This window comes from Schistosoma haematobium, chromosome 3, assembly GCF_000699445.3.
Source record: "Schistosoma haematobium chromosome 3, whole genome shotgun sequence".
NCBI classification, from domain to species: domain Eukaryota; kingdom Metazoa; phylum Platyhelminthes; class Trematoda; order Strigeidida; family Schistosomatidae; genus Schistosoma; species Schistosoma haematobium.
In genome coordinates this window covers 22,812,085-22,933,980 of record NC_067198.1, presented here as the reverse complement: position 1 = coordinate 22,933,980, position 121,896 = coordinate 22,812,085, and the positions used below count along the sequence as shown (strand labels likewise).

Here is a 121,896-nt window from a genome sequence, read left to right as displayed (position 1 = left end):
AATTGCAATGTTTTCTGCAGTTTCTGGAAGACTTTCCATACTTGTTATGATACCAGAACCAGTCGGGGTTATCCGCCTTTCGTGGTCTAGAGACAGATCGCCTACGTGAAGTGCTTCTTCACGGTGTGTGTGACCGTTTACAGTCTTTACGAAATTTACGATAACGTAAGGGTATGACATAATTCTGTTATGTCATTCTAAGTCGTTTGAGGCTTTTCATTGACTGAAAAAACCTCAGTATTAGAAGATTTCGTGATTTCTAAGATGAGTTCGGCAGGTGCAGCCAGCATGTTTATGGCGTTGTTTTGAGACGAGACCAGTATAGCTTGCACCTGTTGAGGAAGTTTGGGTAAGAAAAGTTGTTTGAATAGGCCACCATCGAAGGTTCTTTGGCCGATGACCAGTTAGGTCTCCGTGTTTAAGGATAATCATTGAAGTGTTTCGTAAGGTTCCCAAGCCTTGTTTAGGTCATTCTCAGCGTTAGGCTATCAGCCCTTGGTTTCGGTTACCAGATAGTCTTAATTTTACTCTTTTGTTATTGTTGACTTTCGTTGATTGCTTAGATTGTTAGATATAAGTGCATTCCATGTGTTTGCTATCTGGGTTTATTTTCATTTTATTTACGGTTTTCCCTACTCCTGTTCACGCCCCATCAGCACACGAAATAAATTCAAACTAAACGCGGAGTGCAATGTCATTTCCTCCCTATTTTGCTATCCAGGACTTCGAAGTCCATTTTTTTTCATGACTCAGCTGAGCTGTGTACGACTAAGTTGAATGGAGTTTTTTTTTACTTTTTACTTGACTAGAAGTTTCGATGTAATTGAAGACTGTCAGGCTTTTTTTACTGTTGAAGTGACTTCACTCTCAGTACTGAGAGTGATTACGTCTACATTTGCACATACTTTCTAAAATTTTAGCTGTAATATGCTTCGTTTTAGCAATCCTCTAAAAGATTGCTGTTATTTATAAGGGCGATGTCGTGGAAAATGTGATTCTCCCATGGGGAGTTGAAAGATATTGGTATGAAGTGTACGGAATTTGCATTCTGTGAATATTTAGTATTATTTTTGTAAAGGAGCTTTAAATACATGAGGATTCTGACTTGTTGTATGATTTTCACCAAAATTTGTGCAAATCTGTGATTGTTTTCTTGAAAACCTCCATAAAACTGGTCAATTTTCTTGACAGTAATAAGAATGATAGCTCAGTATTTTCGTTGGCCATTGCAGTATGTATTTCTCTCCTGATGATATGCACTGAATATAGGATTGCTTGTATATAAGATTCCAGTCTTTGACTGCTCAGTGAAGTGACGGTTACTCAAAATTGGATTTATACGACCATGTTTTTGATCTTTTTTTGTTGGCTTCTGGGATGATAAATTTTAGAGACACTCAAAGGTTACAAAATGTCAGTACTCAAGTCATTATTCAAAGTCCACAGCGTTTAGTAGGAGATTGTCCCGAGTCCTATAATAATAAGATCGATCTATGTGTAGAGTCGCTCCTCAAATGATATATTAAGGAGTCCTGTATGAATTCCCACACTACTGTCTCAGGTAGCTCTTGCGTAAAGCTGTAACTAAAAGTAGATTAGCTATTTATTTGCAGTACTCTTTGTGAATTTTCGCGTAGGTGACATCTGTGGTGTACAACAAAGCTGTACAGGACCAGCCTATGTGACCTTCACGACTTCTTGGTTGGGGTCCGGAAGATAGTGTTACACAGTGGCTTGTAAGGTTAGATATAGGTTGAAATAAATCCAGTGCTAATGATGCTGTAATTTTCTTTTGCTTTCATAGATGTGAGAGGTGCTACTTTAACTGAAAAGATTCTTTCTGATGTTTTCTCAATTGAACTGCTCCTCTCATCATTTTTGACTTATTTACCTATTTTTGTCCATTTATTGTTTTTTTCCATATTATCATCATTCTCCTTTTTCTATCTCCTCACAATCTTATTTTCTTATTATTTGGAGCATATTTAGTTTTCTGGCTTTTTGCACCAATATTTATGTGCTTAAATAAATAACTAAACGCACATATGTAGAAATAACCTAAAATAAAATCTCACTGTTATTTAAAAGCGAGACGTTCTTACATATTATGAATTACTATTAAAACACGTTTTTTCCAAAGATTGTAACAGTGGTGTCTTAGTAATAATGTGCTGGTGTTTGATGTGTAAGTCTAAACAAATGACAAATGCCATTCCTTATTCCTTTACGTTCCTTATTACATTTTTGGACTCGTGTGACGTCATTTCTTCCTAACTGAGACATGAACTTGTTTTTATTTGTTCCAAGAGCTATAGTAATGCTCTCAGAATTATAGGATCAATAGTCCAAAGTATTTCCCTAATTTTACGTTAAAACCCCATTATTTACCACGCAATTTTTGATTTTTGTCTGGATTGAGTAGTTGTTTTCTTTGAAAAGGGAAGATTGCAAGTAACGTTTTGCTAGGTTCATTTCCATATCCAAGATGTAATACCTGGATTCAGTGCTAAATGTAACGATTTTCTGTTTTGGACAGCCTTTAATCGGCTTATGAGGTTTTGAAATAAAAATAATTCTTTTGACTCTGAAGCTCCAAGCCGTATTTGTAACCACAGTGACAGGTTGAAATTAAAATCCATTGTTAGGGATCCCAAAACCAGCAAATTAGCCCAAATGATAAGTCCACTTTAAATTCAACGAATCCCATAATCTGTTACAACAAAATCACAACTTTTTGTACAGTATAGTGATCCTTTGCGATAAATTGGAGAGGTAGGACTTTCTTGTTTTTCTTAGTTCTTAATGATTTGACAGTCATTTACCGATAGGCGTTTATGGAATTTCACCATCGAGCTTTTATGATAAATTGAGTAAGGCCAATTGTTATTCTACTTGACATTTTTAAGCTCTAATGCAGGTTTTTGATTTTTATGCTTGTAACTAGTGTATACGCGATGTAATTCTGGAAGTGAAGATTCATCTCATTATTCTTGCTAGTTTCTCTCAAAGCACTTTTTTATACAATATTGTAGCTTTTGATTTTTAATTTTAAAGATCGATTCCAGTGATATGACTCATCCTGGTTTATCCATCATCAAGTTACCAACTACAGATCTTGTATCAGGTAACAACTCGATAGAAAGTGCGGGAGAAAAAGTCGCTCAGCGTGTCGTGTTATTTCCAAAACAAAGTAACTCAGGAAGCCAACTTATTTGGCGTGGCGCTTGTTTGCAAAGTATTTTGAGTGATGTGCCAAGTCAAAATACTCAGTCTAGTGTTGGACAGCTAGGTAACAACTTTGGAGAAACCTTACAAAGAAAGATAGTCAACATAAACCCGTTTGAAGATAAACCTTTATCTTTGTCATTGACGTCGGTTTGGAATCAAAATCAACAAGATGCTACTAGCGATGGGATTTGTCCCCTGAATTCAAAAAACAAAAACTTGAAGAGACCTAGGAATGAATCCAACCCTAATAATCCTGAAGGTAACAGTGATTCATCTGAAGAAAAATCATCTACAAAAGTCCGAGCAACCAAACCTCGCATTCGGTCACAAACGAAACGTTCAGGTATACTACTGTTGGTGTTAGTAAAATATAAACCTCATCGAATTGTATTTTATTGTTGTTGATTATAGCTTCACTTTAACCAGAAAACATATATCATTGTGGAGAGTAAATTGCTGTATGCTGAGTTGCTATTGGTGTATTATTACAGTGTTGTATTTACTGAACGATAGTGAAGGGACAAACAGCACGGTAAAGAGTTTAAAATATAAAACCTACAAAATAGTCGAATAGGTTTTAATTATTTTAAAATTGTCACTCACCCACCGTTTAATTAGGCACAATTTTGCGTCATCGATCTCAGTTTCTACATTTTGAACCACTATAATGAGTTAAAAAGTTAGCAAAATAGGAATCATAGGAAGAGAAACGTATCTCAAAAAGAACAAACATTAAAACTTACTCATGAGGAATAAAATAGTTTGATAGGAAAGTACAGATCTTTGTTTACGGTAGTTACATCTAGTATCAAACGATACACAAAAAGCTTATGTAGTAGTTCTATCGTTGTTTGTTTTGGATGTAATATCGTATACTCGTAAACTTGAATTAACAGGTAAATTAGAGTACCACATTAATCAAAGTAGTGGATTAGTGGGTTATTTGTTAAACCATGCGACTCAGTCAATAGTCTACAGGTTTGTACTCCTCCCTACCTACTTTGGTTTGGTCAGACAGGCAGTATCACCTGTGCTGAGCACAAATTCCTGTAATTGGCAAATCAGTCACATTAGTAATTAAATAAGGGAACGTTTACTAATAATATATACGTGTAACTTGAACAGTGAACAGTCTTAGCTAAATTCATCTGTTATTTATTCGGCTTCAAATATTTAAATGATAAGCTCGAACGCTACATTTGGCCTCAAAATAGTTAAACTACTCCTCACGCTGATGGATAAGCATAAATGCGTAATTGCGTATTGGGTGATAACTATCCACATTGACCGAAGTTCAATATTGTTGAGTAGCTATAAAAATAAAACTTAGTAATCATGGTATTCACCATATAAAAATCAGAAGCAAGATTTTACCGAATACGAGTGATAACTCTAACGACAATTCCAATACAGTAAACAACTGCTCTCTTCTAACTTACCTACTCTAAAAGACAAATTTTGTTAAGATTTGTTGAAAGAAACCAAAGTAAATTATGATTTACATCCAAGTTGGCTCAGTTATATATCAATTAAGTGATTATTAATTACCAAATCTTTTTAACAGAGTAATTGCCACCGAATACAAAATCTTATTAAAGTAATCAATACAAGAATCAAACAAGTAACTACAACTAGAAGCTAATGAATACAATTCACTCGGAATAGTGTAGTACAACGAAAATGTGTTGAAACTAATTCAGTGCAGATCACCTTAAATCAAAGTGCGAAATGAAGATTGATCTTCCTTATACGTTGTATTTGAGGATATAGCATCCTAAACGCAAGGTATTTAAACTTGACGTATGATCGTTGTCACACAGGGTTTATTTCTAGTTGTTTTTCCTATATTTTAAGTAAGGAATGGGGTAATACACAGTCGTCTATGGGAAGATAATTATCCTGAAATCCTGACCCAATATTCCAGTTCAGAAGTTGCACTTATATAGTAACTGGTAATCCATATCAATTATGGTCAAAAGTGTGTAAACAGGGCCATTAGTACTTAAGCTTTTCTTCACTTGAGGCAACAGCTTTAAATAGTATATTGAATGAATTTGTGTACTTCATTTTGAGAAATAGATTTACTAAATGATATCAATGATTGTTTTCTGAATTTTGATATCTTTTTAATTTTATTGCTTTATAATTCTAGGGCGGCGAAATGCTCCAAAAGTAAGTCAGGTAAAATGTTTGCATGTATCACACTACCAAGGATCTTAATTCATTAGTTAAATTAGTTATCTAAAAATACTTTTTCTACCTAACTTCAGTATATTTTGTATTTCTCGGAAGCCATTTCTGCTGGGACTGTCATTCTAAAAATGTATATGTCAGTTTTGAGTTTATTTCATGATTCGAAATTTATTTTTGGGAAATGGGTACCACTTTATCGCATAGAAGGCTGGTTAGAAATTTTAACTGATGTGGCTGAAATCAACATTCCAGTTGTGTCGCTTCATCAATTTTAGCTATTTCTGTTAAATTTGGGTTGTCTTTTTGCACTCTTACTTTCTTGTTTCAGTTACTGTTAACTTTTAAAAGGTTGTGGTACCTAGTACTTGGATACTTTTGAAAATTATTAGTATTGAAGAATAGAAAGCTCTATGTGACAAACTACCTGTTAGTACATAGGATCAGGTAAAGTGGCTTAACAATGAAAACACTTGAATTTCAACCATTGGATAAAGAATTTAAAGCCATTTGGTGTTTTAGGGTCTAAAAAACCTCCTTTCAATGTTTTACATCGAGGTCTAATGGATTAGTTTGTTTGTGGTCATTTATTTTGATTTCAGTATTTATGCTTTTTTCTGTTTTAATTTTATCTCAAGGGAAATCTTTCACTATTGTGCGAGAATGATATTTCATTATTTGATACTTACATATGAGCCAAATATGCTCATTATCCTTGGGATGAGTATGTTGGCTTCTGTTATGCTCCTCCGTTTATCAGTTATTCAATGTTTTATAGACAGTAAAGTGTTGAGTATTTTTTTCAGGTTTACTAGTACTCTATTGACTTTAATGGATTTCAGTACAAAAACTAGTGTATATTGTTGTAACAATAAACACGTTGACATTCAGCTTTTTGTATGCAGAAATGTTTTGTTGAATTAGTGATCAGGATTTGTATAACTGTATTGTATGGTATAAATATATCAATTGTGTGGTGTAACTCTTTGTATATGAATAGAAGCAGTACATAAGATATTCATTTTTACGTTTTAAAATTCAGTTAATCATTTATGATCAGCGCCGGATCTAATGCAAAAGTACATTAGCCCAAATTTCTGTACCAAATGGCGAGATGAAATTAACGGGATAATTAGCATTGAGGTCGATACAATCCTAGTGTTGGTCAGTCATAAGCAACGTGGAACCTGCTACATTTGTGGATCGGTCGAAATCAGTCATAAAGGGAAAGACTAAACTTGAAGAACATAGTCTAGACAAAGGTATAAAACAGGGGAGTAATAAATATGAAATAATACTAAAACTCAAGATACAGGAGAAGATCAAGAATAAATGCGTTTGTGGCATTGTGACTGATTTTGTATCATGTCATAGGGATTATACTGGAATTTCAGTTTCATCGTGGGTATGACGAACAGTTTACTTAACTAAATATTTTAGCAAATCATAAGCATTTTAGTCTTATATGCTTAATATGGTTATTTTTAAATATATTTCATGAGTCATTAATCTTTTTAACGGCATTATCTGTTTTATTTAGCCTGTACAACAACCCCTTCTTCTAACCTTGCGACCTTTTCATCCACCTGGAAACTTATTACTTCCTGCATTTGATCTAATGTCTAAGTTTGGTAAGTTAACTGATTTATTTGTGAACGTATTTCTTACTTTGTGTAGCTGTTTTTCCCCTTAAATAAATTTTCCAATTAAAATTACTATCTATAGACGATTCAAAAGATTCCATTAATTACAAACCAACTTCGCACAATAGTGTGTTTTGGTTTGGCATGTGTTGAGTGAAGATTCTATGAGTCTTTTTCCTTTTATTCTGAAAAACATTGTTAACCTTAGTCAGGGTTTTTTTAAGTACCTGTGCCAAGTGAAAGAAGTAAAGCTGAATTCCGATTTTCTCAGCTTTTGTGTTATGCATATCTGTCTTCAAAGTTGAGTTTTGTCATCTTAATTACCGGTTGCTAATTGGTGGAACTAAATTGATACAAAATATATAGTTGCATCAAAATGAACACTATTTGATATTTGCATTGTATCTGAATGATAAATGATTTTCGATTCATTAGCTTATGGAAGTTTAAAAGGCCAAAAAGTAAGTGTGTATGTACTTGACTGCAATCGCTGAATATATCGCTTGATAAATTATGAATCTTTGTTAAACTATAGTGCAAAACTTGAAAGTAAATCCTGACTCAGTGGTCTAAAAGTGACGCGCTCGCCCTAAGATGTAGTCGGTCTGGGTTCGGCTGTTGGTATGATCATAAATCCTCACTGATGACAAATCTTAAACTAGGAGGAATAAACTACAGTTCTCCCTGTTTTTCCGTAGCCCATTACAAAAAAAACATATACTTAATTTAATTTCCACAACCAAGCAAATAAACATCAATTATGACGTTCACTACTGCGAACTGAATATGTCGTCCGATGGGACTTGTGGTAAAGCATTATAAGAATCAGGATTTGTATCGTCGATTTTCATTATTAAGTTTGTAAAGTGAGTTAACATATCAAAGTGTATCTTATTTAAGCATATTGTAGGATTAGTTAGTTTATAGATGCTTATGACTTCAGGTAATATTGAGGCAATTCGCACAGGATGCACGTATGCCAATAAGGGACTGATCAATTGCAGTCCTAAAAATCAATAGGAAGATTTAAATAACTAATACGACATAAAATGCTACATGATTAATTCCCTATTACATTTAATAGCCTATCTACTTAACTAATTTTTAGCTCATATAAATCTTTTTACATGGCTTATTTATGGACTCCTATATTTTATAGAAAAAAGAGTAAACTCAACAGAAATTGTCAAAGTGTGCTTATTTAAACATTTGACTAGTTTTCATGGCTAAAGCATATGAAGTTTCTAGGACTAATAAAAGGTGGAATGTCGGTTTGATCGTTTTTTTCCTATTTAAGAATGTTAAATTTCTGTACCTATAACGGACCTTTGCTATAAATATTAGGAGGTGGTTTAGGGAAATATCAACCAAAATATGAGTGTTGCATTTCTCAAGTGAATTCAATTTGTAGTATTTCATTATATATAATTTTGCTCAAACAAAAATACTATATTTGTTTCAGTCACAAACTAATATATGCTAGAAAACACTTTACAAACATACTAGATTGGAAAGTGTAAACTCCAATCTTGCGCATAGTTGGATGTGTAAAATTTCGTACTAGGGTGATTTCTTAATTTTCAATAGTTCTCTACAAAATATCATCCCTTAACGAAAGTTATACCCAAATTAGTCCATTTTCGCATAAGCTACTTCATCAAACACATGTGAAAAATTTAAAATTTGCTTTTGTAATATATATTGCTACAAATATCCTTACCACAATATTGTTGTTTTTCATATTATAACATAGATGGTTTAGTTTCATTTGAAAATGACAAATTAGTAACAAATAATACTTCGAGTAGTTTATCAACTATCAATGAAGAAAATATTGAAGAGACATCAACAACACTTAATGCTTCTGTATCAACTACCGGTCGGATGAAAAGTAGTGCAGGAATAAATGATATCGACTTTGAGGTTAGTCTTCACTAGTCATCCACTTTTTTCTCTTGGATTTTTATTCATCAAGATTTAAAATATTAATCATGCTATTTATATTATTATGTTGTAACTTATTATGAAATTCAGACAGGTTGATTGTGAATATTTGAAAGACACATTATTATTGTCTTCGTCATTTGCTTACTTCAGTTCAATCAATTCTTGTTTTTTTATTTGACTAAAAATACTATCGACTAGGTTAACATCTGTAGCTCTGATAGGATTTGCTTGTATTTATCAAGAAATGAGTTTGGAATTGAAGCGTTTCTTTGAATTAATATGTAGTTGTTAGACAACTGTCCAGAAAGTTATTGGTGTTTAATTCCTGGGGCGTTTCGTCACCGTGAAATTATTTTATTTACCCATTTAATAAAAAATTTGATACAACTGAACATCATAAAATCTTGGACTGTAAATCTTTTTTTGTATTACACCTGTCCTTGAATTAACTGAAGATCCCCAATCAACTAATCAGAATTTTATTTTCTTCTATTAGTTATTAGTTTCATCGTGAATGTTTGAAGCTGGAATATGAAATTTCCTCCTTTTAAACTAATGTACTGCTTCGTATTAGTTGTACTAACATTTATCATACTATCAAATATGTCTCTATATATATCGCAAGTCGAATGATATTGATTGCATAAAACAGTAGCTAATTCAAAACTGGTGCACTAGTTTTTAAACTTGAGAGTTTTTTTATATAAAACTAATAGGACGACTTGGTGCTGAGCACTTCAGGAATAAAACTAAAAACTTTTGTATTGCTCGCTAATTTTTTAATCATAGGTTGAAAAAAAACAAATGATAGAAAATGTAATGCAACTGATTAACAAAGCTTGAGTTTTAGCATCAACCGCAGATTTTTTCGCCGCCAAAAATACTATTTAGTTGCATGAAACTTAGTTATGTTAAAGAAGATTTGAATTGTAACCCAATGAGTAAAACTGAAGTGGTCACCTGAGAGAATCGCGAATATAAAATTGAAACAAGTTAACAAACTATATCAAATAGATCATTAGTGTTCTTGATAGATTTACAATAACTATGTATTATAATTTATTATTATAATTTTATTTTCCTTGAAAAAGCTTGGGCCAGATTGCCAGGCGAAACGTTGGATTTACTTAAAATTCATTCGCTGAGATTTTACAAATATATTCTTCTTTTTAACTATGTATTATGTTTTTTATTTTGGTCATGTGTATAATTTACTGAATAATTCTAACTTATATATATATCCACTATATCAAGGAATTTAAGCATTATAGACGTCTCAATGGGTATTCACTTTTCGTACATGTCAATAAGAAAAAATATGGATCATTTCCAGGCTCGACACTCGTTGATGATACAAATGATGCCAATGATAACATGCAAACTGGCCTTGGTATCTCTAGTTCAGGAAAAGAAAGCCAGAAATCCAATCGTAGATGGCAGGTTTGTAACCTCTGCTAAGATAGATATCATTTATATTTTATCTTTCTGTTTTATTGTTTTAATCAATTTAAAAGATGGTGCTTATTCATGTTCTCACTACATTCTTTATATCAAAGTCAAGGTGTCGGCGGAGTTTTTATTTCTCTACTATGTATGATTGTAAAAGCTGTAGTGGCGAGTGGATTTTGGCACACTGAAGTTCTTTTTCAGAAAAACATCTGGTTCGTAAGGCTTCCCACCTCTTTCTTAAGATGTCTCTATCACAGCTGATCACACATCCTTCAACAGTTTTGTTTATCGACAACAATCGTTTCGCTAGATATTTTTAACGTTTAAATATACACAAGGTTTTTGCTTTAAATATTTGTAAGAACTTCAGCACTGTTTGTGGTTGTTTCGCTCTATTTGCTGGTACTTATAATGATTAATATCAATAGTTTCAATTTTCCAATGATCTATTTCTTAGTCACACTGATTATTTGAAAACAACGGCACAGAACTTCACGAAGCCTTTGCTAAGGGTAAAGAAAGATCCGTCAAATGGATTTTTCTTACTATATCAAATTTCATCGAACATCTGGTCAAAAAGATCAAATCATCACTGTAATGTAAACAAGAACGGAGTAAACTCCCTTGAAATGTTAAGGGAATAGGATGTTTTTATTGAAACAGTGTGGTTAAATCGTATACATAACCAACCGATGATCTTGCACATGAAGTCAGCAAAAGTGCCCGTAAAAACTTAGAATTCTCATCAGTCTCTAAAGCACCTAGTTGAGTTAAGACTTAGTAAGTAATAATTCCCTGAATTAGGGAAGTTTGTGTTTGAAAACCAGCAAACATTTAGTTTTCAATAAAATGTCTTATAGTTTTCCAATTTTCTTGACCGTTTTTTCCAAATTAATAAATGCGAACCGAGAAATTAAGATTTATTTAGCTGAAAACTAGGAGTGTCAAATATAAAATTACTTACTTAGGCCTGTTACTCCCATCGGAGGGTAGGCTGCCTACCAGCGTTCTCCAACTCATTCTGTCCTGGGCCTTCCTTTCGAGTTCTATTCAATTGTTGTTCATTGTTTTCATTTCTATCCCCATTTCTCGGCGTAATGTGTTCATTGACCTTCCATTTCTCCTTTGGCCTTGAGGGTTCCAGGTGAGGGCTTGCCCTGAGACGCAGTTGGGTGCTTTCCTTAATGTGTGTCCCACCCATTTCTAGCGCATCTTCCTAATTTGTTCCTCCTCTGGAATTTGGTTTGTTCTCTCCAACAGTAGGTTGTCGCTGATATTGTCTGGCCAGCGGATCCGAAGTATTTTGCGTAAACAGCTGTTTACAAACACTTGTATCTTCTGGATGATGGCTTTCGTAGTTTTCCAAGTTCCCGCCCCATACAGTAAAACTGTCTTGACATTTGTAGTGCAAATTCTGACTTTGGTGTTCGTTGAGAGTTGTCTTGAGTTCCAGATGTTCTTCAGTTGTAGATATGCTTTATTTATTTATTTATTTTAACACATAGATATTGGTACAAGGAAGAGACACTTTACTAATTAGAGGCAGTGATATTCCAACAAATCTCTTAAACAGGGTGACTGATTACTAAAACTAATGTGTTGACAGATTTTGACTCGTGCATAAGCATTATAAATTGTTTGCAATGTTCTACATGTTACTGTGTAGCATAGTTATTTTTATTTACTTTAACACATAGTCATCAAATACATATGCGCCACACAAATCTTATTCGACATGTGTGAGGGCTGTGATACTGTCCGGGTGCCCAAACCGAAACAGGTGGTTTTCTTAGGGGGCCACACCCCGACCCTTTGACCTAAAGGTCTGATCCACAAGGCAGTGGAGCATCGTAAGCAGATGCAGTCCCATGGAAGCCGGTGACCAACAATTGGTCCATACGCCATTTGTTCCCGCAGGATACTGGAGCCAGCCCATGTGCACCAATGGTTTGGAATCCGGTTAAAGTGCCGGACCTTCGCTTTTCATCCTCTCATTTTCGTAAACAACACCCCCGCCACGAGAAGGCAGTGAGTAGGACTTCCCTGGTAGAGGCTATATACGCGTGACCATGTGAGAGCATTTCGAGAGGGAGAGCGGACTCTTCCCACTCTCGTCCGTACCAGGGCATTTGGGGGCGGTTCTTTCTTTTCCGATCCCCGCCTTCACATATGCATCAGATCCATCGTATTCATCAATGATCCTGCGCAGATATGTAAAGCTTTTCACATCTTCCAAAGGTTTTCCGCCAAGTGTGATTAGACTGATGCATGTTGTGTTGTATCGGAGAATATTGCTTTTCCCTTTGTGTATATTGAAACCTACTGCTGCTGAGGCTGCTGCTACACTGTTCGTCTTCTGCGTTTGTTGTTGGGTGTGCGATAAAAAAGCCAGAACATCCACTAAGTCTTGGTCGTCCAGCTTTATCCTAGCTGTCCACTGCATCTCATGCTTCCCCTAAGATGTTGACGTCCTCATGATCCAGTCGATCACCAGGAGGAAGAGGAAGGGCGAGAGTAAGCAACCTTGGCTGATACCGGTCTTTACTTAGAACGAGTCTGTCAGCAGTCATCCACGCACGATTTTAAAGTTTAATCCATCATAGGAATTCCGTATGATGTTGACTGTCTTTTCAGGCAAGCCGTAGTGTCGAGGAGGCCTCCATAGTGTTGTCCTGTCCACGCTATCAAATGCTTTCTCGTAGTCAATGTTGATGTAGAGTGATGAATTCCATTCAATTGATTGTTCCACAATGATCCGTAGAGTTGCGATTTGGTCAGTACACGATCTATCTTTACGGAATTAAACCTGTTGGTCTCGAAGTTGGGTGTCTACGGAGTCCTTCATTCTGTTTAACAATACCTTGTTTAAGACTTTACCTGGCATTGAGAGAACAGTGATGCCCCTGTAGTTATCACACTTGCTGGGATCGCCTTTCTTTGGTATATTGATAAGATGTCCTTCTTTCCAGTCTGTTGGTACTTGTTCCTCATCCTATATCTTGCTGGATAGAATGTGGAGTATCCTTGCAGTTACTGCTACATCTGCTTTTAGTGCCTCTGTTGTCTGGTCCTGCTGCTTTGCCGCTCTTGATTTGTCTGATGGCTATGCTGATCTCTTCAATTTTTGGTGGGCCAACATCGATTGGGAGGTCCGTGGGTGCTGCTTGGATGTCGGGTGTGTTCAGTGGGGTTTGTCAGTTCAAGAGTTCCTTGAAGTGCTTTACCCACCTGTTCCGCTGTTCTTCAATGTTGGTGAATACTTTACCTTCCTTGCTTTTCACTGGTCGTTCTGGTTTACGATAATTTCCAGTGAGCTTACTTGTTGTATCATACAATTGTTTCCATCTCTTGCAGCCTTTTCCGCCGTCATTAATAGATCTTCCACATGTTTACGTTTGTCAGTTCTGATGCTACTCTTCACTTGCTTGTTTGCTTCCGTGTATTCGGCTTGTGCCCTGGCTTTATCGGTTCTTGTTTCGTCTGATATTGATTGTATCAACAGTGATCCATTCCTTGTGATGGTGCCTCTTGTGGTCCAGAACTTCATGACATGTTGAAGTGATCACCTCCTTGATCACTTTCCATTTGTTATCCATGGTAGTTCCCTCTCCGTTGAGTAGATCGTGAAAGGCCTGGGACCTATTGTTGTGGGCTATCTTGAATTCGTTGAGTCTGTCAGCATCCCGAAGAAAGGTCGTATTAAAATTTCGTGATATCCGACCCGTTGTCCAGTGCTTCTTGAGTTTCAGTTTCATCTTGGCGACCAGCAAGTGATGATCTAAGGCTATATCAGCTCCTCTCTTGGTTGTTGCGTCTTCCATCGTCCTTCTGAACTTTTTATTGATGCAGATATAATCGATTTGGTTCTGTGTTGTGTGATCCGGTGAAGTCCATGTGGCTTTGTGAATGCGTTTATGCGGGAATTTAGTGCCTCCTATGACCAGTTTGTTGAAGGCACATATTTTTGCACATCTCACCACTTTCGTTCCTTTCTCCCAGTCCATATCGTCCCATGATATCTTATCTGGTATTGTCCATTCCAACTGGCGTTTAGGTCTCCTATCCGAATGGTCACGTTCTTTCTTGAGCATTTCTCAACGATTGAATGCAGCCTATTGTAGAATTGATGTTTAATATCTTCACTGTAATCGTTGGTAGGCGCATAGCATTGGATGACGTTCATTGTAATGCCCTCTTTCTTCGTTTTGAAGGAGGCTTTGATGGTCCTGGGTCTATGAGACTCCCATCCTATAAGTGCATTTTGTGCTTGTTTGGATAGCGTCAGTGCAACTCATTGTGCATGTGGAGCATTTTCTTTATGGTCGTAATGTAACAACAGCTCCCCTAAAGCTAATATTTGTTGTCCGACCTGCCTTCAATGTGTTTCACTGATTCCCAGTACCTACAGGTAGTGTCTTTTCATTTCTGCAGCAGCTTGGATGACTCTCCAAGTCTCCCACATTGTACGAACATTCCATTTACCTAAATTAATGGTTGTTCTGATTGTCAGTAGGAGCCTCAGCTTCGTGACTTCCGAAGAAACTTTTCTAAATGAAGACCCTCTAACTTCCAGGGCAGAGTTTAAATGGTTTGAATTGTTTTTTTTGGTTAGCGTTTTTTCAGCGAGTTGGTTTCCTACGGGATGGGGTCGTCAACCCCATGCGCAACCTTCCTTCTTTATCCGAGCTTGGGACCGGCAGTAGCCTCAAAGGGGCTCCAGGCGAAGTTAATTATAAAATTGATTACTGGAAAACATGAGTAACTGTGAAACACTCATATCCTAGTATATACAGTTTTGTAGTTGACTCAGCTTATTGCAAATGTCATAATTATGCGTTTTGATCGTTGTACAGTATTTGGATTTCAATAAACCTAATGTAACCGTTCCGATTTTTCCATTTATTATTATGAGGAATAGACTTATATGAAAGCAAGAAAATATAGAAACTTCGATCTTGCAGGCATAATTAAAGGAGTTAGCAAGTACGAATTGTATAGTATTTAATTGCGATGTGATGAGATTTTTGATAAGAGTTGCTATAGAATGCTTATTTTTAACAGGGATTTGAGTAACTGACAGCAAAATAATATAGAACTATGTAGAAAGTTTAATTTGGCACGTAAATCTACTTACCTAGGTGCTTGAAATGCTTCTTATGTGTATAAGGATAGTAGGTACTAGCCATCTATGGTACACAAGTGAATTTTCATTTATTGATCAGTTAACTATCCTCACCTTCGCCTGTAGTTAGCCAACGAAACCTGGGATGTCGTGTGTGGTTTTAATCAACACGGAATACAGAGTGCTGCCTAGCTCGCTGTTTGCAGATATATTGTTGAGTTTGGTGTAGTATAACACGATAAATTGATTTTTGATTAGTTAATTCAAATTTACTTATCTGTTCGTTTTTATCCAACTTAACTTTTTTGTTTATTTAAGGCTTTGTGGTTAACAGTGCCAGAAAAAGTTAAACGCGAATGGAAAAACAAGGCAAAGCGTCTTTTAAAACAAATTGAACAGCATGGAAAACGAGAAGTTCTATCCGAAGATAGAAAATTAAGAGAACGTGATCGTTTGGAAGTTCAACTCAGTCGCACACAAACAACATTTTATAGTTTGCTTGATCTGGCCGCTCATTTCCAGCTTTTAAGTGATCGATTTGCAACATTTTCTAAAAATGTTAATGATTATGAGGTAATTGGAAGTCTCATCTATGATAGTTCTTTATGACCAGAAAATTAGTTGCACAAATCAGCTATGATTAGAGAAATTGTTTGCTTAAACGTTTACTGTTCATAACATTATCTGTGAGTTTTTGCAACACATATCTAGCTCATTACCCGTTCTGTTGGATAATTAAATATCAGTCTGGTATGTTTGTTACAAAAGCTTGAGGCGATATATCCTACAGTCAGATATTTTAAGTCATTTTATGTTATGCTTAAATAAAAGTTCGGAATATTGAGCTACTGTATTTTTACTTTGAAGACACTTTCTCACTAAAAGTTAGTTTTCATTACATAGCCATTTAGCAAGTAAGCTGTAACAAAAATTCAATTCACTCTTCTATCTACAGCATCATGTGACCATTGTAGCTATCTTAAGCGGAAATAGTAAATCTCGCTCCTGTAATCTACTGCATAATCGTGAATTTTACTGCAGATATGATCCAAACGGTGAGCGTATTGCGAAAAACAGTGAGACTATAATTTATGGACGACCTTTGAGCGACACTAAAGTGACCTTGAGAGTGTCTACTTACTTACTAGAACTAAATCAGGGTTGTAAAGTAGTTTTAAGAATAAGGATTATGATTTACAGTTGATGGTTAGTGTTAGGAGTTAGATTTAGGGTTTTCATCACGAACTGACATCAGCTATAATACCAAGACTATTTAGCCAAATAGGTGAATGACTTTCGCGTCAAAATCTCAGACGTTATCGTAAATCTGATTAGCTCGTCCATAAATTATAGTATCGCCCTGAAAAACCATTTGAAATCTCCCAGATTGATGTATTATACTCAAGGTTATCTGCAGTCTAAGTTTATTAAAGTAGAATCTTGTTTTTGGTATTGCATGCTATTTCATTAAGTAAAAGGTTGATTGAAGATTTTATATATATATATATATATATATATATATATATATATATATATATATATATATATATATATATATATATATATACTTAGTTTACTTGTTTTCTTGTTTGTTTTACAGGGACCAATTGACCCTGTAGGTGTAGAGTCGTTACTACTCGATGGCTTATTAACATGTTTAATCCCATTGATTGCGCTAACAAATGAATTGGAGCCATTCACAGAAGTTCCTGATCGTAAAGCTATATGTGACGCTTTAACCAATTTAACTTTTATCGCTCCATTTTAAAATACGAAAATTAAATACATTCATATAAAGTTTTGTAAATATATCCATGTTATCCCATTTTAAGTGTAAAATAACTGTGTAAATAAACCTTTTATCACTATCAAGGTTTTTTGACCATTTTGTTTCTTTATAGTTTGTGTTTTTAGGGTTTTTTACTTGTCAATAAAGTAGATCTCTAATGTTTACCTTTTTTATCGGTCATTATTTAAAGAAAACTTGATTTGCTAGCTAATTTTCTTTTTCTTGTTGGATTTAATGAAGACTGGGATATTGTTTGAAAACCCTGAATCTCTAACTCAAATAATGAATTTTGAGTTTTCATGTTAGTTCGTCACCGAAATAGATGTATTTCAGTCATTCTTTTGTAATTATTGACCATATTTACAGCATTAGTTTAGTGAAAGTATTTTTTTATAACTCTACTGACTGAATCCTACTTACACGTTTAACATGTCTCATTTGTGATAATTTGCGATACAACTAAGTTCCTTAATGCTATTTACGTCGTGTCAGTTTCAAATTTGCGACTTAAAGGTTGGAAGCCTTGCGGCACTGAACAATCATATAATATGATGTAGAAATGAGTGGTAAATAGAAATTGAAAATTTTATGGATTTCAATCTGTTGTTTGGAACGTGCACAACAGAACTCTTCATCCGTATTCTTGATATTTGTGTGACAATATTTGCCTGACGGTTCTCGATGTATGTTGCTTTTCTTGTATGAAGAAATGTTTCTCAAGCACTTGTACAGATCTTTAAGCCTATTGTGTTTAGTTTATCATTAATTCAATTGTAGCTTATTAGATTACCTGGTGGAGTTTTGATTTTGTGCTATTTGTGAAGCGGAAGTTAGCTAAACATAGATGGTCAAATAATCAATAACTAACTCAACTTAGTAAATACTTGGTCGCATACTTGACTTTGAGCTAAAACGTTTTATTTGTTTGTTACAGATAATTTCTGGCTCCTCAAAATACAATCTGTGAGGTTTTGGTTTGAATTTACAAAAATAATTGCCAGAATCTCAGTATTCTGACCAGTTATTTGGTTAAACCGACATAAGCTTTTGTCAGTATTAGCTTTCTAACCTAACTAAACGTTGAACTTTATGAAATCCATGTACTCGATCTGTCATCTCTAAGTATTTTATACTTGTAACAAACCAAAGCTTCCAAATAAATTCCCGCTACTGTTTTAATGTTTTTTCAAGTTTGTTCATTTTACTTTTATTCGAAATCCTTATAAAAAGGACTCCTTATTTTCGGGGGTGTTGATTTTCTTCATTTTACTTAGATAAAATCAAAGAACTTACTCCATTCTCTTTTCACACAAGTTGACTTTGTCTAGTACAGTTTGGCAACTTGCAGGTAGATTGTTCAAATCTATGTAAATGTTCATTGTAAAGAAAACATTTTTACACCAATTCACTGTTTTCAAATAAAGAAATTTGTTTTGATAACTTGACTATTGCATACATTTGTTGATGGCAATAACGCTGACACCATTGCATTGGTTTATTCATGATCTCACTTATTTCATTCGTACTCAAATATTTTGCATGATCACTTGGATCATTTTGAATGAAATCATGTATGCCTGGATGTTTGTGTAATAGTATTTTCAACCTACTGATAGTATAAAAAATGTTACCATAATAACTTAAGCTACTGTCATATAATTATAGTTATTAGTATTAATACCTATTGTGTATAAACTTATTGATCTCTTATCCTACTAGTATTGTGTATTTCTTAGTTTAAATAGTGTTGCAATATTGAAATATAAATGTGAGATATGTTGGGGCACTTTCTGTGAATAGACATAGGGTTATGGTTGTCATATCTTTTCTTATTGAAATATTAGTTGGAATGTGTATTTTTACATCCGAATTTCTCTGATTACTAGTTAGTCAGGTGATAGTACTGTAAAACTCATCAAAAAATATAACCTAATGACCAGTTTCATTTATGTACTACCCTGATGGCCATCTTAGTGTTCATAGTCCAGGTTAGTTTTCACCTTTAACTCAATGTTAGATGGCTTATTGTAATAATGCTATAAAAATAGTGTTTTGAGAGACAACTACTTTTCGCATTTCAGGTCTTAATGTTGTTCACATCCACATCGATATTAGAATAAAAGTGGAGTAATGTCCTTATCGTTTTTACGCTAGTCATAATAGGACATAAACTGTATAGCATTAGTAATACGAATTATAAATATTTCAACATACGAATTATGTCAAAACTTTAGAAAAAGCATTGGAATTATAATCATATTAGAATAAAGCCTTATAAAAGTTTAATTTTCAGTATTTTACTCTAATGTCAGTATAATCTCTGTCTTCATTTTGAACAAATCTTATTAAATACTTAGATTCTCGTAAACAATGATCAAATTAAGAAGTCTATTTTTTTAGTTAAATAGTGCTGTATATATGCTAGAAAAGTTATTTTTGATTCAAATTCCAAGCAAACAAGTGGTGTTTCGTTTGTATTAGCTTCTGGTAGTGTCTGTGTTTTTATGTACCTAACAAATTTTGTATTGAGTACAGCTTATCAATATTTGTTTTCAATTTCTGAGTCTATCGATTCATAATGAGGATATTTATCCCGAGTACATTAAGTTCAATAGGTGTTCTGTTTCTTTTCCTCCATGAAATATTAACCATTTTGTTTGTTATTTGTTTTAATTATGCTATATATAAGATTAGAGCAATTAAAATAGAATTATTTCCAAGCATCCTTGTTGGAATGAATGTTATTTTGACTGATAAGTAAGATTACATTGAAGCTCTTAAATGTTCCATTTAAGAGAAAAACTTTGTTTTCTATTTAGTATTTTAAATTTGTTTTTAGGCAGTTAATACAAATTCTGATAACTCTAATTCAATCAAATTGAAGTATGATGGATTAGTGGATGAAAAGAATAGAATCGAAAAAAAATTATCGGAATTAAGTGAAATACTTCGTCAGGTAAATTTTAGTTTAATTGAAACATTTTCATATTTATTAAATTTCGTAGTTAATCCGTACGGAATGGATATTTAACAAACCATGTATTTTAATTGAATAGTCATTGGATAGGCATCTTTTTTCTAAAAAAAGAAATACTTACCTTATATTTCTACTTTGAATCACATATGCGAAGCTAATGAAGACAGATATTCTCTGATGTTACGGTTTTGAAAGTTAAGGAATGTGAATAGCGTATGTTAGTCATCTTTCTATTATAGCTTAGGTGAATCAAACTAGAAGTGTTTAGAAACGAATGAAATTCGGCTGGATGAAGATATAATGCAAAACAAGTGGTTCCTTTTGCTTGTTTCAAACTAAACTTCGTCTATGATGTTTTATTTTATATCCAAATATCTTTAACCCTCTAATTTTCTTAGGTTTCTAGATAATTCTTCTCTCTCAATTATTTTTTTGTCACTACAACTCACATTTACCTTTATGTTAACATGATGAAAATGATTTAACATTTTAAGCATCAACAACTATTATATCGAGTAATCTTTTCATTATTGCTCTTGACATCAAATTTATAGCCCGTAACTTTCAGTGTAGAATTAATGTTTTGATTTGTTTACACGAATAACTCTAGTATATGATGAAGTTATTGGAAATGCCAACAATTTTTGGTCCCACACAGAATTCATACTTTTCCAACTCATCAATCAGAACAGTAGGAAGGCCAGCCAGGTACATTGTTGTTAAGGTTTTGTTCTCTTAAAAAAAACTTATATAGGACTAAATCAATATCTACTTAAGGTGAATTTACGGTGTGTAAGGTCAGTGGTCTTGAGTGCTGTTAGAGGTCAAGACCACTGACGCTACATTATTTTATTAACTTCCAATGCATTTTTGATATGATTTGTGTTGAGTAACAACTACTCAGTTCATAAATTATAATCATTGTATTTCATATATATCCGATTAGATTATGTGTTTTTAACTTTACTGGATTCATTATCAATAAAGCTTCTTTTAAGAAACTAGACCTCTTACTCTAGTTGCGCTTCAGATACGAAGAGAATAGCGGCAGTCTCGTTCACTATATTGAAGTTGTAGTCGCAAACTGAAGCTTAATGCACGAAAATGTCACTTAAGGTGTCTGTATTCTTTGTAAATATCATACTCAAAAACGCATAATTATATAAGTTGAAGGGTTACATGCAGGATAGTTAATAAATCCCAGTCGGTACATAACCAGGATATAACTCTGAGTAACAGTTTCATAGTTAATTCACTGAACGTACTCTTCTAAAAACAACTTACCAAGTTCAGTAATACTCTTTTCATCCTTTCACTTTACAATCAGGTCAGCTTTTATAACGATTTACAATTGGAATGGTAAACGTGGTAGCTAACAAAAAATAGACTGGAATTGTAGATATTAAAATTATTTGTACCCAGTCAGAATTACTTATCTGCGATTTTTAATTTGACGCATGTTGAATAAAAGATAGTCATCAGCTACATTTTTTACTGTTAATTTTTACTTACCCATTATAACTGTTTCTAAATAGAATGGCAATGTTGGTATGGATACCCCATTAGTTGATGATGAAGGCTACCCACGCTCTGATATTGATGTGGCTCTTATACGAATAACGCGAAACAATATCCATTGTAAGTTTGTAGGCTTTGTTTAGTTTGGTACCGTATATTTCGTTTCAAGAAGACTTTTATTATTCTTATCTCTAGTTAAGCACGTCGGAGTGACCGAGCTTTCTAAGGTCCCAGACTCAAGAGTGTTCTTCTGGGTGTTCTGGTCCACGATGTGGGTGTGGGTTCGAATCCCACCTCCGACACATACTTTAGGGTAAGATTAGCATGGCCTTTGCGCAAGGACGACGCTCTACATTCGCCCCCGAATGTCCTGGTATGGCAGAGGGTGTGGAGAGCTAGCTCCCCCTCTTGAAATGCTCTCACGTGGCCATGAGTATATAGCCACTGCCAGGGAAGTCCTACTCACTGCGTTCTCACGGCGGGAGTGTTGTTTGCGAAATCGAGGGGACAAAAACAAATCACAATTGATTGATCACTGGGTGGTGATCAATCTCATGCTTGTCTAGTCCTTGATCACCACCCAGTGATCAATCAATTGTGATTACATCTCAGTCCTACAGGAGGTTAGTCACGGCTCGGATAGCTCAGTGGTAACGTCTCTGACTGTGAAGCTGGGTGACACGAGATCGAATCCGCCAGGGAGCACCAGTTCCCTCAAGATTACAGGTACACCTTGCTGACGAGTGCCAAGTAGCACGAAACCCGGGTCCAGGGTTTCCTGTTGACTACCTCCAACCACCATCTAATCACAAAAACAAATGTCCGGCGCTTTAACCGGGTTGGTGGATATGGAGGATCCACCTAGGGGAGTTGGAAAACCCTGATTCCAAACCAATGGTGCATATAGGCTCCAGGATTCTGAAGGAACAAATGGCGTGTGAACCAATTATTGGTGACCGGCTACCATGGGACTGCATCTCCTGACGTTGTTCCACTGCCTTGTGGGTTAGACCATTAGGTCAAAGGCTCGGGGTGTGGCCCCCTAAGATAACTACTTTCTTCGGTTTGGGCACCCGGGCAGTATCGCAGCCCACACACAAATCAAGTGACTTGTGTGGCGCATATGTATTCGGTGCCCCCTTGTACCAATATTTATGTGTTCAAATAAATAAACAAAATACGGGTTAATAAGCTACTTATCCTCTTTAGTAGTTCGTGTGATATAAATTGAATCCTCTTAACTCAATAGTCAATCACCGAGTAGTAACCACTGTCATTTCTAATCAATAGCGCTTATCGAATTCAGTTGATTAAGTCATAACAAAATTAACAGAACAAGCTACTCAATACCGCCGATTTACGTCTTCTGGAAGGCATCAGTACACATGAAGCTGCAAATAACTGTTGTTAACGAGTACCACTTAACATGCCCTCAAATGCCCTGGTATGGACGAGAGTGGGAAGAGTCCGCTCTCCCTCTCGAAATGCTCTCACATGGTCACGCGTATATAGCCTCTACCAGGGAAGTCCTACTCACTGCCTTCTCGTGGCGGGGGTGTTGTTTACGAAAATGAGAGGATGAAAAGCGAAGGTCCGGCACTTTAACCGGATTCCAAACCATTGGTGCACATGGGCTGGCTCCAGTATCCTGCGGGAACAAATGGCGTATGGACCAATTGTTGGTCACCGGCTTCCATGGGACTGCATCTGCTTACGATGCTCCACTGCCTTGTGGATCAGACCTTTAGGTCAAAGGGTCGGGGTGTGGCCCCCTAAGAAAACCACCTGTTTCGGTTTGGGCACCCGGACAGTATCACAGCCCTCACACATGTCGAATAAGATTTGTGTGGCGCATATGTATTTGGTGCCTCCTTGTACCAATATCTATGTGTTAAAATAAATAAATAAATAAATAACCAGTTAACATGGAATTTCTGTCCAGGGCCTCTTGCTGGTTATCTTCAGCTATCTGACATATGATATTTTTTACAAGTTTGTCCAATCCGAAAATCACAAGATTCGTTCAAAAGTAACTGTTAGACGCGTAAGTCTAAAGACACTGTTAGTTTCGTTGGAATCACGGACCTATCTAAGTCTGACCACTATTGAAAAAATTGAAAGACCCGAACGGCCGTCTCGTCCGAGTATGGACTTTTTTTTAGCAGTGCGCACTTACGATCTTGAACCAGCGACCTTCGTTTCTCTCGAGTATGCTTAATCTTTAGGCTATTGAGTCGGTATTCACTGGTAATATCATCTAACCTCAATCAGTTCATGGTATTGCGTGATCATCTTACATTGTCTTTGGATGATAACTACTCACTAGTCAATGATTTTAATGAAATTCAGCAACTTCCGCAACCCCATACTGAACATTATTAGTTATTTTCAATATAATCCACATATGCCCAGCTGATGAATCATTTTAGACACAATGAGCATCGTTACGGTTAACCACTGTCAGTGACTCCTTTGATTGAAAGTAATTAGACTTCCAACCATCTAACAATTAATAATTTGAGGTAAACCAAATACATATGATTAATCTGTTCTTAGAGAGTGAACTATGCTTATGTCACTTCAGTAATTGACATATCGGGTTTCTTGTGTTGTATTTATTATTTAAACAAATAAATCATTTTAAAAGTTTTTATTTGAAGTATCGTTTCTTTTTCAAAATAGGAGAGTTAGTAATCATTAAATTTGTTGCCAAATTATTTACTTTGGCATTTCTAATATGCGCTTAATATAACTTCCATTAGTATTTTTTAAATAGTGAATCATTATATCTCACTATTATTAAAGTTGTAGGAAGTCACTCAGATATTAGTAGATTACATTGATTTTTAAAAAGTCCCTTCACAAAGTTGAGAATAAATTATTATCCAAAATATTTAACTGGAGTTACTCTATAAATAATTTAATTTTTAGGTTCTTTTTTAATGCACGCGTATAAAGATATGTTTGTAAAATTATGTGTTATTTCTCATTTGGTTTCTCTTTCAGGTTTAAATACAGATCAGAAACAAATAATGCTTGAATTGGAAAGTGTTTTACATGAAATACATGAATATGCTCGTCAAAATCCATTTGAAAATGTTTTAACTGATGGAAATGCTTGTTCCAGTGAGAATAAACTAAGTGAAGATCAATCCACACAGATTGTGAAGAAACCTTTCCTTAAAATTGATCAGATATCACCTAATTCAATAGCGGAACAAGCAGTAAGCATTTATTATTGTTTAAATGAGTGTTAATCTTATGTAAACGGTAATAATTAGTGCAATCTGTAAATGTGTTGATTAAAATCCTCTATCTTTTAGTTATCAAGCTGATGTTCATTTTTATTTCAACTAAATCTATGTAGAGCACGTGAAATTAATAGCTATTTTATGTAGTCTAGGCGTTACTATGTAGACTTTTGATTGTTGTATGTCTGGTGATATTTTGAACTTTTGTATTACAACTTCATAATATGAAATAATTAAACTAGACTTATTGACGGCTTCATATACGAAAAGGATGTTGCTCACTTCTAATACTCATTGAGAGTTCATCCTGCACACTTTAAATTCAACAAGGCATCCACTTATAATACTGTTTAGTTGCCCACCTTTATGATTTTCATTACCCTTTTAACATTACTCATAATTGTAGATACATTTTCAACTGCTATACCATATGGCTTTAAATACCTTGAGCCCTACAGTTGTCTTCTCTCTCCGGAATTTACGAATATTAAATTAGATTGACTATGGATTTTGCGAATTTCAAAGCACTTAGTGATTCATTTTTAACTCTAGGAAATTCCCCCTGTTATCACCTCGAATAATTTCACAAACAATCATGTCGTTTACACCGAAACCAGATGTAGCAATAGCTGATCAGTCTGTCCGATAATTTTTCTGCTGTGCTTTTGAGTATTGAAAGACAATAGATAGCAGGCGGTGGACCTAAATTTATTGGTAGCTGATACTCATCAGTAAGGTATTTTTAATATCGAGGATACTGATGCTTTCCTGTAGATGTAAATCTTGAAAATGTGTGCCAACCATAAGAGAACCTAATTCTGTTTATTCCTGTTGATTCCCTCCAACCACCTATTTTGAAAACATAATACCTACAATGTTAAGTCACATGAAGTGCTAGATAAATTGTATTCTAATCCGTAGTCTAAGGATTGGGAAGAAGTGATATTAGTTATTACTCTATGTGACCAAACAAAAAGTAAGACCTTTTTAGATTAAAATTCGAATTACGACTTGTTGTACATTGCAAATGAAGACTAGCTGAGCATCGAACTTGAACTAAGATTACAATATTTTAATGTTTTACAGGATTTAAAAGTTGGAGATCGAATAGTTCAATTTGGCTCAGTATCTGCTGACAATTTCAATTCATTACAAGATATATCTACTGTCTTTAGAAATACATCTCCCGGTGTAAGTTAACATAAAAAAAACATTATTACTGACTGCTATTTTTAGCAGTTTCATTGAAATGTTCTTTAGAAAGAAACTTATAAAAATTTATTTTCGTCGTTTTCTTTAGTATAACAGTTATCCGGTATCATTATAGAGTTGTGGAGGTTGTTGAGTTTTTATTAAGATCATGAACTGATGCAGTGCTTCTAGGTTTTCACTAAATAATAATAATAATAATAATAATAATAATAATAATAATAATAATAATAATAATCACTTCTACAGATATGAGCGTATCAACTTACATTAAACTAATCTTATTCATACACCAATATTACTTTTGGTGACTTGTTGAGGCTAATGTCCTCAATATCTGACTCCAATAAATAATATCCCGTTAACTGAGTATTTAATGCAGGCTTAATCTCCTAGTAGAATCACAGATTTACTCGAGACTATTCAAAAGCCTGAACACCAGTTGTAGAGATAATTTATTGCTAATGTTTAATAAAAATCCGCAAGCGTACAGCAACCAAGCACATGGTGAAGCCAAGTAAAAATGATGCGCAGTGGAGACGGCTGGTAAGCCAACTCCATTTTAGTCAAGTGTTACTCAATATTTATAGTCAGACAAAATAAAGCTACAGACATGTGATTAATGGGATAAGAAGGGTACACACATATACGCTCATATAAAAACAGTCTAGATTGATAAGCTAATAAATAACAAGGTCAAAGTATAGCTCAAGTAGAATGAATAAAATGGGATGTCCGAAAGCTAGAATAAGGTATATAGGCTTAGCATAATAACTGACACTACAGACACCTTATCACCAAGACAATTCCTCTATGGGCAATATACATTAGGACGGATTGTGGTCGAGTATAGTATTTATGAATAATGCGCTTATCATCTACTATTGGCAGTTCAACTTACTATGAAATTAGACATTATTACTAGTAATACTGTAGGTACTTCTATTTACGCAGATATTTTGATAATTTCTTGTTATCCTCCAATATCATTCGAGATTATATTGGCTTAACTTGCATTTCGATGAACCGGTGATATTAGTGACAAGATTCTTAAAACTAAAGAAGGAACGAATTGAGCGAAGAAATTTCTTTTCAATTAGTTTTTCATCATGGCTCTACACTAATATACATATATGATTTACAATAATGATATAATACTCATCGAGTGAATACGTTACGTAATAATTACATAATGACATTTAAATTAACATTGAGTAATTGGAAGAAAGAGGATTATTAATATTCAAAGTAATTATTAAATCAAGAAGTTGCTACGTTGCGTAATATAAGAAACAGGGAAGAAACAGAATTTTAACGGGTGGTCAATAGGATAGTAGTTACGTAAAAATCAAGAGATGAATGTTGAGAAGTTATAAAGTTCAAAAGCAATAGAAACAAAATTACAAAAATTTAAATAAAAAAAAGAAGTGGAAGAAATATGAGAAATAGTTCTTATGACGGAAATCTTATACTGAAGGCCAGGGCGGAGAAAGTAGTTGTACGAATTTCTTTTGGATGCAAAGGTCAGGTTTGTGAACATGGATTGCGATGGCTTCCACAATGTGCAGAAGGCGCACTCGTAAACCATGTGGTAAATTTGATGGAATATTGTAGATAACCTTAAAAGCTTTATTCAATTCGACTTGATGACCTGTGTCAACCAAGTGAGAGAGAATAGAACTTTTAATCACTTTCACCTGTCCTTTGCTTAGCCATGTCGGATGATGTTCTGTAATGCGATGACGGACCTGCCGAATTGTACGCCCTATGTAACTGGCTCCACAGGAGCAGTTGAAACGATAGATACACATAGATTTGGCGAATTCTGGCAGTCTGTCTTTAATGGATGTTCTTATTTTCGGGTGGTTGTAGAAGATGACATTTAATTTGGCAGCATTAAATGTTTTTTGTACAGCTCTTCGTAGTTTCTGAGTCATGACTTCTTCAATGGTGTCATTTGTGAATTGTAGTTTTATGAATAATACCTTCTTGGGAACGGTGGGTATTTTTGTCCTTGTTTTCTTCTCCGTCATACGTTTGTCGATGAATTTCATGGGGTACCCATTCAGACTGAGTAGGTTCCGAATATTGTTCAATTCTTCTTCAATGGTGTCTTCAGAACAGATCATTCTAGCACGATGTGTCAAGATCTTTATCAAGTTCCTTTTGTATCTGATTGGAACTGCATTGTGGAAATGAGTGTATTGACCTGCTGCTGACTTTCTGTGTACCCTTCTTTTTATAGTTCCGTCTGTTCTTCTAGTTAGTTGGATGTCTAGAAAAGATATGCTATTATTCTGTTCATCTTCTGATGTAAAGTTAATTGATGGATGAACGTTATTAAATATACTAAGTACATTGTGCTTATCATTTTCTTTTTCTAATACTATGAAAGTATCATCTATATAGCGATAATAAGTTGGTAAATGGGTAATTGTACTTTTAAGTGGTCCATTTTCCAGTTTTGCAAGGAAAATATTAGCCAGTAGAGGGCCCAATGCTGATCCCATGGCGACTCCATCTAGTTGTCTATATTATTTGTTGTCAAATCTGAATTGGACATTCATAGTGCATCTAAGAATTAACTGTTTTATCGCGGATGCGGGAATCGGGGTTTCTATGCGTCTCGCCGTTAGTTCATTGAAAATAAAATCAACCGTTTCGAGTAGTGGAATATTAGTGAATAATGATAATACATCAAGTGATATCATGAATTTATTCTTGACTGATAGATTTTTATGTTATCAACAAATTCAAAGGAATCTTTGACGCGATAGGATAGTATTCATGGATAAAAATGACTACATAAACAAAATGAAAGCCCTTCCATGTCCTTTGTCCGGTTTCATGATTAATAAATTGTTATTAGTTTTTAAGTTTTCTTAGAGCTTCTGTATGTTTTTTCGTCAGAATCTCTTTCGTGTTATGTCTATGATTTACGTATTTAAAACAACAGTCGACTAGTGTTGATTTAAATCTTTCGACATTATCTTTTGATGAAGTTACTAGTTCTGACGTTTGAGCATAAAGATTTTCGAATTGAATTTCAACGTCCATTTTATTGACTGTTTTCTTAAAGTTACAAAACTTAGGGCCTAGTGATAACGCTTCTAACACAGTTTTGTCCAGCATAACACTAGAGAAATTGTGTACGTACTGATCTGGATTAGATGGAAATTTCATTTCTGGAATTTGTTTGTCTAGATTATTCTTAAGTTTCATTCTTTTCTTTTCTTTTCTTGAGTTAACAACCATCTCGACACAGTCCAGATATTGTTCTCTTAATTTATCGGGGAGGTCTTCTATCGCGTCAAAGATTCCTTTGAATTTGTTGATAACATAAAAATCTATCAGTCAAGAATAAATTCATGATATCACTTGATGTATTATCATTATTCACTAATATTCCACTACTCGAAACGGTTGATTTTATTTTCAATGAACTAACGGCGAGACGCATAGAAACCCCGATTCCCGCATCCGCGATAAAACAGTTAATTCTTAGATGCACTATGAATGTCCAATTCAGATTTGACAACAAATAATATAGACAACTAGATGGAGTCGCCATGGGATCAGCATTGGGCCCTCTACTGGCTAATATTTTCCTTGCAAAACTGGAAAATGGACCACTTAAAAGTACAATTACCCATTTACCAACTTATTATCGCTATATAGATGATACTTTCATAGTATTAGAAAAAGAAAATGATAAGCACAATGTACTTAGTATATTTAATAACGTTCATCCATCAATTAACTTTACATCAGAAGATGAACAGAATAATAGCATATCTTTTCTAGACATCCAACTAACTAGAAGAACAGACGGAACTATAAAAAGAAGGGTACACAGAAAGTCAGCAGCAGGTCAATACACTCATTTCCACAATGCAGTTCCAATCAGATACAAAAGGAACTTGATAAAGATCTTGACACATCGTGCTAGAATGATCTGTTCTGAAGACACCATTGAAGAAGAATTGAACAATATTCGGAACCTACTCAGTCTGAATGGGTACCCCATGAAATTCATCGACAAACGTATGACGGAGAAGAAAACAAGGACAAAAATACCCACCGTTCCCAAGAAGGTATTATTCATAAAACTACAATTCACAAATGACACCATTGAAGAAGTCATGACTCAGAAACTACGACGAGCTGTACAAAAAACATTTAATGCTGCCAAATTAAATGTCATCTTCTACAACCACCCGAAAATAAGAACATCCATTAAAGACAGACTGCCAGAATTCGCCAAATCTATGTGTATCTATCGTTTCAACTGCTCCTGTGGAGCCAGTTACATAGGGCGTACAATTCGGCAGGTCCGTCATCGCATTACAGAACATCATCCGACATGGCTAAGCAAAGGACAGGTGAAAGTGATTAAAAGTTCTATTCTCTCTCACTTGGTTGACACAGGTCATCAAGTCGAATTGAATAAAGCTTTTAAGGTTATCTACAATATTCCATCAAATTTACCACATGGTTTACGAGTGCGCCTTCTGCACATTGTGGAAGCCATCGCAATCCATGTTCACAAACCTGACCTTTGCATCCAAAAGAAATTCGTACAACTACTTTCTCCGCCCTGGCCTTCAGTATAAGATTTCCGTCATAAGAACTATTTCTCATATTTCTTCCACTTCTTTTTTATTTAAATTTTTGTAATTTTGTTTCTATTGCTTTTGAACTTTATAACTTCTCAACATTCATCTCTTGATTTTTACGTAACTACTATCCTATTGACCACCCGTTAAAATTCTGTTTCTTCCCTGTTTCTTATATTACGCAACGTAGCAACTTCTTGATTTAATAATTACTTTGAATATTAATAATCCTCTTTCTTCCAATTACTCAATGTTAATTTAAATGTCATTATGTAATTATTACGTAACGTATTCACTCGATGAGTATTATATCATTATTGTAAATCATATATGTATATTAGTGTAGAGCCATGATGAAAAACTAATTGAAAAGAAATTTCTTCGCTCAATTCGTTCCTTCTTTATTCACTGAATGGCAAAATTGTAATTTTTAAAAGTAAATTTACTTATTTTTTGAAAATATTCGTCAATCCTATCTATAAATGTGAATAGCCTTTCTGTCGATAGGTTATTGCTGATTTTCTCCAGATGCTTATTTATATAGAAAAATAGTCTGTTAAAATATGTATGTAATTTCTATAAGTTTGTTTGGCGTTGTTTGATTCTACAAATATTTCATCTCAAACGCTAGGTAGATTTTGTTCCTCTGATAAATTTTCTGGTCTTGGCTTTGTTTGAAATGATTTAATACTCACCTCAACGTCTTTATCAAATATAATAATGTTTCTTCCCGTCATTTTGCATAACAACTGTTCATTCCACTCCATTATCATTACGTTTTTATGTATTACACTATACTACTTACTATTATTCAATGGCTTTCATTGTTATCATTTATTTTGCAGAATACTTTTGTATCGTATTATGTTGATATTTGTAAGCATTGACATGTAACTCTAACGTTTGATCCATTACATTACTGTAATTACATTCCTTCATAACTCTTACTCGCTTTCCTCCATTACTTGTGTTGTCCTATACATACTGATTATTCAAAATAACTTATATATTTAAGGAAGAAGAATGTATTTAAAAAATTTCAACAATTGAATTTGAAGTAGATTCAACGTTTCACCCGGGAATCTGGTTCAGACTTTTTTAAGGAAATTTAATTAAACATCAAAATTATTGAATTCAAACAGGTATTTACTTCGGTTAGCTGTATACTGAATAGATCATCCAATCACATTAACAATGTTGAAAGTAAGTATTTGCTTTAGTGTGTATGAGGCATACATAATAAGGAAATCTGAACTCCTTATTCCCTTTGATCTGTCACTTATTATCTGAATAACAGTAATCACATTTAACGATTCTAATCAGTTATCTCATTTTAATATGATGAATAAATAAATGGAACAGCAAAAACACAAAAATTCATTCATTTATTTTTATTTTGTCTACTTATCTTCATTTTATGCATGTTATGACATATTTGATTCATATCATATATAATAATTGTATGTTTTCATTTAAAATTCACTTATCAGAGCCGATAAAAAATGAATGAGATTTCTTCTTACACTTCAGATCCACTTACGAATACATACAATGTATTATCTTAATATACTTTCCGTTACACACCACATGCCTCATACACACTAAAGCAAATACTTACTTTCAACATTGTTAATGTGATTGGATGATCTATTCAGTATACAGCTAACCGAAGTAAATACCTGTTTGAATTCAATAATTTTGATGTTTAATTAAATTTCCTTAAAAAAGTCTGAACCAGATTCCCGGGTGAAACGTTGAATTTACTTCAATTTCAATTGTTGAGATTTCACAAGTATATTCTTCCTCGTCAATGTCTTACATCGACTGGGTTAGGGCTTGCCTCGTAGTGCAATTTGATTATCTCAATGTATGTCCTATCCACCTCCAACGTGTTTTCCTAATTTCCTCTTCAGCTGGGAGTTGGTCTGTTTTCTGCCATACTAGTTTGTTGATGATATCTGGTAAATGGGTCTGAAGTATTTTGCGTAGACAATTGTTTCTGAATATCTATACTTTTTAATGATGGTTATGGTAGTTCTCCAGTTTCAGCTCCATACTATATAACTGTCTTGATTTTCGTATTGAAGTTTCTGACTTAGGTGTTAGCTGAAAGTTGTTTTGAACTCCATAATTTCTTCATTCATAATAATGCTGTCCTTGATTTTCTCTGCATCAGATCATTCTAGTTTATCAATGCTGCTAACCAGGTACATGAAAGTTTCCAGGTGTTCTCCATCAAGCGTGATTGGGTTGGTGCTCGATGTGTTGTGATGTGATTCGGTGAGACTTATGGAGCTTTGTTTATGGGTTTGTGTGGGAATATAGTAACACGTATAGCCATTTTGTTGAGTGCACGTAAATTTGCAAATCTGTCACTACTCTTGTTCCTTTCTCCCAGTCTATGTCTTCTCATGACATCTTCATATCCGGTGTTACCCATTTCAACATTGGCGTTTAGTTCTCAAATTAGGATGGTCAAATTCTTTCCTGTGCACTTCTTGCTGTGTCGGCAAGCCAATCGGAATACGACTTATACAATCTTAACACTGTGCCAAACCGACAATGTATCGACCGGTATGAGCAACCTAACGTCCTTTTTCCTACTAGCCCTGCCAGATGAGTCCAGAACAACAATACCAGCTTCCACTATGCGAATCATTTATTTCAAACATACCTGGCTTATATATAAGCCAAACAGACCACATCACATGATAAAATAGTAAATGACATTTATACATGATCAAGCCAAAAAGTGACTGTGGTTATGGGAGACGGTAATTAATAAACTGGACAGAACTTGAGAACAGTATATCGTATTAATAGTACATAAGTCAAAATAGAGCTAATAATATGAGGAATACGAATATACCTAATATAGCTACTCACTAATTATACAATAAGAATATAGCATCAGTCCATAAATAAAATTCCAATGGCTACCATCCATTATTGTCGTCGGAATATAACACTTCTCTTATGATCGACTCAATACCCTAATAAAATTGATCCTCATCGTTTCTGTTGCTATCATTGGTGGGTGCATAGCACTGGATAACATTCAGTATGATCCCTTCCTTCTTTGTTTTGAAGGATCCTTTGATGATTGTTGATCCTTGAGATTCCCATCCTATAGGTGTTTTACGTGCTTCTTTGGACAGCATCAAAACAACTGTCTGTGTATGCGTGGCATTTTTTTCTTGGTGACCAGAGTACAGCAGCATCTCTCCCGAATCTAATCTTTTCATTCCATCTTAGATCCAATGGGTTTCACTATTTCCGAGGACTGTCAAGGTTTATCTCCTCATTTCTGTAACTATTTGACTAGTTCTCATGGTCTCCCACACTGTCCGAACATTCCACGTCATATTTTTGTGATATCATATCTTATTGTGAGATATTACAAAAAGATTTCGGATTAAGTGATTGTCTTCTAATCTTTAATATGACAATGTCTCATAATTAAGTTATTTTTGAATTAGGAATCACGATTTCATCTGATTAACAATCTCTATTTATTTTTTTATCTGTATACTTCGTTCTTATTTATTTCATTGGATTTGGCAATATTATTTAGAGCTGTATTCACATGTCCATTGTTCGCGGCGACAGTATGATAAATGTGCTTTCTATTTCGTTGTTGAAACCAGCTGAAAATGCCAGTATAGGGTGAGTCTATTGCTCTTAAATGTGTGTTGTATTTCGGATTTCCGAGTCCCCGACTTACGAGTCACTTATAATCTGTTTAGCTTGTGCCATAGTTACCGGAGTATGACTCCATCTATGTGTGAATAAAGTGTAAAAGCTGTACAAGAATTCTTCACGTAAGATCTCTTGACCCTAATTTAATAATGGATTATTTCGAAAATCGGGTCTAATTATAATAATTTGTGTACTAGGACTAGTCAGTTTTATTATCCCTATGGGATGTTGTTCCTCTATTTACTCATAAAAAAGACAATATAATTCGGCGGGGAATTAAAATAAATGCATCACGAAAACAGTAGAAAATAAATACTGGTTTCTCGAAAAGAATGCCATTTTTGTATTGAAGTGTAACACATTTGGGTCATAGAAATTTGTGCACAGATAACTGGTTGTAAAATATGCAGTTACTGTGGATTTGCTATTAACTCGAATTGAAAAAACACCGTTTGATTGTTAATTAAAATTTACCAGTTGACTGTATTACAGAATGCTTAGTTAGAAACCTATCAGAATTTCGTCATCTATACCTGCTTTTTTAAAACTTTTTATTTTCAGGATGCACGTTGTTCCTATTTATAGTAAAAATGATTCGATGTAAACTTTCTGTTATGTGTATTCGTTGTTGATGAACAAAGATTCTTTTTGATATATATATATATATATATATATATATATATATATATATTCATTTAACTTGCTAATTTGAGGTCTTTTGAATTTCTTTTGACTAAAGTAGTATTCAGAAGAAATGTATCAAGGTGGTACTGATATGTATGTGCAAAATCACTCACTCACACCAGTACTTTCATAAGACTGTCCATAATTACCAGCGTAAGTTTAGTTAAGTATTTTAATGTATTGTCACGTGAAATTCTCCGTAGAATCATTTAAGTTCACAAATATGACTGTTAAGTCTATCGAAGCGTCCAAGTCACCCGATTGAGATACGCGCAAAACCGAAGTTTCCAAAACAACGATTTGTCTACAATAGCAGTTCTTTATTAAATAATACACAAAATTTAGTTACAAACCTCAACTTGTGAGGTGTCTAGGCGTTTAAACGCGTCCTTCAAGAATGAAAATAACAAAGGCTTCCTGTAAGAGTAACATAAAGAATAATTATAACATACGATAGTACAAAGACAGCCGATAGCTGTGTCTAAATTTGATAACAGTTTATGAGCAAACGAAACTCGAACCAAGAGCAAAACAATATGGAAACGGATGCGTTTGAAAAAATGCACAAAACTGTGGATAACGGCCACAGCGATTAAGATACAGTAATTATAATGATAAATACAATGATAAGTACAATAAACGTTATAAGTATATGTGAACATTTCAGAATATTACAGCACAACTTGCGTTACAATCTAAGTTTGAAAATTGTTGGGAATACAACTGCTTACTGAATGTAAATAAGTAGTATAAGACAATATACAAAAGAGTAGGAAGGGGACGAGTAGGAACAATGTAAGACAAACTTAACAATGACGTATTGTACTCCCTTTACCCCAGTTGGATTTATGAGAATTATACTCATAGGTCATTTTTTCCATTTCATAGATAAGGAACTGTGTCCACATACAGACCTTACATTCTTTTTCTTAGACTACTGATGTAGCGCAGTATGATGTAACTTTCAGGTTTCGCTGTTGACATTATTATATCGTCCCCCAATCTTACATATTTTAGTTGCCTTTATTATAGGTTTCAGGTATTTAGGCAATTTAAAATTTTTAGACAATTTAGCACACAGAAACTGGTTGGTGAACTGTGCGCTAACTACTAATAGTTTGATGAGCCGTGTTTATAAGTAAGTGGATGACTGTTCTAAGTGCAATGCATGAGTACGATCGGTTGATTATGGGGATGGGGAGTTTTCATCACCATGTACTTGGCAACTCATTAATACTGATCGAGTTTGTAAAGTGATCCTGAAAGGTAATACTAAATCCCCTACCTGATCGTCACCAGACACTACAATATACAGTGGATAAGTCAAGTGTAATGCCTACTAATAACTACGAGAAACTGGTCAAAGGTTCTTTTGGCAGGCATATTTACTTAGTGGGTACATGCGATTATGTTGACCAGCCGATAAGGTTGTTTACAATTAGGAAAACTGGGTGATAAAGCGAAGATGTCCTACAGGCTGGCGTTTGGCAGGATCTTTTGCCCTAGCGATCTGACTCCATAAAGAATAGTTACGAATGTGTAATGCAATATGAAGCTTTGGCTCCGTATGTTATTACTTGAACTGATTATGTCAGGAAGGGCTTCGGAAACGTTAGCGCAGATAGTCATAAGAATGGCTGATCAAATAAGTCAAACGTCCCGACTCACCTTCATTAATCAATATTTCTAATCAAATAGAAAAATATAAGCTAAAGATGTGATGACGAGGGCAAGTGTTAAGCACATACGCTCAGAAATAAACAATCAATGTTATAAGCGGATAGCTGACAAGGTCGAACATATGTGAACGATGACTGAGAGATGTGATTATATGATTAGAAGAATATGAATTATAGTATGAACTAAGAATCCCAGAAATAACGTAATCGGATCAAGAAGTACTAGATAAACACAAACGAATGTACTGTATTTAGAATTCGAAATCAAGCATTCAACAAGTACAGAGGTATCATTAGTTCATTCAAACACCACAGGTTAGTGTTTCCAAAAGACAATAATACACATGTACGTGAAGTTGTAGCGTGTTGTGGAGTTGAGGTTAACTATGAACACCGCTACCAAGAAACACGTGCCAAGTAAATCAGAACTCGAAGGTAGAACGTAACCAAATAAATCCATAAAATCCTCGAGAAGCCAAATATCAGAAGACAATTAATGGACCAAGTCGAGATATATTTGCTGGCGATCTCGTGGTATCGAAAGGATACCGAGATCGTGCCAGGATACAAGCTTGGTTACAGAACGTAACCGAATTCGCGCGAAGTTACAATCAAAGTGTAAGAATAAGAATAGAATTACAATATAGCTGTCATTAGCACAGTCAAACAAAAGCACGTTAAAACAAACACTGGTACAGTTGGTCATAATAATAGTTGTTTTTATTAAACAAGTCGTGTTCTCGTGCTGAATTTGAGTCACTACAAAGTATTACTACGTGTAAGATCCATTTTGAATGTTTTGTGTGCGAAAATCTCTCCATGTATACACTTGCGTTTTGTTCCTATTGATTCCTTTAGTTGTACATTTGTTAGTCTTTTTGATCCCATCTAACCTGTTAATATTTGTATTATATTATAGTTCTTATTTTTCTTACGCCTTCACTAAGTTTCCGTGTTTCTTCCTGAACTGCATTTATGTTGTTTTGCTTGATACTTAGTCTTGGCAGCAGCCATATTAGTCTGTTCCTCCTTCTGATTGTGCTTCTTGTATTGACTGGAATTGTGCATTTTTGATTGTGAATTGAGGCACTCTTCCAGAATCGGAAACACTCTCTGCTATTAAGCAACCAAATATAATCTTTTGAACGAACCTGTGAGTGGTCTATCCAGACAGGATAGAATAACATTTATTTGTTGCGATTGGTAATTTTCCCGCATCCTTTATCAACTTCCTTATTTACTGTAATTTAGATTTGATTAATTGGACAATTATTGGTTGAGTAGCTGGATGGCCATATTAGCAATCCACAAACTCAAGCCTGAACTTTGCGTGCAGAAACGATTTGTCCAACCTCTCATCCTTCCTTGGCCCTAATTCCCTTAATGAGTATGTTTCTGTGTGGGTGCTTTTTGTTGTTTTTCTGAACTTTTATTTAATTATTATCGATATTTTTTAAACCACTATTTTGCACGTTAAACTCTAATCACTTATTATTATAACCTTATACAAGTTTTCTTGATTATCATCCAGTTTATTATTATGACCTTTGTTGTTTGTCGCTTTTCTTCATATCTGTCAATTGGACTATTATCTGACCCATAAATTCTGTTCTTCCTTACCCCTTGATTAGTACGTTAACCTCATTTGTTAGTTATTCTCGAATCCATTTTTGTGATACAATCCCTTCTATTTTTCTATGGACATATTTTCCATATAACTATATATACGAATGTACAGCTTAGGCAAATGATTTCGTCGAAAAGAAAATTTTCTTCGCTGAGTTCTCTTTTTCTTATCCAGTGGTCATATTTGTTTAGGTAACAATGTACATTTAAATTTATGATGGATTTTAGAACCGTCATTTTACCCAATTACTTTGATTTGGTTTCAACCGGGTAAGGGTGCGTATCTAACACACCTAGACAGCTATTCTACAGTCCAAACCTTAGTTTGGATTTTACACTATGTTCTACAGAATAACTTGGTATTTAACTTAGAAATCGTTTCCTGCATGCAGGTCGTCCAGGTTCTCACTGGTGGTCTATCTTAGATCGACTCATGAATTCAACTATTAGAATTGCTACGATCGCCGCAATCTCCATCTTGATTAGAACGTATAATCAAGTCTACAGGAGAACGAAATGTACCTTCTATAGGATCGCGCATATCAGTAATGGAAGTACAGCACATCGAAATAAGAGGTGTAGTTCTAATCACCAGGTGTATGTGTTTATGATACTGGCGCGAGGCGAGTTCGAAAGTGTAACTTCATTGTGTCAATTTTAAGACGAGGTACGACTTCAAAATGTGTAAACCATAGGCTAGATATGAACAAGTGACATTTTAAGACGATTATAAACTATTCAGAGAACATAAGGTAGGTGTGAATATGAAATGAGATATAAACGTTTATATAGGTAACAGGTTTAATTTAGCTCAGTTATTACCTGATAAAAACGTAGGAATCTTGCCTGATTTAGAACTTGTTGAAGGAATCGTACAGTGTTATGAGAACCTAAAACATAACAGAATACCTGGATTATGCGCTCGGCAGTAGAGGTGAGAAATTTGTTTCTCATGATCTGTGATGGGTGGTTGAAGAACAGTCTTGGTTAGGGGAATGTCTTGAACTTGTTGATAATGATGGTAAATGAAAATTTAGTGTTTACAGTTGTTGTCTACGATTCGAAATAATTGTTGAGGTTCCTTACGAAAAAGATTACTGGTATCACATTCTATCGATTCCACAGTATACTCATTGGGACGACGAAGATCTATGGAATTTTTTTGTGAGCTCAACATATTCAGAACTTAGTAGTCTCTGTGGCTGAGCGTTGTGATGTCATTTAGTCAGCTGCAACGTAGGACCAGGCACATATATGCATCGGTCCAAGTTGCCATACTTCATTAACATGTCAAGATGGACGCCAGATTCATAAAAGTAGTTAATTCAGAGGTGGTAATATGTTAAGGAAAGATTGCAATAAGGATATAGTACAGGAAGAAAGAATTAGTTCGTAGAAAGAAAGATATGAAGCGATTTTAATCTCTTAGTTTAAGGGAAGACAGAGTGCATACACCGACGCCATTGTGATCGATTCTGAGCCATGTCACCAAGAGTCTCCAACCATTGGTTACGATAGTCACACGGACCCCAACCAAGTAGTCTGCATCTACCAACATGGATCAGATTAGAATTTAATGACTTCAAGCACTGATGCCACGTTTTGGTTTGGCCGCCCCTAACTTTCTTCCAACCATCTCCAACACCGGTTAGCATTGCACTTCGTGGTAATCGGTGTTCAGGCATACGTAACACGTGGCCCAACCATCTCAGTCGATGAAGATTCACAACCTCATCAACTGATTTACCATCATTCCCTAATGCCCTGCGTCTAACCTCGCTATTACTTACCCGGTGATCCCAGTAGACGCCAACAATATTTCTAAAGCATCTGTGGTTGAATACTAGTAGCTTACGACTATCTTCTACTCTTAATTGCCATGTTTCGCTGTCGTGATTTAAAACAGAACGGACTGCCGCGCAGTATACTCGTCCTTTTATTGATAGACGGATATTTCTCCTTCGCCAAAGGTGACGTAAGTTGGCAAAAGCCAAACGAGCTTTCCAAATTCGTGCTGAGATTTCGTCAGACACCAACCCATTAGGGCTGATCAGATCTCTGAGAAAAGTGACGTTTTCGATGCGTTCGACTACTTCATTCCCTATCCTTAGTTCAGGTGTTGACGCAGACCAGTCCTGAAGGAACAACTTGCATTTAGAGTGGGAGATATGCGTCGTGAACATCCAGGCATTGGTGTTCAGTGCTGGCATTAGATTCTGAATTTTACCAGAGTCTTCACCAAACAGGACTATATGATCTGGGTATTCTAAATTGATAAGTGTACCTTCTGGTTGGAACATGATTGAGAGTTGAAATTGACTATAGCGGCTTTTTAAAAAATATTTCTGTTTACGCTATAGTGGATGATGTATTCATATCTACTACCGCTGTTAAGACGAGATTATCTCACTCACTTTTCATGGTATTTTTGATTTTTAGTTTTATTATATAAATTTTTAGATATTTTATCCGATTTTTCAAGTTTATCAAATCCATTTTTTTGTAGCCATATCTATTACAATAGATATATTAGCATTTTAGCATGAGATAAATCTATCTGCATCACGGTAAATTTATAATTTTTGAAAATGTATTCCAAGTCTCATATTTCTTCTTTCCATTTTCCTACAAGTGTTTTTGTCTAAACATATCAACTTTTGATACAGAATCCTTCAGTATTTTTAAGTACTTATTGAGAGTCACTTTGACACCTGAAAATCATTTGAAATATTCGAATGAAGGGGATAACAATGTTTTGAAAAATTTACTTACCCACAGGTGATATAACTTAGTCACTAGTTTCACAGGAAAACATTTGTTAGACAAAACCGTTGAAGCGACATAGAATTATTTGTATGCTGTTTAAACAAAGTAAAAAATAGCTTTCAGTTCATGCGTAAAAATATATGGGCTAAACATTTATTAGCTGTATATTTATACCTTCTTTCATAATCCGCTTACTGTAGGATAAGTTCATTTGGCTGGGTTTTTTTATATCAGATAATATACTAAACACTAACTGGGTTTTCGAAGGTGAAATATTGCAAGAAATCGGACGAATTATCTTTTATTAGGGGTCATTTGGAACACAAATAAAAATTTCACGTTTTTAGGATGAGATACATCTGGTTCAATTAACTCATGTTTTAGTAACATAAACGTTTTGAAGTTTAACACAAACGAATTATCACAATTGATTGATCATTGGGTGATGAACAATGTCATGCGTCTCAAATCCTTCTTAGTGAAGACCGAATACTATCGACCACGTTTCAATGTGGCCACCAGTCTAGGTGGCTCGACACCGTATGCACTATATTGAGATTAGGTGGTGATTGGAGGTAGTCAACAGGAAACCAATTATCGGTGATTTAAGAAGAATTGTACAGTGTTTTTTTGTTGTTCAAAAATCAAATCTTTTTGTGGAAGAATTTAATCTATGTTCACAGGACCACTTTCATAAGTTAAAAAACATTACTTTTTGGTAGGATAATATATTATTTCAAAAATTCGGCGAATACCAATCTAAAAAGGAGGCTGTCCATTGTTTGGAGTTTAAACGCCTAAGTGTGTAAAAATCTATAAAAAAGCTTTCTTTATGTTTGACTGGTTGATTTTCCATCTCGTTTCATTGGATGTTTTCGTATTGTCAAACAGACATAGGTCATTCTTAACATGGCGTTTGATTGACTATCCAGAATCAGTAGTAAACTTTGAACACTGTCTCCTTAGTCTTATTTCAGCCTCTAATTTACTTAACTTGCATTTTGTCTTTGGGAGAAGAAACTAGCTAAAAACAAAGTTCGACAAAAGTGTTCTTAGGGTTTCCGGCAAAAGTAAAACGGCATGTGATTCTAATGACCAACATGTTGATCCTAATTTCTAGCCACTTATCTTTACATTGCAAGACTTATACAATAATCAAGTTTAACCGGTTCCGACAAGGTGCTTTGCTGAACAAAGTATCTATAAAAGTATAATATTATGAAATTTACCATTTTTAATTGAGGTGATTATCTGTTTTCTTGCTTATACATGATATATAGTAATGGAATACATTATATTCATCTTATATGTATGACATTTGTGAAATGAAGTGAGAAATGAAAACCAACAACTGTGAGATGTTTTTCTTTAAGAATTTATACTTCAATGTCAAAAATCGGTTGAGAAATCTTATTACGTTATTCTTGTCATTTCGCATTGAGTTTTTAATAAAAAATATTCTATTTGTAAATATTACATTTTTATCGTGCTTAGCTTCAGAACAATGTTTGGCCTAAGACAGTTTGAATTCCGTAGGGATATTTTTCTAGTCAAATAGGTGATATATTAATTAATAATCTCTTAAAAGGCATATGCTATTTAGATTGCATGTCCATCTCTAAATAATAACTGAATCAATTCAAAATTATTACTTAGTATACACAAAAGTAATTAATATATTCAGTTTCTAAGATCATATTTAACGATTTCAAAATGATATTTGTCAATATTCACTAGATTTTTGAGGAGAACTGTAGTTAGTTCATGCAAAGCATTTTACTGTAGAAAAATGTAATATAACGTTTCCTTTGTAAGTTGCTGCCAATATACTCGAAACAAGCAATCTAGGACGACCTCTAAACACAAACACAAAACACTTGCTTAGCAACAATATTTTAAAGCAAGCGTTTAGTTTACCATTAAATGATGCCATTCAGTCTTAGAGACTGGTCGACAGCCACTAAAAATGGATGATTCCGCAGCACTTGATGACTGGAAGCGTTTCCTGTACGTGATGGTATTCACTATGAAGACTGTATCCCCGAATTCCGTACTGATCCTTAGCAAATATATGTAACAATATAACCTTTAAATTCATTGATAGCCTAGCAGTAATCACTATCGTGTGTGTCCTCTAGTTACTAGTGATTGAGTTTTATTGATCAAATTACAATGAGAGCAAGTTTGTGCGTTCCATCATCTCGTGCAATTTGTTTGAATCTTTGGCAGCTGGAACAATAAGTACTGGACTTACATTTGTGGCCATACGTATCTTAAGGAAACTGAGTCTTACATAGGGTTTTTAAATCCATGTTTACAGTGATTGTGGTCAAAGATGTTATAACGAGCTTCCTAGACCGGTACTTCGACGCCTAAATAAAGCTCGTGAAGGGCAGACTAGAGAAAACCAGGCCTTTTTCCGACCTGGACGTGGTTGTATAAACCAGATATTCACAATACGCCACGTCTTAGAACATAGAAACACATTCAGACGCCCCCAATAGTAGTATTTCTCGACATTATTGGGGAATTGGATTCTGTCAATCGTAAGGTTCTATGGCAGTGTTTGTCAGTGAAAAGGGTACAAAGAAGTACATTAACCTTATACAGGCTCTCTACCCGAACACAACTGGTCGAGTGAGAGCTTATGGTGAACTGTCACCAGAATTGATTACCTCAAGTGGCGTTCGTCAGGACTGCCCACTCTCTCCATTCTTGTTTAACTTTGTCGTTGACGTGCTTTCAGAGATAACACTTTCCTCATCTAAATTTCCAGGGGTTGAACTTTTACCGGGAGATTCACTTGTTGACTTAAAATATGCCGTTGACATAGTTCTATTTGATGAAGACGCTGACAAAATGCGAAGTCTTCTGATCACCGTAAGAAACAATGCAAACATGTTCGGGATATGGTTCTCCCCTTCAAAATGAAAAATGTTGCTTCAGAATTGGGTTGCATCGGCACCTGAACTAATGATAGGGAGTGAAGTAGTTGGGCGTGTCGACCACTACACTTGTCTTGGGGGTCACATCAGCCTTTGTGGTTTAGTGTGTGACGAAATCTCAGCACAGATACAGAAGACTCGACTGGCTTTTGCCAACTTGCGCCATTTATGGCGTAGGCGGTATATCCGTCTACCAACCAAAGGACGGGTTTACTGCGCAGCAGTGTGTTCCGTCCTACTTTATAGCTGTGAAACGTGGCCTGTAAGAGTCAGAGATATTCGTAGGTTACTAGTGTTCGATCATAGGTGTCTTCGAAGCACTGCCCGTATATCCTAGGACCACCGCGTAAGTAATGCGGTTGTTAGGAAACGGGTACTAGGTAAGGATGGAAAATCGATTGATGAAGTAGTGGAACTTCATCAGTTGAGATGGCTGAGACGTGTTACGTATGCCGAACCACCAACTGCCCCGGCATGCGATGTTTTATGGAAGAGGTTGGGAGAAATATAGGGACGGCCAGACCAAAACATGGCACAAATCCATGAAGTCACCGACAAGTGAGCTGAGCCATGTTGGTAGGTGCAGACTACCTGGCTGGGATCTGCAAGACGATAGCAACCGATGGTTATAGACCTTGAATGACATGGCTCAAAATCGTTTGCAATAATGCAGGCGCATCCACTCTTTGTGTTCTTTCAAATTCTAATCTTCTGAATTCTTCATTTCCCGTTTTTTGCTTCCCAAATTCACTTCACTAGATTATACTCCTTGCATAACATCTTCAAACCCTAATCTTTCCGATTACTGCTTATACTTTTACTACGTCTACCAGTATTGGATTTGAATCGACAATTGTATTTGTGTTGTAATGTGGTGTGGCAACTCGAACTGAAGTACACACGTACGTACGAATTTCTACGTTGCTGATGACTGACTGAGAACAATACCGATATTTTAGATGACTAAAATACTGACACTGTTTTTTAAGATTACTGGTTCTCGCCGTCAATTAGCGATAAGTTATGAGTCGATAACGCGTGAAAACGTTTTTTATCTCCTAGTTTGTTAAGAAAACAGTAAGGATGTTAGCAGTAAAATAGCATTATTGCCATAAAAGCTCGCTTGGAGTGTAATCAACGTGTGAAGTGTATTATTTACAGAATTATGTTTTATCTAGACACTATTTGTACTCAGTAAAAAAATTTGTGGCACGATTTTGAAAACGATAAACTTAGTAAAAAACCGGGGGATTAAATTTGTAGGTTAGCAAAGAAAAGGTGAGACACTTTCTTTGTCAAATGGATGATAAAAATTTATCATAGGAATTCTTTAGAAAGTAAATTGTTCACCTTAATTATATGCGTATGACTGTTATTGAGAAGTTTAGCTTAGCGTTAAGCGTTGTTAGTTAGATGAAAAAGCTAATTTTTATTTGGTTCCAGGTGTTCCAAGTTGTATAAGCTGTCGTTGCAGTATCACAAGCTTTATGTCTTGTTATGTGCCATGAGTTTAAATCTTAACCCTAAATTAAAAGTTGCTGGAACTTTTGAAAGGGATTATATGTGTATAAATACTCCTGACTGGAGTTGTTTAATTTTCAAAGGACTGTTATTGGGTAGTAAAGTCCCGTATAACAAATACTGAAAAACTGTTTTCGCAATTCAGAAAATAATTCATTTTGAAAGCATGCTCGACAGAGTACTTCATTTTGAGTACCGAATTAGTCTTGCTTTACTTTTCGGATTTGTAAAAGGATACTCTTTTAATCATTTTAGTTGAACTCCATTAATTACAACCGAGACTTGATAACCATTCCACTAAACGGAGAACATTGTAAATTTTCACTAAAAGTATATTCAGCTTACTGAGTGTGGGCTACATAGGAAACTGTATTATATGATATGACGTTATCGTTCTGAACATCTTAATTTATTGATAAAATATATGCAAGAAAGCGACGATGCTTTTCAACGACGAAAATACCAGTTCATCGATGACTTATAGCACTCAATTGGCCAACTATTCGAAATATAGACTTGTGATTACTTATTTGTAAATGTATAACTACATTGTTTGCAGGCATTTCATTTTTGTAGTTCAAAAATCCTTCTTTACATCACAAATTCATGGAACTTCGACAATCCGGATACGTTAATTATTGCCTAGAAGTAAATCTTGATGAGGGAAAGTAGAGTAAGAGCTAAGTAAAATTCATGAGTGAATTCAATTTGTGGATTAGTATTGCTAGTGAAAGTTACTATTAATGCTATTTAGGTTGCTTTTATATATCGGGAAAAAAACGCTCATATTTTATCACCTCTTATTAAGTACCACTATCACGTTTGGAAAACAACCAATATCCAATTGTGCTTGGGTCTATGAATCTGGGGAATGCAGGTGAATCGCACCTTGAACTGTGTTAAACAACGACTAAGGGTGCAAATACACCTGAGTTGGAGGGTCAGCAGAGTTATAATGAAAGGAGATTAGATCTGGTGAGCTGGATGGGTGAGCATTAATCACAGTACTTATATTTCTAACTTAATTTTATGATTTTACATTAAAATGAGAAAAAGGATTTAGATGTTATAGTTAAATTTACTCACTAAACAGTTTCGAAAGTTCTGTTATTTCATGAAGATTAGCAACTAATACTAGTTGTTATTGATTTTATAATCAGAGTGCAGAAAAACAGTTATCTTCTTGACCTCGATTTATGTACTGACTTCAAATGATTTTTACAATAAATCTATATCCATTAATTTATGTACTTGCATAATTCACTTGATTTGATGACATAACATTTACATGCAACAGTTCAAGTGCACTATATCCCATGGTATTCGAGGTCTTCTGATTTACTTTAAACATATGTTAATTGTCAATTATTAATTTTTTAAAATATACCGATTGGATAATTATAAAATAAGAATATATTTGTAGGCATTCACTGTCTAACTACAAAGTAAACTGGACATTGATGTGGCGAGTTAATTACTTCTCAAAATACAGTAAAAAATTGTTACGCAAATGAGTTTTTGGGATAAAAGTGAAATTTCAGTGGTAAAATATGTTCATTTGAATACCTGAGATCATGATAAGGTAAGATTTTTAAAACAATATTTCTTTGACTTTATTCAGGCCCTTAAAAGAGTTTGTTTAGTTGCAAATATTTATTTTAACAAAAAAAATTAAATTAATTTTCAGAATATGATGAAGTCATTGCATTTACTTCTTTTGATAAAACTGGATATAATAGTGATTATAGTTGGTTGAAATTATTAACACAAAACATTTTGGAAGAGTTGTTTTCGTAGATCAATCAAATTTTTCAGAATGTAAACTTGTAACGAAGGCTGCAAATTGATGTGTTTGGAGAGTTTATATGAATAAGTATGGTGATGGGTCAATACCTGACGTTTATATTCAAAAAAAGTCTATGAATAGTGTTTAACTGTTTTGGTAATATATAGAAAACTGTTAAGAACCTTATTTTCATCTTTTAGTAAGACGTGATTATTGTTCATTCATTTAGATCTAATTTTCTTTCTTGGTTTTCTATATTCTTCGTAAATCGTTTGTTACATTAATTAATAATATTCTAGAATATTCACTATACTTATCCATCAAAATGATTTGAACACATGAATTCGGATCATTCATTACAAGTTTACATTCTGAGCAATTTTACAGATCTGTGAAAATAACTCTTTCCTAAGACTTCTATGTTAACAGTCTAAACAAATAGATTTATTATCTTATATGCTGTTAAAGAGAAAGCACAAAATATGGTAAACTCATAGCATCCTGTCGATATTTTTATTATATCTTTTTTTAAACGTTTTGGCGAAACTAATTGCACTGTTGTTTCCTTACAAACTAGCTTATTGGTACTCAGCATGTCTAAAAAGCGTTTGTAGTCATAATCTATTACTCCTAAGTGATTAACCTTAGTAATCATCAAATGAATGTATTAATATTTTCTATGCTTTCTATTTACTGTTTGTTTCTGTTGAAAAATATTAAACTTCATAAAGCATATCAAACAAATATAGTGTGAGGCATTTTAAATAATGGTTATAAGGACTTGTGGTACTTTTATTTTGTTATGGCACTTAGTGAATGCCTAAAAAAACACCTCAATGTATCACAGTTTACAAAACCAAAAAAAAATTTATCATAGTTGCTGGAAGGTTTGTTCTGTGTTTTTAGTTTTTCATACTCAATTTTCATTGAAAGGACATTGTTCCCTAGTTTGACATAGTTGAAGTAGTTAAGTTTTAATTGGGATGAATAAACAGTAAAATTTCCGTTCACATGAAGTATATTTTAAAGCTTCCTCATAAGATGACTTGTAGTATAAGACACTTCAAATAAATAGTTACTTTTTGTATTCACTCATGAATACAATTTGACTAAAGGACATGTAGAGATCTTCATTATAAGTATCTGTTTCTAAGAAAATATCTTTTGATCAAATGCTCAATTGGAGTTACCATTACTGGGTTATAGAGCAGATATTGCAGCCCACTGGTTAAATATTCAGAAATTTCGAGCGTAAAAATGTGTTCTCAAAATAACCTATTTATCTCTCTCAATATATATATATATATATATATATATATATATATATATGTCAGACATAAATATGAAGGTTGTTAAACTATAACGAAACATTAACTTAACTGAAAATAATGATTAAGGAGAATAATCAGCGCTATAGACAACAACAGAGTTTTAGGACGAATAGATTTTAGTGTAAAGATTACTTCACATCTGGAAGTAATTCAGCTCAAACAATGTATAGAAATTCACACTTTCGTCATAGCTTTAAGGTGAGGGAAATGGAGCTTTTTTAAGTACATATATGATTCTATACTGATGGATAAATCAAAATAATGGTAATTTTATCTGCTTCATTTTGTAGTTGTCATATAAATTAGCACATTAAAACTTACATTAATTCTTTATGCAATGATTCTCTTCCTAAAACTATCTGTAGTTGATTAGAACCAATGAAAAATTAATGAATTTGTTTTATTCCGTAAATATTTTTCTGATTGTATTGTTTAAAATTACTGATCAAAGGATTATAATATATAAAAAAATGTTGCTTTGTGATTCTCAAAAAATACATTAATGTAGAACACTAGATACCGAATGAATTTATATTAACCGAGAAATATGCATACAACACAAAAACGGTACTGTACTCAGAATCAGCCGACAACAGTCACAATTGATTCTTCTGTTAATGAAATGGAAAATGAAGACTGGAATAGATTTCTGGAAAATGACTTTACTAAATTTATGGGGATTACTTCACGGCAAAATTATCCATTTAACGATCAATCTATTATATATAATCCAAATGATACCAGTACTACTTCTAATATCATTAATAATAACAACATTCCTATCACATATAAAATGAATGATAATAATAAAAGTGGCAGTGTAAATAAAAATATTTTGGGACACGTCAAGGAGTTGCGAGAAAATTGTTCTAATGACAATAATCTAGAAATTACTCCCAATTGTGATTGCTCAGATAATGATCTATCATGGACAAAGGATGTTTTCAATTCAAAGCATTATACCACTAGCTCTCTTGCTTTGACAAGTGGATTTATCAATGACACAAAAATACAAAATAATCATCCAGTCAGTAATGAATTTATTTCTGGTGAGGATTATCAACAATCTAACTATCTCTATGATCAACATTTTAATTCTACACCTGTACAATTATGTTCACAAACTGATTATTCTGTAATGAGAACTGTGAATTATCCTTATATTATTAATAACGAACATCCACATTATCTTAGTGAGTACATTCAATCAAGTGACACAGAGTATTCAAATTATCATAATAATCTTCATATGGATTTAAGATCAAATGTCTCTGATTTTACCGATACTAGTATTGCTAGTGATCCAGATTATCAGAACCAAAGCGAATCGAAAGCAAAGTCATCATTCATGTTTTTAAATGATTACTTATGTGCACCACAAGCACCAACCATAGAAAATTTAAAGTCATGTAATCCTTTAAGCCAGGAAGATTCCTTTGAGAATGGATGGCTTGATGGTCAAAACAGAACACATTATTGTGCTAACTGGTCAGTCGATTGGACAAATAATACTGAGTCAAATAGTCGACCAAACTATCACTCATGTAATTCAAAGCATATTCCTATAAACTTTGACAGTTTCCGATGTCTAGGTAAGTAAAAGTAATCATACTTGCTTTTAAACTCTAAATGAATTTTCCGTATTTCACGTTTAAGGTAACTTTTATTCAATTATTATAGTTATTAATAGTGAGTTGCAGATAACTATCACTGCTATGTCATTATTGTAATACAAAGACGATGATGAATTTAGTGGTTGAAAAAGTTTCTGCTAGGTGAAAATTAGGGTTAGTTTACGAGTTGTCTAAAATGCCTTCTAAATATATTATTAAGTACTATGTATGCCAATAAAAGTATTTCATGCATACAGTTCCTGGTATTATCATGAAAAAATCTAGAGAAACTACTGGAATAGATTATAAATCTGCTATATTTTATTTGATTATAAATTAGCTTTCTAATGACAACATCTTATTAGTATTAGTTTTACAAATGGACCTTCATATGTAATATACATCATATTTAATGAAAAAAACAGCACCTATAATTTGAGTATACCTCTTCCCTGTGTTCGTTTATCTACATCCAATGATGATTAGTTACCACAATAAAGAAAGCACATTATCCAAAGTCGCTAATATCCCAGTGAAATTAAGTTTTAAGTTTAGTCTCAAATTGTGGTGTAGATAATTCATTTTTGTATTGCTTTTATGAATCTTCCCACTGCACTCCTAAACATCAATGAAAGGATTCAAACAACCGATACAAAAATGCATTAAAATTCCACCCACTTGCATAAGCTAGTGACCATCTGGACTTAGTAGCTAAGTGGATAACGAGATGGCGTTTGAAGAATGGTAGTGGGTTTGGGTTCCGGAATCAACACCAACTCCAGGACTCAGGCACATCCATATCACGAGTCTCAAATAGGACGAAACGCGTGTCCTGGATTCCACTGCTAGCCACTATCCATCCTTGTTTATAATGCTGCTGGTGTAGGTACACCGAATGTATCAAAAAAGGCATATTGTAATGAGCGATCTGAGTTTTAAGGGTTGAAGCATGCTCAAACAAGTAAACGCGTTACAATAGTTAAAAACGTTTTGTAACAGTTACAGTGCCTGTAAAGTCTTAAAATATTTATCTTGGCAAATTGTAGTAGCACAATCTGCATTAAAAGATCAAGAATACTACATATGCTTAGCATGTTGTGGTACTTGTAAACCTTTTCTGTAATGAAAAATGGAGAAGTGATAAACCCATGTCAATTTTTGAGATTATAGTCTGATATGTAGGTTAGATTAATTAATAATTTCCATATGTATGCTCGCTGCTTAAGACTGCATGACTATTACCGGTGATATATGCCAATAATATTCTGTCTTTTCATGTGTTTGCGAATCTGATTACCATAATGATTTGTAAGTAAACATGTAAATCCCTGGTTAATGAATAGTAAAAATGATTCAAATGAACTTTTTGAATGGAATATCTTTAATAAAACACTAATTTAACGTTATGGGAACATCTTCATCAAAGTAACTTCCACTGACAATAATCATTTTATTCTTTAGGTGACTATAGAAGTTAAAACGAACGTTTCACTGTTTTTCCGTGGATAATTACTAAAATAGCACATCCGTTTATATGATAAACTGATCACTTTCAATCATTGAAGCATGTTTTCTAGCTCGTAAAATCGGATAGTTCAGTCCTTCCTCTAACATGACATTTGTGAAACCAAAGATCTTAGACAATGTTCACCAAAATCGTTCCATAAATATTTTTCAAACATAAGTTATTTATTTTATATATAATACAAAAAGCTTGCTCAGCAGGGCACCAATAAACGATTTACATAAACAGAGCTGTTGTCTATTATCAAATACTCGTGTTTCTAAGATAATAAATCTCTTTTCTATAAAAGCTACAATGCAGTATATGAAGAAAACATAGGACACGTCTTTACAGAGTAATGATAGCTATTTTACTCTTCATTTTTGATGCTTTAGTTATTTAAATCTTTCCGTTGCTTGACGTTTTAGGTGTCTAAAGAAATTGATACCATTTTGAGTTATTTTTAGTATTGTAAACATTTTGGGTTAACCAAAGTCGCACGAGTTTTATTTTGTTACATAATCAATATCATTCATCCATTCCCTTTTTGATTAATGATTTCATACATTTACTTTCGTCCTAAAATATCAAAATATGTATGCTCGCTTTGTGTATTAGAGAAGGAGCTGACAAATGAACCATGATCTCCTTCGATTAAGGTTTGATTAGTTCTTCTTTCAACCAAATATTTTAAAGGTCCTGTTCCAGTTCTCAGTTCAACTTTTAAAATGGATTGACCTTCTGACTTCTCTCCAATAAATAAGATTTAATTTGTGTTTGTATCATATGTGTATGGGATTATTGATCAAAATGTTAACTCAATCTTGTGTTTTAAAAAGTCTGGTATTCTGTTGAGAAAGTTATTTTTGTTTCCTTCTGGGATTATGTTTGTTGGTTACTGCTATGGAATCGGGTTTCAAGCATTTTCTGTGCTTTCGTTTTACATGAAGCTCCTTTGAGTGTGACACCTAAACTAAAATATCTAAGTCTGGTTTTAAAAACTTGCAGTTAGAGAACGAAAATTCACTAAAAAATTGAATCAGATAGAAGAAATATACATTTATTATCAAATTTTGGGTTACATTAAAATGCGAATTCAGGTGAAAGTTCGGTCCACTTAAGTCTTCTATCAACTGAATAGTAATTAGTTATATTTAATGAAAAAAAGTTTAAGAAAAAAATATTTTTCTAACAGTATTATGATCATGAACTTCTAAAATGTGTAAATTGTTTACACTCTAATAGGCGAACGAGGACATATAATTCATTACTTTTATTTATCCAAACATAGTTTGTTGATTGTATAGCAGTTACACCTATATGGAGAAAGCGTAATTATTTTGATCTTTAGACTTGTCACAGTAGTTGAATATGGATATTGTCAGTTGTTTAACAGTTTATTGTTTATTTGTATCACTAATGAATTTTAATTTAATGTTTACTGACATTATCGTTGGTAAATATTTAATGGTAATGGCTGTTGTTTTGTGTTAAATGGTTACATGTTGAGTGTCTCATTTTAAATAAAACAGTTAAACGTTCATGTATAGCTTTTTGTTCCTACTGCATTACACAAGCTAAAAGCTATGGCATATTTTTAATTTTTTTCAAAGGCGCCACTTCTTATTTCGATGCTAGAAGTTCGAATTGTAAAAAAGACTGTCTAGTTACAAAGAATAGTGAATCGGTTGACCATCCACATAAAGGAGCGCCAAACATATCTAGTAATCACCAGTTTGATTCAGGACCCAAACTGTGTGACGAATTTGATAGTCCCTTATCTCCACAAACAGAGTCAACGAAGCTATGCAATGTTACTTCTAGTAAGTTTTTACAAAACGTTTCAAATTTTATTATATTAATTACTAAATAGTGTCTGAAAACCTCAAAAAACCAATGTTAATAAACTTTATGTCATCTGATTTTACGTCATCAAAATGACGATAATTTTTACTCGAGTTCAGTAGAAATGTATCTGAAAAATATTGTATTATAGTAATGATGTTAGTGAAGCTGCTTGACTTCGACAGATGCCCTGGTTAATCAGATGGATATAATGCTATCACCAGTTGTTCCTCGTAATTAGAAGTGATCATCTTTATTTATGGTATCTTTTTTCTTTGAGATATTTGTGGTCTTAGTGGCAGTTTTACAATAGATTTGAATTATTTTGACTGTACTTCTAATCATAACCTAATAGTAATAATATTTGTTTCGAGCTTTTTATTAAAATTAACTTTGGTTACTGAATCGTCTAACAGTTTACAATTTATAAGTCCGTAAAAATGTCTTCATTTTATAGTTTTTTTTAAGTATCAGAATTCAAAAATCATATTACGAAATTCTATGTCATAGTAATAGATTCTCACTAGACCCAGCATTCTATCTTTAAATAGGCGAACAAATAAATTTTCCTCATAGGATATTAAATTATTCAATCAGTTCACAAGGCTTACCAATATAAAATTGTAGATATTCATAACCCCTATTTTACGGACAACCAGTGCTTGATTTCATGTACGAATAAGCTTTTAAATTATCAAGATTTATCAGCTAATAGCCTTCACGATAGAAGAACAAACATCTACACCTTTAATTCAATTATTCTTTTGAATAATTATATGCGAATGTACAGGTTTTATAAATAATATTGTTAAAAAGAAATTCATTTCACTGATCTTCACTTTTTCTAATTAATTATGTGCTCAGTTTTAAGTTAAGTCATACAATTTATTCTTTTTGTGATGATAGTCTGAGATCATGTAGAGTTTGGAACTATTTAACATAATTTTTTCTGAGATAACAAATAAAACTTTAATACCAACTAAAAGCTATTATTATCGTTATTATTATTCGTATATTGGTATTAAAAATGTACCGAGTAATACTTCTTAATGCTAGGTGCCAATAAAAAATAAGTATGATCCAGGAAATAAGCAATTCTATTACTATATCAGTTCCCAAAAATAAATATTGTTACATTTTATTCCTTATTAGGTCTTACACTTTTACAGTTTGTGCTTGAAGCATTCAGAGAGATCATGGCTTAGTAATTAAATATATTTTAAACAAGTGTTTTTATTCTCTTGTTAACATTACGTTATCTCTTATTTGATGAGTTAATGAATGTTCTCCAAATCCCTGTACTAAAATATATTGGGTAATGGTGATTCAAAACCTACTAGTAACAGTTATGTTCACAGACACAGGTTTCCATTTTTTCCATTGTTTTTGAATTCGCTGCTGAGATTTTTGTGGGGCCCGTAATTTCGTCGTCATTTAGATCGAATGATGTTGTCGAAAGGGCTCTCCACTTTAGTGGCCCGGGTTCTGATACCAAGGTGATTGTATTGATGATTGTTGTTGAAATATATATGTCACCTATCCTCGTATATAATCATCGACTTAAGTCACGTTAGTCAATAACAGGATTAAATAAGTCGAATAACGAGAATGGAGTTGTGAATACATATATTCTGTATATAAAGTGAATGGAATAGAACGAAGCAAAACGACGCGCAGTGGAGATGGCGGGTAAGCCAACTCCCATTTAACCAAGCGTTAATGAATATTTATAGGCACACAAAAATAAATTACAGGCATGTGGTGAGTAATGGGATAAGAACTGTACACACACCTACGCCCTCATCAGTCAAGACTGATAAACGAATAAATAACAGGGTCAGAATGTAACTCGAGTAGAATGAATAGAATGGGATGTCCGAAAGCTAGAATAAGGTATATGGGCTTAACATAATAACCGACACTACAAGTTAATGTAATTTTTAGCTAAACGCAAAATAGTAATTAGTTGAAACTTCACAAACATGTTCTTTTATAGTTTATTTATTAACTTACGATGCAATTAAATATTATCAGATTTATCAGTTTGGGTGCTGTGGAGATTGTTAAGTTCTTGATTGAAATCATGAGTCAATTGAAGCTAGACCACCATGGAAAACCTGGAATCACTGGACGGCCGTTTCGTCCTAGTATGGGACTCCTCAGCAGTGCGCACCCATGATCCCGCATTCCGCGAGACTCGAACCCAGGACTTATCAATCTCGCGCCAGGCGCTTAACCAACTAGACCATTGAGCCAGCATCCAATGGTGTCAATGTCTAATCTCAACCAATCCACGAAATTGCGCGACCATCTTCCATTGTACCACGGTAGACACCTGTTTCTATCCGACACGGATTAGCTCCACTAATCATGGGTTCTCACCAGAACTCCGAGAATTTTCTCACGAAGCTAGTCACTAGTGAGCACATGGTAATTATCAGTTTACGTGTTGTGGAGATTGTTAAATTAGGACGAAACAGCCGTCCGGTGCTTCCAGGTTTTCCATGGTGATCTAGCTTCAATTGACTCATGATTTCGATCAAAAATAATCAGATTTAATGGAAGTGTTGCGTGTTTATAGGCTTTTCTTCTACTGAAAAAAAAACGTTGTTCAAACTGATTTATGTTGTAGTGAATTCTAACTTTAGAAAGTCTTTGAGAGGGACTAATGCATTTTATCGTTTGCATTAGATAATGTACTGTTAATAATGCCAAACCTAACATAGATCATTTTACAGAAAGATAAATTGAAGTTTTATGCAATAATATCTTAGACATTTAGCAATGTCGGATAAACTAACTTTAGTATTACCCCATTAGTTTCTCTAATTAGGCAGATTTAAAGATCTTGATGGTAATTTAAAAGAAATCGTAAAATTTGATAAGCAAAGTCGACCTTAGTAAATTTCAAACAACTGCTGTAGATCCTGACGTTAACAAAACGAATCAGTTCAGGTATCTAAACTCTACTAACATTTCATCTCTATTCATATATTATTTATGTCATTATAGTGTAATACTATATATTTTCAAAATAACCTATCCCTGAAAATAGTGAAAAATTGCCCTACTTTTGTATTCAAATACTACGTTACATAATTTAATAATAAATAAATTTAACTTTTCACGTAACTTTATCATGGATTAAAATTTGTCGGTATATATATATTGGTTGCTATCAAAATGAATCGAAAAGTATCACAAAATAAATTGATGGTCAACTTTCCTTCTTAACTTGTTATTTTCTTATAGTAAGTAAATTTGTGCAATAATCGTTTATTCATATAGTTAAGGGTAATTAATACAAAAGATATGTAAATATTTCGAAGTAAAATCTACTAGTAGCAATTGAGTATTTAAGTGTAAATGTTTACGAATTAATTTTTAGGATTTCAAAACCAATGATAACGAATTGAATAACTGCTGTCTACTGAAAGTTTTACTTAGGGTGCTATACAAAGGAATCGTGAATATGTAGAAATGATTGAAAATCGATGCTTACCAACCCAATTGATACAACGTAAATGATGAAAAACGCTGAGTTTTAAAATAATTTTTAATTTTTCCAAAGTAATACGTTTTATGAGAATGGTATTTTCCTCTTCAATTGACATCATTTGCTTACACGATCTAGTTCAAAACGACTGACATTTGGTAAAATGTTCTCAAACTATTTTACTTTACCAGACAAATAAAGAAACAATTTTTCAGTAAAGAAAGGTGGTGGCTAGCGGCGGAATCCAAGACGCGCGCTTCGTCCTATTCGGGACTCGTCAGCTGGATATATCTGCATCGCAGAGTTGGTGTTCGCTCCGGGACATGGACCGAGTACCGAATAGGACGGAACGCGCGTCCTGGATTTCACTGCTAGCTACCATCCATCTTTGCTTATAATACTTGTGACTTAAGGCAGTATCGACGTAATCTACACAGGGTGCACATTTGCCGAGAAGAGACTGATCAATTACAGCTCTAAAGATCAACTATAAGAATCAAATAAAACAACACAAAATAAATTCAAAGAAATAGTGTATTTACGTCTGAACTGTTGGAGTCCACTACACAACTCAAACAACAGTAGTCTTTATGTTAAATGTTTATATTCTCTCACAAATATGTCAGTTTAGGTACCCAAAGTTCTTATTTTCATTTAATGCATCAACTAATTTTATTCCTGTTCATGTTTGATTTGTTCGAAATGGAACCTGATTTCGATGTGCTGACGATGTTGTTCAGAAGAACGATGAAATCTCCACGACCAAACCACCCAGCTCAGAGGACAAAACTCCATCAAAAAAACTATTTATAAATTTTTACATGATCTGAAATTGTTTTGAAAAAGTTAACCACTTTCCATCTGAAATAATCAATGAAGTATGATTTTCTTACAATTCTCTAAGAACTAGTTACATTCAATAATCATGATACGTTTTAGAGCAAAACGATTGGTACTTATTGTATAGGATGACTGCATTACTGAACAACACTATCATAGTCAATATTTCTTCAACTATTTTTAATCTTTAGCTTTAACTTTTAATAATGTTTGAAGATCATAATTCATTTTTAAAGCACTTTCTAAAATCAATGTCTTCAAATGTCCAAAGACTTTAATCAGTTATTTAGTTAACAGATTGATACTTTAATTCTGACACCTTTCTCTGCAATTTTATTGATTAAATAATAATTAAGAGAAGCTGAACACACAACTTGATATCCTCGCTAATTATTTCAGATGAAATTGCTTTATAAATATATGTTCATGTAAAATTGAAATACCTCTTATAGAAATATATTTTTGTCGAAGTTCATTTAAATACTTTGTATCCTAAAAAGAATACAGCAAATAATAAAGGATCGTGCTATTACTTTAACAGTTTTTTTCTTTATGATAATTTAACTCCATGAAAGGCTTTCATGATTCCTCAAATATTTCACTTAAAAAAGTTTACATAGGCTGATAAAGTTATGTTTTGTTCATTTTATAGGCAACTAATTACTTAGTGATAGACATTTTTGCATAATAAAACTTGTTTAGTTGACATTTAAAACCAATAAATTCTTTTTTTTAATAACAGTGGGTCTACTATGATTATAAGGGTTTGTAAATAGCTTGACACGTATAAGGTATCAGTGTTAATGAAAACCTTCTGAAAAATCTTAAGAAAATTTCCTAAAATATAATCGAGTATTTTCAAGTTATACAGTAATAAAAATGTTGAACGTTACATCATTGTATCCAGCACTATTTAATCACTATAGTAAAGCGTGAGAAATATTCTACTTTTAACATATGTTACCAACTTAATGACTGAATGCTTTATGATTCTCAAAGCATATTGCTAAATATGTAATTTAACTGTAAAAAATGTTACTTTAACATGCATTATTAGTACATGTTTAGTACACATTATTAGTATATTCTAGTGATCAAGAAAAATTCGATATTATCCAGATTGGTCTCAAGTCACTTTCAGCTTTTTTGTCTGAGATGTCAAATTAACAAAACCTGCTAATCACTAGACGGATAATCACTTTTTGTGAAACGCATGTTGAAATTGGTTTTTTATGAGTATTTTAGACAGTTTACTTTAGTATGACTAGTGAAAAAATATAGGATAGATGACTGTTTTAGGTTGCCTAAAATCACAAACTACAACTAGATTTCATCATCAATATATAGCATCAAATAGTGTTTAAAATTAAAATTAATTCCAGAAACCTTACACTGAATTTTCGGTAGTTTAATTTTATCACGAGTTTCTTAAGTTATAAAAACATTAAATCTCAAAGGTAACATATCGAAATAAAAGTGCAAATATAATTTACTTAGTTACTAAATAAAAAATGACAATTAACATCTAACGTTAACTTCTAACAGAAAAATACAAGTTTAAATATAATAAAACAGTAATGTTAAGCCTTTTTATCACTTAGGAATATGAAGTCCTCAGTTTTGAGTCATTTATTATATTTGGTTGAAACCTGTATACAAATAAGTATAAAAAGTTGCACTTTATTGAAACTAACATGCTATCGCAGAAAGGGTGAATCTAATCTATAGATGTCATTAATGAGTTATGCTAGCGCTATTTCATCATTATTATCGCACTTTAAGGACCTCATGTGATTACAATCGATGGACAGCAGCTTCAGGATCTAGAGCCATGTTAGAGATTCCAATGCCATTAATCCAACAGGATGCATTATAAAAGACATTTATTAAAACTGTTTATATAAAATCATGTGGAAAACAATATTAAGATTTGCAAAGGCAAGCAAATAAAGTTACTTTTTCGATCAGTTTAGATCGTTATGGTGCAAAGTATTCGAAGATTTTCCTAAGCGTTGCACATTTGTTATGCTATGCGAACGATGCGTTTTACTTCTTGAAAATAAGTAGACGTATTTTATCTTAATTTTGAAGAATAAAAAATTCACATCTATAAGCCTTTTGGCTTATTACTATGTTCTGATCTTACTTTAAATTGGAGTTTATAATTCAGATTTTAGAGCGTAAATGATCTTTCTTGATTGAATCACGATGAATATGTTCCGTTAGCAAATTTTTCTTAACCTTTTTGTTGTGACTGATAAAGTATGTTAATGCAGTTCCACATATTAATGTGTTCAGATTGTCGCAAAAGCTAAATTACGGTCTGCTACAGTTGTTTAACCAGTAAATATATTCATAATGAAACGGATAAACTAGATAAAAACACTCCAGTAGTAGTGAAATTCTCAGAAACATGAATTAAAAAGCATGAAAGGCGGGAATGAAGTGAACACCAAGTAGAATTCTTAGTATAAATTATGTCAGCAAACAGTAATACTGTTTTTTTCTATCCTTTAATTATTTTTGGTCATCAAGTATAAAAACTACAACTGTAAACTACTGATTTAGTTCCCACAAAAGTGATAAAAATATAGGTTAAAAACGTTATAGATTATCGTCGATTTCGACTATGCCTAGAATTGTTTGTTGGTTTACTGCGTGTTTTGATGTAGAAAACAAGTTATTGTTAGGCATATTTAATTATAAGTTTAGGTAGAGTACATCCATTGATTATAAGATGGGTTTTCGAATCACCTTTTATTTCATCTGTTTGACGTTCGTCGGCTAAATATTTCCAAATGCAAAAGCAATATTGTATAAACTACCTTGTATGATAACTGTCAGTAATTTATTGTTCAATTTTCAATTGAAAATATCTATTCTTTCCTCGGTTCTGATGACATAGCGGTTTACACAACTTGTTGCATATATGATATACATTTTCTTAGAGAAAAAAAGGAGATAACTATTTTAATGACAGTTTACAAATATACAGCAATCGAACGTCAAATAATAACAGTAAATTATATAACTTCTCCACAAGATGATATCCATCACAACAGACAAAATGTAAGTAACAGTGGTTTAGTTTAGATCTACCAAACATTAAGATCAGTATTTTCATAACATTAAAATATTTCGTTAAAATCCTGGATAAGTTATCATGTAGGAATAGTAAAATAAATTCCGACATTATTTTTAATACAAATAAAAAGTACACTTAAGTTTTTTGAAATATACAATATGAATATAAATGATTTTAATATTTTATTCTTTTTTTTAAAAAAAATTCATCTAATTAATTTTCGCCCTCATTTAAAAGTGAAAAAAACAAAAAAAAACAATTAAAAATTCATTTTTGATAAAATTTCTAATGATTGAAAGAGTAAAAAATATGTTTACAATTTGAACATGAATTATATTTCTAGTTATTGGTTAGCTACTATATATATTTTACTTACTTATTTTCCCTATCTCTCTCCCTCTCTCTCTTTTTCTCTCACTATCATTCACTACTTCTTACTTAATTCTTATTTCCAATAAAAATTTATTTTTATTATAAAAAAGAAACGACTGGCAAAAAAGAAAATAATTTAAATTAGTCAGATTTAAGTAGTAAGATATATATATATATATATATATTTACAATAAATTCAACAATATATATATATTCTAACAAGAAAAAAATTATTATTCTGACTACAATATAAACACATCGAATCTCCTTATAGAAAAAATCACAATAAAACGTTTTCTCATTTTTATAAATATGTCTCATGAGAAATTAGTTAATCAGACAAAATTTTCTTCATACTATAGAAATAGAAAGTGAGGAGAGAGGGATAATAGTTATATTTGTGTATCTCCCTATTTATCTATTTATTTGTCTTTATGCATGCATGTATGAACATATTTATCAACACTCATATTTTAATGTATATATATATATATATATATATATATACTTTGAAGCTACTATCATTCTATTCATGGTCATATGTTTATATTTTTGTTTATTTTTACTTGTTCATTTATTTTCTACCTCCTCTCCAACTTCTATTTCTCAATCCCAAGTAACCGTTTAATTAGCTTAAACAATAAACTTATAACTTCTGTTATAGACTACTTATTCAAACGTCTACCGAATTATATTCATGAAACAGGTTCGATTATATTTAAATATATATATATATATATATATATATATATATAAATTATGTTTGAACGAATAAAATTATGTAAAGAAAGTTAATATAAACCGAAATATGGCAGTCATTGCTAAAAAAGAAAGGTATGTTCCCAGTGAAAGTGTCAAAAGGTGAATATTTACTCTCATATGAGACTCCTTTAAAGTAGGGAAGATATTTAAATTAACTGAATTGTATACGAAAGGAAAATTGAAAGTTTATTCAGAATTTTGAATGTTACTCAAGCTGAAGTAGAGCTGCATCAATTCATGGTCTTTTTTTATAGCATAAAAATATAAACAATTATTGTCTTTTTTATTTGACACTTATAATAAGTTGTTTATCCTGAAATTGTCCTACTTTTATGATGTATTTTTTATGTGAAAATTTGTAATTGATAGTAAAATTACTGGATTTCGGCACCCTATTAAGTTGACTTGATACCATATTTTAAAAGGTAGTTGTTTGGTATTCTTGCCTTCAGACTTAATTTCATTGCGCTCGTTTGTGAATTTCTTCATTGAACAGTTTTACAGTTACTTTACATGTCAAAGTTTGTTTTGCATACTACAATGAACTTGATCACCATACAAAACAATTTATTGAAAATAACGATTTTAGGAAGATAAGTTGTATTGCCATAATGCTGTGATACAACGAGATTACGAGCAAAGCCAGAGATATTACATACATTTTTATCTTCCTCATCTTTAACAGTAAGCACGAAAAGCAAACAATTATCTTTAACTACAAAATGTGAACAATTAATTTTAGTATTATTTGGAAATGCTTGTAACATACCCTAGTTAATACTGAGGCTTAAAGTAAATCCACTGCCAAACAGGTAAGAACGTGAGTCGTGACATCAACTGTTAGTCACTGTCCAATAATAATATTAACTTGATTAATATGTCAGAAAATCTAGTGTACAATAAGGAAGGTTACTTACTATCTTACAATATCATCACGGTGCCTGCAAGCGAACAGATTTAAAATTAATGGGAAATTGTAATATTACACTGATGAGTAGATTATTCCAACTAAATTAACTATTTTTTTATTTTTATTGAGATAATAAATGTGTAAGGAGATTTAATGAAATGATACAGAAAATATTAGGATTATGAGAAGTGAAGACTTAGGTAAGTATAATAGTTGTGCACATTTTATTTGAGTACAAAAATTAAACTTTATCTCATTGATATTCATGTATACTATTGTTTTAAGTTGAAAATAGAAAATATTTAAAAGTTGTAAGCAGTGTTTCTGTTAATACAACCATAAAATCATTTAACTCGTTTTTTGGATCATTTAGATCTGTCATAAGTTCAAAGAAAGCTCTGATTCTCGTCATAGAATAAGAAAACTGATTTAAATATGAACTCAAAATCATGATGAAAAGGAAGAATTGTTAGTTTTTTTTTGGTCATATAAATATTCTCATGTTATTTTCCCATACTTTCATTCATATTATTATTAGGAACACAGAATAAAAATTTACACATTATTAATAGCCAAAATTTTACTGCACTATTTTGAATATAGAATCAATCAAGTCTAAGGAAAATTAACTAACTAGAGATAATCATAGTGATCAGTTAATGATTCCATAAAAGTTTGTAAATATTTTCTACATAAATACAACTAAAAAAACTCAGATTACATAGAATTTATTTCATTTATGCTTAATTGAATGAAACATAAATGTAATGAAGTAATTGATCAGCTTTACAATTAGTTGTTCTAAAAAATGAATATAAAATGACTTGATGAATAATTTTCAACAGGTTGAGTATCTGTTTTTTTTCTCGCTAAGAAAGAAGGAAAAAACTTGAATTTTTCTATTTTTATTTAAGAAAAAACTCTTTAATTTAAATTATTACTGTAATTCATTAATTTTACTTTTTTTTTCTTTTTTTTTTCAAATAAGTAACAAATCAGTAATGAATGTACTATTAATTCAATGTATCTATTTTATTGTTTATTTTTCTTGTTGCTTTTATCCATTGATGTAAATTAGTGATTTTGTCATCTGTCAATGAGACTACCCACAATGAAATTAAAATCATTTAGTTTATTAATTCTGTTAATATTTTGTATATGAAAAGTATGTGCACATCTATTTATTATACATACATATATCATGATATACTATTTTCATTGACATCTATTTACATATAAATAGATATAGTGATACTTCTATTACATTTTAGAAAATCCTTTTTTTGGATTTATTGAGCATTGTAACAATTTATATTAAACAAAAATTTGAAAGAACTCACATGTTCAATGTAAATTATTTAATAGTATATATTTGCATTAAAACATGATTTATGCTGACTAACTGATTTAGATGATATTTCGACACTTACACTTTTCAGACAGTGTCTGTGAAAAGGGAGACTATTCAAATACAACATAAATATTCATTTTTTCAGTATTATGTAAAAAAACGGTATAATTAGAGACAGTAATGAATAAATCCTTTTTTTTACTGAGAAAGAGAAAATATGTGTAAATTTGAGGTACATTACTAAACATTTCTTTAAGTTCCTTTTCCGCAAGTGACTTTTAAATCATATACAGAATGATTCAAATGCATTGACTTACTATAGCCATTAAGAATATGAAAACTATAAAACGTTGAGTGTATATTAATATTTTCTTTCTTTAAACTTATTTCATTTAAGGTAAATAGAAGACTTTGTAAATTACGAAATACTATTTTCATCAACGTATTTATATAATACTACGTATAATATCAAAGGTTATTGAACAACTTAGTAGTAAGAAGTAGATAATAATAGTTAGAATTTTCACTAGTAAAATACACATTTCAGTAAACTCACCATGAAAAGCTTGATAATATAGTCTGATTTCTTGCATCTATTGACGACTAACTGACAAACTCTTATTTATCATATATAGTTATCTAAAACTCAACATATTGAGAGATATTAAACTTAAAATTCTAAATGATGAAATATTTCAATATAATCTTTGTTAAGTTATTACTAGTTTTGTTAGTTTTTCAGCAAATTTTTCCATTTTCAACAATTCCTATTGATCAACTTTAATTTATTTGTTCTATGCAACAAAAACCACAAGATATATTTGAAAAATTTACCCTCTTTATGATAATCTTAAATATGTCAAGCGTGTAATTATAAAAGAGATGTGTTATAATTATAAATAATTTACACCTCTTCTTCTCATTCTGATATTTTTCTTTTTTTTACCTGTTAATACAATTTAAGATAGTAAAAATCAGATTTACTTTGATTATGCCCGCGGAATTTCTATACTATTTAATACTAAGTCAATCAGTTTAACAGAATTTCGTTTCGTTGTTTGTTGTTACTTTGTGTTTTATTGAAACAAAAATGACAAAGCAGATAATAGCAAGCGCTTGTGTTAATATATATATGTTTATGAAGGATTAATAATTCAATATAGTTAAAATTCCATCTTTTTTTCTAAATTGAGCTAAATTAACAAACATATTTTTTCATCAAAGTTTGTTATACAACTAGTAAATGAAAACTTTCTTTGAAAAAATTACTTGAAACTCAACTGTTCAGACAAAACAACTACAAAAATTAATTTTATGGAATATAATACTCTTGATGATGCATACAAAAACTGAATTATTTTTGTTTGAACATTTTCCTAAATTTACTGACCTAAGATTACTAAATGAAACCATCAAATTTGTAAATACATGTTAAGAGAATGAGTAAAATGAAATAAACTAACGATAAAAATCATTTGATCAAAACTGAATGTTGAAATATTATTTTATTTGCAATTGAACATTGTTTTCGTTGCTTTTACTTTTTAATGAAGAGGCTATACAAGTGTTCATTAGTTTCCGTTGCTAATTTTCAATGATAGTAAGGGTTATCACAGAGTTCTATGTTTTCTAGCCTTGATATTACCTATAAAATATTCATAAATACTTTTATAGGTAGTACCTTGGACTTAAATAAATTAGTTGAAGGTTTAAACATTGCATTTTAATTTTAATTTTCGAAGTATCTCCAGTTTAAATAAAATTGTGTGTCACTCAAAGGTCTAGTATATTGACCTGGAATTAGTAAACGAGTTACTTATTTGTGTTTAGAGATATCACTCTACCTACTTTGATTTGTGTCGTCAGGCACTAGAAACAAATATTATGTAAAAAAGATCCAGCTCGAAGCCTTGTGTGCATTTGTGTACTTGGTAAATTATCCTTCATTGACATTACAATAACTGATTAATTTCATGAACACTAAGTAATGAGGCTTTTTATCATAGTTTTGACAAACGCATTATCTATTTAGTTCTTGTTAATTAATTGACCGTTAGGTGACTTTCGTGGTGCCTTATCACATAAAGCTTGTAACTTTTCTGGATGTTTTATCAGGCCTTAGGAAAGATTTCGGGAGATTAAAAGCGATAATCATATCATACATGAAATTACGATAAATTTAAATTTGTCACATGCTTACTGATATAATTTCTCTTTGAAAACTCATTTTGAAGATACCGGTTCAGAGACACCCATTCCTAACGCTTTCAACTTGTCGAGTGGTGCATACTTTTGGCTATATAACTCCCAGTGCAAAGGTCCAAAGGCCTCTCCATTAATAAGCTTGACAAACACAATGGTTTTGAATAATTCAGCTGAAGATGATCAATCAAGTTTGACAGAAAATTGTACTTCAAGTGTCTATCAAGATGATTTCGTGTCTTCTAGTGCTTCTTCTCGTGTTATTAATCCAGTAATACATTATCCTATATCCCCATTATCCTTGCCAGGATATCCATTCGTCGTTTTTGAAGATCCTGTTCAAAGAAGATATGATTTAGTTCATTGCTCAAAATTGCGTCGAGGTGACGGTAATGATGTGACTCCAAATTTAATGCGTTTGCGTTCTATGGGAGAAGAACTTGCTCATTTGAATAGAAATATCACAGCTCAAGGTGAGTTGATTGCTACAGGTGCAAGTTCAGTGCTTGATCAGCCAGATATGAATTTGGATTTTAAGGTGATTCAGGATCTTTCTGGGAGTATCTTCAATTCCAAAATAGTTGAACAGGCAAAACGCGAAAAAAACAAGTTGGCTAGCAAGTAAGTCTTATTATACTAGATTTCAGGAGTTAAATATTTTAAATCAAACATATTCATTGCTTTGAGTGAAGTAACAGGCGTCCACTTTTTATCATTTAACTATAGACATCATGATCAATAAATTGTCTATTTACTGCAGGTCGACATGAAAACATTCCCTGTTATTATACTCATTGAAAACATAGATCAAAAGAAAACAAATAATTCAAAAATATATTTTTCGATTATTCACATCACGGATTGACCTTGGTTTTACGATCATCAGGAAGCACAAGATATATATTTTATCATTTGGTTGTACATTTTCAGTAATGTCAATTCATGTTCCTATTGGGGATCAAACTAAAACCCGTCAAGTCTTTCAGTGAGCATTTAAACTTTAGCATCCAATGGTTTGTACATTTAACCTCAATCAATTTGAGACATTACGCAGCCATCATTCAGTGTCCACGGTGACGAATTACTTCATACTTGACGTGGTTGAACTTCACTAGCCATGGCTATTCACTAGAACTACTGTAATTACCTCATGAAACTAGCCGATATGAGTACACGATTCTTATCATTCTATAAAAGGTTTGTGGGGAATGTTAAGGTTTGGAGTTAACATGAACTGATCTTTGTTAGATATGTAAATCATTTGATGTCTGCTCAGTGGTCTAAAGGTTAAGTTCACACTGAAAGACGTGGAGGTTTTTAGTTCGATTCCCGATGGGGTCATAGATGGACATTGTTGAAAATTCCATACTACGATGAATTATATATCCATTCCTTCCTGATTTTCAACAGTTGTTTGACTAAAATCAGTCCTTGATATGCACCATAAGAATTAGCAATCTTCACAAATCTACTATCTGGTGAGAAGATTTTTAATGCATTTACTTCAACCAACTTGCTCATAGGTAAAATGGCTCAGAAACATAGAACTTCCTGTCAAAATGTATTAATTTCGCTGCTAAAAAGATCCAAAATTAATAAGTCACGCTGAAATAAGTGTCAACAATATTTATTGTAAAATGGAAAATTAAAGATATGATAATAAGATGGTGAATATGTCAGAGAAGATGAATAACTAACCTTTTGACTGTGATAGTAAACCTAAATCATGTAATTTGTGCTTATATCTTGGAAGTTGACTTGTTTCTTAGTAATTCATAACTACAATCAGTAATTTATTGACATTAATGTACATCACGAAGTGTTTACTTTTACAGTTTTTCAACGTCATTGCATTTTCGATAGATTCGAACGTCATTACAGACCGTACTTTCCATTAGTATTTAGGAATTCTGGTATTTTATTCTACGTTGATGTCTTGATTAGTGAGAATGTTATAGAGATGAAATCAGCGTTTTCGGTCAAAATTGTTTGAATGATTTAGATAATCTAACTACCGTTAGAGCCGTATACAAGAGTCTGTGGTGTAAGAAAAAAATCCCGGAACCTTTATGAAACTCCTATACTAGTAACATTCTTGTTTTGTTGTAGATATGGTTGGTCAAAAACATAAAAAAAATCATTTTAATGTAAAGGTAATCAAATGAATAGTTTTGGGGATAGACTCAGAAGTAACTCATATATATTTGATGTCTGTTCTTACTTAGTAAAGGTATTTTCAATATAGGGATTACGTAATCAGTGAAGTGCTTTATGTAATAAAAATTGTATCCTTTAATAACTTAAAGAATCGTTGGAAATTACGTTACCAGTGGCTAAGTGTTGATTATCTATTCTTAAATGTCTCGCGTTGGACGTTTCCTATGTTCACAATTACGTAAAGAAATAGTTAATTCAACAGATCAGTGAACTATCCTTACAATCTTTAAGAATTCTGATTAGAGTAGATAATTTTATGGTATAGAAACTAAAGCATTGTGGTTAAAATCGTTGAAACAGAAATCATATTCAAAATCTGTTTTTGATCAAAGACTGTAAAATAATTATTGTTATTGTTTAGATGTGTCAGAAAAATCTTCAATTCTTTAAGGTGCTTGTAGAACTGTTGTGACAAGAACACAAGTGGGGACAACCAGAGTATCTCGATAAAATATAAGAACCATACACTGTATACTTTGTTTGCAAATATCCATCAGCTGTCCTTCACATTCTGTTTGATTCTTCAAGTTCATAACTTCTTTATATTTTCCCTTTCATTCTATTCAACTCGATCTTCTTGGCCTTCTGATGCCAAGTTTTCCACTTCCTATATGTGTTATATGCTACTTATGTCTGCCTGAAATTATCAGAGGGTATTCATCATTTTACGTAATAAATCAGATCAATGACATGTGGATATGAAATATGTTAATTTCTAGTGTCATATCTGTAAATGAAAATTTAATGATTACATGCATACTATGAATCATAAGATTATAACTAAATTTCAAATTGATAGTTTTTAATATAATATTAAAATAAAGATATGTTGTTCAGGTGAATGCTTTCGATATAATATTGTATGGTTTGATACATATGTATTTAATACGCAGAATATTACATAAATTGTGAAAATCACCTTTTAACAGATATAATATATAGAAAAAAGGTCTTATCTGATTTATCAATACATCAAGTTGAGCTGTAACAAAGATTAGTGCAGAATAATGTGAATTCATTTTGTTTCGTCAGGTTCTCATCAGCTGCTTACAACCTAAAATATTTGAAAATCAGAGTTATTTCAGATATTGACATTGTCAATATTTAATTTGAACGGAAACATGCACACGTTTTCTGAGGAGACAGCAGTGATATCCAGTACGCGTTCCATTTCGTCCTATTTAAAACTCATCAGCTGGATGTAACTGCATCCCAGAGTTCATGTTCACTTCAGGACTCAAACCCAGTACCATTCGCATCAAACATCAATGGGAAGATTCAAATAAACAATACAAAATGAATTATAATCTCACTCTTATGAATAAGTAAGTGACCATCAGGACTCAGTAGCTAGGTGGATAACGCGATGATGATTGAAGTGGACGGTACTGGGTTCGAGTTTCGGTGTGAACACCAACTCTGGGATACAGGTAAGTCCATCTGACGAGTTCTTAATAGAAGGAAACGCTCGTCCTGGATTACATTGCTTGCCACTAACCATATTTGCATATAATGATTGTGTTAATTTATTTCGGTTATTTATTTACCTGACGAAGTGGCTTACATTAGGTCACGAAAAGTCGGAAATAAAATTTTCTACTCATTGCGATATAATAGAAAATATATTTATTATTAACTTTCTACCAGATGCTCAGTTTATTCAAAACTATCAAGTCCAACCTTGACACTGATATATATATCCTTTGTCAGCATATACAACATGTAACATAATCTATGTTTTATATAGTAGTAATTCACAGAAACTAATATACGCAACCAAAGTGTAATATATTCCTGTGAACTACAAATTAATTATTTCCAGATTACAAGTGTGAAGGTATTTCAGCATCATTTATCTATTTTTCCAAACTTTGGTGGATGGGCACCAGATAATAATTTAAGCTAGTTTCCTTATTCAAACTCAAAATATCTCCTTTTCTATCAATTCTTGATTTCTTAATTATTAGGTTCCCTTTCTTTATACATAATTATTTGTTATATTCTTCATAGTTTTTAGTATGAATTTGTCATCTAGATTTTAGTGTTATTCTCATGTTATAATTGAAGGCTTTGAGTCTTATACAAGTGTGGAAGTTACTTGTTGAAAAGCGACTCCCACTAAGTATTTCAATATAAAATTCTACAAAATAAATTTCTATCAGTTAATTACTTTATACTGGATTTGTCTGATCAATCTGACTAGCAGTATTAAGTATGCATTGTTTCCATCAATAAGGTCTTCAATAGTTTATTCGAAAGGATTTTATAAAAAACAATATCATGGGAAATTTTATAGCGATTATCTTTTTAAGCCATAAATGATATCACGGAAACTATCACGTTGATAATTTGGTCATTGTAAATTATTGTCTTATTTGATTATTATTAAAAAGAATTTTGTATTCATTTTTCTATTGATAATTCAATGACCATCTTATTTGTCTTTATCTTTATCTACATTTATTCATTGAAATCATGACTCACGAATTCGATAATAATCTTTTGACTGGAATATATTCATTGTTTTACTCCTTTCACCATTCATGTAATTTAGTATCGTTTTGTTAGAGTTCCCTTAGTACGTATATATATATATATATATATATATATATATTTGTGTGCCCATTGACGAACTGTTCGTTTACAAATAAACTCAATGATGAAAGAACAATATAATGGCACTAATCTTAGAGTAATCTAATTAGAACTTTGTGTGAAAGAAACGAGTATTGAGATATTCATCAGGAAAATAATTAATGCTAATCTCTTCGGATATTCTATTACGTAATTTGTCGAAATTCGATCACATTCACGCTAATTCTGTTTTCTTCAATTTATATAATAGTTCCTATTGTCTTATAACACGTAGTCATATGGAGTATAACAGTGAATTTATTGGTTGACTGAAAAATGAATATGTAACAATACTGTTTCATTATAAAATTTATTTATTTTAATTAACAAAACATTTAATAAGAAAGATTTACTTTTTTTGCTGATTTGTGTTGTCTTTATCAATTTATTCATTAGATTTCAAACAGTTATTTGCTGGTCACAGTTTGTATATTTATTCGGCCACATGACATATTTCTTTACTATAACGATAACTTTTTGGTTGACAGTGGATTATGAAATGGTCAGTTGCAATAGAATAATCAGTGTTACAATGTTATTAGTTGATGTAGTCGCGCTTACTACTTTGCAATGTGCTTCATAAAATACTTCACTATGGTTCAAAATGTCAATAATGCTTAGTAATTATTAGCTTTGCTTTCACAAAAATTACGAGGGGGTTGTAAACGACAGAGGCAGTAATTGGTTGAAAACCATGAAAGTCACTGATGGTTCAATTTCAGTCAAGTAATAATTGTCAGAGTTAACTGGAAATCACTAGATTTCATGTTAAGATTTCTACTGCTGGCTTTCAGATGTGAAGTTTATGTTACACTACAATCCCTCAGTTATCCACTATTTACAAGAAGCATTTCTGCCTTCATTTACAACAAAGCACATCATATCTGAATATTCTCACTACTATAGGCCACACTTTTTTGACGAACTCAAAGAATAAAGGGGAAGAATCTAATAATACGGCAATTTTTCTGATGACTTTTGATTTTTCATAGAATTATCAGGGTGTGCAGTAAACATGAAGTGGGTTAAGTAAGCATTAAGTAAGTATTAAGTTGAGGCGTTAACGACATCATTAACAAACAAAATTTATCATATTTTCATTGACAAAAATAGATAATACCAAAGTTGTTTATAAAGGTTTTGATAAGTTGAAGGCTACTAACTGTTGTCTTTTTTCACAAAAAGTGTAATCAAGCTCATATCAACAAAATACAGAATTCTACAGTATAAAATATACATGTACATAAATTTCTTCACATCAACATTTTTCAAAAGCGATGTACTTATGTTATACTTTTATCATTTCATTAAATTAAAGCTATCAACATCGTGAAATGTTGATAAGTTAGTTAAATTCTAGTAGTCTTGTATTCTGTGAGATAGATGGCTCGATCAAAAGTATTCATTTGGACTTCTTATCATCACCTTTATGATTGAAAATTATTATCATGACAAAATATAACTTACTAATAACGTTTCAATGTATTGGCATTCAACAAATTATTATGAATAAAAATGACAAACTTTTGTATAATTTAATTAAATAACCTAAAAAGTAAAAACAATAATCTTTATCATATATCAGTGGGATTAGATATAATCAAACCATGAGATGATAATTTAAAATTTCCCAATAGTTATATTTAATTTTTCTTAATAAACCATTTCTACTGTAGACGAATCGATGAAATACTCATTTACATCACATACTACCTGTATGTGCATAAATATTTTATTAAAATAAATGGGTGGTTATCATTTTTCTTTATGAAAGATTAATATTCTTACTAAACGGATCGCAAGAGATTTCAACCTCTTACTCCTCCCAAGTTACCCTTAAACGTATTGAGTTATTGTGCGTTGTGAATGGACGACTCAGAACTCTAGACCCAGGTTTCGTGCTATTTTAAACTGTTCAGCATGATATTAGTAAAGACTTGATGGAACTGATCCTCCCTGATAAATTTGACTTCGTATCGTTCAGTTCCACCGTCAGAGATATCACAATAAATCTATTTGGGCCACGACTAACCTCTTGCAGCACTGATACATTTGCAAGTGATTGGTTAATGATTAGTGACCACTGTTACGTTTGCCTCGTATTTTTATCGATAAAGTTATGAATATCTCAATCCTACAGGACATTACAGCATGATCAATAGAACTTGATCTGCAAAAAGGATTAGACATGCATGACATTGGTCAGTACTCAGTAATCAGTAAGTAGTATATCCTCAAACGTGATAAAAAAACTCATATTTAACCGAAAATTTCATTATTTAATGTAATCTCTTATTTCAGTTGAAACATAAATTTTTAATACACTACTGAAAAATCAATTTTTAGTACACAACACTAATTTAACATATCGTTTGATACTTTAACTATTTAATTACGTCTATTCATAAGTACAGATTTCTTAGGGTTACGACAAACAAATAATAAGACATAGAAAACACCAAGTTCGAATAAGCTTTCTCTTATGGGAAATGTATTTAAATGTCCTAAAAGAATCAAAGCTATGAATGACAATTCAATTATAGATGTGATAAGAGTATTAGGCTAAAAAGTAACGCATGAATTTGTACTTTTCCTCTATAAAAAAATTGAATTCATGAATGAATATTTTTCTGAGTTAAATTTTGAATGAATTAGACTCCAACTTAAAAACTTTTCCGAGATGGTTTATTCTAATAATAAAAGTAAACTGTTCAAGAACTGTTTGGGACTGGCAAAACTGCATAGTATAAAATGTCTTGAGCTATCTGTAGTAAAATATATTCATATAAGTCCATGAAAAATATAAATTTTTGTGATTGGATATTATTTATTTGATACCACTTATTTTTAAAATCACAATTTACAAAAGGTTCACAAAACGTTCTGTAAATTGGATTTTTAAGTGTATGTATTTCTTTTCAGAATTTGTCGTCTTAAAAAGAAAGCGTTTCACGAAGCCAATAAAATTAAATATCTTGGATTGGAGATTGAGTACAGTAAGTTGAATACTAACCTAATTAATATTCTTTATTTTATATTTCTTTCTTCTACTGAACAAAATTAAATTCGGTCATAATAAAAATGTTGCTTTTATATCATCTAATAGATATTGACAACCTTAACTGTTTAGAAAATGGATTTGCAGCTATCGTCTATAGGTAAAAAGAAATTTACTGTAGACAATCATTTTTGAAGTTTTATGGATTTAATAATGCAATTGTACTAAATCATGACTTTTAAATTTCATTTCATTTTACTTTACTGTTGATAAACAGGTTTGAAATCACTGTACGAGATGATTTTTTAACAAAATAAGTGCAATCTTTTTTATCAAGTTAACAACAAATCTTGGGTTTTTAGAATACTGAATTAAGAATTATATTAACACAAAATAAAATATTAAAAAAACGAAATTTAGACAACTAAATATTGGTAGATGCATTTTGTCAAAGATTGAGAGCAATGGAGGCATTGTTGTAAATCAAGGAACATGGAGCAAATGTTTAATCTGAATATGGAGTTTCTCATCTGTGCTCACTTGTAACACAAAAAAATTTGAGATAAAACCTGTGTAACACTTTTACAAGACAGAACCATGAAGGTTTAAATACCTTTCTATGTTGCATATCGTTGTTTATGAACCACGACAGTGAATGGAAATTGTTTCCAAAAGATCAGTTAGTATAAGTGAAAATATACGCACATTCGAATCTCCTAACCTATATAATAAGCCTCTCAAATAATCATGACAGATGTTCAGAAATCTACTGTTAAACGTTGCTGATATAATGTACACTTTAACTATTGCCACGACAGCAGTTGAACTGGTACTTAACCTTAAATCTACTAGTCGATCCTTACTTTGAGAATTGTTTGTAAATATTCCCGTTTAGTATTTGAGCATATATCACTTAGGCGGTGAACATGTTACAGATAGTTGAGGGATAAAATGTAATACTTAATTAGTTAATTTTTAATTTACAACTGTTATGTAGAAGAGAATTTAAACAATCATAATGTTTTGGCATCTATAAATTGCACTATAAAAATTCATTTGTTGATGACAAATGTATTTTCGGATTCATTTGATAACCTCACTTTATGATGAAATGCATATGAGTTATTTCAAAACATAACACAGCTGGTTGATGTTCTTGATTTAAGTTATTTAAGCTACTTGATGACTTACAGGCGAAGTGATAGGAAATAAATAACTGATTAGGCCACTGAAAAGTACATTTGAAATCAACTTCTATCATAACTTGGAAGACTCTCATGGTTTACCTAAATCCATTATCGATGCATCATATATACTGAGTAGTTTTTAAATTTCAATTGCAAGATTCTATTTTTATTACAGTTGAGTAATTAGCAAATTAACATCAATACATCCATTGAGAAACATTATAATGATTAAGTATACATAGGAACTAATGGCGATTTCGGATTACTGATATTTTGAGACATCTAAGATATAAACACAATATTTAAAAAGAGAGGATCTTTTCGTTATATTTTGAAGTGTATACTATAATCGGATCGACTGCTTAACTCATTTACAAGAGCATTTCTTAATTCACTTGAAAAAAATTAATTTTATTGTTAATTTGCACATGATTTTCTGTTATTTTATTTTGATACCATCACCACAAATATACTTTTACGTAGACCAAAATGTTTACTGATACGTACTGATTAAGAACAAATTCGTAGCTTTTTCCATGAAAAAATTGTTTTGCCCTAAGATTAGATATATCTCCTGTAAATGTAACGAAGATGAATTATATAGTAAAGTTTGAACAAAATTGTAAACATGAAACTTTGAAGCAGTCAAAATGACTATAATAAGTAAAACTATTCAATACTTTCATGTTACAACTTTGTGTCTTATATGGAATTAATTGTTGATTATATTTTAGCATCAAATTAATTCACTATTCAAAGTATATGTACTGAGACGATAAATAATGTTCTATTCAACAGTTTACTAGTATTTTCTGTGACTAACAATTCAAACATCTTTCAAAATAACAATAATAAAATAAACGTTTTTGGAAACAGGAAAAGATTGTGCTCTTTTCTAATGTGAATCAAATATAGCACCAACATTCTGAGTTACTTGCTTACACAACTTATGTAAAATCCACAATAGTGGATATTATCGAACTTTCTTAGTTTTTAAATCCCGAAATGATATTGCCTAGACCTTTGTTGGAAATTCGAAAGTACTAGACAGCTGTTTTGTCCTAATATGAGGCTCCCTAATCAATACTCGAAAAGACCCCACCATAAGGAATCGAACCCATAACCTTCGGCTTCATCACTGAGCGCTAACCGAACCGATTATTGAACCGATATTTAGTAGTCTTAATACCCAACTTCAATCATTTTGCAGTATTATGCAATCCTCATACATTACCTGAGGTTGAATTCCATACATAACGGCTTCTCACTAGAACTGTAGGAGGGGCATCTTTAACGTACTTACTTGTGAGGTAATGATTATTATTGCTACAAGATTTTGTGCTGATCATACAATTTTCACAACTCGTAAATCACTAAATAATGTTAGTTATACCACCATCTAGGTTTATTTAAAAAAGCGTCTTGATAAAATCGCAACAATTGAAGCAGTAGAAGCATTAGCAACACAATGTTCTTCATACTTTACGATAATTGATACATATATTAATCTTTTTTAAATTAGGTGTATTGTATGATAAGGTTAATCAAAAAATGTTTAGATAGTTAATGAGTTAACTTGTATGTCACCAGCAAACCACACAAGTTTACACAAGAATGAATATAAAACAAATATATGTGGACAAAGTGATATCAATAAGATAACTAAAACAATTTTGCAATATATGCTAACGCTTAAAATACTCCTTGAAAATAATATAATGAATAAATAAACGGTCGATTAATCAAAATAACCACTTGTTCATTTCAATTTTATATTGAAATTAAACATAAACAACAAATCAAAACAATAATTGGAACAACATTGATAGTGCTAAAATGGAAACACTTGTATTTTTGAATTAGATATTTATAAGACAACATGAGCCAACCAAATATTTGTAATACATATACATTTGTTACTAATATTGGACAATCTAGGTTTTTTTCTCTTGAACATAAATCTTGAGTCCAATACTGGCTATCGTATTTATTGATTATATATATATATATATATATATATATATATATATATATATTATTCATCTGTTGTATATTTTCAAAACCAAAGAGGATGTTTTGTGTTGTGCTGCTGTTTCTTCATTGTATTTTTAGTGAAGTGAAATTAAAACCTTTGTTTAGTTTAAAATTTTGGCGTTTTCACTGTTTGTATATAGGTATATGTTTATTGAATTACCATCTGAGCAAACTAAGCTAATGAAATTCTGAATTTAAAGTACAGGCTTGCGAACTATAATTACTGTTCGATGGATTTTTATATCATGATATTTTTGATATTATAATATTGACTCGGTTTTTCAAGACACGTAATATGATGCCTTACATTTATGATAGTTAGTTCATTGTTTTAACTTGTTTAAGCAAGAGAATGAGTTCTGTACTGAGAATATAACATTTTAATTGTTACATATTTATAACTAGACTGTTGTACGATCTTCATCGAAAAGCAAAAAATGAAAACAATTATACATTCATCCCGACTTATTCAACTCAGTGGTAAATCTATGGGTTCATATCATTCAAACAAGATATTTCAACTCACTATAATTTAATTCACTTTCGATGGCATGAGATACTCATAAAACAATAGTTTGTTCTTTTAAACTGAAAACCTGACTATTATTAAATATCGTTTTTATCAAACAAGTCTGAATACCTCACATGACTAAACCATGTTGTATCTAAGCTGCAAATGAATAAATAAAGACATAATCAACTATCACCAAAATCGTGAAGAACTGCTATGAATACCGTAATTAAAACAAATGTGGTGACTAGAATTTTATTGTTAACCAGGCGTTTTATAGTACTCATAGTCATGAACGTTTTAAATCATTCGCTATAGGGGAATCTCAATTTCAAGGGCTCTAATATCAACATAATATTATTAAAGAGTAAAGCAGATGCTGATCGTACTGAGAGAATATTTCAGTAGATGAAAATACACATTGCTAAGATATTCAATTGTATTACCATTAGGGTATTCAGGTGGATTCTAACTACTGTTTAATGATTTTTCAACGTGGATTGGATCGAAAGCTGGATATTTATCATTTCAGAAATATTGCTTAGTGACATCAAAGAAACTTTGGCCAAAAATGATTACATTTTATTATGTGTGTATGTAAATAATTGAGTTTAGAATATTATCCTCGGTTTTAGGGAGAATTCAGTTGCAAACGTATATTTAGTCATATGGAACAAGATCTGATCTAGTATTGGTAATTAAGCCCAAAGTCAAAAAGCCATAAAAAGATCGTGATCTAAATTTTTGAAGAAGTGCGAATAATTTCGTACAAATTTAAGGGAGCTTAATTTATATTTTAAAATATAAGCGTTACAGTGAGAGGTGATGTTAAGCGTTTACAATGTGAAATCCTATCCGCACTGTTTTTTGTCTACAAACGGACTAGACGATTATGAATAATTTAGATACATTATATAGTGATCACCTTCTGTCATAATTCGTGGCTTTCTTGAAAGAATATATCAGGTTTAGTTCACCACTTTAAACGAGTTAAAAATGAACATACTTCATTCTTTTACCTGAAGAATACGTTTACGAATCTGAATGACTGTCCAGCTCCTACATTTTTAAATCCTGATAAGTGTTTTGTTTTCATACGACCATGGACAAGCAGACTAGTGATATATTTCCAAATTTCACATTTTACTACTTAATTATGACAAGTAGTATAATTATTCAGCAAAATATTTCGAGGTCTCAATCGTTGAATAAAAAACATAATCTTACTGCGTATCAGTCAAATCTCCCAAATATACTTGAGTTTCACATATTCCGTCTCATTTAGATGACAGTCGAACAAGTATTGCTAATAGTTATACAAATAACAGCACATTTTAATATCAGTTTGTGGTTTGCTCTTGTTATGTCTAGCTATGCAGTCTATTTTATTGTTGTCAGCGACTAATACGTTGTCTTGATTGGTTTAATGCTTTTCATGCATGAGTATAAATATAATTATATATCAGAGTAATGTCTGACGAAGATCTGATCGAAAATAATAGTGATCACTTTTGTATGTTATTTTAATAGAATTATTATGGGAATTTTTGTCGTATTTTAATGATAATTCTGTATAACTGTAAGTTTTTTCCAATCAATAACATAGCTATTAGGTTTTTTCTGTTTATTGCTCGCTTGGTTCATTGAATTATTGTCACTTAATATCAACGTATCGTAACTACTCGGACCTTATTTTTGAATACTATTTACTCATCATATTATTATTTAAAGATATTAATGTAATGAAGGCGCCATAAGTTAAATATCCCGCTAAGTAAACACAAAGCTTAAAATGAAGCAGTTTTATTTGCTAACAAAACTTATATTACTATGAACATCAATTAGTCCATTTTTCAGCTACCTGGAGATTTAGTCATTATATAGGCTATGTAAAATCACAAAATATCAGTTGTAAACTAAATATTAAAGTATGTGGGAAGGTCTACAAAAATGTTTTCAATTAGTGGTTTTTATTAGTGAAATAGCAAACGTATTGTAGTTTGTTGGTACTGAATAATTATCCATTTCTAATATATATATATAATTAAAACTTTGACGAATAATGAAAATACTTGTGTTTTGTATTATGTAACTGGCAACAATTGCATTATTTTATGTACATGTGAAAGATTGACGGCTAGTCGATAACCTTCATTTTTATACTTGAATAATCGTTTGTTATCTGATGAATAGCCTCTTTATAACATTTTAGTAAAGTGTTATGTATGTAAGTTATAGTTCTGATACCTGAATATCGATTTTCATTATCCATCAGTTGACCAATCGTTCTGGTTCAATCATTTATTTAATAAGCGACTTGTTGTTTCAATAATCTTAAACATTATAACGCTTTATCTACAAATTTGGCTGTCGTAATGATAACAGATGACTCTCCAATAAACTGATAAATGAAACTGATACTGAAAAGTGGGAATTCTAAATATTTTCGTAATATACAGGGCTACCCCTTGAAGTGAGATTTTAACAATTGGCAAGAATGTATTTATATTTGTTGTCTGATATTTAAATAGAATAATATTTAATTCGTAAGTATATTTTGATAAAAGCGTTTACTAAAAATTAATCATCTGTTTACATTTTTTATTAGAGATAGAATGGGTAATTTAAAAGGGCTATTTTTGTTGTGCGAAAATGCTAGCCATGACTGTTTCTGTCACATTTCCGTGAGAAGTAAACATATTATCAATTTAATGCCAAACTTAAATTTGTATTCGTTTCCCGAAAAACAATCCTACTGATTTAATTAGCTAGCTGTTCTCCTTTAATGTATACGCTACAATCGTGAAAATTAAACAATTATAATTGTCTACTAAATAAATAAATATCTGAGTACTCCTAACACCATAGGTGTCAAACGATGCTTACCTAGATTACTTATTATCGATTTCTTTAAACTCAGATATATGGATCGACTTAGGTTAGACATTGACACCGTTGAATGCCGGTTCAGTGGTCTGGAGGCCAAGCGTCTGCGCGAGAAACTGGAGGTCCTGGGTTTTAGTCCTGCATGCAAGGTTGTGGATGCGCACTGTTGAGGAGTAGCATACTAGGACGAAATGGCCGCCTAATACTTCCAGGTTTTCAACAGTGGTCCAGCTTAGATCGACACATGAATTGAACTATTAAAAGACACGTGAATGTCAAGATAGGGCCTACTGTCTTTAAAATGCTTACTTTGCAGCGGCACTGGATAACAAATACAATATATGACTCAAATTTAGACGGCAAAAACTCAGTATATAGACATAAAATAATGGTATAGAAGTGAAAATATTCAACAATTGGAGGGTCAGTATTAATTCTATGTGTTTTCTTTTACAAAAATTATGATGTGAAATATGGCAGTCAAAAATTAATAATTTAGGTCAAAAAGTTAGATGTTTATTTATCAGACCCCCAAACAAAATTGTAATGAATAGGTTTTTTACGAACTATATAGCAGCTTAAAATCTACACTTTAATCTTAATCCTTTATTGTCATTTACAATCAAAGTAATAAATATTTTGTCTGACATCGCAAACATTTTACCGGACTCTATATTGAACCAATGCTGATATCAAAAATGTGTTTTATTCTGTTTGTTTCTCAGATGAATTGGCTTCAGTCATAGTAAAAATAAAAGAATTGATTACAAAAGCTCTGAAAAATAATTTACCATCAGAAAATTTACGTTATGAATTAGCGAATCAGCAACACTTTTATATGTCTGAAAATCAATTGAATAAGGTAGACTTATCATCAACATCATCAAGTCACACTGGATCGATAGCATTGACACAATCTACCGTAAAACTTTTTCCAAATATTTCGGGATCAGTGTTTAAACAAGCTTTAGTATTCTATGAAACAACACATGGTACGTTCAGTATTGCTGTTAAGAAAAATGAACTTATCTGTTTTTTAAAAATCATTTCATAAAATGTTCTATTTTAAAATTTCTATTCGAATTAACTAATGTTTTAAAAGTTTATTTAACTTGGTTTAATCAGTTGTTGTTAAAGATTGTGAATATAGAGATATAAAGTTTAGAGACGGTATAAAAATGTGAAAAAGCAGTAATCATCTGTATTTTAACTGAAAGATATTTGTATAAGAGCATCATACTATCGATTTATAAATAACTTACACTAACGCATGTTTTTAAACATTCACTAAAACCGAGGAGAAGGATCTTTTTAGAAGAAAATGTAAAGCGAAAAAAGTGTTGGACGAAACTGAATTTCGTTCATTTGTTTAGGTTAATGACTATTTCGTTCACTAATGACCTGCTACAAAATACAGCATATATGACTATTTTTGTTGAAATAACTTAATTTCATTGCTGCTATATGAAACCTTTTGAAATGTGTGATTACTTTATGATTATATTTTTAAATGAAGATAATGGATATAACAGTCACTGGCTTTATTCATTTCCCTGCTACTTTGCAAATGTTTTATTTGATGTACATAGACACGTAGTAGAGTGCATATATCCATCTAAAAACTATTAACTGGATAGTTTACTGTGATATGTCATTGTTGACATACTGACTAGTAGCCTAATAGCAAATCATCATTAGTGTTTAGTTGCGTTTAGAAAACAACCTGAATTTCAACATTTAAAATATGACCAGATTAAGGGTATCTTTTAACCGAAATAATTTGACAACAGTTCTTTAAACTGTAACTTTAGGAAATCAACATGACTTTCTGAATAAGATTTTGATTTTATATAATTATGTTATTATTTTCTGTTTTCATCTTTCGTATAAAAAAGTTACCCGGACAGCTGAAAGAATGGATATATTAGTCGATGAAGTCATTCAAAATTATTCATTCTCCTGTTCTTTATCTTCTGGTAGAACTGACTCATTTGAACGTGATAGTCAATCTTTTACATCAAATAGAAAATACTATACTCCTTTACTGCAAGCATTGACAAATGCAAACATGTATTACAACAATCACGATGAGGATAAGTCATCGGATACTAAAAATTCAAATGTTATCTTTCACGAAACACCAGAAATGAACAAAGCAAACGATATTCCACAAGATACACAACAACAATGTCCATCAACATCTAAATCAAATTATCCAAGACCACCACCAGAATTTAAACTAATTTATGAATGACAAAATCATTGGCATCAAAGAAACTATTAATTAACGAAGTAATTCTCATTCAATCCCTTCTATCTTCACAACTAAATTTGTTTAATAAGTAAAACTTATACCTTGAACTAACTAAGCTGAAGTGTTTTGTCACTTTTTTATTCTTAAATAAATAGTCATTTTATTGTATGGAGGTATAACTAAACACTGATAAAAAAACTGTGATAATGTGTTTTTGTTTTGAATATAATAGATAATCTATTGTTCATTCTATGTTTATATTTCATTTTATACTGTTGTTCTGAAATACTCATCTTTCTATATCATTTCACCATGTTATCATTCTATACTTTATATGCTTATTCAGCATACATATAAGCATTCATACGTTATACCAAATGTTAATATTTTCATTTGAAAATCATCATACTACTAACAATAATTATGTAATAAACGATGTTAACAAGATTTATAAATTTATTATTATTATTTTAAACAATTTATTTCACCTTTCATAATCATTATTCTTTTTCTCATTTACAAATTATTAATGTTAATATATTTATCTCCCCCTTTTATAAAGAAACAAAAAAAAACACAACAGAAACTACTTGATTCATTTCATGTCTTTGTGTGCATAATAGTAAGAAGTGTATCTTGATAATAAATAATATTATTAGTTGTAGCAGTGATATTTTTATCATTATTATTTACATTATTATTATTTGTAGTAGAAGTGCGGGTTGTAGCAGTAATGGTGACACGTTGAATTAGTGCGGTTGTGAAATATGTATATAAGTGATACATTTGATGAACATTCCAATACAAGTTTATGCTACATCTAGTAAACAAATTAAAAATGATGATAATAATAATATGTGTGTAAATTAATTCAACTTGTTAATATAAAAAAACTACTTTTCTCTTGTTAAACAGTGTTGCTATTCACGTTTATCAATGTGTCTAGTTTTCGACTATTACTCAATTAATCTACCAAGTTGTAAATTCACTGTCTTGCAGTCGTTAAATTAATTATTCATTTGTCCTATATCTCCACATAGAGACATTTTAAATTTACTGTTAATACTTATATGGATCTTATCACTAAAGTAATATGTCCAAGATATTATGTCTGTTCGACACTCTGCAAAGAAAATAGACAAATATAGTTTTTAGCAGTAAGAACTTCGTCAATATGGATAATTGAATTGTGTGTTCTAAAGGATATAGTTATTTGAGCGTAATAAAAGTCTTGATAGTTTCCATCGTTAATTTTTGAAATTTATTTATATTGATAAGTTATTGAGAAGTGTATAGTACAGATAACACAGAAAGATAACTACTATAATGAAATATGTTATTTGATGTATTCAGTCCAAGCAATTGTGAGTGAAACTAAATGTGTTTCTTTGATGTATAAATGATCTTCAGATAACAACTAAGTAATAAATTTATCATGATGTTACAATTTGCTTGCAAAGAAATGTATCCATAAACCGTCAACTGCATATTCAGTTAAATCAGTTTGTAAGATCTAAAACACGTGGTATATATTTGTAAAATAGATGTGTAGACTTCGCAACAAACGATAACCACAAATTCGAAAGTATTATTCAGTGAGTTTTAGTTTGAAAAAGTGTTAGATGGTGAATTATGAATATGTACTATCTACCATCATTCAAGTGCAGAGGGATTTATAGATATTGTAGAAACATCATAGTTTAAATCATATGCTACCAAGTTATTAGCTATAAAATGCAACACATGCGATTCTAGTAAGAAGCCTTTACGAGTTAAATTCAACCATATTCGCCGTGAAACAATCCACATCAGGTATTGGATGAGGATTGTACAATATAGCGAATTGATTAAAGTTAGATACTAACACTACTGAATGCCGGACCAATGATCAATTTTGTTAGCGTTCATTAACGAGACTGAAGGTCGTGGGTTCGACTCCCTGTGGTAAGGTTATGAACAAGCGTTGTCGAGGAGTCCCATATTAAGACGGAACAGCGGTCTAGTAATTCCAGGTTTTCAAAAGTGGCCTCGATGGAATCTATTATATCAGTTTTAAAAATACGTGAAATCTAATATAATAATGGAGTGTTTGAACTGAATCATAACAAAACGACAGGGGTGAGCTAGTTATAAAAAGTAGATTGTTTTACAAGTCAATAATGAAGAAGTAGTAAATAGAAATACTAAATTCTCTAACAATTAGCTCATTGTACTTTCTGTTTCAGGTGCAGTATACAGTTAGAACATTAATACTGTGTTTCCACTTTGTTTATTTTAGACCAATCAAAGCATTGAATTTAAATATGAATCTTCAGTATAAAATATTTATAAGAAATACTGTTCAAGTCATTTGAAATTATTATGGGTCATTTTGAAATGGATATTGCATACACTTTTGTTTATAACACTGTTTATGCGTTTATGTTTTATAGTTAACAGTGAATTTATATTCATAAATGAGGTAATGATTCTAATGAACGAGTAATAATAACAAGATGTCTTCATTGTAAAAAATTCTTGATAAATACTATGTTGAAAATCCAAACTATGCTCAGTACAAAGAGAAATAAATAGTTTCTTCATGTAAAGTCACATTATGGTTAGACGAAGATTATGATTAACATGTTGTAGAATAGACATCGCTTGTCTAGTTCCTAAACTTTTGAATTAATATTCAACCATTATTTCCAGCGGAATATTTTCTGGGGTCTCTATCACTTATACCATCTATATTTCTGATTTGACTGATGAAAATGGAATCAAAAGTGACAACAGGATTACTTGTCGTAATTGACTGCTAATATTTATCAAGGTAGTCATTAGAAAATACTGAACACAAAACGTTAGTCTACTGAATTTGAACGTAACAGCTATCAAAGATATATTCGTACCTATAGAATACCAATCTGACACACCGGACCTTATTCGTCACTTGATTGTTGAATTTTAAAAAAATTGACGATTTCTAATATTTTATCGCTACACTATCTGTTAAATTAATCAAAAATTATGAGATAAACTGGGTGTATTGATTTCAAACTTTAGGTTGTCGCTTTTAATCGTACCCATTCTACCTCAATTTCGACAGCTTAGGTAGTGTATCCAGCTTTCATAATCAAAATTCGGAGCTAAGAACTGAATACATGACTCAGAATATGTTAGATGCCTTATATTGTTATTATGAACATGATAAAAAAATTTAATACTAAACAATACCTCAATTTACTCACCGTCTATGGAAACTGAAATAGTTTCGAAATAATAGAAAATAGTTGTAATTCAGGGTGAGGATTTCGAGGGCATTTTGTTTCTGCCAGAGGTGAAAACTAACATGAAAACATTGACTATACACCTATGGATAACAATCAACTAAATTCTTGGTCAACAGAATAAGCAGCTAATCAATTGTGGAGGCATTCTAATAATTCGTTAACAAATTCTTTGCTGATGAAGTCATGAAGGAACGTAATGAAAGCTTCACAGTTAAGCCACCCAGCTCAGAGAGCAAAACGACTTCAAAATGAAATATTTTCAGTTATCTTTCCTAAACTGTTAGAAACTGACTTGATATTACGGATTCTCGATAACTAATTTAGTTATACGATACCTGATGTCATACACTTCGATGACTGGCTATATTTCTCAGAATAGCCGATGTACTATCAATATTAATATTATTAACTTTTTACATAAATCATAATATTAGTTAATAAATATCACTTTCTGCCAGTCCGATAATTTCAAATTTATCTGCTGACCGGATATTCAAAATGACACATCACACTGTAATTTTTCAGATGTTTTTGATCAGTTGTGAATTTGTGGTTGGTGTATTGATAAAACTTTAACTTTAGTCTTACTTTCTTCTTTGCCGCAAACGAGATAAATTCTTGTTTCGTTATTCAGAAGCAAGTAACATAGTTGTGTTCTTAGTCATAACAAAGTAGCAGTACCAGAATTTTTTCGTAACAATGTATATTTTATAAAATCAGTTATTCATGACTTCATGATTCCATTGAACCTGTGAAAGCATGCAGAAATGTCGAATCTAACACTCTATTCATATCAGTTCAGTATTGTGATAAACTTAGACGCTTGGAGATATTTCATTATCAATCAAATGATTTCTCTGCATTTGGACTAACAATTAAAATTTTCAGCCTAATCAAAGAAACTTGTGCGTTAAAAGCCGTTATTGAGGTGCCCTTAGCACCCAACTGTTGCCCCACAGCACAAAACTGAATTCTTCAATCAAAGAAACGCCTAAGATAACCTGAAGTTTCATACATCTGGATCTTACATGAAGGCTCATTTTAATATATGCGACAATTAACCTAATGCTAACCTTTTCAATGGTATTTTCGTGATTACTATTAAACTTTTAGATAACATTGGATCAGAAGTCACACACACATGATTAATAACTGCACACAAGTTCCGTCACTTATCACTGAATTAGTAAAGCCATAACATCCCTTAAAATCTCAAAGACGTCATAAGGTATTCAGAATCGCATCAATTTATTTCAAAAAATGGTGGAGCTGATATTCTATTACTGCTCCGAAAATCGTTTACATCTTATCCAGAACAAATATCTATGTTAAAAGTTGCAGAACTACATATATAATATCACGTTTAAAATTTTGAGGTAAGATGGGCTTACATAGAAATAGGTCTACAGTTATTACTCCAGTTAACTATACTTTATCTGACGGAATTTTCAACTATTTATTTAAAGGAAACATCACTAATTTGTAACATTGTTTCTCTAAAACTGAATTTTGTATGACTTATCTTTTTGAATTCTCGAGCCCAGTATTTACTAAACGTAGTTTTGAATATCTAGTTTTAGTACTGCACTTTAGAATTTTAAAGCCTTCTAGTTTGTTGCAGTCAAACTGAAACCTAACGGGATCAGAAACTCCCTGTTAGCTTGACTTTATTCTTTACTCAATCATCGGCACGAAATAGATAAAATAAACCCCTTGTCAGATGGTCTTTAAAACACACATGATGTAATATAAAGTGGTGCCTTAAGTTTTTCGCATTTTACGGTTTTCATAAATAGTATCTTCAATAGATTTGTAGTGAACAAGAACACGATTGAGGACAATCGAATGTATTTTACACGAAATCACAGAGTGTCTCAATAAAATCTGAGAGGTTATAAAAACATGGTAGCCAACGAAAAATTGAGATGTAATCACAATATACTGATAAAATATCATACCATATAAACTTATTCACTTCTAGTAATTCAATCGGCTTTTAATGGTTTTACAGAGAAACCGATTTATCCATATTCTTTCCCAGCAACTAATATTTATTCATTTGAAATTGATGAAACAGAACATTCTAATAAATAAATACTGACTAGTTTGCAAAAACATTTGTGATGACATTTGATAAACAATCAGATAGATTGAGACCAATTTAAATGAATGATGAACTTGACTTAAAAAACAAACAAACATAAGTTCTGGATAAATTTTAAAAAAATAGTTTTACTGTTAACATTATACTGTTTAAATGAATGATCCATGAAATTGAATACATTTTGTATCACATTAGAACTGATCTGATCTAATACATCTTAGTAACACATTGAATCTAATCAGCTTCTTAGAAATCACATAATGGTCATTTTTAAATGTTATCTAATCAGTAAATTTCTACTTGAAATTATTTAAAATTTTCTATTTAAATATTTCTAAAATAAAACTATAAGTAAATGACAAATATCTTACTTACTTACTTACGCCCGTTACTCCTAATGGAACATAGGCCAGCAACTAGCATTCCCCAACCCACTCTGTCCTGGGTCTTCGTTTCTAGTTCCATCCAATTCTCGTTCATTTTTCTCATGTCTATCTCTATTTCCCGGCGTAATGTGTTCTTTGGTCTTCCTCTTTTCCTTTGGCCTTGTAGATTCCATGTGAGGGCTTGTCTTGTGACGCAGTTGGGTGCTTTCCTCAATGTGTGTCCTATCCACTTCCAGCGCTTCTTCCTGATTTCTTCCTCTTCTGGAATGTGGTTTGTTCTCTCCAACAGTAGGTTGTTGCTGATATTGCCTGGCCAAGTCATTTGAAAACCTTAAACACACAAGCGAAGACCGACACCAGTTTACGTTTACAAACGTAGCTACACTGCCGCCACACCTCTTTTTATTGTTTGATCGATCCTGACGATAAATTTTGAAATCACGTAGTGATACTAGGCAGTCGTTCTGTAAATCATTTAATCAAGATTCTTGAATTGTGATGACACCACAATTACGATACATATTTTGACTTAGTAGGAATTGCAGATAGTCCACTTTGTTGATTAGTGATCGGCAGTTAGAATTTAGTAGCTCGGGAATGGACATACGATTAATGTTCATTCTGTTTAATACATATTGCCAACCACCACGATGCCGTTTATAGGGATTTTTTGTAACTTGTGGAGCAAAAGGTCGTAGGCTTTTCATAAAAGTGCCTGAATAGTTTATGCGATTAAACGACATAGGGATAAGTTAAAACTAATGAAAAAACAGATAACTTGTTGAAATAATTAGATGGCAAGAACAGGTAGCCCAGATATTCATTCTAGAAAGATTAAGATTCTATTGAATAAGGTATCTTAGTGAAAACTATTAAAATTAAACTATTAAAAAAAATAAATTCTTATCAATATTTCTTCAATTGATTGAACTAGAAATAGACTATCCATTATTGTTATTATTATTATCTTTTCTCTGTTTAAATATTATTTCTCTTATACTTACCTGATACAGATTAGATTTCATAATTATTTGATAAAATCTCTTATATATATATTTATATAAAATAAAGAAAAAAACTTATCACTCACTGTAATTATCATGATCTTATGACCTGATTCATGACCTTATTTATTGATTTTTCTTTTACAGAATTATTTGATACGATCAAAAAGAAACTTGCATTTATTGAATCCTTTTCAATGTTTCAACATTTGTTTATTTTTCTTTTTTTTTATTATTTACACATTAGATATATATTTATTTAAAAAAATGGTAAAATATATCACAACTAAAGTATTCCGTTGTTTTTCTTCTTTTTTTTCTTTTTTCAATGTATTTGTTTTCTATTAGTAACTTATTATTATTAATATTTTCTTTAATTTCTATGATGTTACATGTTTATTATTTAAATAAATAAGAATACAACTTAAAATCTATACAATTATGATATTCGTTTTAGTAAATGTTAATCATTCTAATGAGAAAATAATTAAAATTAAATTGAATAAATTAGTTTAAGAAAAAGTTTAATGAATGAAATTAATAAATTTCCAAAAAAAGAAAGAGAAAAAAGAAAAAGAAAAAACAAAATGTCTACTGAACTATTGAACTTTCATTTCATATGATCTGTTTTCTAAATGAGACTAGTTTCAATTATAATTTAATACAGAAATTATTTATAACAAAGATACAAATGTTTAATAATAGTTGTTTATGTAAAATACTTCGGATCCGTTGGTCAAATACTGTTGGCAACAACCTACTGTAAGAGAGAACAAACTAGATTCAAACGGAAGAAGAAATCAGGAAGAAGCACTGGAAATGGATAAGACACATATTGAAGAAAGCATCCAAATGCGTCACAAAGCAAGCCCTCATTTAAAACCCTCAAGACCAGTAGAGAAGAGGAGGATTAAAAAACACATTATGCTGAGAAATGGAGCCAAATATGAGAAGAATGAAAAACAATTAGAAAGAACTAGAAAGAAAGGCTCAGGACAGAGTGCGCTGAAGAATGCTGGTCGGTGGCCTATGCTCCACTAGGAGTGACAGGCGTAAGTATGTAAGTATTTGCAATAAAAAAAGCTTTATTGAATCCACTTTCCCTAAATTAAGTGCAGTGAATCAACGAGTTGGATAACACTGATACAAAAATAGATAGAGGTTAGCAGTGTAATCCACGACCCGCCTTTTGTTCTATTTTTGACCCCTTCTCTGGATGTACCTGCACCTCAGAGTTGATGTCTACTCTGGGGCTCGAATTCACTATACAAACAAGTGGCTATCAGGACTCAGTAGCTAAGTGAATAACGCGATGGCGTTTGAAGCGAATGGCACTGAGTTTGAGCTCCAGAGTGAACATCAACTCTGAGGTGCAAGTACATTCGGCTGACGAGTCCCAAATAGGACGAAGTGACACGCGTCCTGGAATCCACTGCTAGCCACTATCTATCTTTACATATAGTCCATGTGAATGAAGGCTATATTAAGTAAATACGCACAGTATGCACATATGCCAATAAGAGACTGACCATTCGCAGTCCTAAACATCAATGGGGTGATTCAAATAAATAATACCAAGTGAAAATAAACACTGATCAACATATTGGAATCAAAATTACAAATTTAAGGTAATTTAATTATCTTCTGATATTATTACTCATTTTTCATAATATCAAAGGAAAATTCAAGTTAAGAAATATATATATGAATAACCAAGTTTTGAGAAATCACTAATATATTCAATAGCAGTTTGAAGAACAAAGCATTTAAAGTACTTTATAAGTAATAAAGCACACTAAATATAGTATCTCACAATGTAACTCTTTACGTTTAGTGAAATTGTTTTATCGGTTACTTTTGAGTTGTATGCAAAGTATATGTTATGGTGTACATGCTGGCATGTATGAGTGTGTGTATCAAAATATTACAATTTACAAATGTAACAAACTTGTTTATGGGAATATCAATTATTGATAACAAGTACGATTGCTTATATCACCAAATACATTAAATAATAAGCTCATTTGTTAGCCTATCCACTTATCTACAACTGATCTCACAAAACGAAAGAAGCGTTAATAATTCAAACAAAAGATTATTTCAAAATAATAAACTAGAAAGAATGTTTAAATGAGGCAAAAGCGATGCATTACGAAAACATCAAACAACTGATAAAAGTAAAGATTCTTAACTTATTCGGTCTAAAGATTTTCCACACAAAAATAAATCAAATTAGAACTTTGGAATTACAAACAATTAAATATAAACCATTATTCTTGTAAACATATTTTTGGGATTTTGAAAACTTTTATCATCAAATTACTTACATCCCAGAGTTGATGTTTATTCCAGAACTAAAAACTAATCCCGTTTGCTTAAAACGCTATCGTATTATTTACTCAGAAGTAAATATCGACTGTGCGGTGCAGGTTTTCTCATCCGACGAATCTGAACTTGGACGAAACGTGAGTCCTGCATTCCACTGCTGGCTACCATCCATATTTGCTTGTCACTTAAAGCAGTATCAAGAAAATCCACATAGGATGCACATATGCTAAAAGAGACTGATCAATTGCAATCCTAAACGTCAAAACAATGATTCAAACAATCAATACAAAAATCTGTTGCACATTATCGTCATTCATCTTTTAATTTATAGTCAAAATAAGTGAAATTATTATTTTGTTAAAGTTTTAATTACAAAAAGAAATAATATAATTAATTATATATATACTTATGGAAGAAGACAGAAATAACATATCTCCATTTTCTTACTATGATAAATAAATCATTAGAAAGAAATAGAAATTTGTTTGACATATTAGGAAGTGAATATAATTTATTGTCAGTTTCAAAACAATAACCGTTTAAATAGAAATACTTTCTAATTCCTCATGTCTAAGATGGACGAAAGTGTTTATTAAACGGAGCCGTTCCAAGAAAATGATACGTCTGGGAGCTCATACACAGAAAATGTTTTAATCTGTGTCTAATTATTATACGAACATACATCCCTTAAAAGTTAAACTAATAATCATGTACACAATTGTCAACGTTATTTATTTTATTTTATAAATAATCTGAGTACAGATTTATACAGTTACTGTAATGGAGAACTATTTTACGAATTATAAAGCGTAATACTGCATACAGATTTACACTTTTTAGTTTATACCTAATTGTTGATATATTTAGATTCATATTATTTAAGTACAGGTTCACAAATGTCATTCAAGCTAATAAAGTAAAAAGTTCTCAGACTCTATAAATTACTCTGAATTAATTGAGAGTAGAACTTAATTGATATTTGATGTTCGATCTATCAATCATGATTTCTTACTTTAAAACGATCAGAGTATGAGATGGTAAAATAAATAAACTGATGTCCAAACATTTTTAAAACTTCAAATGTTTAATAAATCGACTAACGAGAAGTGAAATTAAATGATTGAATTCTTGAGTAGTTTCAAGTAAAGTCATTTGTGTACCTTATTTCAAAAAAGAAACACTTTACAGTTCCTTAAATTATTTGAATTCAAAAGCAACGATTTGATATTTTTATGTAAATAGCCAAAATTATTCGAAGTAATTTCTCATTTCTATACTTCTGAACATTTAAAAGAATATTTCTAAGGATTGCTTTCAGGTCGCATACAATCCTACATCTAACTATTATAAGGTTTTAGTTTTTATACATTAGAATAAAATGGTAGAAAATATGTAAAACCCAAAGAGTCTTGAAATCATATAAAACCAGTAAGTAAATAGTGTTACTAGGTCTTATTTTATGGTGGGGACGATAGATCCCTAGAACTCACTTGGAAAAGGTCCTAATTTTGTCATTCTATTTTGAAAATTTGAATCTTATGTTTTTGCGCCGAGAGACGCTTAGTTGATCTACAGCTTACATTTCCCACTCGAAAATCCTTGACTGTCATTGGTTGACGGATTTTTTAGTACACTGTTTTAAGGCTCTCAAAAGGGCGTTTCTATCATTATATAAATAAGCTTGATTTGTGTGCTTAGTGACCTCGTATTTTCTGAGTGCTTGTAGAATACATTCTCTAAGCATCATCAAAACTTCTTGATGTAGTAAGCAGGGCCATGGACAAAGGATTAGAATTGCTTATTTTGTCACTTTATCTTTGACGTTCGTTTCTTTTCCCGAGTAAGGTTAACTAGTGATAGCATTCAAGCATATCACTTTATTATCAACATATATTTTCACTGTATTACTGGATGTACATTTTACGATGGATTTATTAAATGCAAAAATATTCTTAGAACATTAAATCACATATATTGATTAGAAGTGGTAATCATTAAAGTATCTTAACAGAGTTAAATCGTTGTTGTTAACCTCAAATTAAATTTATTAATTCCGAAATTAAACGTCGTTTTAGAACGTTGTACTTGAGAGTGACCAAATTATATGCAGAATATTCATTATAAGTAGAAATGGGAATTATTCTAGGAAGCTTATTCAATAGGGATTATTCCATACAGTTTATTAATAAACACTTTAACTCAATAAATCAGACTTCACAACGAGCCATTATCCCTAAAAAGAATTTATTTATCAATCATCTACAGAAGATGATCGTAGTGAGTAGAATAGGTGTCAAATATAGGGTATCAAGACACCAATCTACGCTGTTGTCAACTTAACTGTCACATTGATTGATAAAAACATAAACATATAATTCAACTTAGATAAGAAAATTTCTCTAGTTACCTCCGTTCTTTTTTACTTGTAGCCTGTTATAAAACTTACTTTGACAGAACAGACAGTGTCATCTAAAATATCCTCAAAACACACACCAAAATTTGTGGCCATTAATAGCTTCAAATCGCCTGGCATGGCCATAGCAATATATATTGATGATACACGTCATCCAGTGGGTGCTGGATCTACGTCTCAACTGATACATAAAATAACATGAGACTTGTGTGTTACACAGAAGAAGCAGATATTCGTTGTTTCAACTCCAATTTACGTGTACAAAGCTTTTGGTACACATGTCACAGCCATAATGATCAGTTAGCTGTTACTTTTTCCTTCATTCTTTCTTTGCATTGTTAAAATGTTATATAGTTTATTTCATTTACAACCTATTCAAAAATCTTTCATCTTTCCTACCAAGCTTTATATAAACGCATTAGCACCTTAATTGTTCATTTTAGTAAAGCTTTCAACTTTAGTGAACGATTAATATAACTAAATCTACTATTATTACCATTTTAACTGTACTCCATCATTATCTTTTGGTAATTACTGTCAGTCTTATTATTTATTGAACAATCTACGGGTTTCTAGTACTTGTTTACTTACATATATTTTACTTTTTCATTCCATCCGTCTGTAAATTGAATCTAATATGAATATACTAAGCAGTTATAGTTATTTTTACTAATAAACTAAATGACTATAAATGCTGCATACAAAATTATATTTTTAAAACATCTAATTTATTGATATAAGTTAATGCCTATAGGAAAGATTGAGATAACATCAAATGAAATAAACTTACTTCATACTACATTATTTATTGTATTTTATAAATTGACCTATAATAAAACGTAATTTGCAAGGTGACGAATCAATATGAATAAGATTTTGATGATGAACAATTTCAATGAATGAAGACTATCGAAATTCAATATATACATTGTAAGAGATTATATAATATTAGACATTTATACAAATAAAATAAACAGTTGATTGTTTTCTTTCATTGTAAGAAATATGAAGATTGTTTCTTCATGAATTAGAATTATTATTTGACTATAGATGTCAATACTAAGGTTGGACTTGATAGTTTCAAATAAATTGAGCATTTGGCAAAAGATAGAAAAAATATGTTTCTGACGTTTTGTGACTTAGTGTAAGCCACTTCTTCAGAGTAAATAAATAACCAACATTAAACTAACACACGTTTCAATAATACTGTTTAATTTGTGTTAATTTAATGTCGGTTATTTGTTTGCTCTGAAGAAGCGGCTTACATGAAGTCACGAAACGGCAGGAATACAATTTGTCTACTCATTCGGATATAACACAAAATATATTTATTATTATTTGACTTGTTATGATTTTATATTATTATGACCCATGATATAGCCTGTAATATGTATAGTCTCTACCATAAATTACCTCTTTAATCTCTAATTATATCATAATGTTATTCACTATTCATATTCTTATGCATATTTACCCCCATAGAGAGTATAAATGTTACATAATTAGTAACTAATGATCTCTACACTCATGTTTTATTCTAATATTGTGAAATAGTTCAAATTCATTTGTGCATTCTGTAGTAATATTGATAACAATCTCTCAATCCAACACTATATTTCAATTACAGTGAATAATTTTATACATAGATATACAATATTTCAATAGTCCCATATTAGATATCTTGTTAACTTGTAAATATTTTAAAGGTATTTTAATTAAATACACTTCTTAACAATGAATAGCTTTCATTTGACATCTGCAATTATTTGACTAATTTTATTCTTATGACATCTTGTTCATCCAACAATATAAATACCTCTCTCATGTTCAAATATGATGCAAACTGAAATGTTTGTAAACCATCCTGATACTAAAAGGTGAACTTAGTAGTCATCATATTCACTATAAGTTGTTAACTTTTCATAAAATTCGTCAAGTACATTTAGTGCTTAACACATAGTTGATCACTTAAAACAAACAATCAATATAGGTACCTTTCTTGTAACATAAGTATATACAAACTTAGAAAATGTTTGGCTTAAGGTTGCGTTCAGGTTACCAACATTAGCAAATATATCAGTTTAGTGTTGATAATTTATGAGAAAATTATCATATGTTTAAATCATTCTTGATTAAAATAAAATGATTCATTATTTATTTAATGCGAATAAAACTAGATTGATCTTTCGTGTTTTCTAGGAAATCTTGATATTATGAAAAGATGTTAGCAGGTCACAAATAATTATGAAGTAGTTCTTTAACATCTGAAACTACTCGAGTTGGTTGTCATCAAAATGTAACATGTTCGCAGATATAAGTTACTAAAATGCAATGAACATCCATAAATAATACTTGGTCAAGAAACATATTAAATTATTATTTCAAGCAAAAGTGGATAGTGGATAGCTGTGGAATCTAGGATGCGCGTTTTTTCCTATTTGGGACTCGTCAGCTGGATATACCTGCATCTCAGAGTTGATGTTCACTCTGTGACTCGAACCCAGCACCATTCGCTTCAAACGCCATCGCGTTATCCACTTAGCTACTGAGTCCTTAAATCATTATTAAATAATTTTTTTGATATAAACAGTAAAAGTTATATATTTGATATATGTAATCCTTAGTTTTATATGTAAAATATGGGATACGTTCATGAGCTTAATAATCAATGAAGTGTGGCACTGAATTTCATAATAATGCTACGCTAGATAAAAACTGTTTATATTAAAATGATACATACTTCACATATATAATAGTTTGGGATAATGATAAGCGAAAAGTAAGTTCGAAGTGTATAAAACTGATATCTGTTGGCACACATATATTCAATGACAACAGTAATACACTTTTTCTTAATTCAAAATGTTTAGTCAGTTATGATAACTTTACTTACAAGAAAGTGTGGCTTCATACAATATCTTTTAAGTAGACTTGTTGAGGTAGAAAAACCTAGTAACGTAATGTTTCTAATTTAAGAAATAAGCACTGGTCTCGTGATGATCAAATGTATTTAAAAAAACTAGTTTATCACTAATGTTACTAATTTTACGTGTAATCAAGGTCTCAGCTATTACTTATTGAAGAAGAAAATAACTTAATGGACTTATAAAACTCTCACCAGTTGAATAATTTATATTTCTTCCAATTAAGTACAGATTTTGGTAACGTTTAATTTTCAGAAATAAATAAATTATACTGTGCAGTTTTAATCAAATCATGTCACCAAATTTGTATAAAAAGTTGCATAATTGACTTGATATTGTTTGCTTGTATCTTCCCATTGTTGTTTAGATCTGCAATTGATCGGTCTCTTGTTAGCATATGTGTATCCTCGATATTACCTTAAGTCATTAGCATTATAAACACAGATAGATGATGGATAGCGGTGGAATTCAAAACACATATTTCGCCCTATTTGGAGCTCTTCAGCTGAATGTACATGGACTAAAAATAATGAGAAAACATTTCTGAATAGACTATATGTCACTTATCATTACGACTTAATAATAACTTATCATATATATATTAAAAACCGAACAGGACTTTGTCGATATTCTTTTCTCATCGAAAAGTGTATTTACTTTTCAAATCAACCATTAACAATCAATTTACAAACTATGTCTAAAAGCATAGTTTAAAATTAAACAAAAGGAATTTAACCGCTTTTGATTAAACATGAAAAATTGTTTGTATTAGGGTAGCAGCTTCGATGTCTTCAACGTATAGGCGCTCATGAAGCAGATCAACAAATCGGATACAGATAATCCAATTGTTTGATCTGAGTTTGTACTGAATATTTGAAAAAATTAGAACTGAATGCATAAATTGTTTCTTATCGTCGTTTTATTGCACATACATAAATCAATTTTTAATCTATAATAAACTATTATAACAGATAACAAAGTCAATCAGTTCACCATGTTCAAATGTATTTGCCTTAATTCTTTTCTTAAAAGTGATTAATTCTAAATTCATTCTGTTTCTCATTATTCAATTTAAATAAACACATTTGGTTGTTTTATTTCAGACAAGTAATTCATTTGATTAGTTATTCACAGTGAGTGATCAGTGATTAGTGAGAAATATATAATGTTTGTCTAGTCCTTGGTTTGGATCAAATTCTATCGGTCAGGTAGTAGTGTGATAAGGAACTTGATTGATTTGAAATCGTTTGTACTATATTTTGATGTCAGGTGACTGTATATAGTGAGCACAAAACTTGGGAGTAAGTTCCATTCCAGTTAGCACTCGTTTAAAAAATGAACCTGACATACTGGGGAAGCTCATGCTCTCAATGCAATTCGACCACACCTCGCATCGTTATACAGTCTGAAAAGCTATGGTTTGGATATTCGGGTAGCAAATAAAACGAATACGATATTGGTTACCAATTAGTAACTGTAAATATCTCAAACCTACGGGAGATCAGTCGTAGACCAAATGGCTCAGTGGTAACATCATGAACTGTGAAGCTAAGTGACTCGGGATTAATAAAACAGCTACACCCTACTAACGAGTGCCAACTAACGAGGAATCTGAGCTCATGATTTTCCTTCAACTATATAGCATCAGTTTGTTTGGTTTCATGGTTTACATACAGATTTAAGCAAGACATAAATAGTATCATCAATAAGTTGAATTAGCCCAATAAAGCTTATTTCAGTACCGATATTCAATCAGTTGTTTTTGTAATTGTAAATGACAGTGTTCTCTATCTCTAAAATCAATAGAACTCTCACTTGTCACTAAGAATACTATTAATTTGAAGTTCTATGCAAGAGGCTCTTCACGATTCCAAAGAAACTCGACAGATTATTGAAGATCAATAATCACAACTTTGTAGTGAAACGACAATCCGGAAGAATGCATGACAAAAACAAAAAAGGTATGCACTTTCTAATAACTAAGTTATTATGGTCATGTAAACTTGATGATTCGAATCCCAAATCCGGTACAATCGGAATGTCAGTAGTGACTTAAGAACCTTACAAAAAACCAAATAAGAAATTTTTTTCTTTCAATAGATAATTCACAATTATAACATTTTGAACTAAAAGCAGAAAAAGTGGTTTCCAATAGTTTGTCTTTGATTCATGAATTTCAAATTATGTTTAAAAAATGCACAAGCACATAATTTCATACATATATATGCATGTTTCAAACTGTTTATAGCAGTTTGCAAATTTTAGCGAGATTTAAAGCAGTTGATAAAGAAGCACAGTAGGGCCATTAAAAGTAAATAATTTGTGAAGAAAATTACTCTCAGTCACCCTATTTGTATTTGCTGATGCCATTCAGTTCATATCTAACTTTCCTTACCGAGCAGTAACCTTTGTAAGTTACACGACATTATGACAACTGTGTCAAAATATCTCTTCAATGTTGTACTGCACTTTTATGATTTTTCTCTTTTGGTAACCACGTTCTAACCTACAGAATATTTCTTACACCTTTCTTTTACCACTTTTTTCCTTAATGAACACACACCTTATAAGGATTCAAAACGTAATCGCCGTGAAAAATATGTATGACATTAACGAAACTGATTAAATAAAACAATTTTTGACGTATGAACTATTCTAGCTAACATGATATAATATCTGTGACTTCAAAACCAAAATATATATAGAGATAGATAGATAAATAAATATTCAAAATCCTTTGTTTTTGAACATTACTTGCTTATTTACGCCTATTACCTGTCGTGAAGGAGCACAGGATGTTCATCAACATTCTCCATCCGACTCGGTCCTAAGCAATCCTTCCCGTTTGTTTCCAGTTGCCATTCATTCTTTTCATATCTGCCTACAATCCTCTGTGTAGTGTGTTATTTAGCCTTCATCATTTCCTTCTTCCTTCAGGATTACAAGTTAGTGCACGGTTCGTGATGAAATATGATGATTTCTTCAATGTGTGTCCTATCCACTTCCATCGTCTTTTCTTGATTTCCTCTTTAGATAGAAAATGATTTGTTCCTTACCATAGTAGACTGCTGCTGATAGTATCGGGCCAATGGATCTGCACTATCTTGTGTAGACAACTGTTTATAAGTACTAGTACTTTTTAATGATGCTTGTATTTTAGTTCTCCACGTTTCAGCTCTGTACATTAGAACTGTCTTGACGTTCGTATTGAAGATTCTGATTTTTATATTGGCTGACAGATTTTTTGAGTTCGGTATGTTTTTCAATTGTAGGAATGCTGCTCTTGCTTTTCCAATTTCTACCTTAACGTCTCCATCTGATACTCCTTGTACTTGAAACTTATCACTTCTTTCAAGGTTTCTGCATCAAGTGTGATTGCGTTATTCTCTGAGTTGTATTTGTGGATTTTGCTTTTTCTCTCGTGTATGTTGAGGTCTACTGATGTATAGGCTGGTGATACAGTGGTTGTCTTGACTTGCATTTACTCGTGTATATAATATAGAAGGGCTAGGTCATCTGCAAAATCCAAATCGTCTAGTTGAATCTAAGCTTTTCATTTTATTCCCTTCTTACTGCCAGATGTCGAGGTCCTTATAACCCAGCCAGCCAGATGATGTTGACGATTTTCTCAGGTACACCTTAGTATCGCAATAGGCTCCACAAGGTTCTCCGATCCACACTGTCAGATGCTTTCTCATAGTCAATGAAGTTAGAGTATAGTGACGAGTTTCATTCAACTGATTACTCAACGATGATCTGTACTGTCGCGATTTGGACTGTGCACGGCTAATGCTTTTGAACATATTTACTTGATTTACTTGATTAATTAACAATACTTTAATATTCCAATTTTTTCATTGGTAGAAAATTCTAAATATGGTTATCGACGAATCAGATTAACTCATTTTTATCTGACTGTCAACAATTGAACATGATTATTCAATTAATAGTGAAACAAAGGAAAAATAATGATAATATCCGCTATAAATAGGTGTTTCAGTCGTTAGTGAATTACAAATAATAAGTTACATAGACCCTATATAGTTAAAACAGATAAATTTACTACCCAGTTAGCAACTTCATATCATAATAAAAACACTATTGAAATCCTAAAAAAAATATCCATCCATAAAAAATTATTAGTACACGAAATTCATCATTATTAAACAATTGTAGTTAGCTCCATTTTTTTTGAAATTTTGTGAAATAACTATGTTTTTCAGTATAGCTATTTTAAAGATTATTTTAATGACAATGTATTTCAATTATCTGTTCGCATACAGAACAACAACAGGCGACGAAGAAATGAAGCATTATTCTCAAGATGCACGTAAGTTTTACTTTTATGAAACTAATAATTTAACAACATGAAGGTCTTCAGCTTTATCTTTTTTTTACATATCACCATGTTATTAGTAGCTATCAGAACTCATTAGCTAAGTGGATAACGAAATGGCATTTGAAGCGAACGTTACTGAGTTCGAGTTCCCTAGTGAAAGTTAACTGTGGGGTACAGGCACATCCATCTGACGAGTCCCAAATAGGACAAAACGCAAGTCTTGGATTTCACTGCTAGACACTATCCATCTTTGTTTATAATGAATGTGATTTAAGGCAATATCAAGATGATTCATACATGATGCACATATATGATTTCTTTAACAAAACTTTTTTGTTTTATTCCGAATAAAAAAACTAGAATTTTCATCACAATAGTCATGAACTATGTTAACCGTCTTTTAGTTCGCACCATTAACATAAATTTTATGCGGTTAGTTTTTGTTCACTTTTAAGAAATATATAGTGTGTTTAAAGAAAAGTTAAAGTCAATTTCCGTTTCATTATTGATGATAATAGCTTAGAGAAATATTGAAAAATTGAGAGTACTGGACAACTGTCCAATCGTAAAATAAAACTTCTATGTCCATTTATGTCATTATGATATTGGCAGAGATAAAAGACAAAACATTCGGATTGCACAGAAAACATTAGTTTTATACGATATTTTTAATGAGAAAGTGCAAACAGTTATCTTTTAATAAAATTGAATAACAAAACACTACTGTTACTTAATTCTGATTCACTGATGTGGATCTGATAGGTTTATCGTGCAACCTGAGACACAAATGAAGATAAAAAATATCACTTCAATGTTTCATCTCATTTCCAGTTCTTTAGTTGATATTAATCTTTAGAGAAAAAAAGAATTTAAACAAAGAATGGTTTCCATAAGCTCTTCCACCAAATAATAGTTAGTTCATCTTATTCTTATTACATATATTTATCATACTTTTGGGAAAGTTATTTTCTTCTTCATGAACCTTTCTGTTCACCAAAAAAAAGGAAACAATTGGTATTACGAAGTTTTAAGGTAATCACAATGAAACACTAATAAAATAACCTTCAGTAACTGACTTTCCTGGAGTGCTTCTTGACATTAGAAGACCTTGCAAAATGTTATATTCAATTAAAACATACTTCATAATCAAACCATATCAAACAGTCAACATCAAATAATTTGTAAATAAATAGATAAGTGATCTCGCTTTTTATTTTAAAAAAATAATGAAAATATTAAGAATAAGTGTTTAATATGACTTACTGAAGATGAAGGATTGATTGCATCATGCTCCTTCAGCTCTTCCATTATGGTTCCTAAAATACTGTGATTCCTATGGCGTATGATATCATATTATTCAGTGCTTCCAACAGTTAGTTAATGAAATACCATTTTGAAATTATTAATAGTAATATCTGATGTCTAGCACTTTACATTGAAAAATATAACACTCCATTGACTCTCTATATTCTAAATCCATACAAATGAGTATCGGTAACGTTTAACATTTTTTTAAAAAATGCACTCAAACCATACTTTGTTTAAATAAGCTTTGAATTCAAAATACGGAATAATCCCCAAGTTATCTTGAGAAAGCTCTATGATGCACCTAACAATAATTCTGAACAGACAAATGTAAAGAGTACGGAATTTTAACAGTGTTTTCAAACTGTTTGTTTTTATTCAGGCAGGAATATTTTTTCCTAAAATTAAGCAGATTGTCTTTCCAAACAAACTTTTTTAATCATGTAACATGGAATAAATTGATTGGATTAATATGTTTTCTGAAAACTGTATTTAAATTGCTACAATCAGACCTTAACTATTTATCATTCAGTGATTATTTAGTAGTAAAGCGTGTACATACCATTAATTACTCACTTACGCCCATTACTCCTAATGGAACATAGGCCAACAACCAGCATTCTCCAACCCACTCTGTCCCGGGTCTTCGTTTCTAGTTCCATCCAATTCTCGTTCATTTTTCTCATGTCTATCTCTATTTCCCGGCGTAATGTGTTCTTTGGTCTTCCTCTTTTCCTTTCGCCTTGAGGATTCCATGTGAGGGCTTGTCTTGTGACGCAGTTGGGTGCTTTCCTCAATGTGTGTCCTATCCACTTCCAGCGCTTCTTCCTGATTTCTTCCTCCTCTGGGATCTGGTTTGTTCTCTCCCACAGTAGGTTGTTGCTTATAGTGTCCGGCCAGCGGATCCCAAGTATTTTGCGTAGACAACTGTTAATAAACACCTGTATCTTGTGGATGATGGCTTTCGTAGTTCTCCAGGTTTCCGCCCCATACAGTAGAACTGTCTTGACATTTGTATTGAAAATCCTGACCTTAGTGTTGGTTGACAGTTGCTCTGACTTCCAGATGTTCCTCAGTTGTAAATATGCTGCTCTTGCTTTGCCGATCCGCGCCTTCATATCTGCATCAGATCCACCCTGTTCATCAATGATGCTGCCCAAATATGTAAAGGTTTTTACATCTTCCAAATCTTCTCCGTCAATTTTGATTGGATTGGTGCATTCTGTGTTGTATCGGAGAATCCTGCTTTTCCCTTTGTGTATATTGAGAACTACTGCTGCTGAGGCTATTGCTACACTGGTCGTCTTCTCCTGCATTTGTTGTTGCGTTTGGGATAGAAGGGCCAGATCGTCTGCGAAGTCTAGATCGTCCAACTGCATCCTAGATGTCCATTGTATCCCGTGCTTCCCTTCAGATGTTGACGTCCTCATGATCCAGTCGATCACCAGGAGAAAGAGAAAGGGTGAGAGTAAGCAACCTTGCCTAACACTGGTCTTCAATTCGAACGACTTTATCAACTGTCCTCCATGCACAATTTTGCAGTGTAATCCATCATATGAACTCTGTATGATATTGACTATCTTCTGAGGCACGCCGTAATGTCGAAGAAGTTTCCATAGTGTTGTTCTGTCTACGCTATCAAATGCCTTTTCGTAGTCAATGAAGTTGATGTAGAGTGATGAATTCCATTCAATTGATTGTTCCACAATGATCCGTAGAGTTGCGATTTGGTCTGTACACGATCGATCCTTACGGAATCCTGCCTGTTGGTCATGAAGTTGGGGGTCTATGCAGTCCTTCATCCTGTTTAACAATACCCTGTTGAAGACTTTTCCCGGTATTGAGAGAAGAGTGATGCCCCTGTAGTTATCACACTTGCTGAGATCGCCTTTCTTCGGTATTGTGATCAGAAGTCCTTCTTTCCAGTCTTTTGGTACTTGTTCTTCATCCCAAACCTTATTGAAGAGGATGTGGAGTATCCTTGCAGTTGCCGTCACGTCTGCTTTCAGTGCCTCTGCTGGGATGTTGTCTGGTCCTGCTGCTTTACCACTCTTGATTTGCCTGATGGCCATGCTGATTTCTTCAATTGTTGGTGGGTCAACATTGATTGGGAGGTCCGTGGGTGCTGCTTCGATGTTGGGTGGGTTCAGTGGAGCTGATCGATTCAACAGTTCTTTGAAGTGTTCTACCCACCTGTTTTGTTGCTCTTCAATGTTGGTGATTACCTCGCCTTCCTTGCTTTTCACTGGTCTTTCTGGTTTGCGGCGATTTCCAGAGAGTTTCTTTGTTATGTCATACAGTTGTCTCATGTTTCCTTCTCTTGCAGCCTTTTCCGCTGTCGTTGCTAAAACTTCCACATATTTACGTTTGTCGGTTCTAATGCTCCGCTTCACTTATTTGTTTACTTCTGTATATTCAGCTTGTGCCTTGGCTTTTTCTGCTCTTGTTCGACTGGTATTGATTGCTGCTTTCTTGTTCCTCATTTCTTGAATCTTATCAAGTGTATCAACAGTGATCCATTCCTTGTGATGGTGCTTCTTGTGGCCCAGGACCTCATGACATGTTGAAGTGATTGCCTCTTTGATCCCCCTCCAGTTGCTCTCCACAGTAGTTCCTTCTCCATTGAGTAGATCATGAAAGGCCTGGAACTTGTTGCTGAGGACTATCTTGAATTTGTTGAGTTTGTTAGTATCCTGAAGAAAGGCCGTATTGAACTTTTGTGATATTGTCCGCCCCATTGTCCAGTGCTTCTTGAGTTTCAATTTCTTCTTGGCGACCAGCAAGTGATGATCTGAGGCTATATCAGACCCTCTCTTGGTCCTCACGTCCTCTATAGTCCTCCTGAACGTTTTGTTGATGCAAATATGGTGGATTTGGTTTTGTGTAGAGTGATCCGGTGAAGTCCATGTGGTTTTGTGTATACGTTTATGTGGGAATATGGTGCCGCCTATGACCAGCTTATTGAAGGCACATAGATTTGCAAATCTCTCACCATTTTCGTTTCTTTCTCCCAGTCCGTGTCGTCCCATTATGTCTTCATATCCAGTGTTGTCCGTTCCAACCTTGGCGTTGAAATCTCCCATCAGAATGGTCAGGTCCTTTGTTGGGCACTTCTCGACGATTGACTGCAGCCTATTGTAGAATTGATCTTTAGCGTCTTCATTGTAGTCGTTGATAGGCGCATAGCATTGGATGATGTTCATTGAAATGCCCTCTTTCTTTGTTTTAAACGACGCTTTGATGATCCTTGGTCCATGAGATTCCCATCCTATAAGTGCATTTTGCGCTTGTTTGGACAGCATCAATGCAACTCCTTGTGTATGTGTAGCATGTTCTTCTTCATGGCCGGAGTATAACAGAAGCTTCCCTGAAGCTAGTCGTTGTTGTCCAACTTGCGTCCAATGTGTTTCGCTGATCCCAAGCACCTCTAGGTTGTATCTTCTCATTTCTGCAGCAATTTGGAAGGCTCTTCCGGTGTCCCACATTGTACGAACATTCCATGTACCTAAATAAATGGTCGCTCTGGTTGTCAGAAGGGGCATCGGCCTCGTAACTTCTGAAGAAATTCGGCTCTCATCATGAGGCGTCATAGTTCTTCTAAATGAAGACCTTCTGACTCCCAGGGCAGAGTTTAAAAGGTTTGAATAATTTTTTCTGGTTAGCGTTTTTTTAGAGAGTTAGTTTTCTACGGGATGGGGACGCTAACCCCATGCCCAACCCTCCTCCTTTATCCGGGCTTGAGACCGGCAGTAGCCCCCGGAGGGACTCCAGGTGGAGTTTGTACATACCATACTTTCATTATATTAGTCAGTTTAATTCTGAAGCTAGTTGATAAACAATCAACTTTTTAAAAGGTTTTCGCAGTTCCGTAGTTTGACATGGTGCATTTTTAGGTTCCTGGTAAAACTAAATACTAGTCATTTTCTAAACCTCTGATTATTATTTCAAATTTTGGTTTCGATAAATAAATCTTGTTTACCCGATGGTAGTTATTCAACCAAAATCTAAGACTATGTTCTAATGAAGCTTCAGGTGATATACCCATTTCAGCAGTGTCAATTTATGGTAATGTTTCCAATTTAAACTACCTACATTTTAAAAGTGATTAGTAGTAAAAGAAAAATTATTCCTTCAAACAAGTTATACTTTATTCATTCAGATTTGTTTTCCATTTTAATCACTCGATTAATATCATGATATGGTAAATTTTATCAAACCTATCACTTTACATCATTGCTATTCGATAAATTATTTGATCCATATCAAATAAATATCATTTCTGTATACTATTGGTTAAATGACAAATTATGTAATTAATGTAATGCGTGTTTACCCAATGAAATTTACATAAATAGAAAATAACACGTTTTTTTATGACCTTATAGCTGATTTATGAATAAACTAAAGTGAATAAGGTGGTCAAAATAAAAATTAGTTCATATAATTAACTGATGAATATTAACTGATTTATTATCGAAGGAAAGAACCGTTGCTCAATTGTTTGACTTAGATGAAGAAATCAGGATATTAGTTACTTACAAAATATTTGACCTAAATATTTAGTTAACAAGTAAAGTACTAATATTGAAATAGTCAATAAAACTAATATGAAATAATTATGAATTGAACAGAATATCTATGTTCTAATCAAAAACAGTCAGTGAATGAAACAATTTTCCAATATTTCTTGAATAGATTAATAGAAATATATTGAATAGTTGAAATCATGAGTCAATTGAAGCTAGACCACCATGGAAAACCTGGAATCACTGGACGGCCGTTTCGTCCTAGTATGGGACTCCTCAGCAGCGCGCATCAATGATCTTGATCTTAGATATTTTAAAATTTTGAACATAGTACGGGCTAATCAATAAAACAAAATACTATGTTACTTACAAGGTTTCAGTATAGAATGGTTCGTAAATTTTATTTACATTTCATTACTCCCATAAAGAAATTTGTAAAAACTTAACAAGTAAAGTATTAGGATTAAAAGTTGGTTTAAACGTTGATCGCTAAAAAACGTATTCACATATAATTTTTATACATAATATCTCCCACATACTTGACGACCGATTTCTGTCGAACTATTTATTCACATTTTGACGAATGTTCAAATAAAACATTATTTGAGTTTCGAAATTCCCAACAGATCAAGAATTACTAGCGTTGATCAGCTTTATATACCGGACTATTGACTACCAACTTTCGGTTCGATATCAATTTCTATCATCTCCCATTTAGTCAGACAGATATTATACCTAGTCTTCAACAACATCAACTGAAACCTGACTCATTATCGACTATTTAGACTAACTTGATTTCATAAATGAATAAAAAGTACCCAAAATAAATTCTATAATCTGTCATAGGGTTTATAAAGATACATTTATGGAGATTTGATTACAACCTAATCTTATTATTAATAAAGTTATTTCAGTTAGTTTATAATGGCTGATTGTTTAATAATTTTTTAATAGTCAATGAAATATTCATTAATTTGTCAATACAATTTTTTTTGCCTAAATTATTCAGAAAAACACCAAAAATAAACGTAGTAACTACGTGATTTTAAGAGTTGGATAATTTTGAAAAAAACTATAAAAAAAACTTGGTTCAGTTTGACATAACATTGTAATCAATTCATGTGCATGTCAAAATATCTTTCATTTAGAAGGAAATACAAAATGATTAATGATTAATCAGTTTAGTATTTGTCGTTAAGTATATCAATGAAGAAAACTTTTCTTATCATATTTAAAATACATTAATAGTAAAATATCAAATTAGTAATGAATATGATAAAGGAGTTTGATATAAAGCAATAGTAAAGTTAGTTTATATATATATATATATATTCGACTAGATTCATTATTTTGTTGAACTGGAGATTAATTACAACGATAAAATTCACCATGTTGATAATAGCCGGATTAGTTTATAATATTGAATTCATAAAGTAGACTTAAAATGAATTTTTAAACTCACTTTATATTGTTAATATTGGTTGTGTAGCGAACAAGAACACGAGTGGGGACAATCGAATGTATTTAACACAAAATTACAGGACTTCTTAATACAATCTAACAATCATAAAGTAAATGATTAATTTACAAAATGTCCACCAATTGTCTAAAAATGACTCAGACTTCATTGTTCTTGCATTTTCGTAAAAATTGCGTCCTGTTTCCATTCTTGTCTCTCTGCTGCCAGACCTTTTGTTCACGACTAACATCATATACTACTTATGTCAATATAAGTAGCACACACCACAGTCATAGTAACAAATTTATTAATATAGTGCGGGCAGGTTTTTGGAGACCGTTTGATGTCATTTAGATCATGAAGTGACTTAAATTAGTCAATCATTGGAATTAAAGAAGCAAAATACAATTGTTTTGTGTTAGTATGAGACATGAACAACATCATCGACGATCGAACCCACGGTATGAAGATGTAGAAGCGATGATTTAACCTTCAAACCACTGAGATGAGAAATTCCAAACTAGAACGTAACACCTGTCCAATGCTTTGTGATTTTAATGATTGCTTAACTTATGTTTATTCGAGATCTCGTTAAACTTTAAAAAGACAGTAAGACTTTTTTTCAAGGTTCGTCTCACAATAAAATTGACAATTGAATAATTTGATAAAATTATACCAACTTTTTTAAAAATAAACCAAGTTTGTCTTAGAAAGATAGCAAAGTTTATTACAAACTGACTAAAATTCCTGTAGAATGTACAGTAGTGTTCTTGAATGTAGCCTAAAGATTGTGTTGCCAAAATGTTAGTTTATTACTCCAATAGATTAGATGTGCAAATAAAAATTGACATGGAAACATGATTTCAAAAGAAAAACAACGGATTTCCATAGGACATAGAGCAGTAGTTTTTTAGCTATTTATTTATTACTAAGAAGTGACCTATATTAAATCATAAAACATTAGAAATACAATTTTCCACTTATCGGCATATCACAAAAATATGTTTATTATTTTCTTATTACATTCTACATGCTTATTTCTTTGAAGGTATATCAATGAATATAATGTTAAAATGTGTGTTTTCCTATATTTGATGTTATGTAGTTACTAGTTATTGAGAAGACGTAAGTGATATGACACGATGGTTTCCCAAGAATTGAAGACTAGCTTTTCTGAGGAGCACCGAGTACCCAAAAAAACTAATCGTATGACTTTTAGAGGATTGACTTCAAATACTGATCATAAAAATACAAAAGACAAATGAACTCACCTAGTCTAGTGATCATACTCCAACCTTCTTGATAGAACTTGACCAGGTCTAAGGACTAAACATGAGTGGTATTAGTTACAAGTCAATGATAGGTTAATGCGTTCAATCCTATTTTGCAATTATGGTATCAAAAGCCTGTTATTGATTTGAGATTTATTTACAAGACCAATCAAGGTTAAATACTCAGTTGCTTATAATTTGAAAGCAAAATTTCCGTAAGGTGTAATATAAAATTGGAAACTTAAACCATGATGTCTACTGACAGGGCATTTACATTTGGATAATTCACTATCGACTGAATTATTTATCGTCTAATAGTTCCTAGTTTGTAATTCTAACTTCCTTTTCCATTATTAATGGAATGTATTGAGTCAGCATCCTAGAATGTTTTAAGCAGATTGTTCGACTATTCTAAATCACTGCATATAACAGTGGTATTCATAACCAAAACATTCATACAATGTCATAAACTGGTTGTTTTTCTATCAATAATATGACTTGAAAAGTTACTCCTGATTATTGTGTTAGTCATAAAGTGTAAATCGTTGTTATTATTAAATTGAGGTTGTTTCCTCATGATCAGTTCTAACTGAAAATTGAGCTGACTTTTGAATAAAGTACAGTTTATCAAATAACGTAAATCTTCTCGTTCGAAAAGTTATTTCTAATTATGAAGATTAAATAGGGGAAAAATATTAGTTTAATAAAGAGTTGGTCTATCTACTATTTGTAAACATTCAGAAGTTCCTAATAAAACTATATGAAACTTGTCTTTTTACAAATGACTTGTTGAAATATCATTTACAGCAACAATTATTAAAACAAAAATCAATCGAGATGAAAAAAAAAAAAGGTCGTTAACCATAAATTTAAATAAAGACTAAGGTGTTATTTTTTCAAAATGGATTTCACTCGTTGGAAGAAATTAATGTATTTTAGTCAACAGTTTATGATTCATTAGTCCAGTCAAATACTCATTATTATTATTATTAAGTCACTTTTATTAAATGTTTTAATTCCAATAGTTGAGATCATGAGCCAATTAAAGCTAGACCAACACTGAAAACCTGGAAGCACTGGACGGTCGTTTCGTCCTAGTATGAGACTCCTCAGCAGTGCACATCCACGATCCCGCTCGCGGAATTTGAGGTCAGGGCCCATCAGCCTCGCTCGTGAACGCGAAATTGAGCCACACATCCACCACTGTCTTCAGTGAGTTACTATCTTACGGCTAACCCAGTTGAACTCCACTGGTCACTGCTTCTCATTAGAACTTCAGGATATGCATCTTGAAGCCAGTCACTAGTGAGCATATATTGATTAGTATCAGAAGGGGTTTTTTGGAGATTGTAGTAATTTCAATAATTGAGATCATGAGTCAAATGAAACTAAACCACCATGGAAAGCCTAGAAGCACTTGACGGCCGTCTTGATGTTTTAATGAATGATATTTTTAAGAATAGATTACTGGACAAAAAAGCTTTAAATAACTAGCGTGAATATTGATTTATTTATATACATTTTAACAATAACTAAATTTATAACCTTATTTCTATTTATAGTATCTCGTAGCTCTAAATATGTGTTCCAGTTACTATTTGTATAATATTCTGATGTCATTTAATAATCTGTAGACCTTTCTATTTCGAAATATATTGATCAACCTCTATTTTCTATAACTCAGTTATATTACGCAATATTTGGATGAATACCATTCAGTAAAATACAACTACACTTTCTAATCTATAAAATTTTCATTTATGACTAATTCTTAAATGGAAAACTACAAAAATTAGTTGGGATAATTCTTTGTATATTATAGAATATCATATACACCCTTTCATTTATTTATTATTCAAAGGATATAAAAAGTGTCAAGAGGTCAAAATAAGCAATACGATTATATAAGTATTCAATGTACTTCCATACTATTTTATATGGATAATGCAATCAGAAGACAAAGGTTATTAAAACTATGTGATATATTTGTGTAATACATATCGAAAAGTCTGATTACACAATTACTTATTAAGAAATTATATATCAAAAACAAATGAAAGGTCAGTAGGACAAGTTAAAAGGTTAAGGAAAATAATGATCATGATAAAGTATACAACATCGTTTGAAATATTTTGCATGAAGATATTACATAATTTTAATTAGCCTTTGTCTTTCCATCTCATTATCCTAAATTATCAAAAGGATTAATTGTTTTAAATTTCTGATATTTTATTGTTTATTATATGGAATCATAATACTACTACTTACGATGACTTGGCCCTTTTAGTCATAAAGCTTCCCGAACTTTGATTTCCATAAATATTGAATTTTATAGATATATATATATACTAGTTATTATTTAAATAAAGATTTTGCAGATAGTCTTCCAACACATTTACTGGCACAGTTCTTTAAGTGTGTGATTTAGTCTTAAAGTATTGAACGATAATATCTGCATAGATAGAAACACCTAGATTATAATCATAAAGGCTTGATTCGATGAGATTTTTCTTTTATCAGTTCAACAAGTTGAACAAGTTATTATTGCTGAATAACTTAATTCATTCAATAAAAGCACTGATCGTCAAGTTTCAAAAATAACTGTCATAATTTCCTTGAAAAGAATAGTTCCATACGCTTTAGTTTAAGATAACTTTTGGTGGTGTCATTTTTTAAATTTTATTGTTTACTTTATCATTAATTTCTGGATATTGATTTCACGTCAAATCTGGCCAATTATATATATATATATATGAATGCGAATACATAATGAAAGCTTATTTGAGAACAATTTACCTCAATCTATTCGTCTTATAACAAGTTTCAAAATAGGGATTTTCATAATACTTCGAAATAATACATCGAAACTGTATCTATTATATACTACATTTAGCTGAAAACCTATGAAATGTGTAATTGGTTAAAATTCAATTGAACTTTTCCAGAGATATAATACAAGGGAAGATGGTCGTTGTATTTCGTGAATTGGTTGAAGTGAAACATTAACACTGTTGGATACCGACTCACTGATCTAGAGGTTAAGCATTCGTGCGCAAGACTGAAGGCCATGGGATTAAATCCCGCGAGCGTGATTGTGAATGCACACTGCTGATGAGTCCCACAATGGAGCGAAATGGCCGTCCAGTGCTTCCAGGTTCTTAATGGTGGTCTAACATTAATGATCTCAATCAAAAAATTCATAATTTCCACAACCACATACTGATAGTCTGCTCATATGTAAGACTTGTAATTAAGCAAATCTATGGAGTTCAACAAATTCAGTCCATATTCTAATATATTAATGTGTTTTTGTTAATGAATACGCATTACGGAAGAATCAAAGCATGATATAGCAGCGATGTTTATGATATCTTGTATAAAAATCCACATTTTGATTTGTATAAATTTTATCGGCAACAATTTTATTCGTGTGTAATCTTCATTAATTTTCATTGATTATAAATTATAATTTTAAGCACTATTTATTAATAAATGACAGTTATTTACTGAGAGCTTTTAAATAATTTAATAGAGACCCTTTTACTACGGAAGTTGTACATAAGTTGAACTTCATGATACTTTACTGAAAGAGAGAAGTGAAAATACTACTCATATAACTTCAGTAAAATAAGTTTCCATCTTTACACAAATTTATTAATAATTGATAATTAAATTGATTTTACTGATAAATTTTACCATATTTCACAGCACTGAACTTAGATTTAATGAATTGACAAACTGAAGTTATTTAATTTGATGATGTTACACTTGTCGATTTAAGATTATATGACAATATACATTGGCTATTTGTGACAGAACTATTGATAGATAGTTTTGTAAAGAGATGAAAAAGTGACCAAATACAATAACATTATTACTCAAGGCTGTCTACTCTCTCCATTCCTCTTCTGGTGATTGACTGGATTATGAAGACCTCGACATCTGAGGGAAAACACGGTATACAATGTACAGCTCAAAACCAATTAGACGATTTGGACTTTGCAGATGACCTAGCCCTCCTATCACATACAAACGAACAAATGTAGATAAAGACATCCAGTGTAGCACCAGTCTCTGCATCAGTAGGCCTCAGCATACACAAAGGGAAAACCAAGGTCCTCAAATTCAAAGCGGAAAACAGCAATCCAATCACTCTTGATGACAAAACTCTGGAAGAGGTAGAATCCTTCACATACCTGGGAAGCATCATCGATGAACAAGGAGGTTCAGATACAGACGTAAAAGTGAGGATTGGCAAAGCAAGGGCCACGTTCCTACAACTGAAGGACATATGGAACTCAAAACAACTTTCAACCAATATCAAAGTGAGAATCTTCAATACGAATGTCAAGGCAGTTCTACTGTATGGAGCTGAAACGTGGAGAACTACTGCAATCATCATCAAGAAGGTACAAGTATTTATAAATAGTTGTCTACGCAAGATACTCAACATCCATTGATTGAATACCATCAGCAACAGCCTTTTGTGGGAGAGAACAAACTAGCTTCCAGCAGAAGAGGAAATTAGGAAAAGACGATGGAAATGGATAGGACATGCATTATGCAAATCATCAAACTGCATCACGAGGCAAGCCCTAACTTGGAATCCTGAAGGGAAGAGGAAAAGAGGAAGGCCATAGAACACGTTACGTCGGGAAATAGAATCAGATATGAAAAGAATGAATAACAACTGAAAAGAGTTGGAAAGGATTGCCCAGGACAGGTTTGGATGGAGAATGCTGGTGAGCGGTCTATGCTCCTTCGCGAGGAGTAACAGGAGTAAGTAAGTAAGTAAGTCATTAGTGTATGTTGACTGTTATTATACCTAATGTTTACTATTAACGTACAAATATGTAACTGATATATAGATAGTCATTAATAACTATCGAAATTTTCTTTACTCCAAAATTATTTTAGTTATTCAAATTACTCGTTAATAAACATTGAATGAACACTTAACACTATAACTTGACGACAAAATGTTTGTTTGTTTGTACCGTTTTCTTGATCAAATTATACATGAAATAAACTTTCACTTAAAGAAACACGTTAAATACCATGAGGATAATATAAAATTCTGATTTCATAACTCTCCATTTTCATCCTTTCACAGTCTAATATTATTATGTATTATTCAATGTCAACTTGAAAATTATAATTTATATCCCTTAGTGACAATTTCCCATAGATCTTTTTTCTTACATAATTTACTTCTCTTAATTTATTAAAAAAGAAAAGGTAAAGAAGGATAAAATTTCATCGTTAAAATTTATAAAGAAAACAGACAAAAATTAGGGATAAGATAAAATGACATTCAGGTTTTTAAAACCATTCTAAGTTACATAGTTAAACTATGCAAAAAAAAAAAACAATGAAAAACTTCTTGTAAGAAATTAGTCAGTTAACAAAATCATTCATATACATTTTAATGGAGAATAATACTCCATTAACATTATCCCATTTGAGATACAAATCTTCTTCAACATCTCAAGTTCATAGACATATATATATATACATATACGCATATATATATAGATGTAGATGTAGATGTGTAATTTCTGTTTTAGGTAATAAATCACATAATGGTTCATTTATTTATGACCTAAATGTAAAAGAAAAAACTTAAAATGATACTTTGTTAAGTGAATAATTTACGATTATATAAATCCTAAAGATTTAATTCAATTGAATAGACCAACCCTTTTTTTTCTTTATTTTTATCTCATTTCATTATTAAGTTACTTATAACTTTCATAGACCAATAAATAACTTTTTTAAAGCAATTAGTCCCTTTGATAAATTTCGATAATATAATAATAAGATGAAGATTATTAGAACTGTGCGATATGTTTGCGCAATACATTCTGAACAATCTGACCATATATATTTATATACTATAGCCTTGATGGAAAAGAAAAGTCTATCTATATTACTTTACCATTTAGAAGTGATTCAAATATCCTTTTATTGAAACAAAGGCTTAAATCAGTCATTAATAATACATATTACACAATAAATGTTATTATCGAGGAAAGAACAAGGTTCATAGTTCATCGAAAACCTAAAAGACACGGAAACGATTGTGTCATATCTCACTGTGTTTACCAATTTAAATGTGTATGTGATCACACATACATAGGGAGGAGTAATTATGATCTCAAAATTAGGGTGTGTGGATATGTACGTAAATGGTTGCAGAAACAAACAGAATCAAATGATCCAATAAAAGTAGGGGATAAATATCCGTCATCCTCTATTGCCAGGTTATAAAATTGATTTTAACTCGGATTTTATGACTTTGTACAAAAGTGTAAAAGGGCTTATACTAAGGTTTATTGAAGCCTTAGCTATACTAAAATTCAAACCCACTTTGTGTATTCAAAAACAGTATTTCCTCACTTTAAACCTATTCTGGTAATATTAGCTTATTATCCAAAGTGATGAGGTTTCACATTGTTTCCACATTATATATACAAATGTTCTTAACAAGTATATGTATGATCAGATTGTTTGAAATGTATTGACCTAATATATCACATAGTTCTAATAATCTTCGTCTTCATATTACACTATCATAATAACTTGTTGTTTGCTTCCGACCAAAATTCCAAGTTATTCATAGTTGGATAGTAGGAAATTATTTGATCACATATTATATTTACTACCTGGAAACCATATGTTTGAGTGTTGTATCCATATAATTTCTTTATTTCTAAAAACCTTTATATTTCATTGTCACTTTTTTCTAGAAATAATACTTCTTTATCAAATTTATCATAGATGGTATCTTTTCAATATACCTCACTTCTTTGAGGTTATATTAAAGTTTATTGTTTATCTATGATTATGGTAGTATTATTATGTGAATGTGAAGATTTCAGTAGAAAATATAATGAAGAAAATGGTTTTCGTGAATCTTTTATCAATAGTATTGAACAATATCTGATAAAAGAGCTTTAAAGATAGAAACGTTGATTACTTATTATACAAATTCACTAATGTATATTCTTAGTTGATAGAAGTACAAATATACATATTTTTCATAATAGTAGCTGTCACAGGATATTTATCGATATATTGAACATTTCACATCAAGTTATTTTCTGTTAAATTTGCTTAATCAAATACTTTGAGCATAACTTTAGCAACCTTTTCTTTATCAAACATTATAAGTGAGTTTTGAATATTGTTGTTTTCACTAGTTTAGTTGTACATCTATTACTAACATTATTAAGACCTTCGTAAAGACGATATACAAGAGAGTGACTGATAAAAGCAATCACAAACTTAATACGTATATGGATATTCCACCGCTAGCCACTATCCATCATTGCTTAGAATGCTTATGAATTCAGGCAATATCGAGGCAATACACACAGTAAGTACATATGCCAGTAAGAGACTGATCAATTGCAGTCTTAAACATTAATAGGAAAATTCAAGGGAGCAATACCAAGTGAATTTTATTCAGTAGCTTAAATCTATTCCGATCTTTGTTACAACATGTTGTTACGTACTATCACTAACTTTTCAACCGCTTTATTCTTATGATTATGTAGAAAATGTTGATTTTCTAATGCTACAAGTTGTCGGCAGTTCATGAGAATTGAATACATTAGAATGATTGTATGTTGTTTTGTTTAAATTATTCATTTCAGTATTTTTCTTTGATATTTATATTCTAATTTAGTGGTTAACGTTTTGATATAAAATACCTCAAACCTTATCAAAATATTGACTATATAAGATGGAACTTTCCCTGAATTTCTTTAAAGGTTGATATTATTTTTAAACAAAACTGATGAATGATTACACTTACATAGTTTCTATAAATGATTATTTCAAATGAAGATATTAAATGGTTATAGTAGTATCTCAATCAGTAGTGTATTATTTCACATCAATCACTATCACATTTAAAACTAAAGAAAATGAAACTTACCTTTATAATTTGTAAATATGTTATTTCAGTTAGTTTAGATCATATTTACCCAAATGTTTTAGGTTACCATATGAATAACGACCTCGCATATACGTTGACTTCATTCATAAAATATATCAAACAAAAAATACTGTTGATGAGCCGCATACTAAGAAGAAACGGTCTTTCAGTGCATCTAGGTTTCCAGCAGTTGTCTAACTTTAGTCAGTTAGCGATTTTAATGAAATAAAACACTCTCCATAACTCTGTTTAATGAAATTTTGATCTAATTGATCTGGAAATTCGAAAATTACTATCTATTACATACACAAAAAACATTTACTTTTTTATAAGGCTAATATTTGAACGAAGAATATACGTTTCGATAAATTCCCTTCAGGTCCAATAATTATACATACAAATTATTAATCCGAAAAATGGTCAGGTTAAGGGCAAAGTACATCACCCTATCTGACCCATATATATTCTGATCATGGATCTTAAATTTCACTTAACACATACGCAGATTCAAGTTAACATTCTATGAGTCAGATCTACATTAACAATTTATTTGTATTTTGTTTATCACAATCCTAAATTCACATGCTTTAAACGATGTACTTTGCCCTCAACCTGGCCATTTTTCGGATTAATAATTTGGATATATGAATTGTAGAACCTGAAGAGAACTTATCGAAAAGAATATTCTTAGTTCAAATATTAGTCTTTTAATATGATGGGGATCTTTAAACGATTTATTTTTTCGTTCACGTTCTCTTCTCTTTTTTACTAACAAAACTATCAACATAATTAACTATTAATTAGGTAGTTGAAATAGATGGAAATAGAGTATTTCAATGAATAATTATTAAAAATTAAAATGGAAAATAGCAATGGTAATATAAAGGTATTATTACAACTACTACTTTGTTGTTATCTTAAACATAACACTGAATAATACATTACAGATCTTAAAATATGAACAAGAAACGTTTTGTATTATTCTGTAAATAGTTCAAACAGATCTTTATGAAACGATATTAATAGCTGTCACAGGCAATTCGATATATTTATACACACACACATTATCTTTAACAAAATATTTAATCAGAGCTCCAAAATCTATTTAAATTGGCAGTTTGTTAAGAGAATCATTTACATTAGGAATTCTACTAAAGTACAGTGTTGTTGTTTAATTCCTTATGGTTATATCAACATATAATAATAATGAGTATTGAAATACACTGTATTGGTTACAAAGGTAACTATTAAACAAAAAAATCATTCAGACAAAGAATTTATCTATAATCTTTAATTAATTTCAATTCACTTGGTATTGTTTGGCGTGTATCTTCCTATTGAGGTTTAAGACTGCAATTGATCAGTCTGTTATTGCCAAATGTGCAAACTGTGCATTTGCCTCGATATTGCCTTAATTCACAGGCTTTTTGTAAGCAATGATGGACAGTGGCTAGCAGTGGGATCCAGGACGCGCGTTTCGTCCTATTTGGCACTCGTCAGCTGGATGTTCCGATGGCATTGGCGTTTGAAGCGAATGGTATTGGGTTCGAGTCACAAAGTGGACATCAACTCTGAGATGCAAGTACATCCAGCAGACGAGTCCCAAATAGGACAAAATACGCGTCCTGGATTCCACTGCTAGCCACTATCCATCATTGCTTACTTCAATTAATTTGTTCAATTGCATAAACTTTTTTAAAGTAGCCAAGAAATTCTTTGTACTTGTCAATGATTGTTATTCGTTATCAATTAATAATAAAAGTAGTAAATATAAGGATAAAACTTACCCAAAATGTTTATTTTCCATTATTTTCAAGATTATATTCCTTGAATGTATTTAATGAAGATGTATGATTGAAGTTGTAAACATATATTACTCAATGCATAATATCAGTTAAAACTATATAGTCACTTTCATTTATATATGATCTATATGTCTATATGTATGTTAAATTGGATTTCTCAATTTCTTGAAAGTAATTCATAATAAGAAGTTTCTAAAGATGAATTTAATTTTAAATAAAATACATTTTCTCATAAACTAACATCATTATTGAGTATTAATGAAAACTAGTTAACACTAAATAAGTGTTCTTGCTCTAATATGAAACTATTTATTCATGGTTAATCACGATCTCATTCATGAATTGAAAATAATGTACTTGTCACAAAGTACAAGTTTGAATATTGAGACATTTTCATTTTACTAATGAATACAAGTCAAATACATGATGCTCAAAAACTCACAATATAAGTAGTTAACATGAATGAATGGTATAATCTTAATGTTATGTTTTAAGAAACCAGGTTTTAATCATTGAGTTATGCTTGTAAAACGTTATGAGCTTACATTATTTTTAATAATCAAATAATTTCTCTGTTTTATAATAAAATATGTAACTTTAAAACTAGTAAGCCAACTTAGTTGTATCACATTTCGTATAAACATTATGCTTTGTTATAATTCACTACTATGGTACTTAAATCTTCATTAGTTGTATAAAAAGTATAAAGCCTTCAAAATAATAACTAGAACTATTAAACAACAAAAAATTCTAGAATCATTCAAAGTTTAAATATAATAATAATAATAATTTTATATATTCTGAAAGTAATAATAACAGAATTCACGACAGTTTACAGGCATGATCAATTTGATATAAATAGTAATATTAGATGTAGAGAACAAACATGTGCTGGAAGAAAGTTTTAAGTATACTAGTTCAGTAATTGTTTAGGTAATACATGTATTACAGCGATCTTATGCATCAGCCGGGAACTTTTAATTTTTCTTAAATGGACAGCCTGTTGATTTATGAACGGAGTAATTAAGGTCATTTCCTGTGCCAGATCGAATTAATGATAATTATCTATAACTACAGAAAGTAAAACAAAAGCAGAGAGTACGGAATAACAAAACAATAATTACCTAAATATGTCAATCAG

At 31.9% G+C, this 121,896-nt stretch overlaps 3 protein-coding genes across 5 annotated transcripts; all 3 read left to right on the top strand.

Moving 5' to 3' along the window:
- Positions 1-391: 391 nt before the first annotated feature.
- PSMD9_1 (26S proteasome non-ATPase regulatory subunit 9) lies at positions 392-36,654 on the top strand. The gene is made up of 14 exons (XM_051213308.1): positions 392-443; positions 3,055-3,571; positions 5,381-5,400; positions 6,959-7,049; positions 8,815-8,984; positions 10,263-10,448; positions 15,898-16,152; positions 17,180-18,716; positions 20,208-20,324; positions 21,881-21,983; positions 24,870-25,087; positions 26,201-26,305; positions 34,514-34,605; positions 35,200-36,654. The coding sequence occupies exons 2-8, from the start codon at positions 3,070-3,072 to the stop codon at positions 17,345-17,347; spliced, it is 1,392 nt and encodes a 463-aa protein (XP_051069271.1). The 5' UTR covers positions 392-443; positions 3,055-3,069; the 3' UTR covers positions 17,348-18,716; positions 20,208-20,324; positions 21,881-21,983; positions 24,870-25,087; positions 26,201-26,305; positions 34,514-34,605; positions 35,200-36,654.
- Positions 19,317-35,341, top strand: PSMD9_2 (26S proteasome non-ATPase regulatory subunit 9; the record flags this gene model as incomplete). Of its 2 annotated transcripts, XM_051219632.1 has the most annotated exons (6): positions 20,207-20,324; positions 21,881-21,983; positions 24,870-25,087; positions 26,201-26,305; positions 34,514-34,605; positions 35,200-35,341. In XM_051219632.1, 5 exons carry the CDS (start codon positions 21,896-21,898, stop codon positions 35,240-35,242), a joined length of 546 nt encoding a protein of 181 aa, XP_051069272.1. In that variant the 3' UTR covers positions 35,243-35,341. The 2 variants fall into 2 exon arrangements, with proteins under 2 accessions (XP_051069273.1, XP_051069272.1); XM_051219631.1 differs by lacking the exons at positions 20,207-20,324; positions 34,514-34,605; positions 35,200-35,341 and adding exons at positions 19,317-19,356; positions 20,956-21,053 and having other exon boundaries at positions 26,201-26,407.
- A 3,364-nt stretch (positions 36,655-40,018) lies between the features above and the next one.
- MS3_00005277 (uncharacterized protein) lies at positions 40,019-84,879 on the top strand. 2 transcript variants are annotated; one of them, XM_012942747.3, is made up of 8 exons: positions 40,019-41,049; positions 47,283-47,441; positions 49,485-50,568; positions 53,707-53,916; positions 66,989-67,577; positions 74,730-74,803; positions 82,149-82,415; positions 83,319-84,879. In XM_012942747.3, exons 3-8 carry the CDS (start codon positions 49,524-49,526, stop codon positions 83,675-83,677), a joined length of 2,544 nt encoding a protein of 847 aa, XP_012798201.2. In that variant the 5' UTR covers positions 40,019-41,049; positions 47,283-47,441; positions 49,485-49,523; the 3' UTR covers positions 83,678-84,879. The 2 variants fall into 2 exon arrangements, with proteins under 2 accessions (XP_012798201.2, XP_051069270.1); XM_051213307.1 differs by lacking the exon at positions 53,707-53,916 and having other exon boundaries at positions 66,989-74,803.
- The last annotated feature ends 37,017 nt before the right edge of the window (positions 84,880-121,896 follow it).

Bases quoted from the DNA above. Each gene is read 5' to 3' on its own strand.
- PSMD9_1 (XM_051213308.1), top strand. From the start codon at position 3,070: ATGACTCATCCTGGTTTATCCATCATCAAGTTACCAACTACAGATCTT. The intron at 5,401-6,958 runs GTAAGTCAGGTA...TGTTTTATTTAG, and splicing joins GGCGGCGAAATGCTCCAAAA to CCTGTACAACAACCCCTTCT. The intron at 10,449-15,897 runs GTTTGTAACCTC...TGTTTATTTAAG, and splicing joins AATCCAATCGTAGATGGCAG to GCTTTGTGGTTAACAGTGCC.
- MS3_00005277 (XM_012942747.3), top strand. From the start codon at position 49,524: ATGCATACAACACAAAAACGGTACTGTACTCAGAATCAGCCGACAACA. The intron at 53,917-66,988 runs GTAAGTTTTTAC...CTCATTTTGAAG, and splicing joins GCTATGCAATGTTACTTCTA to ATACCGGTTCAGAGACACCC. The intron at 67,578-74,729 runs GTAAGTCTTATT...ATTTCTTTTCAG, and splicing joins AAAAACAAGTTGGCTAGCAA to AATTTGTCGTCTTAAAAAGA.